Here is a 144179-nt window from a genome sequence, read left to right on the forward strand (position 1 = left end):
TTTTTTCCCAAGTCACCTACAACCTACAGCTGCTGAACTCACTTTGATCCACACATGGTTCTCTAGAAATATCAAAACAATCACTGCATTGGTCTGCATTCTTGGCTTTTTCCAAGTTCAAGTCCAAGGCTTAGGAGTAATACAGATGAGTGCAACAAATAACTTTCTCTGTGGGTAATGAGGAACAGCTGAAGCTCCCAAATGTTTGAGGAGAAAAAAAAATCACATGTGGGAGCTTTTGGTCAGACTTATACTCAGCTCACTAAATAACTACAACTTTTATTTGTAAATGTACATATAAATGTAGTAATCAGCTAACTTAATAATTAGAGATAATGAGGAAGTGTGGATGGCAAACTGTCAGTTTTTGAAAAGTTTATAAATTGTCTAATACAATAATACAATATACATTATCTAATACACCCAAAAAGAAAATGAAAACTGAAATGAATAAATTAATTAAAACCTTTAAACAGGATTTTGGTGTTATTGCACCAGATACCGTAAGCTCACTAGTACTTAATTTGAAAAAAATATAGTACCATAATTTTTCAAGTGGCAGACACCAACTCAAGTTGGTAATGACACAAATACTGTATAGCCTATCCCATCTGCCTGGAAGCATGTTTGGTGCCCGTACTTTCTAGAAGTATGTCTTAGTCTAACGAAAAGGTGCAGTATTAATGCTATAGCGCCTTGTTTATTTGAAGATCTATTTGTATGATTGACAGTTGAGATGATTTCAACTTGGCATCCACGCAGTGAAAAAACTACTGAAAACCAACAGTTAAGTGAAACAGACCCTTGAAACTAGAAGGTTGTGTCCTCACAGTTTTCTCACTTAATAGCTCCCATTAGCTCACATGTTTGCCTCTTAAAATAATTATTTTCCCTCAACTTTAAATGTTTTTCTGCTGTGGAAATGTTTCGTGTGAGGTTTAATTGTGAATGTAATTGTGTCCATGTCTATGTATGTGTAAATACTAATTAAGTTGAACATTTCAGTAGCATCATCCATTTGGAACCCAATTCATAAAATAAGCTAAAAAAAAATCAAATAAGCTAAAAAGTAAAAAACGTTTTCATACATTTAATCACTGCAGTTTGACTACAACAGTGTTTCCCCACAGTATTAACATTTTTATGGGGTTTAATGTTTTTGCTGTTGTAAGTACAGTTGTGTTGGAGTGTTATTGTCATTCACTCGCTTGCTGTTCAGTTTAAACAAATGGCTTCTTTGGTCAAAGAGAGAAATTGTCTGGCATTTCTACAATGGCACCCCCACCTCTACACAAACAGCACAGCTGACACAATTTCTGTCAAGCTTCAGCAGTTCTAGTAGTCTTCACCCTCAGCTTGGTTCCCACTGATAGAAGCCCAATTTGCATTAGGAAACATCACCTTGGATGACAAAAGATTTGTCTCATACGTTGTTGATGAGTTTATGTGCCTACTCAGCAAGTTCCTATTGGTCATGCAGTCCACATTCTCATCTTGCACTGCCAAGGTATGCATCACATACCCAGGCTCAGAGCTCATTGTTGCCAAGCCAATGTTCGAAAATATTCTTAATTTTTTTCAGTAAGAATTGATTATAGAGCAACTTGACATCATTTGCGGCTCTGGCTACATAGGATTCACCATGTCATGAATCCTTATGATGGGTTGTGTCCATAATTATTACCACAGACTCAAAAAGCGGACCTTGGTGTTTGGACACAATTTCACTTAAATTAAAACGTATTAAAAAAGTATTAAATATAATAGTTGCTTTGTGATGATGGCTTGATAATTATTTGTTTTTGAGGTACTGGAATATTTTGACTCAGGCAGTGAGAAATCCATTCCTGCAAAACATCATGGGCCAGGAATGTCTGAATACTATGCATGGAGATGAAGCAAGGGTACTTTGCGATGCCTGATTTCAATGCAGAGGTGGTTCTAGCCTGGTTAGTGCCCTGGCCAAACTTATATATAATAATACAATAATAATATATAATAATTTTGTGCAATATTTTTTGTATTATTCTTAGTCTTATACCATGTTTAATAATGAGTCTGTGTACAGTAACTATTATTTTTATGTTGTTTTATTTATTGGTTTTACAGCTTGATGCACTTTGCCAGTTTTTTATCAGTGCATTAGTCTGCTTTTGAAGTTTGCTACATATTTTATAACACAGTTGTTTTTTACACAACGTGCTATAAAAGAAATCATAAATTAGGCCACTGTAATTTCATGAAATAATAAAAAAATACTATGCACCATAAAACTTCAATGGTGCACTATTGTTGATAGTCATCACATTTATCAGTGAATTTAATTAACGGTGCATCAGATTATCAAATGTAACTAGATACCATCATCCATTCATAGCTTCATCATGGGGCTCATGACAAAGTGTTAGTTTGCATTATTAGCAAGTAAAATTGGTTTAGAGGCGTACGGACTAACCACTTAAGAGTCTTGCCAGGAAGTCAGTGTTTTGACCCACTAGAAGTCCATCCTCTAGCAGAAACTTAACCACATAGTCACATGGCACTCTGTTGAGTTCAGTGTTGGTACTAAACAAGAAGTGGCGAGATACATCAGTAAGGATGTATTTTCCATACTGGAATGATACAGTATGTCACTCCGCGTAATGCCCAGATTTCCCAGTTTCCCAGTGACACATGAACGCACCATGCATTTATGGCTCTGTGTGGTTCTGGGCAGGGTGAAAGTGGTCTCAAAACTTGTAAGGGCCTAGGAACTCTCAAGGCTTTGACTCAATTAAATATCAATTTCAATTGTACTTCAACAAGGGAGAGCAGTGCATGGTAACCCAAGAATAGAGACTTGAACAAAGTGGTAAAAAGGAACAACAATTTATTACTGCTTTTTCAAAGGCTGGACAATCTACAAACTGTGTTGTACTCTATCTCTTCAAAACTGTTTCTGTAAGAAATTTAATTTGTTGTTGAATGCAGGTGGATAGTTATTTTATTTTAAGCCATTGATGAAGTCTGTTCCTGAAGTTCAGTGTTTTCCAAATTTGGACTTCAATTTTATAGCGAGCTCAACTGAAACTAAAATATTTTTAATATTATTATATGCAGTCATCAATATAATCTGATCTGATTTTAGCTTAAAACCCTACTTGCTTGTTTATTTATAAGTAAATGCCCCCATTTTTAAATTATTATTATTTTTTTTTTTGCTTGTGCGCTTCGTGCACTGGCATGGATAGGGGCCCACTTACATTAAGAGTGTACTGTCTGCACTGGTAGATTACAAGTATTAGTTGCAGAACTGTCCATGCATTTAATCAATTCATTAAAAAGGCAGATAGACGAGCACAAAACGACAAGAGGAAAATGCTGGACAGGTTATCTAAAAATAATTTGTCCCAAGGATCCACCCTGGGAGGGTGATGGCAGAGGTGCAATTTGTATTCATGTATATCTTATTTATTATTGTTTTTTGTTTTTTGGATATCATGAAACTTTATTTTCAATCTTGCCATATGTATTTTATTTATTTTACTGTACTGATTTTAGCTCTTAGAGTAAGAGAGATAGCAACAGAGAATTACTGTTGTGGGAAGGTGGGGGTTGAGCTATTAAAAAAAAAACACTGAAAAACATTGTAAAACATAAGAACATTATATTTCTCAATGGAATGAAAATCAACACAAGACAAGACGTGAGGAAAATATTATAGCTTTACTGTTTCAGCTTTTTCCAGACTAGCCATCTAACATTCACTATAATGTAGGGGCCATTGCAGTATATTATTATAATTATATGAGTGGATAGCTTATTATGGATTGTATCCTTTTGTTTTTGTAATACAATAAAATGCTATAAAGAATTACAGGATAATCATTTAGCAAAACATTGAAATGTGAATTTCTTTAACAAGTATATTTAGGAAATAAAGTAACGAAGTTGTTGTATGTAGGGTTAGTGCATTAATAATGACAATATTTCCCTTTGTTTCCCGATTATTTTGTTCGGAAGAATTCTTTATTCTTACATTTTAATTTGGTACGATACGTGGGCAGGCACATTCACGTCTGCACGTAAATGTCGTAAGGCAACACAGCACTATTAACTCTAAAAAGTGAAATGACAGAAAATGAAAGACATATTGCTCTTTGCTTCGGGTCGGATGACGTAATACCACGTCCGCCTCTTTTCTTTCCTTGCATGAGCGAGACAGTCCAAAGTACCGCGGGCTCCGTAACTGCGGAAAAAAAGTAAAGTCGTTAGCGAAGGACACATAGTGAACCGACACACATACAGCCTTGTACCTAGCTGTAAAATCGTATACAGGCCAGTCTGCGTAGTCTACATGTACACACAGAGGATTAGGCCTTCTTACAAATGGAGTGGGAGATATGGATTTGAAGCGTACAGGACCTGAAATGTGTGGTCTGCTGGCGGTGTTGCTGCTGTGGAGTTTCGTGCTGTCGGCGGTTGAGGGTACGTTGACTTTTTTCACAACATGGATCCGTAGGGAACAAGGGCTGTGGAGCCACCATGACAGTTCTTTGGCTGTGCGATCAACTTCATTTTAACATTCTCCGATGTACGATTTTTGTCTGAAATAAGTGTTTTTTATTTCCCGGAGGTGCAACAGTAAAGTCGTTATAGTATCCCAACTTTGTACGGCTATTTGTGATAAACCGGTGGATGCAACTTTTGTAACTCCGCTGCCCCCCATAGTTTTTGTAACCATGTAGTGGAAGAGTTTGTGTCCAAACAAAACTTAATCGTGAATCTAGCCTGGCTGTTCTCTCGGGCCACGGCTCGAGTCGTTCATGCTCGGTGTCGAGTGACATTCTTTTTGCTTTAATAGTGAAAAGAAACTGATAAGTTTATCGAGGGGATAAATCACACACACAAACATATTTAATCTCTTTAGAGGCTCACCTTTCTCCAATACCTGATTTGCCTTTACTATTTAATCGCCTGTATTAGCCAAACAAGAGGCGGAGCTTAGGTTTCTCTGAAATGGATGCAAGGCATTTTATCAGGACCTAGTCAGCTCTTATTTGTTTGCTTGCATCTTGAAACTAAAGCGCAATATTTAATGTTCTAGTACATCATGTTTAAAGAGAATTCATGAAATTATTATATATTATTTAAGACATTCCCGTGACTGGAAGACATTCCCTTTTCCTTTAGAAGTCCTTACTCTTCTTTTCTCATTTATCTTAACTGTCAATGTCAGTGGGACGCAAATTGGTCTTGAGTTACTAGGGCTGGTGTTCTCACTTCTGATTCTATTTATTTTACTCGCCTGCCCTGTCCAAATAAGTATTTCTCTATGTATTTCTCCATGTGCCTGTCAGGTGAGATGGTGTAGCCCTTAAACAAATTGTATTTTGGTAACACTTCCTAACACAGTGCACCAAAATGTATGTAGGCTACTTACTAAAGGATGAGTAAGGACAGAATTGGGAAGGACCTGTTAGATGATGTGTCATGATACCTACACCAGGACAATGTATTATTATAGAATACTGTACTAGAAAACTGACTAGGAAATACTATAGTAGTGAATCACTAGATAATGACTGAGTTTACATGGTCTTTAGTGTCCCGGTTTTGATTGGGTTTTTGAAGTATCCCGTTTTTGTGTTTGTGCATGTAAACACCGGGTTATGCCCATTTCCCGGTTTCAAGAAACCTGGTTTTGCCACCTGGAGTACTCCGATAGAAGCCGGGATACTGGAGCATGTATACACCTTATCCCGGTCTCTGACGGCTGCCCACTGTCTGCGCAGGCGCGAGTGACGCCAGTGATGCACCAGATAAACAATCAACATGGCGGCAACGAGAACTTCTCACTTTTGGAGTGACGAAGAGACTGAATTTTGCCTTAAAATAATGAAAGAACTCAACATAACTACGTGTTTGGATGGCAGAAAACACAGAAATGCCGACATATTCAAGTCTGTTGCGGAAAAGCTACATGACGCTGGTTTTCCACCTCGCACTGTTGAACAAGTTAGGTCGCGTTGGAAAACATTGAAGAAGCACTACTACTTAGCTAAACGTCAGAACCAGAAAAGTGGCTCTGATCCAGCAACCTTTTATTTCTATTTTATATCACAATTCCCGCGCAATCTGTTGTAAACAAAAGACGGAAAAGATGTAACACACGCACGCGCAGATAGGATGCAGTGATCAGAAAACGGGTTTCTGATATTTATCATGTATACAGGGATATGAATAACCGGGTTTCTCTGTGTTCCATGTAAACACCATATCCCGGATATGCTCAAAGCCGGGATAAGCCTAAAAATACTACTACTAATACTACTACAGGATACTAAAGACCATCTAAACTCAGTCAGTGATTGCTTCTCCACTAAGTGTGCTGTCCATTTTCTTTAGGATTTGTTTGTGATTAATTAATCCAAATCGGAACTGTGGGAATGGATTGGGGCATATAAGATGAGACTTTATTGATCACTGTGGGGAAATGTATGCGTTAAATTAAAGGCTGAAATTGTGGAGGCTGAATTCACATATTGACATTATGAATATCATGAAAAACTCCAATAGGAGGATTGCTCTCAAAAAACAAGTATTGCGCCGAAAATTAGGAATGCACCAATCCGACTTTCTCCGTCTTGATACCAAAGCCAATACCTGGTCTTTGCGTATCTTCTGATGGCCTATACCGATCCAATACCTTTGCAATGTGGAAGAGACTCAAAGCTTCAGGTCTGACTTAAGCATTCCTTTCTTAACACTGTAAAACTAAATCTACCAAATTAGGTAATAGGTAGAGCAGATTGTCCACGAACCAGAGGGTTAGCGGTTCGATCCTCGGAATGTGCGACATGCCGAAGTGTCCTTGCGCCAGACACTGAACCTCCAGTTGCTCCCAGTGCGTGGCACTGATGTGTGAATGTGTATGTGCTTGTGTGAGCGAATGGGTAGATGTGTCTGTGACTGTAAAGCGCTTTGAGTACCAATAGGTAGAAAAGTGCTATATAAAAGCAAGGCCATATGTCTTGAATTGTTATTTATTATTACGATAATAAATAGTTGTGCACTGGCAGCAACTTGGAACAGAATTCAAAATAAACAGTTATAACTCTAATCTATAAACATTTAGTGCAATCTCACACCACTCGGTGACCAGTTTGTGCCCAGAGTGTCCACTTAAAAGAAGAATTGAAAAATCCAATGGCAGCTGAACTTTCCCATACAATGTCAATACTACTGTGTCCCTCCACGGTTTAATTTTCTCCGCCATGGTCTCATAACAAATTGGAAATATTTTTGCACATCTGAAACAATGATTATGTTACGTTCTGCCCTATTACGTTGTGAGAGTAGGAAAAAAATTATTCAATAAATAAGTACAGTGTATAATCCAACATTTCTTTGTTCAATCTGCTAAGTCACACACGGATCGGATCATGGAATCAAACTTTAAAATGCTTCTGCGGGATCTACCAGTTGGAAAGGATTTGTACGTGTCGGGAAACGGGAGGCTCATTAAACGAGGCGCACCTGAGACAGTAACACCTGCAACAGGCCAGCAGAGCACTGGAGCACGGAGACGCTGAGGAGCTGTTGCCCAACCTGTAAGAAATGACTCATCCTGTTTGTCTCTTGTGCACTGGAATATAAATGGATGGACCTCTACAAACTACGAGCTTCGAAGTTTATTATTACAATCGCAAAATCCAGATATTATTTCCCTTAATGAGACACATTTATCCGGTGATGGTGTTATTGAGTTAACTGACTACACGTGGTTTGGAAACAACAGAAACAAACATATACGTGCCCCAAAGGGTTCAGGAGGAGTCGGACTCTTAGTTAAAAATGAACTTTTTGAATGCTTTAAAATAAATGTTGTGGATAAATCTGTGGACGGCATAATTGGAGTACGGTTTGAACATCGAGAGCTGCAGTATAGTTTCGTGATTTTCTCCTGTTATCTGTCCCCAGAAGGCTCTGTAAGGGGAAGAGACTGCAACACGTTTTTTAGTTGTTTACTAACCCAAGTTTATTCTTTGGATACAGACGCAATTTATATTTGTGGTGACTTTAATAGTCGTATTTCAGATAAAGAGGACTGTATTGGGGATTTAGACAATGTTCCACCGAGAGTGGTCATAGATCGATCACTAAATAGCCATGGTGAATCCTTCCTTGAATTTCTTAGGGACTCTAAATGCTGTGTTTTAAATGGCAGGAAAAATCTAAATGATGATAATTTTACTTCCGTATCAGTAAGAGGAAAAGCTGTGGTGGACTATATAGTCACACCTCATAATTGCTTTGAGTCTTGTCTTGCCTTTAAAGTAATTACTGCTACAGACCTTTTAGATCAAAATGCTGCAACCTGTATGAGCCTTATTGGAGAAAGATGTCATTTACCGGATCACTCACTCTTACTGTTAACATTTAAAGTTGGAGATCAAATAACAGAAGAAAATGAATCAGTTTCACAATCCAAAAAGAGATGCAGAACTTTTCCTGAAAACTTTTTGTCCTCTGACATGTGTCGCTTTGCATTATTAGAATTAATAAAACAACTTGAATCTTGTCAAAGAACACAAAATAGTGTTGATCGGTGGTACAAGGAGTTCTGTGATATGATGATTTTAGAAATGGATAAATGTCAACCTAAACATTTAAATAAATACAAATTCAAGCAGTCAGTAAGATGCTCTAAGCCTTTCTGGAATTTTGAGCTCCAAAAACTGTGGAAAGAACGAAAAATAGCTGAAAAGAATTATCTTCGATGTAATGATCCAGTGAGGAAACATCAATTGAGAGAAAATTACAGGCAAGTACAGTCTATATTTGATAAAAAATTAAGGTTCTATAAAAGGAAGTTTAGTAGAGGGCAGTCCTTGAGATTAGACTATTTACAAACTAATAATCCACAACAATTTTGGAGGGAAATTAATAAATTAGGCCCAAGGAGAATACAGAAAATACCTATGGAGGTTGTCCTAAGTGATGATGTCCTGGAATGCAGGAAAGATTTTGTAATTAAAAAGTGGGAGACCGATTTTGCTGATTTATTTTCAGGAAGTAATATTCCACCTATTTTTGATGATGCTTTTCTTGAAGATGCATGTAAATTAAAGGATAATTTAGAGAGAAATATGGGCGCACCAAATTTATTTTTGAATTGTGATATTACTCTGGAAGAAGTGAAAGCTGCTATAAATAAGTCTAAGCTGAAAAAAGCAGTAGGTGTGGAAGATATCCCAAATGAAGTGTTAAAGTCACCTCCTCTCTTAAACATGCTTTTCTGTTTGTTTAGGTTTTGTTTTAGACACAGTATTGTTCCTTCCGTGTGGCATAAGTCTATTATTAAACCTATCCCAAAGTCATCTAAGAATGACCCTAGGATACCACTCAATTACAGGGGAATCAGCCTTCTTAGCACCGTTTATAAATTGTATAGTAGTATTTTGAATGCTAGGCTGACCGAGTATCTGGAAACAGAGGAATATTTAGTTGATGAACAGAATGGATTCAGAAGGAGTCGAGCCTGCATTGATCATATTCATACAATTACAACAATTGTCAGGACAAGAATTACGGAAAATAAATCTACTTTTGTATGTTTTGTGGATTTCCAAAAGGCTTTTGATTGGGTAAACAGAGATCTGCTTGCTTTAAAACTTTTAAAAGGAGGGGTGGAGGGTAAATTCTATCAAGCTCTAAAGTCACTGTATAGTTCCTCAGTTGCATGTGTTCAGGTAAATGACTTCCAAACTGACTGGTTTAAAACCCCTTTTGGTGTTAAACAGGGTGATGTCCTGTCCCCTAGTTTGTTTTCTCTTTATATAAATGACCTGGCTCTTGAAATCAGTAATGCTAATTTAGGTATACATCTGAATGATTTAACTGTGGGTATTTTGTTGTACGCGGATGACATTGCTCTGCTGGCTGAATCGGAGGATGATTTACAGAACATGTTAAACTTAATACAGACTTGGTGTTGCAGATGGAGGTTGTCCATAAATCAGAGTAAAACACAGATAATTCATTTTAGAAAAAAAGGTGTTCCAAGAAGTGAGAAAATCTTTACCTTTTCTGATATGCCACTAGAAAATACATCTGTTTATAAATATTTAGGATTTCCACTTGATGAATTTATGAATTATGAGAATGGAATTAAACTCCTGGCTGATTCAGCTGGCAGAGCTTTGGGTTCCGTTGTTAACAAGTTAAAAATATGTAAAGACCTTGGTTATTCTACTTACTCTCAACTGTATGATGCATGTGTTTCTCCCATTGTGAATTATGCTGCTGGGGTATGGGGATTCAAAGAAAGAAAGGTTTCAGATGCAGTACAAAATAGAGCTATACGCTGTTTTCTGGGTGTTCATAAATATGTTCCTTCTTTGGCTGCTCAGGGTGACATGGGCTGGATTCCTGGTACAATAAGGAGAAAGTGTGATATGATTAGACTGTGGAATCGTTTTATTAATATGTCAGATGACAGGATCAATAAGAAAGTTTTCCTTTGGAGTAAAGCCCAGAACTCTCCATGGGCCGTAGAGATTTATACTGTCTTTGAAGAAGCCGATTTTCAGTATATCTATAGAAATAATTTGTCATGCAGCATAAACAAAATTAGAAAAAAGTTACTTGCCGGGTTTAATGACAAATGGTTAAATGATATAATGTTAAAACCGAAATTACGGACATATGTCCAAATCAAGCATAATTATGAAACAGAATTATATGTTAAAACAAATTTACGAAGAAATCAGAGATCCTTGATTGCCCAATTAAGAATGGGAATTCTTCCCCTGGCACTTGAGGTCGGCAGATTTAAAAATATCCCAGAGGAAAAGAGACTTTGTGAATTTTGTGATTTACGAGAAGTGGAGAATGAATCACATTTTCTTTTATATTGTCCCTTCTATGATGAACTAAGAATAACTGTTGTAAGTGAACTGTTTGCTCAAAACCCTGAAATATTCTGGAGTAATGATGATGTTAGGATGGAATGTTTGTTTACTTTTAATGTTTATAAGTTAGCCTCTTTTGTTACTAAAGCCTGGATGAAACGTCAGGATAGTTTGTATCGTTAATGTTAGTATTGTTTAGCATTTACTTTTGGTTTTTGGTCTGTCTATGTTTTATAATGGTGTCTTGTAAGCCCTTGTGGGCTGGGCATGTTAATGCATGACACAATAATAAAATCAAAATCAAATCAATCAAAATCTTTGTAAGGGGCAGCCTGTATAGGGGGTAGGGGTGGGTGGTACACCGGTGTCATAGTCATCACCGGTGTGACATTGTGCCACGACATGGATTTTGCAATACCGTAATAAATCAATTGTGCGCCTTGAACGGCTGCATTTACATCAATAATAGCCTAATTCTATTCTATTAAATAAATCTATTAAATTTTCTTCAAATGTTCAGTTGTGGTCTGAATACCTGTCCTTATATACTATATATCTTGTTGCAAATAAAAAAGTAAAACATATTCGTATCAGCTTTGCAGGTGGTAAAAAGGGAGTGGCCATTAAATTAGGGCAGGGATTCCCAAAGTGTGGTGCGCACACCCCTGGGGGTGCGTGAACTGCCTCTAGGGGGTGCGCGAGATGAAAAATGCAATGGCGGAGAAGAAGTTATCTTCTTCTACGCACCGTATATATGCGCAACTAACTGAGCCAGCTGCGCTGCACTTGAAAATCGTCAGATGGATCCTCATTTTTTATATCTGTTCCTGAGCCTATGCTCTTTGTTATTTATGTTGTGGGTCTTGTGTAACTTTATTACAATTTAGTTAAAATGACGGGCGTTCTAATTTTATTTCCAAAACCGCTGTTACGATGACGTTGTTGTGTTAGCTCTACGGTCATTTACAGTTGCTGCAATTTTTGTTCAATTGGGCTGAACATATTAGCCATATTTCCCCCAACTTATCTGCTTTCTGCCTCTGAGCCTGTCCTCATTCTCTTTGCGCTTAAAAGTAGAAGCTTGTGCGTAACTTTGTTTCATTATATTGTTACAAGAGTAGCGTGGCTCCTTTAGGGGGGTAGTACAGTGCGCATGTGCGACCGTAACGTGTGGGTGGGTGGTCGAGCGAGAGTGGAGCGAGTGCGACGGTGAATGGCAGTAACAGTGAGACTGGTTAGCACAGCTATTAGGGAATTTAGCAATAAATGTACAGTTTATGTCATAGTTGTTGGTGAATAAAGGCTGTCGCTTCCTCAAGGACAGAAGGGAGCCTCCGTGTGTGTTGTTTGCCACTGCTGGAGATAAAGTGAAGGGGGTTAGCCCCGAAGTTAGCGTCAACTTCAGCCCTGGAGGAAACTCTCCCCTGTGCTTCCCGACTACGGTCTGGGAGCCGAACAGGAATGGTTAACAATATGGAAAATGTTAGTGTTTCAGTTTAATTCACATGTGAGAGCGCGTTGTTGTGAACGTGATTATTTTGTTATATGTGTGTTCTGGTAACTTGAGCATGATCAAACATGCTGTCTCTAATATGGCTATAAAAAAGCTTGTTGCATTTTTTATTTTTTTTTGTTTGTTTTTAAGGTGTGGGGGATTGGGGGTGCGTCAGCGCGTTTGGGATATAGAAGGGGGTGCGCGGCCAGAAAAGTTTGGGAACCGCTGAATTAGCGTAACGAGCACTTAACCTGGGTAATCAATAAAGAAACGACTGGTGAAACATTGCGAAGAAAGGTCGGGCCTGTAGCCTATATTATCTGAAAAGAGATGAGTGGAGTGTCGGAACCAGATGGAGAGACCGAGGCTGCTGGAGAGGAAACTCTGGTTCCAAAAAGAGGAGGCACCTCCGTTATTTGAAACTGGTTCGGTTTTAAATCATCCGACACGGAGCAAACTTCAGTAATATGCAAGGTTTGCCGCCGTGTTGTGACAGCAAGAGGTGGAAACACAAGCAACCTGTTTCATCATTTAAAAAACACGCACGCCCGTGAATATGAAGAGGCAACCCGGGCCAAAACGAGCGCAAGTGGGACCAGCAGCACCAGCGGCGCACGTCCCAAGACTACACAGCTTTCACTGCAGGCATCATTTACTGCTGCTACACCTTACGACAAGAGTAGTAAGAAATGGAAAGATATTACCAGGGCAATTGCGCTATATATCGCAAAGGACATGGTGCCCATTCAAACCATAGAGAGAGATGGCTTCAGATATGTGGTTCACACTCTGGACTCAAGATACGAAATTTTTTAGCCAGAAGTGTCTGCCAGAGCTGTACACGGAGGTACGGGACAGAGTCATGAACGAAATTCGCCACCTTGAAGCCTACTCGGCCACTACTGATTTATGGTCCAGCCGGACTACTGAGCCATACATTAGCCTCACCATCCACTTCATTGACCAAGGCTGGAAGTTGCGCTGCAGATGCCTACAGACCGCCTTCTTCCCCGAAGACCACACCGGAGCAATAATTGCGTTAGGACTGAAGGATGCACTTTCTGCCTGGGGCTTGGATGAAGCGCGTGTGGTGTGCATGACAACTGACAGCGGTGCAAACACGGTGCGTGCTCTGGAAGTCAATAAATGGACGAGACTCGCATGTTTTGGACACAGACTGCACAACGCTATTGGTAAGTTACACTATCTAAACCTAACATTTCATATTCAGAAAAAAGTCCTTTTCTGTTTGTATTAAAAAAAAGAAAACAAAAACAAATTTAAGGCCACCACATTAGTGTTGTATTGTTCATTGTTAGTATTTAGCCGTGAGGCCGTGAAAAAAAAACAAATATAAAATACAAATATCATCAGATTATATGAAAAATATTATTAAAAATATGTACAATATATATGTGTTTAAAATGAAAAGGCTGTACTATTTGTGCAGGAATGTGCAAAATATTGACCAACATACATGCAATATGTAGGCCTATTAGATTTGTAATAGCCTAATGTTCAGTTTGTCCATACAATAAATACTTATGCTGCTCTACAGTTAATGGTTTATTGAGTTTTTCAGCTATGATAACCTACTTTTCCACTTATGCTAATATCTTTATTCGTTCTTTTTACTTCCCGGAGAGGAGTGTCCAACATGATGCTCGAGTTGCACGGGCCACAGGTATGTGCAAAAAAGTGGTCAGCACATTCTCCTACTGCTGGAAAAAGAAGAAGGCCCTGACTAGTGCACAGAGAGAGCTGAACCTGCCCCCCACAAGCTGGTCACAGAATCCCCAACAAGGTGGGGGTCCCGTGTCAAAATGATGGAAAGGGTGTTGGAGCAGGAGAAGGCCATCACTCAAGTCCTGGCAGCAGACCAAAAGTTACGTCACCTTCTACCCACCTGGCAAGACATTGAGGTGTTGGAGGCCATAACCAAAGCACTGAAGCCTCTGCAAGATTTTACAGATGCCCTGTCAGGAGAGGAGTATGTTAGTGTCTCCTATGTTAAGCCAGTCCTCCATCTACTCAATTCAAACATTTTGAAGCCAGAAGAAGACAAAGCAGGACTGTGCGAGGACATCAAGAAGAGGGTCCTGGATTATTTGAATGAAAAATACAAAGATCCTGCCACTGACAAGCTGCTCACCATGGCAACATTCCTGGACCCACGGTTCAAGACCACCTACATGTCACCTGAAATGTTGGAGGAAGTGAGGAGCAGAGTAGCTACAGAAACCAAAGCACTGGAGGAGAAGACGGCCACAGATGCCTCTTCCACAGAGGACCAAAGCGAGAAGGAAACTAGCACTGCTCCTGCACAACTGAAAAAGCCCAAGAACAGCCTGGGCAGTTTCTTCAAAAAGTGTAGCAGTGCCCCACCAAAGCAGCAGGGCATTGACATGGAGCTAGATGGCTACCTGCTGATGGTGACGGCTGACAGTGACTCTGATCTACTGGAGTGGTGGCGTCTCCAATGTTCCCACTTCCCCTGCATTAGCCTTCTGGCAAAAAAATACTTATGCATCCCAGCCACAAGCTCACCCTCCGAGCGTGCATTCAGCACAGGGGGCAATATTGTAACAAGCTCCAGGGCATCACTGAAGCCAGAAAATGTTGACAGGCTGGTGTTCCTGGCAAAGAACTTGAATGTCTAGTTTCATCAGAGTTCAGATGAAGAGAGAGTTAGTTTTTGTGAAAAGTACACATTATTACACTGTTCTTGTGTTATTACACTGCTAAGTTTGTTTTGTTGATCTTACACTGTTATGTAAGATCTTTAGGTTTTTTGCAAATATGTTGAGAATGCATAATACTCTCCCATGTCTCTTTTTGATAAGGATACCTACCATTTACTTATTATATTATAAAAATATTATTCGCATAAAGGGACAGGACAGGCTACTTCTCCCAAAACGTACCAAAAAAAAAAAACGTGATATTATACCGTCACCGTTAAAAAGATGAGAATACCATGATATTAATTTTAGGTCATATCGCCCACCCCTAATAGGGGGTGCGTATGATCTGGGCTGTCGCAGTAGCTACATTGTCAAATTGACGCAGAAGCCTAAACTGCCTAGAAGTCTAGTGAAAGTGTGGGCGGGTCATCAATATTGCAGCTCCACAGGCACCACTCTCGGACAGTACTGCTCAGACTCTGGTGTCAATACTTTTATACAGTCTGTGGGCTCACAAGGGGTCGAAGGTGGTTCAGCATCATGGTCATCGTCCTCTTCATGGTCTGAAGTAGTTGGGCTCCTCCTTGTGTGCAGTCTTTGGTACTGGAACCACACAGGAAGTTTTCCACAGAACAGGAACTGGCTAAGGCTGAGGCTCAGGTTAAAAATGTACATAACCACCTGACAGAGCTCATCTGTACAGCTTTTCTTTGCCTTGATCCTTCCTAGTGCTTTTCTCACCTGGTGCTTTGTTATGCAGAGGCTGGGAGGGAGCGTAGGGGGTGGAGAAGTTTGGGGGTACACAGAGGTGGTTTTAGCCTGTTTAGCACCCTGAGGAAACTTCAGTAATGCCGGTGTTAATGTATCAGTGAAGAATCACTACATTAGGACTAAACCAATTCAGTACAAACTGCTTTTATATTAACTTCACAGTAGATTTGCTTGTTTGTTACGTGGTTCAGTCTGCATCAACGGGGCGAATCATGTTAGATTTGTTTGTTTGGCTCGTGGTTATTAGTTACTAAAATAGCTGTTGATAGACATCGAATGGTGAGGGAAACAGGGTTGTGCAGTGGCGGTGTGAAGGGGGGTGACTCCAGGACGCTGGAAGTCACTGTTAAGCCTTCTCGAGGTGTCGTGGGCCTAACTTAACGAAACATCGGTGAAGGGAGGTGCCCACTTGAAAACCCCAATGGCATGCTGCATACTGCTGTTGTCTTCTTGTTACGTGGTAGCTATGGTTAGCTGCTGAGCGGGCCATACAAGCCAGCAGCGTTTAGTTAGTCCAGTTTTACAATGTCTGAACTATGCTGCTCAATGGACTTACGAGCCAGCAGCTTTTACTTAGTTTATGTAGATTATAGGTTAATTGTCATATTATATGACCATAGGTTTGGTAGGGTCTCTTAGCTGAACAGGGCCTCTAAATGTGTTTTGCCTGGGATTTTGGCACAAGGGATTATAACATCTTATCCTGTGTATTACTGAACACAAACCAGAAAATTCTGCCTCAGTTTTTGCCAAATGGTAAATGGCCTTGCTTTTATATAGTGCTTTTCTACCTATTGGTACTCAAAGCGCTTTACAGTCACAGACACATCTATCCATTTGCTCACACACATTCACACACCAGTGCCACGCACTGGGTTCAGTGTCTTGCTCAAAGACACTTCGGCATGTGGCACATTCCGGGGATCGAACCGCTAACCCTCTGGTTCGTGGACAACCCGCTCTACCTACTGAGCCACAGCCGCCCAAGAAAAAGGTTGAGCGTGGGATAATAGCAGTGAGTGGGTTGTTTTATTTAGACTAATATTTTTGCTGCTGCAGCCAGGTGTCAATAAGACAACTTATTACATGCATGACTACATTGCTGTTACTCTTCTGCCGATTGGTAAATGGTCTTGCTTTTATATAGCGCTTTTCTACCTACTGGTACTCAAAGCGCTTTACAGTCACAGACACATCTACCCATTCGCTCACACAAGCACAGACACATTCACACACCAGTGCCAAGCACTGGGGGTTCAGCGTCTTGCTCAAGGACACCTTGGCATGTGGCACATTCCGAGGATCGAACCGCTAACCCTCTGGTTGTGGCTCAGTAGGTAGAGTGGGTTGTCCACGAACCAGAGTATAATTGGTTCCCAACTAAGCAACTCTAGACAGACTATCGCAGCAAAAATTTTGTGGGTGGGGGAGGTTGGGCAGGCTTCTAGCCTAGTGAGAGAGCTCTGCTTTTTCACAGTCCACATTATTAATTAATTATTCTGTTAAAAGTATTAGTATTAATGTTATTAGGTTCTTATGAACTCCTCTTGATTTTTGTTTTATATAATTTAGGTAGTCTTGGAGCAGACACGGAAGGAAGAGAATAAAAACTGCAGTAAACATTGCAGTTGTAAGACTGTATTTGCGCACCTCACTGACTCGTAGGGCTGCATGATATCAGAAAAACTTGCGATATGTGAACGTTGAACAGTTTCAGTGTGTTTCTATTTAAGGTTTGCTCTGTTAACAGACTCCAGGGTAGTAAATGAACACTTAACAAAAAGTATAGTAGTATAGTAGTAAAAGGATTATTTAAATAAGCTAGGGAAGCACCGAATATTCTGCCACCGAAAATTTTCGACTTTTATTACAGAAGTAACGCAGCCGAAACAGGATGTTGTGATGACACAAGCAACAACCGCACCCAGCACTGGCATGTCTGCCGTGTGCACGTAGGCTATTTCAATATGTAAAGTATTATATAAATGTATAAAGACCCACTGATAGCGATTTGCAAAACGTGTGATGCTGAAATTTCAAGAGGCATGCATCTGCAAAGAATTTCTCTTTGTTGGTTTTAATTTATCACCTGAAATCCAAACATCCAAGCAAGGAAGTTTCCCAGTGATGGTGCCGGTGCCCATTATGTCGATCGCAATCGACCAGTAGATCACGACGGCAGTGCGGTAGATCGCGTGCCATTGGGGAAAAATAAATAGTCTAATCATTTATCTGTTGCACTTCCAAAACAAACAGCAAGACAAACGTTCATCTTTTTGTTTTGTTTTTTCACTTTTTTATTGCGACATGCCCGTTCAGCGGCACACATCCACAGCGTGCACAGCTTCAATTAAGACTTTCTTAAAGGGACAGCGCTATTTTTTCTAAAGGTGCAGTGCACCAATTTTTCTTAATAACAATAAAAACAAATATGCTCAGACTAACTGCACAGTGGATCGATGCTGATTTCCAGCTGCAAAAGCTTCTGCTCGATTATTGTTTAATGTACACGAGTGGAGTCAAATTAAACATTTTATTTTGAATTTTGTTTTATTTTACATTGTGCATTGTTGGAATGTGCTAAATATTTTCATAATTTTCCAATTTACTCTTTGAAACATTACCATTAATTTATGCAATTGCAATGCCTTGATTTTAGTGAGGTTAGTAAACAGTCATAGCCATAAATGCAATGGTACTAATAACTGTCATAATTTATTTCTGTGTTTTGGTTTTGGGGTTTTGGCCTTGGCCTCTTCATTTCCGGTTTTCAGTTTCGGCCAAGAATTTTAATTTCAGTGCATCCCTAAAATAAACCAGTTTTATTGGAAAAAAATGCATCTGACTTCAGTCTCAAATCTGACAAAGAAATACCACTAGCTTAGTTGCAAAGCATGGCAGTGTTGTACATTAGGACGGGGGTGCTTTACCCTTTTGACCTTGGGGCCCAATTTTCCCAGTACAAAATGGTCCGGGAAATTGAGAAATTCTGATAAATAAAATTCTGTGGTAATAAAATAAATACAATCAAAATAATGAAAGTTCCAAATTAAATAAACTGTAAATAAAGTGCAAATTAAAATATTGCCTTATGACCTGCTGATGAATTTGACAATTTAGCAGTCTTCATTTTTGCATGGCAGAACTAGAAGTTACTTCAAATCTGTGACAAATGAACAATAACAACAGTCTACTAGGGTTGCCAACTGTCCCTTGAAAAACGGAATCGTCCTGTATTTAGAAACAAAAGTATGCGTCCCGTATTGAGCTGAAACCCAACCCGTAATACCGTGAGAATTGAAAATAGTGTGTAAAATGTAAATGGAATTAATGAATAACAGGGCGCTTTATATGAACATTTACGTTAAACATATTCCCAGGCCGTCTCCTGCTCTGTCACCAATGAGCTGACAGCGGGAATCCCGCTCATCTCATTGGTCGAGGTACTGTCGCTTACGAAGAAGATACTGGAAGACTTCAAAGCAAACAACTTTTTCTCACACTTTGTTTGCACTTTTTTTTATTGCACTATTACAAGAAGAATGTTCTGCTTTCTGTTGTTAATTTATACAGTTTTAAATTAAGCAGGACAGGTTTCTGTTTAAGAAAGATATTTATTTTATTCTGTTAATTTTGTATTAACAATAAATTGTTGAATAATAATTTGTTCACTCAAAAATATGCATCTAATTCAATTCAGGTTGGAGTCAAATAGTTAAAAAAAAAATAATTTCACACATTAAAAAAAAAAAAGAAATCACCACGCGGGAAGGGTGAAGGGTCTGCTGGCCCTGCCAAAGAGGTGTCCCTTATTTGTTTTTCAGGGAGTTGGCAACCCTAGTCACAACAGTCCATCGTCCGCTATGGTGAACACTTTCTTACCCTGCCCCACACGTCTGGCTACAAGATAGCTGGCTTTCAAAGCACATTTAGTGTTGCCAGTCAGTGACACGATAGACTCGGCTCTGCCTCGCTACCTCCATTCACAAAGCCGAACTTAATAAAGTCAGGGTAGCGCGCGAATTTAGCCTTTTGGGAGGGGTTGGCACAGGGCCGGTTCTCGGTAGGCATATATGAGGGGGCAGTCAGAAATGTGAATTTTTTTTATTGCAAATTCACAAATCTTGTTGTTCAACTTCCCAAAGCACATAACTCTCGCTTTAAAAAGGCTTCTTGTGCTTACGAACGTCTAAGCGTGTTCATTACAGATTATCAGATATGCACAGATAAGGCTGCGCACGTTGGCATCACTTTCATCTTCATTTTTTCGTTTAAAAACTTCTGCATAAGGGAAAAGATCGCAGCTAGCTTCTTCTGCTGCTGCTCACTGGAGCGTGCTAAACAACTGGCTGACGCATCACTGCCACCATGAGGTGGGAAGCTGCATTGCGGTCCCACGGCCCTCGCGGCCCACAAGTGCAGAACTGAGAGATTTTTGCGGCCCGGTAGTTGACGCCCCATGGTTAAGAATCACTGCAGTAGTCTATATACGGAGAGGTTCTTATGTAAAATTGACCCACTGACAAATTAGCAGTGTTATTTTTCAGCAAATAAGTAGCCGGCTCTAATTACAGAGGTAACTTTAACTTTACTGGGTACTACTTTGTTTAGAAAATTAGTTTAGAACACCAAATAAATAAACTAAATAATAATAATAATATACTAAAGTTAATAACTAAATTACATAAATAATACAGTCTATGTTTATTGCCCTCTGTGTAGTTGAAAAAAGTTAGGATTAAGATTGTCTCCAAAAAAGGTTAAAAAAAAGGCAACTGGATTATTATTTTTTTTTTTTGAGAAGACGTTTCACCACTGCCATGCAGATCTGCACTTACTCCAGACAATGTGGACAATCTTAATCTGTCCGAGTAGCTTAATCCGAGTAGCTTCTTCAGTTCTGAACTGAACTGTCCAGTTGCCTTCTTTTGAACCTTTTTTGGATATACCATGACCTGGATGACTGAGAACCTTCACAAACAGATTAAGATTGTCCACATTGTCTGGAGTAAGTGCAGATCTGCATGGCAGTCACATTGTCCCCAGTGGTTGAGAATACCCTCTCACTAGGGACAGAGGTAGCAGGTATGGCAAAGTAGCACTTTGCTAACTTGGCAGTCAGGGGATGTATGGGCTCATTGGTCTTCCATCAGAAGACTCTTAATAGCAAAAAAGATGTAGGCACGGCATCAAACAGGCCCTACGCATATCTTAACGCCATAGCCTGACGTGCACCTCCCCAGAAATGTAACTATGTGTCACAGGACACAGACCGCAAGAGCTGTGATTGGTTTCCGGCTGCTTCTCCCTCTTCGCAATTTTTGAAGTGATAGTTTTAGATCAATAAAGATGGAACACATCGATGAAAGGTTAAAATTGTAAAGAGCATCCTTGCTTGGCTCTTTGGATGTTCCAGATGTCCCAGCATAGTGTGGACTAGGGGTGGGCGATATATATCGTCTGCGATAATATCGTGATTGTTGTGTTAACGATGTGCAAATTCACATTATCGAGTATTTAAATTAGTCCGAAAAAAACACTCCAAAACACGCATTAAAACTCCACACATTCAGAGGTGCGTGCAGCAGAAGCCCTTGGCTGCAGCAGGGCGTCACGTGATTGCTGTAGTGGGCCTACACGTCATCATCTCTCTCACAGGCACGGTTACCGCGAATGTGAGTGAGGGGAGTGGAGCGGCAGGGCGCACTGCTGTCTCCCGACTGCTTTTTGTCAGCTGAGCTGTTTGCATCCCGAGGCCCGGCCGTTATCACAGGCCTCTCCCGAGAACAATGTAAATTCCCTCCTTACAGCATGTCTGATAACACTTGAACTGTTCCGCATACTCAAAATAATCCGTTGTCTCGGCATTGATGTGGGTGAACATACAAACTGATCGCTCCATGTTGTGTCAGCTAGCGCTAGCTTGGAAGCTAACGGGTGTTAGCTAGCGTGCAGCCGCTACTTTAAAGTGAACGAGGTTATCCACGGTCATGACGGAAATGAAACTTCAAAATAAATGATAGATGTTGATTTTACTCTCTTTAATTGCTATAAGGTCTCATAAAAGTCATGTTTACTCAGAGTCCAATGTTCTTACACTAGTTCAATTGGTATTTTGTATTTTGTCTGAATTGTTTTTACTTGAATACTTACATGTTAAAGAAAATAAATAAGAACTGTTTTCATTCAACATTGTGCCCATTATTATTATCAGTGATTAAGTAACTCAGACTTTTAAAAACACATTTTTAATGGATATCGTCTAATTATCGTTATCGTTAAAATCGGCAAAAATATTGAGATATTATTTTTTGTCCATATCGCCCACCCCTAGTGTGGACTGTGAGGGCTACTACCCAACCCTTCAGAATTCACTACCTGCCAGCTCAGATAGTTTCAATTCAAAAATTTAAAAGTAACTAAATTTTGGTTAAAATCTGTCCAGAACTGCAACCATAGCATCAACTAGCTACCACTTATGTGAGCTCATGTTAAACCCATTTGGTATTCTTTATTTCTTGCTACTGGCTGCTGTTCTTGATTGTGTTGTTTGACAGTTTTGATAGATAGATAGGTTTTATTTGTCCCATGCACAGTTATACACTATATTACCAAAAGTATTCGCTCACCCATTCAAATGATCAGAATCAGGTGTTCTAATCACTTGGCCTGGCCCCAGGTGTATAAATTCAAGCACTCAGGCATGCAGACTGTGAAACAAGACATTTGTGAAAGAATGGGCCGCTCTCTGGAGCTCAGTGAATTCCAGCGTGGAACTGTCATAGGATGCCACTTGTGCAACAAATCCAGTCGTGAAATTTCCTCGCTCCTAAATATTCCACAGTCAACTGTCAGCTCTATTATAACAAAATGGAAGCGTTTGGGAAAAACAGCAACTCAGCCACGAAGTGGTAGGCCACGTAAAGTGACGGAGAGGGGTCAGCGGATGTTGAAGCGCATAGTGCAAAGAGGTCGCCGACTTTCTGCACAGTCAATTGCTACAGAGCTACAAACTTCATGTGACCTTCAGATTAGCCCAAGTACAGTACGCAGAGAGCTTCATGGAATGGGTTTCCATGGCCGAGCAGCTGCAGCCAAGCCACACATCACCAAGTGCAATGCAAGGCGTCGGATGCAATGGTGTAAAGCACGCCGCCACTGGCCTCTAGAGCAGTGGAGACGCGTTCTCTGGAGTGATGAATCACGCTTTTCCATCTGGCAATCTGATGGACGAGTCTGGGTTTGGAGGTTGCCAGGAGAACGGTACATTTCAGATTGCATTGTGCCAACTGTGAAATTTGGTGGAGGAGGAATTATGGTATGGGGTTGTTTTTCAGGAGCTGGGCTTGGCCCCTTAGTTCCAGTGAAAGGAACATTGAATGCTTCAGGATACCAAAACATTTTGGACAATTCCATGCTCCCAACCTTGTGGGAACAGTTTGGAGCGAGCCCCTTCCTCTTCCAACATGACTGTGCACCAGTGCACAAAGCAAGGTCCATAAAGACGTGGATGACAGAGTCTGGTGTGGATGAACTTGACTGGCCTGCACAGAGTCCTGACCTGAACCCGATAGAACACCTTTGGGATGAATTAGAGCGGAGACTGAGAGCCAGGCCTTCTCGACCAACATCAGTGTGTGACCTCACCAATGCGCTTTTGGAAGAATGGTCAAAAATTCCTATAAACACTCTCCTCAACCTTGTGGACAGTCTTCCCAGAAGAGTTGAAGCTGTAATAGCTGCAAAAGGTGGACCGACATCATATTGAATTCTATGAGTTAGGAATGGGATGGCACTTCAGTTCATAGAATGAGTAAAGGCAGGTGAGCGAATACTTTTGGTAATATAGTGTACATAGCACAATGCACAGTGAAATCTATTGTTGTACCTGCAGCCAGTAGTAAAAAAATATATAAGTACTACAGTAAACAGTAGTTTGCACACAGGGTAAGCAATATAAGTGTAATGTACACAGAGAGAAATAAAATAAAAATATAGACTGTAAGACTCAAGTGTAAACTTAGAGGGGAGGTAGTTTATGTATATGTACATAATTTTACAGTATTTAGCAGCTACATGAATAAAGTGCAGTGATATTTAAGTCCAGTTAAGGCTCAGAGTTGAGCAGGCGGATGGCATGTGGATAGAAACTCTTCTTCAGCCTCTCAGTCTTTGTCCTCAGGCATCGGAAACGCCAACCTGATGGCAGTTGTTTGACAGTTTTGGTTGTGAACATTAATGAGTGTCTGACAGTTTGGTGCTGCACATCAAAGCAGTTGTGTTGAAAATGAGACTTGGCCATAAATGTTCAGTGCATTGGACATTTCTGTCAGTGTTTTTCTATACTTGTCCATTTTAAATAAACAAAATAAATTAATACCAGGGAAAACAAAAATAAAATGAATGGAATATGGCAACAAATCTTCCTTCCAGTGAGTTCACGGTGAGGTTAACACTACTCTCGTGACTGGGACCACTCTGCTCATGTCTGAGAGGCTCTTTTAAACCTAACAATTCTACGTTGGTCTCATCTGTCCACAAAACATTTTCTCAGTAGTCTCCTTGCTTGTCCACATGAAGTTGATCAAACTGCAGATTTTTCTTTTTAGAGAGCAGTGGCTTTGTCCTTGCCACTCTGCCATGTACATGTTTGTTCAGTGTTCTCTTACTTGTGGATTTATGAACATTAACGTTAGTCAATGTGAGAGAGGCCTTTAGTTGCTTAGAAGTTACCTTCCCAGCATCGTCATTTTTATTATTGTTAAATTTATTTAGAATACAAAACGAAGAAATCACACATACACACCAAAGAGTTTTAATCTTTGTCTTATCAGACCAGAGAATTTTGTTTCTCATGGTCTGATAGTCCTTCAGGTGTCTTTTGGCAAACTCCAGGCGGGCTGCCATGTGCCTTTTACCAAGGTGCCGTTTACTTCTGTCTGGACACTCTACCATACACAGGGCTTGACGCTTAGCATTTTCCCAAGTAGCACGTGTGCTACTAAGTTGAAAAATCTAGTAGCACACAAATAATTTTAGGGGCGCGATGAAAAGTTACCAAATAATGTGTTTTTCTTTAATAAAGTGATATGAGGTCAACAAGGAGGCATTTATAAGCAAAACAATTAAATTCATAGCTTTTTAAGTTTTAGTTATATTCTCTAAAGAGTGCAGAGAGAATAATACTGTAACTCATGCATTGTCAGTTATTTATAGGTGCAAATGTACACAGTGCAAATGAGACAGTATCAAAACAGCAAGTAAAATTCTCCAAAAAGTGCAGAGAATAATACTGTAACAAGTACTGACAACAGACTTAAGCTTATTTGGCCTGTGTTATAACATAGAACATTTATACAACAGACAGGGTTCACAATGCCTATGCGATTTACTGTGTTTCACTAAATTATCTCGTTTGAAGTTTGCGTTGCCTGTGACATAAAGGGACTTTCCAGCTGCTTGCTTCTGCGCTTTGCAGGACTTACATGAATTCGTTTTCGTAAAGGAGCCACGGGAATGTTTTCTGCCAGTCAGCATTAAACCTGTACTTTCACATTAATTGTCATATTAATTGTTGCTACAGTGTTAAAAGCCCTATCCATCTTTGCTATTATTTTTATCAAGAAAAATTGGTGCACTGCACCTTTAGAAAAATAGCGCTGTCTCTTTAAGAAAGACAGTCTTGATTTTTGATTGTTGTTGAAGTTGTGCGTGGCTGTGGTTTTATGCTGCTGAACTGAGGGTATGTTGCAAATATAAAGTAAAAATAAGTAAAGATGAACGTTTGACTTGCTGTTTGTTTTGGAGTTGCAACGGATGAATGTTTTAGACTAAAATTTCAATGGCACGCGATCTACCTGCACTACCTTCGAGATCTACCGGTCGATCGCGATCGACGTAATGAGCACCCCTGCCATAGATACTCCCACCGCCTTCCGCAGCACGTCGGCAAACACGCTCACTACGTGTAAATCACGTATTTTTTTTTTTTTTGCTGAGCCTGCATTCAAATGCACAACCAGCCACAACCTCCAAACGTCAGCAACACATCATGAAACATTTATTGAACGGTAAAATTCGGTTGTCGCACACGTGCTACTAATTGCATTTCACAATTCGCCATGAACTGTTTTTTACTAGCATTTGCAACAAGGTGCTCGCACTGTCGAGCCCTGACCATACAGGCCTGATTGTTGGTTTGCTGCCAAGATGGCTGTCCTTCTGGAAGGTTCTCCTCTCTCCACAGAGGAATACTGGAGCTCTGACAGAGTGACCATCGGGTTCTTGGTCACCTCCCTGACTCGGGCCATTCTCGACAGAACGCTCACTTTAGACGGTTGTCCGGCTCCAGGAAGAGTCCTGGTGGTTCCGGCCTTCTTCCATTTATGGATAATGGAGTCCACTGTGCTCATTGGGACCTTTAAAGCAGGAGAAATCTTTCTGTACCCTTCCCCAGATTTGTGCCTCTGTCTGCCAGACAGTCCTGTCTCGGAGGTCTACAGACAATTCATTTGACTTCCTGCTTGGGTTGTGCTCTGACATGCACTGTCAACTGTGAGACCTTATATAGACAGCTGTGTGTCTTTCCAAATCATGTACAATCAACTGAGTTTACTACAGGTGGACTCCAATTAAGCTGTAGCAACATCTCAAGGATGATCGGTGGTGATGAGCTTCATGGCAAGACTGTGAATACATACATGTGCAGTTTTTTTATTTTTAATAAATTCTAAAAAAAAAAAAAAAAAAATCACATTGTCATTATGGTGTGTTGTGTGTAGAATTTTGAGGAAAAAAATGAATTTAATCTATTTTGGGATAAGGCTGTAACAAAACAAAATGTGGAAAAAGTGAAGCACTGTGAATACTTTCTGGATGAACTGTATGTGGTTACATATCCGTCTAACGGCACTTTGAGTAGGGCTGCCACAAACGATTATTTTGACAGTCGATTAATCACCGATTATTATTTCGATTAGTCGACTAATCGGATCATACGTAAATTGAATGTAAAACATAAAGCTTATTGCACCAGCATGAAGCTGCTCTTATATAACCATCATTAGTTTTCAGCTTGAAGTGTTTAAGGTATATGCTAACTAAAAATAAAGACAATTAAAGGACAATCCCAGCGCAAAATGAACCGGGGGTTAATAACACATGTGTACCGAGTTCGACCGTTCTCTGGTATTTGTTTTCATGCTAGTCAAATGTGACCAGTTTTCTTGCAAACCGCTAATTAGCGTATAATGCTAGCCTTCGGGGCACACGTACACGTGAAATGTGTACGTGTGCTGAGAGCAGGGAATCAACAGCCATTCACTCGGTTGGCAGAGAAACGAAACTTAACGTTGTGAGTGAATTAATAGCCTCTGCATCCACTCCACATACATTTTAGACCATAAGAAAATAAAATATTCTTTTGTAGTAGTGACCCTGTCCTCATTCTTTTTTTTTGCGCAGCTTAATTTTGAGCTTTAGCTTTAGGCTTATGTAAGATACTTGATATGATTTTCAGTGGCTCTGTATCACAACTAATAAATGGCAGTAACAGGTAACAGGAAACTGTAATAGTCCTTTATTAGGTGTTCACTATGCTTTATTATGTCTCGACTGAATGTACTGGATACACTTTCTTTCGCAATCGGGCCATTTTGGGTCAAATGACTCAAGTGACTCGCAAAATCCGGCTCATATCGGTGAGTGACTCAGACTGATCCAAATCCCTCAAAAGATCCGGGTTTTACACTACTATACTTGTCGCCGGCCGCTGTCTATGGGCGGACTAAACCATTTTGCGTCTCCAAGAGGGGGCCCCCAGAATGTCCAATGTGTTGGGAGGGCTGTGACATAAAGTTCATTCTCTCAGTTGATATTATCAATATATTGGAAATACATTATGACATAAATTAATTGGAGGGCCCAATCAATTAAAAAAAAAATAAAAAAATCAGAATTTTCATGGGCCCTGTCTCTACTCGGGCCCTGGGTAGTCACGTCCCCTTTTCCCCTCACTACCACGCCCATGTCTACCCAGATTTCTCAACTGTGCTGAGCGGGAGCATGTCCTTCGCTAAATGATACGCCACAGCATCCGTTATTTTCACGCCTCCTGAAATTTCAGCATCACAAGTTTTGAAAATCGCTATCAGTGGGTCTTTATATATAATACTTTTTATATACTGAAATACGCCCACACGGCAGACATGCCCATGCTGGCTGCAGTTGTTGCTTGCGTCATCACAACATCCTGTTTCGGCTGTGTTGTTTCAACGATAAAACTTTTCGGTGACCGAATATTCGGTGCATCCCTAATTTTATTGAAAAATGAAATAGTTTATTTGATTTGATTCTCTATGTACAGTTGCTGGCTCCTGTTCAAGAATAAATGTTTTTAAATCAAAATGTGTCATGGATCAAAACACAAACCAGATGTATCCTAATGTTTATAGATGTTTGAGCACAAGTAGGCCAAATGCATCAATTCAGGTGGTGAATGAAAGAACCAGTCATCAGTATAATCTGATCTGATTTTATCTTAAAACCCTTCTTATGCTTGTTTATTTATAAATAAATGCCCCCAATTTTTTTATTTTTTTTTGCTCGCAGCTTTGTGTACTGGCATGGATAGGGACCCACTGACATTAAGAGTGTACAGGGCCCAGAATTTGGTGCTACACCCCTGGTTATAATAGCACATTGATGGTGATTAATAGGACGATTGGTCCCATACTTTTGGCTGTGTAGTGTATAATTTAAACATGTAAAAATTGTGTTCTTTGTTTCTGTTTGTGTCATACAGTATGTTAAATTAATCTCTACTAGGGCTGGGCGATATGGCTGAAAAATCTATCATGATATAAGTGTTTCGTATCAGTCGATATCGATAATTATTGATTCGTTTTTTTTTTTAACCTATTCTACCCAGACTTCTCAACTGTGCTGAGTGGGAGCATGTCTTTCGCTAAATGATATGCCACTGCATCCGTTATTTCTTTATATCACTTTGATGTTTTGTCGTATGGCACTGCTGCCGTGTACTGTACCTCTTGATCAGAGGTTGCGCTAGACTTTTTAGTTGTCTGTCATTTTGACTGACAGGGTCATAAAAATCACCACACTTCCACTTCCATTTTTTTACTGAAAATTATTCAGTTTAGTGTCTCATTGCACTCTGTAATGAAAGCATAGAATTGAAAAAGAAATTATGGAATTAATTTATAGACCAAAATGTATTCTAAACTTGTGACTCATCAAAGTAGCCACCTTTGGCAGATATAACAACTGAACACACTCGTGGCAATATTCTTCAGAAAGTTCTTCCCAAGTCTGTTGCAGAAGTTCCCATAAATGTGTGGCACTTGTAGGTTGCTTGGCTTTCACTCTTCTGTCCAGTTCATCCCACACCAGCTCGATGGAGTTTAAGTCTGGAGACTGTGCTGGCCACTCCATGTTTTCAAGCTTACCATCTTGTTCTTTTTTCTTGAGGTAGTTCTGGCATAGCTTGGACTTGTGTTTTGGGTCATTATCTTGCTGTAGGATGAACCTCTGACCAACTAGGTGCATACCAGAGGGTATTGCATGGCGCTGCAGAATGCTGTGGTAGCCGTTTTGGTTCAGGGTGCCTCTCACTCTGTACAAGTCACCGACCCTGGATTCAGCAGACCATCACACCTCTTCCTCCATGTTTGACAGTTGATGTCACACACTGTGGAACCATCCTCTCGCCTACTCGGCGGCGTACAAAGATCCTGCGTGATGAACCGAAGATTTGAAATTATTATTCATCAGTCCATAATACCTTCTTCCAGTCTTCAGTAGTCCAATGGCGGTGTTTCATGGCCCAGACGAGCCTCTTTGTCTTAGTCTGACATCTTAGCAGTGGCTTTCTTGCTGCAACTCTTGCAGCTCTGCAGGACTGCTTTGATACCACCAACTGGGACGTGCTCTGCCAGCCCCACGGGAATGACATTGACAGCATGACGGACTGCATCACAGACTATATAAACTTCTGTGAGGATACAGTAATCCCTACAAGGACTGTCCGCTGTTATCCTGACAACAAGCCCTGGATCACCAGCCAGCTGAAGGATCTGCTGAACAAGAAGAAGCAGGCCTTCAGATTTGGAGATAAGGACGAGTTGAAGAGGATACAGTGGCAACTCAAGATCCAGCTGAAGGAGTGTAAGGACGCCTACAGGAGGAAGTTATGGTGCGTTCTATTTGTCTTGTAAGCACGACTTGCAACTCGGGAGTGACGTCACATCCGTGTCGGAAAACAAGTCACAGCGGGTTTTTGCGTTCTGTTTACGAGAGGTCGGAGAAAAGATGGACGCCTCCAGGAAAGTCGCTGTTGCGCTAGTTCTGAAAGAGTACAGCTACAATCAAAGTTTGTGGTTCATCAATGTGGTTCAATGTGCTTGGTTGCGCTAGGCAGTTTGGACGGTTCGTAACATTTATAGTGTTTATCTCATTTACAGTGCAACCACGGTGGATTTCAGTTGACGACCTGTATATACGACCTCGGGGGCGTTCTATTTGCAACTTCCGGTTCGTAACTCGGGAAAACGAGTTTGGTGGACAAATAGAACGCCCCATTAGAGGCCAAGCTCCAGCAGAACAACACCCGGGACGTGTTGAGGGGCATGAAGCTGATCACTGGCTTCAACATCAAAGCCAAACAACAGGACGGCTGCCCAGACAGAGCCAACGAGCTTAATGTCTTCTTCAATAGATTCACCACTGGACCCCCTGCTGGCCCTCCACCCCCCCACCACTCCAGTCTTTACACCCCCCCAGACGGCCAATCAACAACTCACCACTGATCCCTTATTGCCTATCACCTCTGCTCTCCCCCCAACTCCCACCCCCACTGAGAAGACTAGCCCTATGACTGTGACGCCTGGCCAGGTGAGAAGACAGCTGGAGAGAGTCAAGCAAGGCAAGACAGCAGGCCCTGATCGTGTCAACCCCCGGGTCCTGAGGACTTGCGCTTCACAGCTGTCTGGCATCCTGCACTTCATCTTCAACCTGAGTCTGAAGCTGGAAAGGATACCGGTGCTATGGAAAACAACATCCTTTGTAGTGCCGGTGCCCAAGAAGCCCATCCCATCTGGCCTCAACGACTTCAGACCGGTTGCACTGACGTCACATGTCATGAAGGTCCTGGAGAGACTCGTCCTGGCTCAGCTGAGACCCCTGGTGACCCCTGTTTTGGACCCTCTTCAGTTTGCATATCAGCCTCATGTTGGTGTGGATGATGCTGTCATCTACCTGCTGCACCGTGCTCACTCTCACCTGGATGGTGGGAAGGGCTCTGTGAGGATCATGTTCTTTGATTTCTCCAGTGCTTTTAACACCATTCAGCCCTTTCTGATGAGTGAGAAGCTGCTCAGGATGGGTGTCAGCTCCTCCATTGTCTCCTGGATTACTGATTACTTGTCTGACAGGCCCCAGATTGTGCGGCTGGGGGGCTCCCTGTCTGATACTCTTGTCAGTAATCTGGGGGCACCACATTGGACTGTCCTGTCTCCATTTCTGTTCACTCTTTACACCTCTGATTTCCAGTACAGCTCTGGGTCCTGCCACCTGCAGAAGTTCTCTGATGACTCTGCAGTGGTTGGGTGTATTAGAGACGGACAGGAGGTGGAGTACAGGACGCTGATCGCGGACTTTGTGGAGTGGTCCCAGACAAACCACCTACTCCTGAATGTGGACAAGACCAAGGAGCTGGTCATTGACTTCAGGAGGAAGAGGACACCAGCAGTGCCCATCACCATCCAGGGTCTGGAGGTGGAAGTAGTGGACCAATATAAGTACCTGGGAGTCCGCATGAACAGCAGACTGGACTGGAGGGACAACAGTGATGCTGTGTACAAGAAGGGACTGAGTAGACTCTACTTCCTGAGGAAGCTTAGGTCTTTTAATGTATGCAGCAAGTTGCTGGAGATTTTCTACCAGTCTGTTGTTGCGAGCGCCCTGTACTTTGCTGTGGTTTTTTGGGGGAGCAGCACCAGCAAAAAGGACATAAGTAGGATCGACAAATTGATCCGAAAGGCTGGTCACGTGATTGGCAGTAAGTTGGAGACGTTTGTCTCAGTGAGGGACAGGAGGACACTGGACAAACTGCTCTCCATCATGGACAATCCGTCACATCCACTACACCAGACTATAGAGCGGTAGCGGAGCTCATTCTCAAACAGACTGATCCAGCTCCGCTGCCACACTGAACGCTACAGGATGACATTCATACCATTCTCAGTCCAGCTGTACAACAACTCACCTTTCTGTAACACATAACTCCACGTTATTAATGTTAATGGACACTATTGCACCTTACACCTTACCCTGTATATATAATTTATATTCTTCCTTCTCTATTTCTTGTACATTTGTCCATATGCTAATATGCTAATTTGTACATTTTTGCTTATACTATTTTTATTTTATTTTACTTATTTTTATTTCTATTTTATTTAATTTAATCTTTTTTATCTGAGGTTCTTAAGAGTGTTTTTTATGTACAACTAAGTTACTGTGACCAAGCAATTTCCCTTGTGGATGAATAAAGTTTATCTAAGTCTAAGTCTAACTCATCCTGTCAAACCTGCAGCTCCAAGTCTTCTCTTCACAGTTGAAACTGAGACTTGCTTACTACGACCACTATTAAGCTGTGCTTGAAGCTGTTGACCTGTGAGCCGCCTATCACACAAGCTGTTAACTCTCAGAAACTTGTCCTCTGATCCAGTTGTGGTTTTGGGTCTGCCAGACCTCTTCCTGTCAGAGTTTCCCCCAGTTTCTGAGTGCCTTTTGATGGTGTTTTTTGTTGTTGTTGTTGTTGTTGTTGTTGTTGTTGTTGTTGATGCCATCAACCTGGCTTAGCTGGACCGTGATAGGTCGAGAGGCTAAAGCCCTTCCTCTGCCTACATCCCCCAGAATGACTTGCAGTTCTGGCTCTGGGTTTTCTTCCTATTTTCTCTAACGGAGCTCAAGTGAAATTATCGAACATTCTATCGAACGTATTTTCTATTGATGCTGATCACGTGTCTATCGCGATAGATATCGTTATCGTTTTATTGCCCAGCCCTATGACCACCTTTGCTTTGCTGAGCGATAACTCGGCCATGCTTTGCAGGAGAAAAATGCTACGTTATAATATTACTATGCTGTTATGCCTATATAATTACAAAATACCGAATTAGCAATGATTTCTTGTTGTCTTCTGTCCTGTTTATCTCTACTTCCTGCATTTTATTTGTGTTTTTCTTTTTGTTTTTGTTAGTTTCTCTCATTGAATCTCTCATTTACAAACATACTTCCTTCCAGAATTAATATTTACCCACACAACACAACACAACACATAACCTTCTATGTTGTTCAATGTCCTGCACCAACTTTTTCGACAAAAACACCACAGCCTACCTCATTTTGACTGGCTTGGGCCAACAGAACCGAGCCTAACTGTACCATAAACTGTGACCAAAATCCGCAGTACATCATCGAGTGTAAGAAAAACGTTTAAAACACAGTTTGTAGTATGTGCTTACTGCTTATGCAACTCACTAGGAAAGCAAATCTTTGCATTTGTGTGTCTGTGTTTGGAGAAAAGCGGTCAAGAAAAGCTATGCACAATCTACTTCACATGTGGTAGATAAATTGCTAGGGACTCACGTAAGTGCAGTTTTGAGTTTGAAGTCATTTGGATGAGCAGCCGTGATTTTGGTGGACCTTCATCATCTGTGGTTCAAATGTCCTCAAACAAAGCAACTATTAACCCCTCCCAGAAAGACACAGTTTGAACAAGGACTGTATTAATTACAAAAATACTTTAAATTGTGGACATACAAACATGCATCTCTCTGTACAAATATGCTTTTGTGGCTGTCATACATATTTTTTTTATATTAATTACAATAAACTCATGTTTTAAATAATTACAGTACAATGACTTTAGGAGTAGGTTGTGTAGTGGGACAGCAACCTCACTGACAGAGACGGTGTGTCTGAAATCGGTGGAACTACAGGAAGCATAGTTGCGCCAAACCACAGCAAAGCAGTTCTGTCTCCCTTCCAGGCCAATATCACAAGCTTCTGAGGCAGCTGGCAGCTTCTGTGACAGCTACAGCCACCCAACATTGTCCATCCAAATGTGATTGTATTTTGCATTCATTCATTCATTCATTCACTTTCTGTCTTCTGGGGGGGCTGGAGCCTGTCCCAGCTGTCATTGGGCGAGAGGCGGGGTACACCCTGGACAGGTCGCCAGTCTATCGTAGGGCTAACACAGAGAGACAGACAACCAATCACACACACATGTACACCTACGGTCAATTTAGAATCACCAATTAACCTAACCAGCATGTCTCCGGAATACCCGGAGGGAACCCACACAGACACAGGGAGAACATGCAAACTCCACACAGAAAAGTCCCCAATTGGCGTGGATTTGAACCTGGAACCTTCTTACTGTGAGGCGTCAGTGCTGATTCTATTTTTTATTTTAAATAATTATTTGACCATGTAGTCACATGTCCACAGACTTGTTAAACACTATATTCCCTCTTCAGGTAACTTCTGTAAAAATAAAAACAGATATATATTGTTGAGATTGTGCATCATTTGGGGTTAAGAAGAACTCACTGTGTGTATGGGTCTGAATCACAGCATCCAGTGCTAGAACTGAAATGCACACTTTTAAGATATAAAATATGTGTTTCCATTTATTCTCACTCTGAGAAAACATGTACTGAGTGTAAAGAATATTTCAAATGTTACATCAGGCTTTATTTTTTCCTTAACAGGCTCTCCTCTCCTCCTATTTGCCAACCGGCGTGATGTGCGATTGGTAGATGCAGAGGGAGTCCGTGGTGAGTCGGCCATAGTTGTTAGTGACTTGGAAGATGCAGCAGCAGTTGACTTCCTGTATGCTGAGGGATTAATATTTTGGACAGATGTCAGTGAGGAGGCCATCAAACAGACACACTGGAATCAATCATCAAACTGTAAGATTTGATACTCTTCATATTTATTTTCTGTTTTAGTGAAGATTTCCTCATAAAGTAACTGTCCCACTAACTGTGACTGTGTAAGCTGTACATGTTACATGATTGCTAAAGATGCATCCTATTTCTTGTCACTTTTTCACTTTGATTTAATTTCTGCTCTCAGCCCTTAAAGAGGCACTGGGAACAGGCCAGAGCGTGGTAGTGTCAGGGCTGGACAGTCCTGATGGGTTGGCTTGTGACTGGCTGGGTAAAAAGCTCTACTGGACAGACTCGGAGACCAATCGGATTGAAGTGGCTAACCCAGATGGCACCTCCAGGAAGGTCCTGTTCTGGATGGACTTGGACCAGCCCAGGGCTATTGCCTTAAACCCTGCCCAGCGGTAACAAAAACACCTCGTATAAAATGCGCACACAAGTACTTGCTGTTTTTGCTGAGATATTACAAAAATATTATACAAAACAATCTACATTTGATGGAAAATTAATTAAAAAAAATGTCAGCAGGTGATTCTAGAATTACTCTGTTGACTTTCTAGTGTTGTAGCTGTCGATTTGTCATGGTAAATGCCATTTACAGCGTTGTGCATACTTTACTAAGTACAACGTTTTTTCACCCCATGGAATTTTCTACATTTCTGCATAAAAATGACTCAAAACATTACATAGGTCCTGACAGTAAACAAAGAGAACCCAATCAAACAAATGAAACTATAAAAATATCAACTTATATATTAAATATTTACTTGTGCATTTATTTATTTAAGGAAATTCATAATTTGCTCATATCTGTCATTTGCAAGATTAAAGGGGAACTACTGTTTCTTTACAACCTGGACCTTATTTCTAGCATAAAATACCATTGTTTACTCACCAATATCACTTTTGTTTCATTTGCACTCGTTCAGGAGGTAATTAGATCAGCTTATATCCTTATAGTGGGAGTGTTCAGAGCACTGAGACGCAGCCTCTAAATAACGCATTATCTGCTGTGAAACTCGTTCATTTCGCCAATATTTTCTTACGATACGCTAGTGCTGATCCCCGTTGAGTCCGGAGTTACCTGTTATCATCATCTGGGATCTGTAGATTGACCTACAGACCCCGGATGATGTCTTCTGACCTGGACGATGTCATCTCTGAGCAGCACTGTGCGACGGTCGGCTTGTTTACCTGTAATTTGCCACTACTATGGTTCGTCCACAACCAGAAGCCATGTTGCAAAAAACTAGCAGTAGCAAATTACAGGTAAGCAAGCCGAATGTCGCGGGTTATGCGCGCCTCTCAGAGATGACATTGTACAGGTCATCCAGAGTCTGTAGATTGACCTACAGACCCTGGATGATGATAACAGGTAACTCCGGACTCAATGGGGAATAGCACTAGTGTATCATAACAAATTATTGGCGAAATGAACGAGTTTTGTTGCAGATAATGTGTTATTTAGAGGCTACGTCTCGGTGCCCTGAACACTCCCGCTATATGGATACACACAGATCTAATTATCTCCTGAACAAGTGCAAATGAAACAAAAGTGATATTGGAGAGTAAACGATGGTATTTTATGCTACAAATAAGGTCCAGGTTGTAAAAAAAATAACAGCAATAACAGAAATGAAACACTTCTGGTAACTGCTGATAAGTTGTCTACAGCAGCTTGATTTTTATACAAATCCTAAAAGGATTTGTGTAAAAACACACCTCTACCAGGAACTGAGAGCAATTTGAGGTTCTGTGTCAACTACACGTTGGCATAAAAATCTAAAACTGCTCAGAAACTGATAGTTGGAACTTTTCGCCATTTGCATAGAAGTAGTTATCTAGCTAGCAAGCAAGTTATGAGTGAAAATAATAATAATGATATAATATTTTTATTTATTTATTTATTTATTTTTTTTAAATAAAACTGCTGTGTGGAATACATATACCACTAACCCCACTTGTAAAGGCAACACTGAAGTGAAGAAAACGGCATCCTCTCCGTTGTTCCCCTCTAAGTGAAACTGTAAAGCTGAGCAAGCCTTACAAAAAAAAAGAATAATATCTACATGATTGCAAGTGAGCATAAAGGGGTCGTCCGCGAGCGGGACGCAGAGGCATAAGCGGGTCGGACACGACCTGAAAGTAGGCAAAGTGTCTGCGGAGGAATCCTTTGGCTGACAAGTGAATGAGAGTCAGGCGCATCGGAAGCAACAAAATTTGATGGGCTTGTAGATAGATAGATAGACAGATAGACAGACAGACAACTTTATTGATCCCTTTGGGAGGTCCCCGCAGGGAAATTGTAAAATACTGTGTACACACTATGTTACAGATTGTGTATATACTTGGGTATATACTTCACAAAATATTAGCTTTTTAGTTATACTGCGCCACGCTTTAAAAATTAATTAGCCAATCACTTTGTAACTAATAACCCTGCTAAAGTTAGCAAACTTTTCATTATCTTTGTCTATAAATGATACGTGCCAAGTTTGGTGAGAATTGGACAAACGGGCTTGGAGGAGTTGATTTTGCTTTGAGGTGCAATTTTTTCAAAATGGCAGAAAAAAATGGCAGGCGGAAATGGGCGTGACCTAACCCATTAGAACCAGGGCTATCTAAGGAATCAGAGGGAGAAAGACTTTTGTTTCTAGGGCACACGGTTCTCGAGATATGAGTCAAAACATAAATTGGCTTATTATAGCGCCACCTAGAATTGCTCAGGCATGTGTATTGACACCTTGGCAAAGTGACATGCTAGGAATTCTACCAAGTTACCAGGTTTGATGCCTTTCGCCCTTGCAGTTTGTCCTGGGCAGACACTTAAAGGGGTCCATGCCGTGGCAAAGTCGTCCCAGAGCAGGACGCAGAGGCATAAGTCGCCAGTAGTGCCCCCTAGACTGTATTGCACGAAACCTGGTGGGCGTGTAAGGAGTAATCCACAGATTATTATTGTCAAATTTCAAGCAGTTTACTGTGGTGGTTTGTGAGATATAAACATGAAGTCGTTGTAGCGCCCCCACAGCCTGAATTTCACGAAACTTGGCATGATTGTACGCAAGCATATTATAATTACGGTTGCCTGGTTCCATAAGGATTGGGTGAATACTTCAAAAGTTATAGGCCTTTAAAGTCATATGAAAAGTGTCTGTGTTATCTGTAGCGCCCCCTGTTGACGTAATGTCATGCAACTTGATGGACATGTACATAATGTGTAACAGATTGTGTATGCCAAATTTTATGAAGTTAGCCATTGCATTTTTTGAAATATTGAAATGTTGCTTTTGTTTCTAAGGCACACGGTTCTCGAGATATGAGCCAAAACGTAAATTGGCTTATTGTAGCGCCACATAAAAACTGGATTCTGCTTATCTGCAATATGGTTTATGGTGTAGGCTGACTACTACCAGTTACTATTGCCAGTTGTGGGCATTATGAACTGTGAGTCAGCTTTGACACGTAGATGTCTTCGTGCCTTTACTTTTATTAAGCATTACAAATTTGGGGCATATTGGATGAGGCAATTTGAGTTACAACTTTACAGCTTTCCTTTTAGTATTTGAATTTGCTGCCTTGCTACTGCAAAAGCTTTTAATGAAACGTCACAACATTAAAAACTTTACTTTGCAAAGGTCTTTAGATGAAACCGGTCAAATTTAAAGTAGCTGATGGTTCTCCTTAGAAGACCCAAAAGACAGTACCAGTAACATAAATTACACCCCACCCACCTTCCCTAAGCCCATATATAGGTATATAGGTTCCCAATCCACAAACCTTTACACTTCCTGCCTCGCCCGTGCACACACCCACTCACTCATTATAAATATAAAGTGCTATAAATATAAATTACTGAATCATGGATGAAAAGAAATTGTGCTTATGACTGCATAAAAGCAACAGATCAATCACATTTAACTCATTCATTGTTTTCCATGTTTTAAAGTCACAAAAGTGAATAACGGATTATGAAATGACAACTTAATCAACAAATAACAGTCAACTAGATTAAAGGTGCAGTAGGCAAGTTTTATAAAATTAACTTTCTGTCATATTTGCTGAAACTGACCCTATGTTCAAGTATAATTGCATGAAGAAGGTCATTTAAAAAAAAAAAATCGGCTCCTCTGGCCCCTCCTAGAGCCTGTAGCGCGATTTGCAAGACATCCACCGCTCCACATTCAGATGCACCAATCAAGTCCAGGGGTGTATCTAACAGAGTGTCAATCACTGCTCATGGACACGCATTTCATAGCGCCCTCCCCTCCCTCCACCACCTCGCACCACTTGTCCGTGGGCGTGTAGAAGGAGCCGGGATGTAATCCTCGTCTGAGGCCTGTGCCTCAGCTTCACTCTCAAACGTCTAACCACATCAACAGGTAGCGGTCATATATCTACCACATAGCAAATTGATAAATCTAAACTGTGGAATAAAACGCCACAATGAATGCTTCTAACTGTTACTGATAGCAAACATCACCGATGTAGGCTACTTTCAGAAACATCCTAACCTTGGTTTTGTCCTAAAGTTGACTATTGCTAAATATTTTGACCGAAAATTATTTGGCAATAACGAAGGGTATTATAAAAACTATTTTGTTGTTGTTACTTCGGTGTGTTCCATGCTAGTTTGTTTACTCGCTCTCTCTCGGTTCTCTGCTCGTGCACAGTATTCCAGGGCCAATATGCACGCGCTCTATCGTGCACAGCTCTCCCTTGTGGGGGGAGGGGCTCGCGAGACCTTTTTGGGCTTTAGCGGAAAGTGGGGAGGGACTGAGAAGTTGTCGATGTTCAAATTTTTTGGCTAAGTCCTGGATCTTCGCAATCCTTCCTACTGCACCTTTAACTAAATTACTTAAATTTGATATCTTGAATCTTAAATTAGGTATATCCCAATTAAGTTTATTTGTCCCTCTGATTGAGTGGTATCGGAGTATCGGCTGATTTGAGTCCCAATCTGGTGTTAAATAAACATAATTTCCTCCCCTGAAGATTCATAAAGCTCAAAAACAAAAACAGCATTTTCTCCCACAGAAATCAATCCTAAATTAATCAAACTGAATTAAGTTCTTATGACTCAAACTCAGATCACTTCATAAAATCCTGTACCAAGCCCTAGTTGCAATGAACTGTAAACACACTATTAGACACAATAATATATTTTCAAGGATTCAGGGATTCTTTATTGTCATTTCAACACATGTTGGTACATGGGATGGAACGAAATTTGTTTCTCTGGTCCCGATTCAAGCCATAAGTAAAAAGACGGAGGCCCTCCAGCGTTCAACAGTCTCATAGCCTGTTGAACGCTGGAGGGCCTCCGTAGCCCCCCCCCCAAACAGCCACCCGTATTTATACCTATTTCACTTCTGTTGTTGTCTGGACTGCACGTGCATGGCACTTATATGTTAAAAAAACAGGCTTTTCAGATGGTATTGTGCTGCACAGTGGGAGTTGGGGAGTTTTATTTGTGTGAAAGAGTCTAGATACTTTTTTAATGTACGGCTGTGCATGGCAATTTGTCATGGAACTAGGTTATGTAAGTTTATCATTCATGTTTAAGAAAACCTCTCTTTCTCCTCTGTTAGCGCTCCGTCTTTTTCCATTATCACCAGGCCTCTGGTATTTAGTTTGGCAGTTTTAAAACTGGCAAACATGGTGGAAAGCCACAACCTGTGGCTCTTGGTATCCTTGTGTCTAGATGACGAGAAGACATTCTGTTATTTATTAACCTAGCTCATGTGGATGACTCTGGTTGTCTGTCTTCATACCTTTCACAGGAATCTGTACCATAGAGGGTAATTTCAAGCTAATTCCGCAAGTCATCATCAAGTACAGCATATAAAGAGGAAATGCTCTCTTCCTGCTCCTGTTCTACATAGGCAGACCCCCTTAGCAAGATCATAGCCAGGAGTGGTTACCATCTGTAAAATACAGCAACCATCAACTTCCTCTACATGGATGACGCTGACATCGAGCTATATGCCAGGAGTGAGCGAGACATTGAATCACTGACCAACAGAATTTCCATCAGCAACAGAAATGTCATTTGGACTAAATGAAGTGTGGTTGGATGGTAACAACAAGAGGGGAGGTTGTCAGAACTGAGGGGATTAATGTTTGCAGAAGAAAAGTCACTATAAACTCTATTATCTTATGGAAAGCAATAAAAAGTAAATAAAATATTAATTAAAATCCCACTGAAAATAGTAATTAATCAGATTACTTGTTACTGAAAAAAATAACTCGTTATTCCCATCACTGGTCATCTTATTCCTATGTTCCTCAATTGCCTGCAGGTACAGCTGTCAAAGAGGGAGTTTTGTTTGGCTGCTCAGCTCGGATCTTAGAATTTCCCAAATCTTGGGCTATTATTCTACATACTGACAGCTTTCAGTTTAACTTCTTCATATCAATTCACAATTGTACTAACAAACACTCTTACTGTATGTATATACACTATGTATGCCTCACTGGCTGTGAATGGGTGACTGCAGACAAAACTGTTAAAAAGACATGTTACTAAATGTTTTTGCTTGTTGAACAGGAGGTTAGAAAAGGGTCTCTCGTTACTTGCTCATTTATTGCAGTAGCTAGCAAAGTTGTCATTCAATTTAAAAGTATGTGTTTTTATTTGAACTTTTTAAAAATCTTCACCTGGGCTCATAGTCTCCACTGCACCCTTTTTGCTGTCTGCTGTGTGTGTGTTTGCATGTGCTGTAGCACTTGGAAAAATAACTTTTTTACAAAATCAGCCATTTTGAATTATAGTACAGGAGGTAAGTAGTAGTAGTTAATCATTGACTAATCATAGTAAACAAAAAACTTAACATATCATTTCATTTTTCTCCCTCAAGCTACATGTACTGGACAGACTGGGGTGAGGAGCCCAGGATAGAGCGAGCTGGGATGGATGGCAGCAACAGGTGCAGTAACTATACAATCCTTCAGCATCTCTAGCCAGTCTAGATGTAGAGATGCTATCTCAGTTGTACAATAATTACAAAACATAAGCACCAATTTAAAAAAAACAAACATATATATATATATATAAAAAAATGGTTCATTTGGTGTATTAATTTAATTTAACTTCTGTGTTATAACAGGAAAGTCATAGTAAATGTGGACATATACTGGCCCAATGGTCTCACCATAGACCTAGTAGAACAGAAGTTGTACTGGGCTGATGCCAAACTCAGCTTCATTCACAGAGCTAACCTGGATGGATCAGCACGGTATGGACCCCTGTGTTTTTTTATGTGTGTGTTACAGCCAGCTGTTCTTCTGTCTTTAGCTTAATGAGGTTTATTTTTGGGTACAAGTCAATTACTGATGTTCAAATACTGATATAACATAATGCTCCTCAGTTTCATACGAGTCAGATTAGTTCTGTGTTGTCCTCTGGAAGCTATAGCCTGAAAGTTCTCTAAGAGGTCTGCAAGTTATCTCTTCTGCAGATGTGGTCATGCTTGCATAAGGTATGCTCTTGTCCATGTGGGAGTTGAGCATACCTTCCGTGGTCCTATGAACAGCTTTAAATGTGACCATAGCTCCACTTCAGGGCCACATGTCATGGTCATAAAATGTTTTTTTTTTTGCAAACCTGGCACCATTATCTTACACGGTTTACAGACACAGGCTTTGAACATACTTTAAACAGCCACACACATGCAGTGGAGGTTTCAATCTCCCACTTCTCAAATTCTTGTATTTGACTGAATTGAATTGAATCATACATGTTTTCATGTTCAATTCAATTCAATTCCAGTTTACTTCAGTTCAGTTCATTTCTATTTTATTTATATAGTGTCAGTAAGAATTGAAATTGTCTCAAACATGTCCATTCACATTGGTGCTCAGAGGCAGAATCTTGCAATCAACCCAGAGTAAACATATAAGATTAGTCTGTAAGATGCACAGTGATCAGAGGGCATAGGTTTCTTTAAAATCTGAAATCATATGTGGGTCACTCCAGCAGACACAGGATGAGAATATGTTCCCAGACCCTGACACTGTCTGTATTTGTCTTCCTCTCATTCTAAAAAATTCGTATTTATTCTTGCAGTGAAACAGTGGTCGAGGGCACCCTGACCCATCCCTTTGCACTAACACTCTCTGAGGAGACATTATATTGGACAGACTGGCAGACCCGCTCCATTCACGCCTGTAACAAACAGAGCGGAGACAAAACCAGAGAAATCCTTAGTGGGATTTACTCTCCTATGGACATCCAAGTTCTGGAGCCCTATCGACAACCTTATAGTGAGTTACATTTCTTACGCTTACTCTTCACAATGTCAAGATAATCTTCAAATTTTCTCCTTCACTTCATTATTCTTCTTTCTGTAATTTTTTTTGGTCTTTCTATATGTGTCATTGCAGTCGAGACTCCATGTAGTGAGAATAATGGTGGCTGTAGTCATCTCTGCCTACTGTCTCCAGTCCAACCTTTCTACAGTTGTGCCTGTCCCACTGGAGTCCAGCTTAAACCTGATGGAAAGACATGCAAGCCAGGTCTGTATCACATTTACACTAATGTTCTTAAACCCAGCACTGATATTCCTGAGTAAAGATAACAGGTTTTCAGAATTGTCATAATTTGTCAGAGTTTTAAAATTACATTATTATTAATTATTGATTTGTTTTTTTAACCTATTCTACCCAGACTTCTCAACTGCGCTAGACTTTTTCGTTGTCTGTCATTTTGACTGACAGGGTCATAAAAATCCCGTCATAACCCATTTTTACCCATCACTTTAATTTTTTTTTTAAATGATAACAATGACATATTCAATAGCGTTTAATTTTCATTAATTTTTAATTAATATTCAGTAGTGGTGGACAAAAAGATTGGGCTCATATAACCGGCCATCAAAGACGACTCAAGAATCATGAATCTAGAGTCTATTTAACCGGCTCAGTTGAGTCCTACCACGTTTGATTGATATATAATCAATAAACGGCACCATTCAAACATCTTCATCTCACTCGGCAGAGAAACAAAACGTACTACCCGACTTGACCACTAGCAAACTAAGGCACTCACTCAGCCACTCACTCACTTACGCACAATACCAGAGAAACGAAACTTCACCGACTCTTAACCACTGCTCATGGATCCCTGCTTAATCGAGAGTCGGCAGCCACTCACTCGGCTGGCAGATAAACGAAACTTAACCGACTCTTACACTACTAATCAAGAGAGACAAGAGCCAATTAATATGGTCACTCACTACCAAGTTAGCAGACAACATCGTTCAGACTCTTGTCTGACTTAAAATAATCAAAATATTGCCAAACTGGTGACGTGACCTTTCCTTTTTTTAATCTACAATTTCCTCTTGCGCTGTCGCACTCATATTCTCCTTTCACTCCACGCCATTCTTTTTTGTTGTTGTTGTTGTTGTTGTTGATGCCACCAACCTGGCTTAGCTGGGCCGTGATAGGTCGAGAGGCTAAAGACCTTCCTATGCCTACATCCCCCAGAATGACTTGCAGTTCTGGCTCGGGGTTTTCTTCCTATTTTTCTCTAACGGAGTTTAAGTGAAATTATTGAACATTCTATCGAACGCATTTTCTATTGATATTGATCACGTGTCTATCGCGATAGATATCGTTATCGTTTTATCGCCCAGCCCTAGGTGTGTTTGTTCTTTTAATAAATGAGATGACATTCTGCCTATGTACAAGACATCTCTTTAGTAGGAGGTCGGTCAATCTGGCCAAGACATATTGCCTGTTTGCTCTACTGAAAGCATGTGGTCACAAGTGATCCAGACCACCTCCATATGTGGGCTGAGCAGTTGGGTCCCAAATCTATCCTCAGTTACTTTTGGGTGTGTTCATGAATGTGCTTTAAGCTGCCTAGGACGCATGTCAATGCCATGTCTGAATAGGGCCAGATACAGTCAGGTCCATAAATATTGGGACATCGACACAATTCTAATCTTTTTGGCTCTATACACCACCAGAATGGATTTGAAATGAAATGAAGATGTGCTTTAACTGCAGACTTTCAGCTTTAATTTGAGGGTATTTACATCCAAATCAGGTGAACGGTGTAGGAATTACAACAGTTTGTATATGTGCCACTTTTTAAGGGACCAAAAGTAATGGGACAAATTAACAATCATAAATCAAACTTTCACTTTTTAATACTTAGTTGCAAATCCTTTGCAGTCAATTATAGCCTGAAGTCTGGAACGCATAGATATCACCAGACGCTGGGTTTCATACCTGGTGATGCTCCGCCAGGCCTCTACTGCAACTGTCTTCAGTTCCTGCTCGTTCTTGGGGCATTTTCCCTTCAGTTTTGTCTTCAGCAAGTGAAATGCATGCTCAATCGGATTCAGGTCAGGTGAAGTGGAATGTTATGCAATGGCCAAGTCCATGGCCATTGCATAACATTCCACTTCTTTGCCTTAAAAAACTCTTTGGTTGCTTTCGCAGTATGCTTCAGGTCATTGTCCATCTGCACTATGAAGTGCCGTCCAATGAGTTCTGAAGCATTTGGCTGAATATGAGCAGATAATATTGCCCGAAACACTTCAGAATTCATCCTGCTGCTTTTGTCAGCAGTCACATCATCAATAAATGGGTCTTTCCTTCCTGCTGCTGTTAGGCTCCACAATGAACACTCTTAATATGTGCAATATTACTACATCATATGTGCAATAACTCCAAACAACAGCTCGACACCAGTCTATGCAATATTTTACAATTCAACCCGTGCAATATTACAATTCAGTCTGTGCAATATTTCTATCCGATTCCATTTCATTATTTATATTTTATAGCTACTCTTTTTGCTCTTGTTATTTTTTATTCTGCATTTTCTGTAAGCTGTTGTGAACTGCAATTTCCCCATTGCGGGACTAATAAAGGTTTTCTTATTCTTCTTCTTCTTCTTATTCTTAAATACAAGGGAACCAGTTCCATTGGCAGCCATACATGCCCACACCATGACACTATCACCACCATGCTTCACTGATGAGGTGGTATGCTTTGGATCATGAGCAGTTCCTTTCCTTCTCCATACTCTTCTCTTCCCATCACTCTGGTACAAGTTGATCTTTGTCTCATCTGTCCATAGGATGTTGTTCCAGAGCTGTGAAGGCTTTTTTAGATGTTGTTTGGCAAACTCTAATCTGGCCTTCCTGTTTTTGAGGCTCACCAATGGTTTACATCTTGTGGTGAACCCTCTGTATTCACTCTGGTGAATTCTTCTCTTGATTGTTGACTTTGACACACATACACCTACCTCCTGGAGAGTGTTCTTGATCTGGCCAACTGTTGTGAAGGGAGTTTTCTTCACCAGGGAAAGAATTCTTCAGTCATCCACCACAGTTGTTTTCCGTGGTCTTCCGGGTCTTTTGGTGTTGCTGAGCTCACCGGTGCGTTCTTTCTTTTTAAGAATGTTCCAAACAGTTGATTTGGCCACACCTAATGTTTTTGCTATCTCTCTGATGGGTTTGTTTTGAGTTTTCAGCCTAATGATGGCTTGCTTCACTGATAGTGACAGCTCTTTGGATCACATATTGACAGTTGACAGCAACAGATTCCAAATGCAAATAGCACTTGAAATGAACTCTAGACCTTTTATCTACTCCTTGTAAATGGGATAATGAGGGAATAACACACACTTAGCCAGCTGCTCATTCACAACAGCTGAGCAGCCAATTGTCCCATTGCTTCTGGTCCCTTAAAAAGTGGGAGGCACATGTACAAACTGTTGTAATTCCTACACCATTCACCTGATTTGGATGTAAATACCCTCAAAGCTGAAAGTCTGCAGTTAAAGCACATCTTGTTCATTTCATTTCAAATCCATTGTGGTGGTGTATAGAGCCAAAAAGATTAGAATTGTGTTGATGTCCCAGTATTTATGGGTGTACCCCACCTCTCACCCAATGACAACAGGGATAGGTTCCAGCAGACCCCGCGACCCTTAACAGGAACAAGCGGTTACAGAAGATGAATGAATGAATGACTGAATATTAGTTCGGATTTTTCACAAACTCTTTACAACTAGAATATGACCTTTTTTTATGCAACCTTTTATCACATAACTGGTTTGGTGCACAAAATAATAATGTTTGCTAATTTTAACCATTACCATTGACTCTGATGTTTGAAATAACAAGGCAGCATAGGGTGAATCAGCTGGAAAAACAAGTCAAAATCATCTTTGGTAGCAAAATGGAATGCCTACAGATCAGCAGTTGATTAACATGATGCTAAAACAATAAAGCCTTATCTTTAAAAAACACAGTGCTTTGTTAGAGTTTTCAGGGATCCATGCAAACGAAGTTGCATGGATCTATATTTCGCCGAAAGGCATCACACCTGGTAACTTGGTAGAAGTCCTACCGTGTCACTTTGCCATGGTGTCAATACACATGCAGGGTTTAAAGTATTCCAGCACCGTGCCGGATCTCCGGCGTGAGGCGTTTGACTGCAATTTAAAAAAATTAAAAAATAACTTGTTGATGTGGGTTATTGTCAGGTTCGAGTCAGTTGAGTTCGCTGACCAATGGAATGAGAGGAAACCAGCTTTCGCTCCTAACCAAACTAATATTACTAGCCAATCATAAGTAGGGTGGGGGCGGGTCCTGTAAAATCTTAGGTATCCCACCCTGTGTAAGCTGGTTAAAGCTCTTCTGTCCATTTTCACAGACCTTTAATTTCTAAAAATCATATTTTAGATTGTAGATCATCTTGTACCCTGTTTAGCACAATGCCAAAAAGTTGTTTGTAAAATTGCCTAGCTTATGCGTAGGACCCACTGCGCCCCTGCCCCCCGGAATAAAATTCAGGCTCAGGATTATTTTTTACTTTAAGCCCTGCACATGCCTAGGTGGCGCTATAATAAGTCAATTTACGTTTTGGCTCGTATCTCGAGAACCTTGCGCCCTAGAAACAAAACTCCTTCTCTCTCTGATTCCTTAGATAGCTGTGGTTCTAATGGACCAGGCCATCCCCATTTCCGCCTGAAATTTTTTCCGCCATTTTGAAAAAATTGCACCTCAAAGCAAAATCAACTCCTCCTAGCCCGTTCATCCAATTCTCACCAAACTTGGCATGTATCATTTATGGACAAAGTTAATGAAGATTCTTCGAAAGAAATTTAGCAGGGTTATTGATTACAAAGTTAATGGCTAATTATTTTTTTGGCACAGTATAAGTCCAAAGCTAATACCGTAAATCCTCTAATACAGGCCCGGGCCTTTATTTTACTCAAGCGCATCGCGGTCCAGGCCTTTATTGGAAGGAGGCCAGAATTAGAGGCAGGCCTCAATTTCTGTTTGAGCAAAACGAACTACCAGTAGAATGAATAAAAACAAGATTTTGTGTCTATTTGAACCTATAAAATACTAGGTTCATTTATTGAAAACGTACAGTTACCATAACCTGGTATGCATACAGAACATTAACAACAAATGAGCGGCGCGACGCCGGTCGGCAGTTGCGCTGGGAGTGAGGGGGCCCCATCCCTATACCTGCGGGGAGGGGGCCCCATCCCTCCTCGCAGTTAGAGAGGGCGCAGTGAGCACTGATTCCACGACCCCAGGGAAGCGGCGAGGTGAGATGCGGGGGGTCGCCGTAAAGCTCGCGGCCGGAGCCGGCGAGCCACCGACCCAGAGCCGGTCACGGCGCACCGCCACGGAGGAAATGCGCCTGGCGGGGGCCGGCCGACGCCGGGGAGAGGTCCCACTGAGAGGATCCTCCCACACCGTGCCGCCGAAATCCTGACCCGCCGAGATGGTTCTAATAATAGCCCCGGCCACTATTAGAGACCGGCCTTTATTTACCTCCGCTGACAGCGAGACCGGCCAATGTTGGAGACCCGGCCGCTAATGGAATACAGGCCAATATTAGAGGATTTACGGTATTTTATGAAGTATATACCCAAACTTAATCAAACTTCATATCATTGATAATAATATGATTCTGTACAAGCACCCCAACTTTTGTGACCCTTGGTCTCTAGGGGGCGCTACATGAGCAACATTTCAATATCTCAAAAATTGCAGTAGCTAACTTCATGCAACTTGCCATACACAATCTGTACAATATTGCGTAGACGCCCATCAAGTTGCGTGACATTACATCTACAGGGGGCGCTACACATGACACGTAAATATTTTATATGACTTTAAGGCCTTTAACTTTGGAAGTATTCACCCAATCCTTATGATACTTAGCAACCGTCATTATAATATGCTTGCATACAATCATGCCAAGTTTCGTAAAATTCAGGCCGTGGGGGCACTACAGCGACTACATGTTTATATCTCACAAACCACCAGAGTAAACTGCTTGAAATTTGACAACAATTATCTGTGGATGACTCCTTACAAGCCCACCAAGTTTCGTGCAATACGGTCTATAGGGGTCGCTACTGGTGACTTATGCCTCTGCATCCCGCTCGGGGACGACGGCATGGACCCCTTTATGATCGCTTGTGATCATCTAGTTCTATCTGTTATGCTGTGTTATGTGTATATATTAAATTAGAATGAAGCATGGCAACCAATCACTTAGATACTGTAGACCAGGGCTATACAATTACAATTTCAGTTGAGCCATATTTTAAAATCAAGAAATGTAGCCAGGCCAGACATGTTAGGTGCCCAGTAAACAGCTGGTAATGACAAATTTCAAACCAGTACAAATCAATGTGATAACAAACTTTTTATTCAAAGGTACATCAAAAAGTGCATAAAACACAATGACAGAGCTGTAATTGAACAGAAGCTGAGGTAGTACAAAGATTTTTTCACTTAAATAAAAATAAATAGAAAATAAAAAATTAAATTAAATTCTGTAAATGATAGTTTTGGTTACAACTTACACAGGCATATTTTAAAGTGCATAAAAATAAAATCTGCGTAGTTGTAGCAATGACATTTGTTTCTGGTCATCTATCTAATAATGCAAGGAGCGTCTGTCTGTGTGTCACTCTGTTGGTTTGTTTGTCTGTTCCACGCATAGCTCTCGAACCACTTATCCGATCCACCTCAAATTTGCTATGTATCTTCGGTTCGCCGGAGTGCAGTGCAAAGTTTCGTGGTTTTTGGACCATAAACACTAAAGATATCGTTAAAACAAGCATTTACTCATTTACCGTTCTTCTGCTCCGTCTGACTGTAGCCACTCCCCCTGTCACTGTTGCCTAGAGACAGACACCACACACAGCGCTGCTCACATAACCCGCGCCTTTTAAAAATGTCCTCTACATCCCGATACTCCTCAAAAAACGTTCTTCATCCCCAATCATCTTCTGAGACTGATACGGTATGGGACATTATGTTATGAGAGGAAGAGGCGGAGCATGCGCACAAATCTTGAGCACTGTTTACAAATCGGCTTTAGAAGAAACCAAACTCAAGGAGAAATGATATTTTGCCCTGGTAACCCTAATAGGCTCAATATCTTCTCCGGCAGGGAAACTAGCATGTAGTCCGCCATCCATCTATAAATCAAAAAGCGTCTATGTGTGTGTGTGTGTGTGTGTGTGTGTGTGTGTGTCTGTGGCACGCATATCTCGCGAACCGTTGGCCCGATTGATTTGAAACTGGGCAGGTGTCTCGCTACGGGCACGAAGATGTGCACTGCTAAGTTTGACGTTGTTTGGATAAGAAATGTAAAATATATCGGTAAAATAGGTTTTCTCCGCTCTAATATTTCCACTAATCCTCATACAGCACCTGTAGGCTCCCACAGGGTTCCCACGCGTCCTGGAAAACCTGGAAAACCTGGAAAATGATTGACCAGTTTTCCAGTCATGGAAAACATATGGAAAATGAAAAAAAAGGTCAAATGTCCTAGAAATTATTAAGTTATCCTGGAAAATTATTTATCCTCCCCCTGCCTTCTGAGCGAATGTAAACGGGTTAAAAGTTATGCGCATGCATGTCTTCTGGGCAACATACGGCACAGAGCTTCTCTGCTTCTAGCCAGTGCAGCGCCCCACGTGACACTACCAGCAAATCAAATTTGATTTTGTCGCTAGCTTTAGCAGAGAATTTCTGGCTTTAGCGACTTTTCAGACCGCGCGCCTAGAGACAAAACTCGGGACTACAGTAAGTTGAAAAGTGCCAGTGTCGCTAGTATCATTCCAAAGAATGACCGGGACAGGGGAATGTATTAGTGTATGACATGATAACTTGTCTCTGTAGCAGCTGAAAATGTCCTGGAAAAGTCCTGGAAAATAATTTCAGGTTAGGAGTGGGAACCCTGTCCCACTATAGGAATATATACTTCCGACGGGCACTGCACTAGTATCTGAAATTTGCAGCTGGGATGAAGATATGTTAAAAAATGAACTGTCAGACATAATTAAATCTAAACCACACATCTGCTACTCGTCAGAGTTGAAAAGGACATGTTTTAGACTCTGTATCTTAGCACTACTCCTGTCAGCACTGCTAGCCACGCTTCAAAACAACGACTGTTGCATTCACAGTCTGAAACACCGTAGGAATTTCTGAAATCTTGCGAGTTTCCCTTTGCATCTCTTCAATTCCAGTGGGCTGGATCACAGGCTAGGCCACTTAGGGGTTGGTTCTGAGCTGCATGTGTCCCACAGGCCGCTAATTGAATAGGCCTGCTGTAGACAACAGTGCAGCAATGCTCTATTGAGTCAGCCAATGATTTGGGTGGCACCTCCTTCTGGACTAGCTGGCGTTTGTGCTTTCCATGTGCCTTCTTGTAACAAGGCTGAGGGGAAGCTCCTAACCCTGTACACCACGTTGCCACTGTGCCCACCAAGGCCCCGTGCCTCAGTCGGGACTCTGCTACCATCAGGCTGATGCCACTTTTGAGTCCTTGGAGTCCCAATAGAGCAAAGCCTCTCTCGACCGAGAGACCCTGAACTCCTCGTCAAGGCTGCTGAAAGGGAGTTGGAGTTTGTTGGTCTTCCCGTACAGTGCTGTGCTGCAGAGGCTTTGAGGCAGACCTAGTCATCTGCGGAGGAAGCTGCTGATTTTCCTCTCCAGGATTTCTACTGTCGAGAGGGCGACCTCGTACACCATCAGAGGCCAGAGTACCCCAGTACGCCATGCTGGTAAATCCAGACCTTAAATCTCCCAGGTAAGCCAGACTTGTCTTCCGCCGATAGCCATGTCTCAAGCTCCTTGATGGTAGTTTGGATAGCTGCTGTGTCCCTGAGACTACAGTCGAAGACCTTGCCCAGGTACTTGACCGGTTTCTCTGTGATAGATAGGATCGCTGTGCCATCCATAAAGAAGCAAAACTTGTTCGTCACTTTGCCCTTCTTCAGCACCATGGCCCGGGCTTTAGCTGGTTGAAAAGCTCATTCTTATCCAGGAGATGAGCTTTTCCAGGCCCTGGAGTATCCATCGCCCTCCAGGCACCAATGTTGTGGTGACAGTGAGATCATCCTTAAAGACTCTGATGGCGGGCTGCCCAATGCCATTCTTGGAAAGAGGGTTTCCACATTCCGTTTCAGTTGACTTGACCATCATGTTCATGGCAAGGGCGAAAAGGCTAATTGAGATAGAGCACCCAGTTATAATCCCCTTCTCAAGCCGATGCCAATCTGATGTTACACTCCCAGAAGTGACTTTGAGCCTGAAGTTGTAGTTCAGAATGAGGTCCTTGATCTTTCTCAGTACATGGAGTCGTTCAAGGGTGGTCTACACCAGCTTGTGGGATATGGAGCCATATGTATTGGCCAGGTCAAGCCAAAGCACGACCAGATCACCTATTCCCTCCTGCGCCTCCCTGATCAGCTGGGTAACTACTCCACTATGTTTTAGGCACACTGATGCATCAGAGATGCCGCCTTTCTGGATGCCAGACTTCTGGATAGGATGCTGAACAAGATCTTCCCCTTGACGCTGAGAACCGAGATGGATAACTGCCTCAGCTTGGTGGAATTCTCTTCCTTGGGTATCCAGACCACCTCCGCCTGCCTACACTGGTCGACTACAGCTCCTCTGCGCCAAACCACTCGCAGGATCTTCCAGAGGATTCTAAGGAGCTCTGGGCAGCACTTGTACACTTTGTGGTGGTTTCGTCTCCTCAGTTGCTGCCTTGTACTGTTTTGCGAGAGTCCAAAGATTTTGCCACAGTTGGTGGAATTTCTCTGCCCTTCGGTTCCTGGTGTAGTTGGGTCTGATGGACTTGCCCTTTTCCACACCGAACCTCTTTGCCCCGAAAGTGACAATGATGGTAGTCATGGTCTGAATCCATCTGTCAACATCCCTTTTTGCTGTTGATTCGATGATTCTGGCTGCATCCTCATCGAACTGGTTCCACACTCTGTGCTGGCTAGTGGGAGGCCACTTGATACGCTGCTGCTGAACTACTTTGCTGGGAGCTGGGGAGCTTATCAGTTGGAGGTTCTGGTCTCTGTAGGGCGCCTCCCGGATTGGCACCTCCGGTGTCTCACCAGGACTGGATCCTGTGTGTGTCTAAGAAAAGTGTTTTAGAAAAGTGAGAATAAATAATTTAAACTTATGAACAATAATTTCTTACATATAAGCAACATGTAAGCAACAAGTGTGAACACACCCAGGATTTGAGATCCCATCACTCAGTACACATTTTTAGATGGTCTGGGCCGCTTGTCACATAAAGGACCACCAACTCAATAAGGGTGCGAGCACCAGTATAAACAGAGTTTTGTCTCATTCATTCAGAAAAAAGGAAAGTCCATGACTTTTGTTCATTATTAATAAGAGCCTTTCAAAATATTTTGAAATATTTCCTTGTAACAGTTTACAAACTAAATAATTAATAAATTTAAACCAGAATTAAATTACTTAAATTATTTAATATGAGTAGGCTGTGTTTAATTCAGAAAAACGTATTGACATGTGGTTAATTTGATCATGTTTGATCATGATGCTGTATCAAAAAAGTAGCCATGTGGAGTTACATATTTCCTCAATTACTTAATTTGCCTTTATTACTGGACAGTAGCTTCAGTCAAAATTTTAGGGCTGCAAATCATCATGAATCAACAATTAATAAAACTCATATGGCCTGTTCAGGAGCAGAGGAGGTTTTGTTGCTGGCACGTAGGACAGACCTGAGGAGAATCTCCTTGGACCTGCCAGACTTCACTGACATAGTATTGCAGGTAAACACGCACACACGCACCCACACACGCACACACGCACACAAACAAACTTATCAGTCCTTTGTTATTATGGTTAGGAGGTCTCAAGTGTTTATTGCTGTTCCTCTACTCTTGCAGGTTGATGACATTCGCCATGCTATAGCTATAGACTATGACCCAGTGGAAGGCTATGTCTATTGGACAGATGATGAGGTTCGGGCTATCCGACGATCCCACATTGATGGCAGCAATGCCATGATGCTGGTTACCACTGAGATCAACCACCCAGATGGCATTGCTGTGGATTGGGTGGCCAGAAACCTGTACTGGACCGACACTGGAACTGACCGAATTGAGGTAAATCTCAGACTTGGCTTAAGGGCCTGACATACATCCCCTTAGTCTCTGTACCAATACTAATATCTGATATATGGAATAATAAACCAGACCAGTCGTTATATGTGTTTCCAACATTTTTGAATCGGCATGCATAATTAATGACATTAAAGAAATAAGAAAAAATGATGTGTGCAATGGTGTGCATGCAGCATCTGAGCACCTCATTTGTTGTAAAATTAACAACCACTTCAATTTAAGTTCGACATTTAGAACATTAAGAATCAAGTGCAGTGTGCCATGTTTTACAGCTTTCACGTCAACTTATTTCCAATTGTGGAAATGATAATAATACTAGCCAATACTGAAGAATATGTGTGAGTAATTTCAGGGTTTATCTTCTTAAAACTGTGAAATATAACTACCATTATATAAATACGTTTTTGTGAGGGATGTGCCATATCGTGCTGATGGCTGAATGGGCATGTTCACAGTAAAATCTAGAAAATCTAGGATCACCCCATGAGAAAGTGGTCAGTATTTTTGAGTGTTTGTATCTGTATAAATTAGTCAAATCTGCAGTGTGAACCTCCCTCCCTACCACCAGTGCAACAATGTAACTTCATATTGTTTAATGTGAATGTAATGCACTCAGTGCAGTCAAGTCAGTGATTATTCTATGCAACTGAACAGAGAACACATCAGCTTGGATGTGATTACTAATAAGACAACCAAAGAAATGTGAATCTTGTGAATCTTAGATTGACCTACAGACCCGGATGATGGTTGGCTATGGTTTGCCCACAACTTCAGAATCGGAAAAATATTCAGCCATGTTGCAAAAAAATAGCAGTAGCAAATTACAGGTAAACAAGCTGACTGTCGCAGGTGCATCGTCCAGGTCAGAAGACATCATCCGGGGTCTCTAAATCTACCTAAACGATCGTGTTTTATGCTAGAAATAAGGTCCAGGTTGTAAAAAAACAGTTCCCCTTTAATGTGAGGTCTGAACAGGCCTGATGTTATGGCTGATCAGTGTATATAGACAGTGTTGTCTTACATTTTAATATTGGAATGTTTTTACAGGTTACCAGACTAAATGGAACCTCTCGGAAAATTTTGATTTCTGAGAGCCTGGAAGAGCCAAGAGCCATTGTTCTGGACCCTGTTAATGGGTAGGTGGTGTGTTTATGAACATATTTTAATTGGATATCCCAGCAGGGCCATGGCCACCATTTCGGACATTAAGGTCATGTATTTTTATGAAAACAGAAACAGAAAATAATATATATTTTAAAAAAACAAAAAAGATGATAAATCCCAAAATATGAATGACATTAAAATAGGACTTTGGCTTGGTAACAATAATAAAAATGAATAATTAATTGCCTTTGTTTCTCTAAGTTACATGTATTGGACTGACTGGGGTGAGCATCCCAAAATTGAGCGGGCCAACCTGGATGGAACAGACCGAATGGTCCTACTCAACAACTCTCTTGGCTGGCCCAATGGTCTGGCCTTGGATCATGCAGCAGGACGACTATACTGGGGAGATGCTAAAACTGACAAGATTGAGGTACATCTAATGCAGGTGGAATGTGGAGAAATTACATGTGTTTGCATGTATGTGTTGTTGAAGAAAAAAACAATCCAAGTCTAGTTCCAAGTTTGCTGAAGTGGTGCAAGTTTATTGGAGTTCCAGGTCATGGTGAGCCTACCGACACAGAGTGGGTCTGAGACCGGAGACTGACCCAGAATGCAGGGCCAGAGCACAGATATACCCTGTCCCCAGGTGTGGTTGCAGACAGTTCCTGAATAGGTCGTATAGTGAATGTATATTGGTCAGTCGAGGGCAACTTTACACAGGAGAGTGAACTCAGTAGGGTTGCAGGAGTGGCTCCCAGACATGGTCAGAACAAACAGACAAAGGAGTGACACTCGGTTAGTATGATCAAGGCTCTGATCAGCAGGGGAGAGGAGACGGGGAGGTTAGACAAAGGAGTATGATCAGGAAACTCTGATCGGCAGGGGAGCAGAGACAGGAGTGATCAACATATGGCTGGAATTGCACCAGACATGTCAAGGCCAATGTCCCTTCAAATACGATGTATATTGTATGCTTAAGTTTTCTTTTTCAGTGTGTTTTAATAGTGATCCTACAAAATGTGGTGTTGCAGCTGGACAGAGTTAGACACTGTTGTGTTGTGACTGGTCTTTTCAATGTGATCAGTCATGTTGCATTCTTAACTGTTGTGATTTGGTATCGACTGTATTGGTCCGATCTGATCTGTTGTAGAACATGTCCAGACTTTGAAAATGGACCTTTTCAATTGTAAATTTCTATTCCACGCTGTTGCTGAGGCAATGAGGCAAATTTTGATGTTTTGCTAGGAAGTCAGCCCCATTCAGCGGCCATCATTACACTTAAAATACACATGGTGTGTTCTACACATATAAACTTGAATGTAAATAGTGGGTGTTCTCTAATCTAGCCCACTGAACCCAGAAAGATTCTACTGCATAAGCCCCTGATTATTGTGCTATGTTAAAAACTATTTATACACTTCTGGTTAGCCGGTAATGGAGTAGTCATGTGGTGCAAGTGCTCCGGTTAAAGTTAACTTTTCAATTCAGCCCTCATTTTTTTCAACAAAACTGTCTCCTTCTTCTTTGTATACTTCCATTTTCTGGTTATAACCAAAAAAGCACATCTTTCCTCTCAAAATGCCCATGAAAGCCGTCAAATTGAGCGATAAAGTAGTGCTAGCATAATGGAACCCATTAGCGCATTACTCGAGTGGCACAACAAGGCATTAACTACCGAAAACATCATTCGCCCTGCTAGACTCAAAGATGGACCAAATAAGGGCCAACGTATCTCATCTCTCACGCTTGCCTCGGAGCAGTTTAGCCGGCGAATGGCCGACCTTGAAACGGTCTGCTCTACTTTCAGCGACGAAAACAAATTAAGACCCTTCTTCTTCATCTTCTCCTTTATCCGGGTCCGGGTCGCGGGGGCAGCAGCTTCAGCAGGGGAGCCCAGACAGCCCTCTCCCCAGCCACTTCAACCAGCTCCTTCAGAGGAACCCCCAGCCATTCCCAGGCCAGACAAGAGATATCATACCTCCATTGTGTCCTGGGTCGGCCCAGAGGTCTCCCTCTGGTGGGACAGGCGTCCGGGAGGCATCTTTACCAGATTCCCTAGCCACCTCAACTGACTCCTCCTGTCGTGGAGGACCAGCGGTTCTACTCTGAGCTCTTCCCGTATGTCCGAGATCCTTACCCTATCTCTAAGGCTGAGCACCACCCTGTGAGGGAAACTCATTTCAACTGCTTGAATTCGCAATCTCATTCTTTCGGTCATTACCCAAAGTTCATGACCATAGGTGAGGTTTGGAACGTAGATCGACCGGTAAATTGAGAGCTTCGCCTTTCGGCTTAGCTCTCTCTTCACCACGACTGACTGATTAAGCATCTGCATCACTGCAGATGCCGCTCAATCCACCTGTCGATCTCCCGCTCCCTCCTACCCTCACTTGTGAACAAGACCCCGAGATACTTAAACTCCTCCACTTGAGGCAGGACCTCCTCCCCGACTCGGAGTGAGCAATCTACCCTTTTCTGACTGAGGACCACGGCCTCAGACTTGGAGGTGCTGATCTTCATCCCAGCTGTTTCACACTCGGCTGCAAACTCATCCGCAAAAAGCAGTGACAAGATCCTCCGATCACCGAAGCCGACACCCTCCCTCACCCTTACTACCGGCTACACGGACCAAGCTCACACTCCTTTGGTACAGGGACTGAATGGCCCTTGGTAAGGGGCCATCCATCCCATATTCCCGGCACACCCCCCACAGGATGCCTCTGGGGACACGGTCGTAAGTCTTCTTTAGATGCACAAAGCACATGTGGACTGGTTGGGCAAATTCCCATTTCCCCTCTAGCACCCTAGCGAGGGTAAAGAACTGGTCCATGGTTCCATGTCCGAAGCGAAAACCGCATTGTTCCTCCTCAATCTGAGGTTCAGCCATCGACCAGACCCTCTGTTTTTTGTATGAGTGTAAACAAAAGGTGGAGTAGCAATGGAACATGCTCAGATACCACTATCATTGAGTATTCTGTTAACTCCGGGTTTTGACCAACTCAGTTTACATAACTGTAAATCTCCATGGTCTAAAAAATCCAGAACATAAACATCTGGTTTTAAAATGTGGTGGTAACTTAAATTTTTATTCATCAAACAGCACAAATAGCTTCACATGCTATGTGAGTTGTCCGAGCCGTGTTCTATGTTAGGTTAAATTCAGTACAGAGCAGGTGAGAGTTCGGTGTGCTGAGGGTCTAGGGCAGGGGTGTCAAACTCATTTTAGTTTAGGGTCCACATATATCCCAATTTGATCTCAAGCGGACCGGGCCACTAAGATAACCTATAAGTAACGACAACTCCAGATTTTTTCCATTTGTTGTTTGAGACACTTTCGGGAAAAGCAATAGGAAATTCCTTTCAATAGGAAATGCAAAGCAAGAACAACACAGTTTGAAATGTGCAAAAATATTTCCGATTCAAACCCGAATCTTTAAGTGTGTGTCCTTGTGTGAATGGGTACTTGTGACACTGTGACTGTAAAGTGCTTTAAATACTAATAGAAAATAGAAAAGCGCTACATAAATCATTCTGTATGCAAATAAACATAGACATTATTTGTCCATCTGCTGTCTCTAATAGTTTTGGTTTCAATAGCGTATTTCACTGTTCATGACAACTGTACGAGGGGTGATTTTTTTTATAACTCATTCCTTTAATTTTAAGTTCTGCATAATTGGGGGCATGGCCCCATTATATTATTATATATATATTTAAGATATATGTATACACTGCCTGACCAAAAAAAAAAAGTCGCCATCTGGATTTAACTAAGCAAATAGGTACGAGCCTCCAATTGGATGATTACTGCATGGGTGATTATCTTTCATCTGGCAACAAGTTATTTAACCCCAACTGATGTAATGAGTAACTTCTCATTTCTGAAACAACTATGTCGAAAGACACATCCCATGGTTGTGGAAGAGATTTTCGTCTGTTTAAGAAGGGTCAAATAATTGGCATGCATCAAGCAGAGAAAGCATCTAATGAGATTGCAAAAACTACTAAAACTGGGATAAAAACTGTCCAACGCATTATTAAAAACTGAAAAGATAGTGGCAAACTACTGCATCAGGGTAAGAAGAGAGGCAGATGAAGTGATGCACCCATCGTGCCTAGTGCCTATTGTGGGGTCAGTGCTACGATCTGGGGTTGCTGCAGTTGCTCAGGTCTAGGTTCAGCAACATTATGTGCCCAAAGAAAGATGTCAGCTGACTACCTGAATATACTTAATGACCAGGGGCCTCATATACGAAGGGTGCGTGCTCACAAAAATGTTCTGTATGTACTCGTTCACGGAAAAGTTCAGATGTATCAAGAGTGAAATAACCCGAACTTGTACATGCCTCATGCCAATGTCATGGCTGGCGTACGCTGGCTTCTGCAGCTGTTGATCCTTTGGCGACACTTAGAGGTGATCCTGGGAAACTGTCATAAATGTGAAAACAATTAGTCCAACCGATCGGGACTGTGCCAGTCTACCCTGAGCAGAGCCATGCCAGCCCTGTGGGACGGAATTATCTGCATGTCAGTGAGGTATATCAAATTCCCATATAATGCATCTGAACATGTCAACATTAAAGCATTATTTAGAGCTATCGACTGCACACACATTGCTATAAAAGCGCCATCACAAGATGAATTTGTAAATGTCAGCAGGAAGTATTTTCATTCGATCAATGTGCAGATCGTGGTGAGTTGAGTGGGCATGTCCACACGCCATTCGGCCCACCTCAGCACCCACCAACACTCTATCCACATGCCAATGTTTTGATTAGCTGTCATGCCCGAGGTTCATTCCAGTTGTTCAGAAGCCAACGGGTGACGTCACGGAGGGTTCCCACTGCGCAAAGACATGTTGAAAGAACGTCTTTTCAACGTCGTTTTTGCACTCTAAGTTTGGTCCCCTGAAGGTGCAGACGGTTACTCCAGACGACGTATTTTTCCGACGTCGAGTGAATGTCCATTAATGACGTCCACACTACCTCCGCATAGGAGCCAATTGTAGTCCAAATGTGGTCTTCATAGACGTCTTTTCTACGTCAAATTTAAACTCATTTTAAACTACAGTCAGGTCTACAATATATCACAATCCAATCCCGACAGTTTTTTCCCCCAGTCTTTATTGCAAACGTCAGTCTTAGGCAGCATAAAATGCTGTAAAATTTGTGAAAACAAAAGTGGTAAAATACAATAAATAAAATTACCTTCGGTCTGTATAAGAATAAAAATGTAACGATACAAATATAATACAAATAGAACAATAAAATATAATAATAAAAATAAAAGTAAAAACCCAATTTATTCATCTTTTATTTACAGACTATGCAATTTGGCTAATGCGAAGAAGTGGGGAGACGTTGTCCATATTTATACAGTTTTTACTCGTAGTCTAGAGGTCAGTGATGTAGCAGCGAAAGCTAGATACCTACATAGTGAAATGCTATATTTTTCATTTCCAGATGTCTGGCATAAAATTGTTGAAATTGCACTTACTCTTCTCAAGAAATTTCAGGCTGTTATTAAAATGTTTTTAAAAATATAGTTTATTAAATGTAAACATTTCCATAAAGTACTTATACTTCTTTCCAATAAAACAAAGTTATGCTGTTATTATGGTCCGGCCTGCTTGAGATCAAATTGCGATGAATGTGGCCCCCAGACTAAAATGAGTTTGACACCCCTGCCTTATGATATGCCTTTGTGGACTTACATGCCACTGCCAAGCTTAGATGCACAATTTGGGTTGTCACCGTTCTTTCCTCACATTTTAACTTATGATGCCCTGTGGGCACCCCTGCTTTCTGCTTCTCTTCCCCACCATATTCACAGCCGCTTTACCCACCTATGTAGGAATGTACCCCTCCTTTACCCTTGGAAAAACTGAAAAAAAATTCCAGTCAATTTTTCTCCCTTTGTCTCAGGTAATCAGTGTGGATGGCAGTAACAGGCGGACTCTGCTGGATGACAAGCTGCCACATATCTTTGGTTTTACTCTGCTGGGTGATTACATCTACTGGACTGACTGGCAGAGACGCAGCATTGAAAGGGTGCACAAAGCCACAGCTGTACGTGAGATCATCATTGATCAGCTGCCAGATTTAATGGGGCTCAAGGCCACCAAAGTAACAGAAACTTATGGTAAGGGAATAGTCTTTTCATGTTAACTTTAAACTGCAGTAGAACATGCACTGCTTAATCAAAAATATGTCAAATGTTGTATGAAATCTGTGTTAATACTTTCCCTCCTTCAATCTGTGCCCAGGTACAAATGGCTGTGCGATGGATAATGGCAGATGCAGCCATCTGTGTTTCTGGCGTCAGCAAGCTGTCAGTTGTGCTTGTCCCATGGGGATGGAGCTACTCTCAGACCTCCAGACCTGTGTAGTACCTGAGGCTTTCCTGCTCTTCACCAATAGGTACACTTACCTGGACCTGGCAAATGTTCTAGTATTACTTTTATTTGCTACTTTCAAATACTGTATTTATGTATCACATACTGTATAAAGATACAGTATGGCCTGAATGACCCTACCATCTCGACTACCACTACTTGGTTCCTAGGAGAGGCACCTACCTCTGTACAGACCTATAGTATTGATTTATGTCCCGAGACATTCTTTTTGCCTTTTTGATTCAGTCTGGTTGGTATCTTGACTCTGGGGAACACTGAAAAAACAAAAAAAACAACTCAGGGCTATCTTTAATAATGAAAGTAAGAGTATTTCCACACGTACAATGCGAAGGGAACTCAAGGGATTGGGACTGAACAGCTGTGTAGCCTTAAGAAAACCACTAATCAGTGAGGCTAACCGGGAAAAAAACGCTTCAGTTCTCTAGGGAGAATAAAGTGACTGGGAGCGACTGCTTTTACTTTCCTCTTTCTTTTTCATGAATCTACGCAGGGCTGACCTGTAGATCCTTCTCCATTTTGCCACTGCTCTCTCCATCTCCATCTCCTTCTCCATAAATGTTTAGAATATCTATCTATCTATGGAGAATTAGTGACAGCTACTTTAAATTTGACCAGTTTCATCTAAAGACATTTGCAATGCAAAGTTTGTAATGTTGTGACGTTTCACTAAAAGCTTATGCAGTAACGCAGCAAATTCAAATATTAAAAAGAAAGCTGTAAAGTTGTAACTCAAATTGCCTTATCCAATCGATCTACTATTGAACCACTGACTCTCTGGTTTATGGACAAACCACTCTCAACTTACTGAGCCACAACTGCCAATATTTTCATCACATGGCTTGGATGTTATGCCACCTCAAACTTTAGAGCTTGCTTAAAATCAGTAAGTTGGCGAAATCGCATACTTAGTCCAACTTAACACAACACGTGTTAACACGTAACACAAAATGCCACGTTTACATTTTATGGTTTCCTCTGTGATTGACCAGATCGATCTCAAATGTGATCAAAATTAGCCCTTGATAATGTGTAGTTGTGAATAGGTTTTGTCAATCCGTAATGTGCTAACACATGCAATAGGAACTTGGTAGCACTTAAAGACGTACAAAAAAGTTGTCTTTGGTTGTCTTTTAAACTTTAAAATAAACTGGGGCAAAATTTTGGAGGTCATTTTGTCCATTTTCAGGAGATGTATTTTAACAAACATGTCCTGCAGATTTGTTCCAGTCTGTTTAAATTTTAGTCAGTCTACTCAGTCGAACTTTGTGATCAAAAGATTTCAAAAACTTCTACAAATGTTACACAATATGGTTTTGGCACTCCCTCAAAGTCTGGTGCTTCGTCATGAATATGGAAAATTGCCATTCTTACGTTTTTTTAAAGGATATTTTAACAAATTTCTCCTACAGAATGCATTAGTTCTTCTTTAAGGTTCCTTCCTTTTAAAAGGGAGTTTTCCATTGTCGCCTTTGTGCTTATTCTGGTGGGTTTCAGGCTGGGTTTTGTGAAGTGTCTTGAGACAATTTGTGTTGTTATTTGTGTTATATAAATGCAATGAAATTTAATTGAACTGAAAAACCATGCAAACTGTTGACCGCTTAAACTTGGACTTGGTTCAGGTTGTAATTTTGTGGCATATATTTATTTTGGTATGTGTTTATCTTTTTTTAAGATTATTTTATGCTGCTTATTCCTCAGGGACAACATCAGAAGCATTTCTTTAGGTACCAACAGCAACGATGTAGCCATTCCTCTGACAGGAGTTAAAGAAGCCTCTGCTCTTGATTTTGATGTCTCTGAGAGGAGAATATACTGGACGGACATACAGGCCAAGGTAGCCTGGGCTGCATACTTTTATTTCAAAAATAATTTAAACAGAATTAACAAATTTGTATTTCCTATTTTGAACTGTGATTAGGAATTTAAAGGATTTAAAATTATAGCTTCCAAATGAATTGGAAATTACTCTTTCACCTTCTGTTTTACTCTTACTTACTCTGGTGTCACTCCTCTCTCTTGTCTGTCAGACAATCAGCAGAGCTTATATGAATGGCAGCTCTATAGAACATGTTATAAAATTTGGACTGGACTACCCAGAAGGCATGGCAGTAGACTGGATGGGTCGTAACATCTACTGGGCAGACACAGGCACTAACCGCATTGAGGTGGCTCAGTTGGATGGCCAGTATCGTCAAGTTCTTGTCTGTAAGGATCTGGACAACCCACGCTCACTGGACAACCCACGATCACTAGCACTGGACCCAGCCAATGGGTAAGGCCACTGCATTTAGAAAGTAGCTCAAAAAAAGTATATGACATGGTCTTAATGTTCCACTTCTGGCACGAACAAGTGTATGCTGAACAGTATAATAAAGCTTTGATTGACACATGGACAATTAGGAACAGATGTAGAGCAGAATGGTGAAAGTTATTCACTGCTTGACACCTGTACTATTTACTATTTATGAGTGGGTGACTTGACTTGAGCATTTCTCCTCTCTGGATGAGGTAATGAGAGTTTTGATATTTAGATAGAACAGCCAGCATCCCACCTGTTTTTCCCCTATTAGTGTCGGCTAAGAGAGGGTTGATGCTATTAAACCTGTTTATTAAAAGCACCTATCCCATGTCATGGCCCAGAGCTGTCAACAAACTCACCTGGAGGAATCTGATGCAGTATTATCAAGGCATTTCCATATTAAAGACAATTGAAAAAAGGTTATCTTCATTCTTTTAATTTTAAATTAAATATATTCCCCCACAATTAAATAAAACCACTTTTAATGAAACTATCAAAACTCTTTATAGAGATACATTCGCTTTTACGCTTATATGCTTATATGCTTTGCTTATGTGTATCAGGCTAAAACAGTTATTTCTCCACAGCTACATGTACTGGACAGAGTGGGGTGGTCGACCACGGATAGCCAGAGCCTATATGGATGGCAGCACCATCACAACCTTGGTTGATAAAGTAGGCCGTGCCAATGGACTGACTATTGACTATGTTGACCATCGACTCTACTGGACTGATTTGGACACATGTATGATTGAAAGCACCAACATGCAAGGTTTGAATACATCTACACACTCATTAGAATAGAATAGAATAGAATAGAATAGAATAGAGTACAATACAATAGAATGTCCTTTATTGTCACTGCAGAACACCGTTTGTACAGAGCAACAAGATTTTGTTTACAGCGCTACACTATGCTCATAGTATTCAAAAGATACAAAATAAACAGTAAAAAGAAAAAAAAATCTGTCTAATCTAAGTCAAAATGGAATGGAGTTGAACGGACTGTAATATACATGAGTATAAATATGAATAACAATGTAAATATGACAGTTTCTATGACAATAGAAAATATGGCTATGGAATATACAGTTATATTTACAGTATTGTGCAAATTGTCATCCAGTATAGATAGAGGTTATTTACATAGCAGCAGCATGGTTACAATGTAAAGTGTTGGCTTGGCTGTGTGTCAGGCAGAGAGTTTCTTGGGCTGATTTAGAGCAACCACAGCTCTTGGGAAGAAACTGTTGTTCAGTCTGGATGTGTGTGTGCGGAGGGCTTTATAACATCTGCCTGATAGCAGCAGTTCAGACAGGTAGGATGGATGTGTAGGGTCCTTGCAGATGCTCTTGCACTCTCAGGTAGAGAAAGAAAGTTACCAGCATGTCTTGTGGTAGTCTGGCCTTCTTTAGTGTCCTCAGGAAAACAACCACTGCTGTGCCCTTTTCACCTGTGCAGTGGTGTGTATTGTCCATGTGAGGTTGTCAGAGATGTGTGCTCCCAGGAACCTGATGCTGGACACCCTCTCTCACCACTGACGACGACTGGAGAGAAGTCCTCAACCTATGATCTTCTGAAGTTGATGACATACTCTTTGGTTTTACATTGTTCAGAGAGAGGTTGTTTCCTGGTGCACCAGTCCACCAGGTTCTGTATCTCTGCTCTGTAGGCTGTTTCGTTGCTGCTGGTGATCAGTCCCACCACAGTCGTGTCATATGCAAATTTCACAATGGTATTGCTGTCAAATGCAGGAGGACAGTCGTGGGTGAACAGGGAATACAGGATACAGGATTTGCCAAGAAGTTGAAAGCATGGCCAATACCATGCTATGCAATTCAAACTAGTACATCAATAACAGACATATTCATTCATTTGTTTGCAGATTTAGCAACTGATGCAAGGGCACTCAATAACGTGTTAGTCACTGGTCGTAACAGCTGAAGTTAAATAATGCAACAACAGTTTATTTGTTGTTGTTTACTACAAGTCAGTGCAAAAGGGCTTAAAAAAGCCTATGAAGAACTGTCATCTGATTTAAGGCTGCACAGTGAAATAAGTGGTTACCTCACTGAGACTTTAGAGGAATGCAGCCTGTGACCTGCAGCTCTTCACCCCTTGGCTCACTGTGGTTGCTATTTTAGTTCCATTATTGCCTCCAGAATGTCATGCTGATCTGCTGTCCAATAATGACACCTATTTGAACAATAGCAGTAGTGGATAAGTTTACAAACAAAGACACTGCATTTACTACTTCATAATAAAAGTCAACTCTTTTGCCAGTCAAATGCAGTGGGCTTTAGGTTCAGACACATTTGGCGATAGTAATTTAACAGATTTAAATTAATCTTTGAGATTTTCCTCTGTTATGGGGAATGTTGCTGACTGTCCAACACAATGGATGAGCTCTTGGCCCTGGTTAGCAGACAATGTGTGCCCCAGTGATGCAGCATTTTAATGTTGCCACACTGTTTTGTGTGGACAGAAACAGAACAGTTAGAGGTCAGGTAGAATACCAGCTTCTTTAGTTAACTCCACATGCTGTAGTTCAGAGCATGTCTAAAATAAATAAATTGGACTACGGATACAGAACTACTGGCCATCAGGTTGAGAAAATGCCACTTGCCTCAGGACTTTTCAGCCATCATCATTGTTTAGATTCCTGATGTATTTGCAAAAAGTAATTATAACAGATATTAACCATTAACTGTTCTCAGGCATATTGTAAACATGCCTAATCTACATGTGTATACACATATTTATTGATAGCGAGATCTTTGTTTGTTTGGAATTTTTGATGTGGTGCTAAAATGTTGTCATATTCTGCAGGTCTTCAGAGGGAGATTATAATAGACGACCTCCCTCACCCCTTCGGTCTCACTCAGTACCGAGATTTTATTTACTGGACAGATTTTAACCTGCGCAGTATTGAACGGGCAGACAAGCGCAGCGGACTCAACCGCACAGTTGTGCTGCAGGTATGGAACCAGTTTAATCTATGGGTTTGGGGTCAACATTTTGATAACCAAATTTCTAACTTTTCATTTGCATTGTTCTCATAATTAGGGGTGTGCCGATACATCGATTATTAGATACATGGCGATGCGACACATGACGATTTGAAAACGATTCATAAATGTTCAAAAACTATTATTTTTCATACTGCATAATGTGAGACCGCGATAAAGCAGGGATCCACGAGTAGGCGGCAACAGACTAAGAGCATATGTGGTTTCTCACCGCAGTGAAGTTAGTTTTAAGTTGGATATTCGACAGACATTCGCTGTGGGTAAACCTCTTTTTCACTACGAGTACAGTGCGACTCCGAGCAAGCCACTCCAACATTTCAAGTGCACCCGTACTACAGACTGTACGGTAAAAACACCCCTCTCTGTCCTTTCTGGGATAACTTTTTCAGCCTTTGACAAAGGCCCAGTTGGTATAGCCACATGTCTTGAGAGCAACAGAAGGAAGAACATCGTCGTCCCCTACGTGGCCGGGCTCAGGAGAATTTTCAGAAATCACTGCATTCACTACCCGACTGTCGGTCTCCCGCTCCCTGCTCCATGAGCCCCAGCCCCAGGCCTGGCTCCAGAGTGGGGCCCTGGTAACCCTCCAGGCCGGGTACACAAACTCCTGTTCTTTTTTCTCATCAAGGGTCTTCTGAACCGTTCTTAGTCTGGCCCTTTGCCTAAGACCAGTCTGCCTTGGGAGACCCTACCAGGGGCAAATTGCCCCAGACAGCATAGCTCCTAGGGTCATTAGGACACTCAGTGGCCGTCCACACAGAAACGCTTTTTGGTGTAAACGCATTTGTTTTGCATCGTTTTGGCCGATCGTCCACACGAATCCTGTAAACGCATTGCCCCAAAATGCACTTTTTTGAAACCGGGTCCCAGGGTGGAAAAATTCGAAAACACGTCTCATAACAACATGCTGTAGGCGGACTACATGCTCGTGTTCCTGTTGGAGAAGATATTGAGCCTATTAGGGTTACCATGGCAAAATATCATTTCTCCTTGAGTTTGGTTTCTTCTAAAGCCAATTTGTAAACAGCGCTCAAGCTTTATGCGCATGCTCCGCCTCTTCCTCTCAGTTTTTTGGTGAATTTCTGAAACTGAAACAGCGCCACCTATAGGCCTGGAATGTGAAGTAGCGTTTTCAGTCTGTTGAAACGGATCCGTGTGGACGCAGATATTCTTGAAACGATGCCATTGAAAATGGAGAGGGAAAAGATCATTTTCGTACGTGTGGACGTGGCCTCAAACTCCTCCACCACAATAAGGTGACGTTTCAAGGAGGAGTATCAGAATTGTTGACGACATAATTTAAAGACCCAATCAAGAACGAGATTTGCTTGTTTCTGGGGGGGAAATAACTGTAGCGAGTGTAGGTATATCATCAGGAGATTTACACCTGTCCACCAATCAGAGACATTTCAGGGAATCGGTGTCTTTCTTATTTAGGTGACCTAGCACTAGCTACATTAACAGCAAACTGATACATAGCTTCAAAGCCAGTTGTCCTACAATCTAGCTATTAACGTACTTGACTCACATGAAAAACAGTCTTTTGATTTTTTGTTTAGGTGGAGAATCAGAAAATGAGAAAACAGGGCTGCTTGATTATGGCAAAAATCATAATCACGATTATTTTGATTGATATTGTAATCACGATTATTAAAGACAATTATTTATTGATTTGAGAACAAGCATTTATTGAACTTTCAACTCTGGTATTTCTTTTAACACGATAAGTGAAAAACAAGAAAAATACAAATAAATAAGAGAAAAATATATTACTAAAGTGAATTAAAAAATATGTAAAAATAAACACTATCGCAGACTTTTGCAGGGCCAGCGTGGAGAATTTTTTTTTCCAACAATTTATTTTTAATACAAGATTCCCAAGCAACAGTACTTCGACCAATGAGGTGAGCGGAATTTCCGCTGTCAGCTCATTGGTCACAGAGAAAGAGACGGCCTGGGAATAAATTTACCGTAAATGTTCATATAAATCACCTGGTTATTCCTCAAATCCATTGACATTTTACACAGTATTTTTTATTTTCACGATAATACGGGACAAAGTGTGTCCGGTGACAGCTCAATACGAGACACATACTTTTGTTTGTAAATACGGGATGACTCCGTTTTTCAAGGGACGGTTGGCAACCTTAGTAGCGTGACGTATCTTGCACAATATCTTCGTTTGTTCCGAGTCAGACTCCTCGAAACCGAAGTGTTTCCACGCCACAGAATTCGCTTTACCTTTCTTCCCGACCAAAGGCTGCCTGTCTGCCATCTTCTATCGTCTTCTTCTACAGTACACTTCTTTTTTTCCGGCGGGGGCGGAGCGGAGCGCACAGGTGGAGATGTAAGGGTTCGCTGCATTTACCACACAAGACACGGCGTGCAGCAGAATGATCGTTTTATTGCGATTGTTTTATTTTCATGATCGAGGGAAGCCAGAATCGTAATCGAAATTCAATTAATCGCCCAGCCCTATGAGAAAACAACCCGTTATCCATTTTTTCAGTTTCAAAATGTAATCAGGCTGAGTTCAGAATCAACTCTTTTGCGATAAAGCACCCCTACCCCTACGTCACTCTGCGTACCCCGTCACTCTGCGTACCCCTGGGGGTACGTGTACCCCAGATTGGGAATCACTGATCTAAAATGTATGTGGAGTGGATGCAAAGTAGGCTATTAATTCAATGGTTTGTCTGGAAATCCTAGTACCCCTCACATCTCGTAAACGGGCCTGCAGCTGTGTGGCAGTTGCATGACGATGTCTGAGTGCATAGGTCCTTAGGTACTAGTCATCATTGCGGTCTGTCACTCGTGGGGCTCCACTCCTGGGTCTGTCACAAACTCTGCCAGTAGTTCTGTGTCTTGATCCAAGTCTGCTGATGACACTTTGAGACACACCAAGTTCACGAGCAACATCTGACTGTGACGTGATAGGACTCAACTGAGCCGGTTCAATAGACGTAGCCGGCGGCTGTGGCTCAGTAGGTAGAGCGGGTTGTCCACGAACCAGGGTTAGCGGTTCGATCCCTGGAATGTGCCACATGCTGAAGTGTCCTTGAGCAAGACACTGAACCCCCAGGTGCTCCCAGTGCGTGGCACTGGTGTGTGAGCGAATGGGTAGATGTGTCTGTGACTGTAAAGCGCTTTGAGTACCAATAGGTAGAAAAGCGCTATATAAAAGCAAGGCCATTTACCATTTACCATTACAGCACACATTCGCTGTCTAATTTTTTTGATAAGCTTCTGCAATGTCACAAGATTTCTTTCCATGCAGTGTTGCATTAATTTTTCACCAAGATCTTGTATTGATGATGGGAGAGTCTAGGGCTGGGTGTTATGGCTGAAAAATGTATCACGATATAAGTGTTTCATATCAGTCGATATCATAATTGATTAGTTTTTTTAACCTATTCTACCCAGTCTTCTCAACTGTGCTGAGCGGGAGCATGTCCTTCGCTAAATGATACGCCACTGCATCCGTTATTTCTTTATATCGCTTTGATGTCTTGTATGGCACTCTTGATCAGAGGTTTCGCTAGACTTTTTCGTTGTCTGTCATTTTGACTCACAGGGTCATAAAAATCCCATCATAACCCATTTTTACCCGTCACTTTAATTTTTGTAAAATGATAACAACGACATATTCTAAAGCATTTAATTTTCATTCATTTTTAATTAATATTCAGTAGCGGTGGAAAAAAAATATATGACCGGCCATCAAAGACGACTCAAGAACAGTGTTGGAGTGTTGGTTTGTCTATAAGATGACAAAAATAGCACAATCGAAGAAAGTATGTGGTTTAAAAATAATATTTTAACGAGGACCCACCACCACCAGTGGTATGATCCACCACTCTCGTTTACCCGACCCTCCCCCACGCACGCAGCGTGCACACACCTTAGGTTTGGCTGACCACCTGAGGGGCGTGGCTCCTATAAGTTACCAAATGATCTATTTACTTTATCACTCAGCACCAACACATTACAGTCATTAGCAACAGCCCTAACTTTTACTGTTCAGAATCAGAATCAGAATCAGCTTTAATGACCGGTACAGGTCCTGGATGGAGGGAAGGTCGGTACCAATGATCCTCTCTGCAGACCTGACTGTTCTCTGCAGTCTGTCCCTGTCATGCCTGGTGGCGGATCCAAACCAGACTGTGATTGACGTGGCCAGGAAAGACTGGACTATTGCAGTGTAAAAGATGCTCAGCAGCTCCTGAGGCAGGTTGATCTTCCTGAGCTGACGCAGAAAGTACAGCCTCCGCTGGGCCTTCTTCCTTACAGAGTCTATGTGGGAGGTCCACTTCAGGTCCTGTGAAAATGTGGACCCTAGGAACCTGAATGACTCTACTGTAGGGACTGTCCTGTTGAGGATTGTGAGAGGAGGGGTTGATGGGGGTCTCTTCCTGAAGTCCACTGTCATCTCAACAGTTTTGAGCGGGTTTAGCGCCAGGTGGTTCTGACTGCACCAGAGGACCAGCTGTTCCACTTCCCTTCTGTATGCAGACTCGCCGCCGTCCTGGATGAGTCCAATGACGGTGGTGTCGTTTGCAAACTTCAGGAGTTTCACAGAAGGGTCCCTTGAGGTGCAGTCAGTAGTGTAAAGGGAGAAAAGCAGTGGGGAGAGAACGCATCCCTGGGGGGCGCCAATGCTGAGGGACCGGGTGCTGGATGTGAAGTTACCCAGTTTCACCTGCTGCCTCCTGTCAGTCAGGAAACTGGTAATCCACTGACAGATGGAGGGGGGCACAGTGAGCTGGGACAGTTTATGGTGGAGGAGCTCCGGGACGATGGTGTTGAACGCAGAGCTGAAGTCCACAAATAGGACCCGTGCGTAGGTCCTTGCAGAGTCTAGTTGGTGCAGGATGTAGTGGAGAGCCATGTTGACTGCGTCATCTACTGAGCTGTTTGCTCTGTAGGCAAACTGCAGGGGGTCTAGCAGGGGATCTGTGATGTCCTTCAGATGGGCCAGCACCAGTCGTTCAAAGGATTTCATGACCACAGATGTCAGGGCGACTGGTCTGTAGTCGTTTAATCCAGTGACAGGGGACTTCTTGGGAACCGGGATGATGGTGGAGCGTTTGAGGCAGGAGGGGACCTCGCACAGCTCCAGGGAGTTGTTGAAGATCTGGGTGAAGATGGGAGCCAGCTGGTCAGCACAGACTTTCAGGCAGGACGGAGACACTTCCTAATCCTCTGTCTCTGAAAGAGTTGACGCACATCCTGTTCGCAGATCGTCAGTGCAGGCAGGGGGCTGGGTACGGGGGTGGTTTGGGGTGCGGCTAGAACTTTTGTGATGGAGAAGGTGGGGGAAGTGAAAGGTGTGAAAGTACTTTCAAACCTGGAGTAGAAATCACTGAGGTCCTCTGCCAGGCGGGGGCTCCCCACAGGGTGGGGGATGGTCTCCTGTAGTTGGTAATGGTCTGCAGGCCTTTCCGAACTGCAGAAGAGTCGTTGGCAGAAAAACGGTCCTTCAGCTTTTCAGTGTAGTTCCTCTTTGCAGCCTTGATCTCCTTTGTCAGCTTGTTCCTGGCCTGCTTGTACAGGTCCCGATCCCCACTCCTGTAGGCCTCCTCCTTGGAGTCCTGGCGTAGTCGTCTCAGTTCTGCAGTGAACCATAGTTTGTTGTTGTTGAACGCGCAGAAGGTTTTCGTCTGCATGTCCTCACAAAAGCCAATGTAAGATGTCACAGTGTCAGTCAGTTCATCCAGGTATGAGGCTGCAGCTTCAAAGACGCTCCAATCAGTGCAGTCAAAGCAGGCCTGTAACTGCATCTTTGACTCGTTGTTATTGTTCAGTAGGAGTTTACTAGCTGACGTTTTTTTTCTCTCTCTGGTAAGCTAATAGTGCAGGTTGTCAGTCAACCACTGTCCACTGTTTCTATTAAGCTTTTGGTTTGTGCATATGTGTTGATGTTAAAGCCAAGGTTTAAGACTAATACTGCCTGTCTACAGAGGACATTTACAGCTTTTGCAATGATAACAAATGTAAAGGAGTGTGGCTTTGGTACCTTTTTCTTTCTCATTAAGGAAAATGTCATCCATCAGTTATATGAAATCTTAAAAATAAATTAAACTAAAAACTTATTTAATTTTTTTTTCAGCATTCTTATTACCTTACAAAGATTGGGGAATTAAAAAAAAATTGTGATTGGATAATATTTTTTTTCTGGTAGTCAGGAGGTTAGCTTGCTAGGGGTTGCTTTTTTGACGTTTATTGACCTTAAGTTTGTTTTGCATTTATTGTTCCTACCTCATCTTCTCATTTAAATGCAATTTCTTTTCTTTATTTTTTAAACCAAATGATAGCTTTGTGACACAGTAGTTTGACATTAAAGGAAGATGTGTTCTCTCATTTATTGTTGTCTTTCCAGTCTTTGGTGGGGGGTGCTCAGCACCCCTAAAGATCTGACCCTAGAATCGCCCCTAACTGCACCTATTAGATTCTTCTGTTGTTAGCCTTAAGCCTAGGAGCATAATAGGATACATTTAGAATAAGTATATATATATTTGGAGTTATTTTGGTGAAAGTAACTTAAAAGTAATGCAGTAGTAGTGTAATGCCTTACAATTCAGAGACAGTAATATTATAATGTAAAGAATTACTTTGAAATGACAGTAACAAGTAATACAGAATATATCACGTTTTTGAAGTAACTTACCCAACACTGCTCAAGAATCATCTAGACATCTATTTAACCGGCTCAGTTGAGTCCTACCACGTTTGATTGGTATATAAATGGCACCATCCAAACATTACATCTAACAACAAAACGTACTACCCGACTTGACCACTAGCAAACTAAAGTACTCAGCCACTCACTCACTTACGCACAATACACAGAGAAACGAAACTTAACGGACTCATAACCCCGCTGCTTGTGGATCCCTGCTTAACCGAGAGTCAGCAGACAGTCACTCGGCCGGCAGATAAACGAAACTTGACCGACTCTTAACCAATGACGGAAAATATTTGGTTAACGCGACCCTTACTCTTGATGATGGTCTGTTGTTGCTTGTGTGTTGTTTGACTGGCAGCACGGACGGAATTTTGATTTCAGAGGTGGGGGGCGGGGGACAAGTATTTTTAATAAAACTCTTATCTTTCATTTCACTGTCTTTTCTAGTAGTTCTCCTAGTTTTCTATTGCTACTTTTAAGTTTTTTTTTTAATTTACAGCGGCAACAGACCACCATCAAGAGCAGAGGTCGCGTTAACCGAATATTTCCCGAGCAGCTTTTTGCTGTATAGGCCGCCGCTAAAGACACACTATTTTCTTGTTGGTTCCTAATTGGAAAATATGTTGGATCATTTGGTGGTTTTCTCTAAATAAAAGATAATGGAGATAAATTTGTGTGGTTACTTTAATTAATGGATGCTGACAAATACCTTGTTTCAAAGTATGAAGTAGCCACAGAGTGAGAAAAATAGAAATCCTGAATGGGGGAAAAGATGCAGCGAAAATCATGATAATCGCAATAGTCGTGATAATCGTTGAATAATTGTTGAATAATCGAATCGTAATCTGAGTCGTAATCGAAACGAATTGTGAGGTGCCTTAGATGGCACACCCCTACTTATAATATGTTTTTTAAGAAACTTAAATTAAAATCTGGGGAAGGTGCTTGTGAGTTTGTTATCTGACATTAAAATTATCAATCACAATATATTCAGAAAACTAATGCTGTTTACAACTGTCACATCATTGGGCTATCTCAGGGCCAGCTGGAGCTGATGCTGGACATCCTTGTGTTCCACTCCTCCCGTCAGCGTGGCACCAATGAGTGTTCGCATAACAATGGCAACTGTGCCCACCTCTGCCTGGCCACGCCCGCTGGAGCTCAGTGCCGGTGTGCCTCCCATTACACCTTGAATCCTGATCAACGAAACTGTAGCTGTAAGTACAGAGCTGAAAATGAAAGGCCACTGGGTTGACTCCCAAGACTGACCATAAATGTAAATCATTAACAAGCCCTTATAATAAAATAAATAATTAATTAATATTATTATTGAATTAATGGGTCTGTCTTTTAGTAATCCCACCGGTACAAGAACATATTCATCCTCTCATTCTCGTTGACTAATAGACTGAGCACGTTCAATGATTATTTCCAAATGCTTGAGGTGAGTGAGTGAGTGAGTGAGTGAGTGAGTGAGTGAGTGAGTGAGTGAGTGAGAGAGATGGCCTTGCCCCTTAGATAACTTCAATGATTTCAGCTATTATGATGGGCTGGTGAAAATGGGGTCCCCTCACAATTTCTACCCTGATCCTCGGCCTCTCTGTCTGCAGCTCCTTCTAGTTTCTTACTCTTCAGTCAGAAGGTCAGTATCAGCAGGATGGTTTTAGGAGAGCAGAGTCCTGACATCATCCTGCCTATACATGTCCTGAAAAATGTCCGAGCTGTCAACTACGACCCAGTAGACAGGCTAGTGTACTGGCTGGATGGGCGACACAACATACGGCGTGCCAGAGATGATGGAGCCATGGTAAGAATTCCCCTGATACACACACTTACAGCATATGAGACTTATACAGGCGCCTGTGGGTGGAAGCAGGTGCAAACATGTATCAAACAGTAAATTTTCACATGACTTTGAGTATATATTAAAATGCATCAATTCTGTGACCATGTGCTTGTCTCCAGTCTTCTGTAATATTGAGCAGTACAGCTCAATCGCTGGACAATCAGCTTCATGACCTAAGTCTGGATCCCTACAGTCGTCACATTTATTGGACCTGTGAAACAACCAACACCATCAACCTGCAGAGGATGGATGGTCACAGTGTGGGTGTGGTTATCAAAGATGATACAGACAAGCCAAGGTCCATTGTTGTCAATGCAGAGAAAGGGTAAAAAAAAATTTTTATTTTAGTGGCTCCACCAAATAAATGATGATTTATCTTACATGATGAGTGATATCTACTGTGTATTTGATTAGAATTGTATAACTTAACTTACTGGAAGCTCATAGAACCAGAGAGCCATTGCTGTGGCCTACATAAACATGTATCCCCTTTTACAGGTACATGTATTTCACTACAGTGCAGGAGCGTTCAGCTAAGATTGAAGGAGCCAGTCTGGATGGGACAGAGAGAGAGTCTTTGTTCACTACTGGTTTAATTAGACCAGTAGCCCTGGCTCTGGACAATAAGCTGGGGAAACTGTTCTGGGTCGATGCTGACCTCAAACGCATTGAGAGCAGTGACCTGACAGGTGAGTTCTTACAAACAAATAATTAATGTGTACCTTTTGTTTTAAAAGTATAAAGAGTAGTCTCACAAGAAATGTAGCATATGAACACCATATCACAATAAATACTAAATGACTTTGCTATTTTTACAGTCATCTTTTATGACCAATTAAATGGTCTAATTAAAAGAGTTTAATTTAAAAGGTAGCTTGGCTGTAACCCCTGTGTTTACAAGCAGACTGAAGATTGTCTTTAGATTGAGATACAGTATGTGTGGAATTAAATAAGACCTCACTCACGTTGTACTGCGTGCAAGGACAATAAAGGCATTCTTACTGTGATTCTGACTCTCAGTAGATGCACATCATCTACTTTGAATATATGACCAAAAACTGACATTTATGGAAGGTATTTTATATAGATAGATGCTTTATTAATCCCAAACTGGGAAATTTGTACAGGCACTCGACACCATACATAACGTATAACAAAAAGCTAAAATCAACAATAAAAAAATGGAGAACTAAAAAAAAAAAAAAAAAAAATCTATATTTGATAGCTCATCTCGAACTGTATTACGTATTGTTGGTGGGTACCAGGAAAGTTGTCAACACTACAGTTGTGCGGTCAGGCACAGTGAGACACTGTAAGATCTGGTTTAACTGGGTTTATTTCTGGCGAGGATGGAGGCAATTGATGCTGGTTTTATCTAAAGAAAAATAGGTAACATTGTAATGAAACAAAATACATAAGGATACAAATACATCATTCTCTTTTAACTGTAATCAACATAAAGCGTTATATATGGGGCCATTATTGTAGCAAAACTATTTGCAAATGTGTAAAAAAAAAAAAATGTGTGTGTGTAACCAGTTTAGCAAATGTGTAAAAAAAAATGTGTGTAACCAGATTTGCAAATGTGTAAAAAAAAAAAAAAAAAAAAACAATTCCGCAAATGCGTACATTGATCTGTATGCGTAGACGGATCTATAAATATGTGATCTGACCTCTCCATTGGATGTGTTCTTACACGTGACTTTTGCTACACTTCTGCCGCGCCAGATCTGCAAATGCGTGTGGAGATTTGTCTGTGTGCCTCCGTAGCTATACAGCTACATACCACCAGTGGGCGCTAGGCTAGCTACCGGCTACCTGGGCTGGCTGGTACCATATGTCTATGCCACAGACTGTATGGCTGGGACGAACAGTGGTACCGATCCCGATGCAATGGATGTCATGCTGTAACTACATAACAGGGCTCTCGAATGAGACACACACATTGCAATAAGTTCACAAGCTCACACGCCACGCTGAGAAGTGATAAAATTCGCCGCACATTATTAACATAGACTGTTTAAAATTAGTAATCTACGAATGGATGAGGCGAAAGCAGACTCCTCTGCTTGAATCAGCGACCTATCAGCAAATCGATGGGACAAAATAGTATTTCTAGTCGCCAGGTGAAATAGTAGCGCCGTAAATGCGTGCACACGTCAAGGAAGAGCTGGAAGTGGAAGCCCAGGAGGATTAGCTTATTTTAATGTGAGAGAGCCCTGTTATGTAGTTACAGCACGACATCCAGCCTCCATTGCATCGGGATCGGGACCACTGTTCGTCCCAGCCATACAGTCTATGGTACCAGCCAGCCCAGGTAGCCGGTAGCTAATATCATTGGGTGCTAGCCTAGCGCCCACTGGTGGTATGTAGCTGTATAGCTACGGAGGCACACGGACAAATCTCCACACGCATTTGCAAATCATTGCAGTCAATTCAGAGTTTGGATAGCGTTTTGATAGATTGGAGATAGTTTGGAGAGTTTAGAGAGAGAGATATGATTTGAAGATTTACGAGAGTGAAGAGAGAAAGATAGGTAAGAGGATGGGGCCAGCTAGGAAGAGACATATTCAGTGCCCTTTTCCTAGTTCCACAAGCACTTTCACTTTCCTCTGCCTAGTTAAGCCCATGCCATTTGCCTAAAGTGACAGAAAAACATTACACAACCATCATCATTATACTACCATTTTGGGAAAAGTTACACACACAGAATATTGAAAAAATATTTTATCATACACGTGATAATTTAAGTAGAGAAATTATTTGGTCATACATTTTTTTTGTAATTCATAGTCATTCCCAAGAGCCATTACAGACACACAAAAAATCAATGCATCACACATTATGTGGTTAAGAGCTGCCTGTGATTATACACCTGGCCAGATCTCTCCTTTTCCCTTGCTCTTCCTCTCCTCTGTTCTTCCTCTCCTGTTCCTCTCCTCTCCCTCTCCTCTTCCTCTCTACTCTTCCTCTCCTGCTCTTCTCCTCTGCTCTTCCTCTGCTCTCCTCACATCTCCCTCTGCAAAAGACAAGTGACAGGGATTGACAATAATGGCCAGCGGACCCCTCCTGCTCCACTGTGACTCTCTCTCTTCTCTCTCACCAGTAGTCTGACTCTGTCCCTCCACTCCGGGATAGTGGGCCCCTCCCGCATCACTCTCTCTGTCACCTGACTGCAGCCGGATCTCTCTCCTCTCTGACGGAGCTACCAAACTCAACTGTTTCTGTCAAAGATAACGTGTTGTGTCAGGCGTTTATACAAGCTAATGGAAGTTAGCATTAGAGCTAGCCTGTTAGGTTACGTTACAAGGCTGGTAAACGTTGGCTGCGCTGTTTCTAACCTTGCTCTACGTTCACTTTACTAGTCCCAGCTTCACCGTCACCACCTTTTTTTAAATATTTGTTAAGAAAATCTTTAAGGCCTCTATTTTCTTCTTCTCCTCTTCTCTTTTCTTTCCTTTTCCGAGCACCGGACTAGTGCTGACCGGACATTTTGAGTGTACTGAACTTCTAATCAAATAGCAACATCAAATTTTGATCAGTGGCCAAACCATTTTTGTGTTGGGGGTGGGGGGGTTCTTGACCACTAATTCAAAGACAATTAGGAAGAAAACAAATAAAAAGCTTTTACGTAACTCAAATATTACTTATTTGTTCCACAAATAGGCCTATTTTAATTTTTTTTTTTTATTAATTATTCCATAATTTAATGAGGGCCCAGTTCTGCCAAGATTCATATTATTTGTTGATCAGAGACCAGAGGCACAAATTCCCTTTTGCACTACACCTAAAAGGCCTGCTCTTCCTAACTGCTTACAAGTGCAGTGCGTGTCTCTAAGAATATTTCACTGACACAAACAAAGCCTACTTTGGCGCATTCTACAACACAGCATCATAGCCATTGCAATTAAATCAAGAAGAATTTAACAGTACAAAAATATATACATTGGTTTCATTTAATGTTACCACAACTCTAGAAATATGTAATAATGTATAATGTATTTGATTGAATATGTTTATTGATATGATTTATTGACTGTGGGTAAATAAAGGATTATCTTATCTCAACACTAGAAACAACAAATAAAGCTTTAAGCATGTCCCTTATACGCAGCAATGTCGATGTGTAAATGGCAACGATAAAGCATGCTTATGCTTCAAACAACCAGCCTTGGTAATAATTTATTACTTTCATATTCTTATGACATCATTCTGAATTTCCCAGGAGCCAATCGTATTGTCCTCCAGGATTCCAACATTCTTCAGCCAGTGGGGTTGACCGTTCTAGGAGATCATCTTTACTGGATTGACCGACAGCAGCAGATGATAGAAAGGGTAGACAAACTGACCGGAGATGGACGCACACGCATTCAAGGACGGATATCATACCTGACCTCCATCCATGCTGTGGAAGCAATGGACACGCAGGAGTTTGGTACAGACCTCTGTCTCATTTACGCCAATATACAGTATATTGATTAACTCCTAGTAACATCATATAGTAATACAGGGCATTTGTGCTTTGCATTTGTTTGTGCATCAAAGAGTTAAGCTTTTTTGAAATCCGGTTGTATGAGATACTTATCCATAGTTAGTGCATAATCTACAATTGATGGACACACTTAATGGCTTGGCTTCCGTGCCGATACTGCCCTGGTTCTCCAATTACCGGCTGCCATCTACTGTAGTTAATACACTGACTAGATAAGTTCCTCATTAATGATTCAAACAGTCAAAATACTGACTGACATTTTAGTTTTTTTTTTTGCTACCTATAAGCAGATGATAGCCATTAAACCAAAATTTCCCCTTAAATCTTTAATAGTAATGACTGTTTCTTCTCTTCAGCATTCCATCCTTGTTACCATGACAATGGTGGCTGTTCTCACATCTGTATTGCAAAGGGTGACGGAACACCTCGTTGCTCCTGTCCAATGCACCTGGTGTTACTACAAGACCTACTGCACTGTGGAGGTAAACAACACACCACACCAACAGCAAAGTGCTTTTATTCCCATTCGTTGTTGTGTAAAGAGGGGCAAGACACAATACATCAGGGGTGCCCACACTTGTTTGGCTTGCGAGCTACTTTTACAATGACCAAGTCAAAGTGATCTACCCGTGTGTGTGTGTGTGTGTGTGTGTGTGTGTGTGTGTGTGTGTGTGTGTGTGTGTGTGTGTGTGTGTGTGTGTGTGTGTGTGTGTCTCTCTCTCTATATATATAGTCATATTAATTGTTGCTACAGTGTTAAAAGCTCTATCCATCTTTGTTTTTATTTTTATCAGGAAAAAATGCACCTTTAGAAAAATAGCACTGTCTCTTTAAGAAAGATGGTAGTCTGGAGTTGTTGTTGAAGTTGTGCGTGGCTGTGGATGTGTGCCGCTGAACTGAGGGTATGTTGCAAATATAAAGTAAAAATAAATAAAGATGAACGTTTGTCTTGCTGTTTGTTAGAGTTGCTCAAAGCGCTTTACAGTTACAGACGAATCTACCCATTTGCTCACACAAGCACACACATTATCACACAGAGTAGCTGGGGGTTCAGTGTCTTGCTCAGGGACACTTAAGCATGTGGCACATTCCGGGGATCTAACCCTCTGGTTCGTGGACAACCAACTTTACCTACTGAGCCACAGCCGCACCGGCTGTCAGTTAGTACATAGTGTTTTGTAAACACCTACCATGCTGTATAACTACCAGGACCTGGCTATTTGTCTGTGCAGTTTACGTGTTGCAGAAATTAAATCATGCATGATGTCCCATCTCCCAATGCATTTGTCTTATTAAATTAGGAGTTTTGCATTATGGTCAGTTAGCCTACCCAGTTGTTGTTTAACTGTAAGGTAAATAGCACAAATTATTTGGTAATTTTAATTAAATGATATGCTGCGAAATGCAGAAGGAATTGTAAACAAGACTAAATTATGTCTCAGTGTTTCACACAGTAACATTTGTCTGTATTAAGTACTATTTAACACAACTCTTTTGTAAAGAATGCAGCAAAATGCAATAGAAACGCTGCATGAACAGGAGCCTTTTATTGTTCTTCTGTGAAAGGAAACATGATACATGGCCTTCTGATAACACTATTATGCTTGTAGAGGCAGGGATGTATTTCTCACTTGTCACCAGGGGTAGTGGGTGTGGCTGGATGTGTGTGTGGGTGTGACTAGGTTTGAATGATTGCATGATGAATATCACCTGGACCTGCCTGTGAATTTGTTTGTTTGACACAGAGTGAGGGTGAGGTAGGGTGCCGATATTTCTGTTGGCCGCTTGAGTAAGGCCACATTTACACATAGCTGGGTATTTAGAGAAACGAATGTTTCCTCCCCTCCGTTTTCAATAATAACATTGTGCACACAACATCGTTTTCAAAAAACTTGTCATTTACATCAACCCGCATAAATACGCCGTCGAGCGCCATAATAACTATGCCAAACCTATGGGCAGCAGTATAGGGAAAAGAATAAAGCCATGCAAGCCAATCAAAATCCTCAGAATCGACACCAACGAATAACACGAGCGACTTCCTGTTCCTTTCAAAACAGCAAACATGGCGCGAGGTCACATGACGTTAAGCATTTTCTGGCGCATAATGTGACGTTTGAGAACCTAAAACCCCGTTTCTCCCAGTTGACACGGCAACACATAACCGGCGTTATCAGAAATCTCCACTTTGGCCGGAGTTTTTAGAAATAATTGTTTTCTGTGATAAAAACGGGGTTTTCGTGTAAATGAGAGGCCAAACCACAGGGAAATATCTGCGTCTTCCCTTCGTGTAAACGGGGCCTCACTGTCTTATAGTTTAGTACTTCAATCCATCTGCATAACAAAAGGTATATGTTATCTAAAAGGATTCAAATAAACATCCTTAAATTGCAGTGACGGTATCATGTTTCCTTTTTGGACGCAGCGTGTCAGACAGAGCCCTGCTTTCCCCTTTCAGTGACTAAGTTAGTTCAGATAGTCACACTACAATGCTTATGGGTCAATCTGGCACATCTGTAACTTTGGATCAAAACATGTAGTTGCTTCATTTTAGAGGAAAACAACAGCTTAATGTAAAAGGGACGTAGAAAGAAACCAACAGAGACTACCGGCGTTAAATAAGTTCATTAATGACCCAAGACACAATGTCAAGTAAATATACTGTGTGTATACTCTGCCTGGTACAGAATGTTCAGGTTACATAGTGTTACCGCGAGGCTCAAGGTCAGCAACAAAGAGGGAGGCCACACGCAGAGTTAACCATCAAATTAGTTTATCCAAATCAATCAAAATTATGATACTAAGAAAATTAGTGTGATGAGTAAATCAGAAGAGACAGTAATGTCAGCCATGACTGGATGGGTCTAAGCATGATGTGATGCATGTAGGGTACAACAAACCAAACGAAGGAACAGGCTGAGGAGGCTGGAGTAGGCCTGGGAGACACTGAGAAGGGCCGTCTTTTATGCCCTTCTAGAGACCAAGCCCACATGGGCAGGTACATGCAGCAAACCCTCCCAGCTCCACCTGAAAGCCAGCATCAAATAAGGAAGAGAGTGGGAGGGATCTTCACAATAGAAAAAGCTTGTCCATCTTTTGTCAAGTCCCTTCAGTTTCCCAGCTGGTACAATAATCAAACAGTGGTCAGAGATGTTCTATCAGGACAACTTTTTTTTTTACTGAACAACGTATTTCTCCTCTATCAGAGCCTCCTACCTGTTCCACAGAGCAGTTCACCTGCTCCACAGGGGAGATTGACTGTATTCCTATGGCTTGGCACTGTGATGGCTTCCCCGAATGTGACGACAGCAGTGATGAGGACAATTGTCCCATCTGCTCCACCTCCCAGTTCCAGTGTGACAAAGGAGGCTGCATTGATGCTCAAAAGCGCTGCAATGGTGAACTTGACTGTGCCGATCACTCTGATGAGCAGGAATGTGAAAGTAGGTTTACATAATAGCTTAGTTGAAGTGCAGCTGTTGGCAGCTATACTGAAGTATGCTGACAGAGAAATGTTTGCTGTTGAGTTGTCTTTTATGCAGCACCACAGTTTTACCATGCCCACAACAGATTCATAAAATAACATGAATTTATATTCTGAATTTAGACAAGTGTAACCATTAAAGTCTTCATAATGAAGTTTCTCTTTTTATTAGGATTGTATAGACCTGAGCATATAAATTTCACATTTGTTTCTGCAAACAATGAAACTACAGAGTAGTATATAAAGTAGATAAGTTAGCCCTACCTTCATCAACATTAAAAGGCTGCTCAAATGTTGATTCAGCAATACAATTTACTAATCCAATAATATAATGATATAAAATGACATCACACAAATGGGCCTTTCTGCCTGGCTAATGAGTTATTTTATTTTCAACACTTTACCTACGTTTTGCTGAATATTGAGGCTGTTGTAATTAAGTGTTTTACCTAAAACACCTGAGTACTTTTTAAACCAAAATGTAGGGTTTCTATTAAACCTGTTGCCACATAAGGCCTTGTTATTGCAAAGAATCAGACAGGAATCTCAATCTGTTTTTTATCCTTCTGTACAGCAATATGCCCTCCCAACCAGTTCCGCTGTGGTGACAACCAGTGTATCGCTAAGAAACAACAGTGTGACAATTACTCTGACTGTCCTGATGGATCAGATGAGCTTGCCTGTGGTAAAATGTTAAATATTCATAAAGTAGAAATAACAAAAGTCATCTTATTTGTTTTTCCTCAGCTCATTGCTGACTCTGTATCATTCTTTTAATTTTCTGTTCCATGTGTAGAGTATGTGTCTCCTCCCTCTAGTGGCATCCCTAACACTGGCCCTAACACTGTTGGTCCAGTCATTGCCATCATCCTGCTTGTCTTTGTCATTGGGGGTGCTTACTTTGTCTGCCAGCGGGTGGTTTGTCGACGTTACAAGGGGCCAAGTGGGAATTTTCCTCATGAATACATCAGTGGGACACCTCATGTGCCCCTCAACTTCATCACCCCTGGAAGCTCTCAGCATGGCACCTTCCAAGGTAAGCCCAGACACACAGCAGCAGTGGTGCACAATATTGTTTAAATGCAACATATATTTGTATTCGTAAAATGTGAATGACTGCGTGCAGGTATTTCCTGTGGAAAGTCCATGATGAGTTCAGTTAGTCTGATGGGTAGTAGCAGTAGTGGAGCACCTCTCTACGACAGAAACCATGTGACTGGAGCTTCATCCAGTAGTTCATCATCTACCAAGGGAGCCTTCTACCCCCAGGTACTCATTCACTGTTCTTCTCTACGGAAATGCACGAGGTTTGTTGTTTCTTTTCCAGTCAGATAACACAAGATTTTTTTCTCATTGTAGATCCTGAACCCTCCTCCATCACCGGCCACTGATCGCTCTCTCTACAACACAGAGATATTCTATTCTTCCAACAGTCCATCCACTACCAGATCATACAGGTCACACACGCACAGTCTTATTGACCATATGCATCTCATAGTCTGACCTGGAAGTCTCTATCTTTCATTGTCTATATTTCACTATCTGTACTTACTATTTTTGCTATAAGGCAGCACCTTTACCAAGGGGCTTCTGTTTTTTTTATATGTTTATATTTGTCATGTTTGTTAAATAATTGATGATTTGAGTTAAAATCCATTTTGCAAATTCTGTTTACTTAATTGAATGCTTCATATTCTTTTAGCACATGAGGTCTGAGGAGATGTGTCAATGACATTGTGAATGTCCAAAGCATATTTTCACAATTTCATATGTTGGTGGTTGGAGCCATGTCACTAAGTTATTTTAATACCTAGAAAGGAGACTAAATATGATCCATAATTTTGTATTTCACGTTATCTCAGTAAATGATGAAACAAAAAAAAAAAAAAAAAACTAAATCTATGTCTCCTCCCAAACAGACCTTACCACTCAGTCCATGGCGCCGCCCCACCTACCACACCCTGCAGCACTGACGTTTGCGACAGCGACTGCACCCCTCACCACCTGCCAGCTGGGCTGGCGGTGTCAGCGGGTCGCTGGAAGGCCTCGGGCCATGGCAGCCATGGCAAGCACAACAAGTACTACATGGACCTAAACTCAGACTCTGACCCATATCCTCCACCCCCTACTCCCCGCTCCCAGTACATGTCAGCTGAGGAGAGCTGCCCCCCATCCCCTTCCACTGAGCGCTCCTACTTCCACCTGTGCCCCCCACCTCCATCTCCCTGCACCGATTCCTCATGACCCCCAATTGCCTGGGATCACTATGAGGAAAAAAGAAATGAAGTCAACTTGCTACAAGAACTCCCCTTATCTGGCCCACATTAACAAACAACGAACTTACTGTATGTGCCAGCATCCACTCGTTATGTAATCAATCCTGCATCTGTTGTCCAAGTGTCCTACTTGAACATTGACTCACCTGTGCCATGTTGAAGGTTTTGTGGCCTCCCTGCCTTGCCTCAGAGCATAAAAAGAAGATGATGAATAAATATAGCCAGCAGCTAGGGACTGAAAAATACATCCTTTGCTGGGCCACTTCTTGATTACAAAAAGTTTTCCATTTTTCTAAACAGGTATTAAATCCTCATGCTAAATCCTTAACTCTCCAGCATGTTCACTGAACACAGTGACAAGTCATTAGTGGACACTGGCGTTGAAAACCACAAATCCAGTGCAACAAGACCCAGCTTCACAGCATTTGTCTCCTCCTTCCTTAAAGGGGTCTTTTTGACTGACAGCAGCAGGATTGTATAAAGGGTTAAAATAATATGAACAATCATAAATCATTGGAATTATTTTTCATATTTTGTTTATGCAGGCTGATCCACAGCTTCACATAAAACAAATGACAGTGGGATGAGTGAAGGGACTAGTGAATGAGACTATAATATGGTTGGATAGCTATGTACATAGGCATATGTGAATGTTTGCTGGATGTAAGAAATTAGACAAATCTGATAACTGAATGAATGTGTACAGTTATGAATGAGTTGATGGATGGAAAATACTACGTATGAAATCTGATCACAATGTTGAAATTATGTCCCTCTCCAAGTTTCAAGTTTTATCTGAACACCTTTTGAAGAGGTGGAGCTACCTCAACTCGATGAAGAGACAAAGACAAGTCTGCCAACAGTTCCCTTTTAATCTGACAACAGCATACCAATGATTAACAACATGCAAAACAATTGTGCATATGTGTGTTGAAGTGAATGGTTGTGTTGTGAGAAGTAAATACTTTTTATTGTGAATCTTAACATCTTACTTCACCTTTTCTTTACTTTTACAGTCCTGTTTACCAAAAGTATGTTTGCTGCTATGTGTACATACTATATCAATTACTATGATTATACAGAAAGTTCAAAATTACCACTCTCATACTGACAATAGATATGAAGCCATTTTATAATTAATAACAAAGTATTCTTATAACAATTTTTGTTGTTTGTATTTTTGTTTATGTGATGATCATTATGTATGCACCCATGTCAGTTGCAGTGTTTGGCTTGAAGGAAACCTTTTGGACATAGAAAAGTGGATTCTATAAAGAGTTCCCGGCAAAGATAAGCTCTTCAGAGCTGTTTCAGCATAAACTGAAGGTCTCAGAATGCTTCAGGTGAATATTCCCCAAACTCAAAGAAATCTGACTAAAAACACTACTTCTGCTTATAGTCTACACAGTCAACATACTAACAATCAGTGTGAAGAGAAAAAAAATTAAGCAGAGTTTTCTGGGTTTTGCTTGTGCAGTTCCTCGACTCCATTCCAGTGAATCCAACAAGTAAAACCTGCTGTGACTGTTTTGTCTTTGGTATGCTTCCCTACACATACATTCCCGCAGAAACACTGCAAAGCCGAAGCTTTGTCTCACACTATTAATATTGTATTACCCTCAAATGGATCTGTGCTGCATTTTGTCAAATATCTGAACACCTACTAAATAGTAAAGAATCTGTAAAGATTTCTGTCTGTGGTACACAGAGGATGAAACCTACTGATTCTGATAACCCCTAACCATTGCTATGTAGATACAGGTAAGATACAGATGAGAAGTCAGAAATGGGTATTTGTGACATCTATTAGCAAACATCAAGTTGAATATTACTGCATGTTTCTTTTCAAGAGGCGCTAGTTTTTGTCCATTTTGCCTGGAAGAGGTTCATCTGTGTTTGGATGAGTTAGAGGAGAGTGTAGTTTCCGGTAGATAAGTATACTAGCATTAATGGAGGTGGTCAACACTAGCAACTTGATTTAAGTGTTTAGGTTTCTTCATCTATTGTCAGGTGACATTACACTTGATTCCGGGTGACTGGCCCAAGATAGATTTTGCGCTTATGTAACTTAAGTAGCATTTATACAGTGTGACAGTGGTACTCTCTGAGCAGCACAACATATGTATAAGGCCTTGCCTCACTACACTTTGTCAGTAAAACCCTGAACTTGTTGTATCAGCTAAGAATGCTTTGTTGAATTTACACTTGTGATATCTTTTGTATCAGAAGCCTTTTATACTGTATAATAAAGGTTTTATTTTAAGGAATTTTGTTGCCCCTGTTTGCTTTGAGTTGAGCATATCATTCATTCACTCATTATGTAGAGCCTAATAAATGTTGATACCTCCAGTAACTAGTTTAAATCATTACTTTAACAAACCAAGGTCTTGTAATCAGAGTAATCATCAGCAATATGTCCCAGTAGCAGTAGTTGCAGTATTTTGATTACCAGTCTACAGTACACTGTTAAACTTTTCATCGTAAATTTACAGTAATTTACTGGCAGCAGCATCGCCAGCAAACTACTGTATTTCATTGTTGTAAATTTACAACATGATACTGATGATATTTTTTCAGTAAATTACTGTATATTTACAGTATTTGAACTGTAATTGAATCTATAGTATTTAGATTTAATGATAATTATAGAATGTTACTGTAATACTACACTGTTCAACTTTTCATCGTAAATTTACAGTAATTTACTGGCAACAGCTTTGCCAGCAAACTACTGTATTTTAGAATAGCCCCATAACTGATGATTGGCTAAGGTAGATTTCATGGTAATCCAATCAGGGGCAGGGCAGTGTTCAGTTGGGCGGGTGTTGTTTACACACAAACACGCGTATAGCAGTACTACACAAGCGATCAGAGATAGACTGCAGCAATGGAGAGTTCGTAACATTCAGAGGTAACGTTGACGTTTTGAAGGTGGAAGTATAGGCACTACCTTAGTAGTAGAGTAGAGTAGAGTAATTCAGTTACTAACTCAGTTACTTTTTGGGAGAAGTAACTAATAACTATAACTAACTACTTTTTAAAAGTAACGTGCCCAACACTGGTTCTGATAGATATAAAATATTATCTTGCAGGCCGGATACAATTAAGAGCCTTGAGTTTGACATGTGGGTTCAGGATGTTGAGTCGAATGAATGATCATTTATTTAATATACAGTAGTATTAGCCAATATAAAAATTATATATGGTCATTTAAAAAAATCAAATCATACTAATAGATTAACAGTTAAATAACTAAATAAATGTTGTTTATATTTTAAAAGTTCATTGACGGACGAGTGCGAGATTGACAGTACAACGGAGTATTAGGGCCACATTAAGGGAAAAAAAATCACAAACTTCGAGAATAAAGTAATAATTTATGAGAATAAAGTCATATATTACGAGAATAAAGTCGTTATTTATGAGAATAAAGTCATATATTACGAGAATAAAGTCGTTATTTATGAGAATAAAGTCGTAATTTATGAGAATAAAGTCGTTATTTATGAGAATAAAGTCATATATTACGAGAATAAAGTCGTTATTTATGAGAATAAAGTCGTTATTTATGAGAATAAAGTCGTAATTAATGAGAATAAAGTCGTTATTTATGAGAATAAAGTCGTTATTTATGAGAATAAAGTCGTTATTTATGAGAATAAAGTCATGACTAAATCCGTCAATGCAGCCATTAATAGCAATGCCATAGGGCTTTAGTTTATCATAAGAATCCATGTGCCATAAGGTGTTGGGGCCTCTGCAGGTGTATTGCTGCCGTGCTCGCCGTAGCTCGACTCCCTCTGGATCCAGAATCTTAATTATCAGTCGGATTGTTTCTTGAGACACCACGAAACCCCTCTGAATGGCCCGCTGATGCATCCACCGATAACCCTGCAGTTGACCAGTTCCAGCCATTTCCCCCTCCACAAAAGCAGCGACTTCCTCCAAGTCTGTCTGGTTCTTTCTCCGGAAAAGATGCATTTTCTTGCATGTTCTTGCAAGTCCTACTTATAATGATGTGATGCTGATGTGCCAAAAGATTAAGTATCTCCTTGTTTGTGAAACCTATCCTAAAGTACAACTCCACAAAATCCTCCATGGCCCTCATTTTACCAACTGTCTTCCTCTAAAACAACAGGTTAGAATATTATGACTTTATTCTCATAAAATTATGACTTTATTCTCATTAATTACGACTTTATTCTCATAAATTACGACTTTATTCTCATAAATAATGACTTTATTCTCGTAATATATGACTTTATTCTCGTAATATATGACTTTATTCTCATAAATTATGACTTTATTCTCGTAACTTACGACTTTATTCTCGAAGTTTGTGATTTTTTTTTTCCCTTAATGTGGCCCTAATACTCCGTCGTACATTGGTACAGATTTCATTTAAGATTTAATTAACTGCACTTTATGCAGGGCGCAGAATTGAGTTCAGATATTGGCACGGCCCTCCAAGATATTTACGGTTTCGTTTGTGGCCCCTTGAGAAAAACAATTGCCCACCCCTGGTATAGACAGTCAGTGTCATTCAGTTCTAACAGCCTGGCAAATTGGTCAGGTAAATTTGATTGTATCAATGACCTGTTTGCATTAAAATCACTACATGCTGTAAAATCACTATACTGCTGTAATTATTTTACTGTAGGCTACTTAAGGGTTCACTATATGGTTATGGTCCAAAACAACATCAAATGCAGTTTTTTTCCTCAAGGTACATGAAACGTGCTGCTAGGTGGCGCTTTAATACCACTTTGTTAAAAAATGATGATTATAAATCTCAGTTTTTGTCCCATCTAAAGGAATTTTTGGACTTTAATTTAGGCTCAGTCAATGACCCCAGGATTTTATGGGATGCAGTCAAAGGGTTTATACGAAGTAACGCCATCCGTTTTGCCTCAAATCTGCGTAAGGATAGAACAGCCAAATTACAAGCTTTGGAAGCTGACTTGGCTAGAATAGAATTGACTTTACAAAATAACTATTCCCAACAGGTTGAATTACAACGGGAAATCATTAAAAAGGAAATTAATAATATTTTAAAACAACAGTCAGAATTCCTGATACATAGGACTAGACAGCGTTACTATTTTCAGGGGTCTAGACCCAGCCATCTCTTAGCTTCCAAAATAAGGACCAACGAATACTTTGCTGACATTCCTTCTGTCAGGTCAACAACAGGCCAAATTCTAACTGATCCTAAGCAGGTGAATGAGACCTTTCGCACATATTATTCTAATTTATACCAATCAGAGATACAGTTGGATAGAGATAAGTGTCAGAACTTCCTTGGCCAACTAGATCTACCACAATTGGCAGTAGCTGACTCTACGCATCTGGACGCACCCATATCACTGGAAGAACTTAAGGCAGCAGCTCTCGACATGCAAAGAAACAAATCTCCAGGGTTTGATGGAATACCTCCAGAGGTATATGTGGAATTCTGGGACATGCTGAGTCCGCTACTTCTAGACATGATCATGACATCTATAGACAAAGGAAGTTTTTCACGAGATGTCAATATAGCTCTAATATCCTTACTCTTAAAGAAAGATAAGGACCCTGTAGACTGCAGTAGTTATAGACCTCTCAGTTTATTAAACGCAGATCTTAAAATATATGCAAAGGTGCTAGCCAGACGCATTCAGAATCACATGCCGACATTAGTCAGTTGTGATCAGACTGGATTTATAAAGTCTAGGCTAGCTGCAGACAATGTCAGACGACTTCTCCATATAGTCGATGCAGCAGTAGACAAAACAGCACCAGCTGCAGTGCTATCCCTTGACGCTATGAAAGCCTTTGATAGGCTGGAGTGGTCCTTTTTGTGGGCGGTCTTAGGAAAAATGGGTTTCGGAAATAACTTTATTCATATGATAAAGGTCCTGTATTCAAATCCCTCAGCTCTGGTACTCACCGGGCAACTATCCTCTGTGCTGTTCCCTGTCACCAGATCGTCCCGACAGGGCTGTCCCCTGTCACCGGCACTTTTTGCACTTTCTCTCGAGCCACTAGCTCAGATGATTCGTCAGTCCCCCAATGTGCATCCTATTTCAGTTCGGGATTCAGATCACCACGTATCATTGTATGCTGATGACGTGTTGGTCTTCATGGAGAAGCCACTACAATCTATTCCAAACTTACTGTCCATTTGTGAAGAATTTAGCTGTCTCTCAGGTTTTAAGATCAACTGGACCAAATCTGCGTTACTCCCCCTTAATGATTCGGCTAAAGGGTTGCAATTTCCAGTTGGCATCCCAGTTGTCCAGGATTTTAAATACCTCGGAATACAAATTTTTCCGTCCTTGAACCGTATTGTAACGCACAACTACTCAAAAACATTTAATAAAGTTAAAGCAGACTTGGATAGGTGGATGAATCTCCCTAACTCTCTTAGAGCCCGTGTCTCTATAGTCAAAATGAACATTTTACCCAGGATTAATTTTATCAGCTCAATGATTCCCCTCTCTCCTCCTATCAATTATTGGAACAAAATACATTCTTGTGTGTCTCAATTTATTTGGAACAGAAAGCGCCCCCGCCTTAAACTGTCCATCACACAAAGAGGAGTGGCCAGTGGTGGCTTATCTGTACCAAACTTTAAGTTTTATTTCTGGTCATTCGTACTTAGACCATTACTTGTGTGGCGTGACTCTGATGCCTCAGTTTCCTGGCGCAGGCTAGAAGAAAACTGTGTGAGACCCTGGAACTTGCAGGAGGTTCTTTTTGCTAACATATCCAATAAACAATGCCAATTACGTTTTGGTCCAATAGTCTCGCAACTCATTCAGACATGGCGTGCGGCTGAGCTTCAGTGTAAAATCTCCTGTAAGTGGCATACACTTACACCGATCTTTAAAAACAATGGCCTATTAATCGGAGGGAGACCGATCTCTTGTGCTGCCTGGTATAACAGTAATATTCGCACTTTAGACAAGGTATATAGTGACACGGGGCTGCGCACCTTTCAAGATATTAGAGACAGGCACAATTTGCCTGCAAACTCGTTCTTCTTCTATCTGCAACTTAGATCATCTTTACAGGCGCATGGTGCTCCGGTACAACAACCATTGCCCATTCACCCACTATACAAAGTACTTACCACTCGAATTAAAAAGAGAGGGTTAGTATCCGCACTTTATCATTTCTTCCTGGAGGCCTCCTATAATGAACTACCACTTGACAGAATATGGAGGTATGATTGCCCTAATTTGGACTCTGATTTTGATTGGTCACAGGTCTGGGCAAATATTAGAGAGGCTTCCCGCAACCCCGACCACCAGCAGATCCACTTTAACTATGTACACAGAACATATTTGACCCCTCGCAAACTCCATTGTATGAAGTTGATACCTGATCCCTTGTGTGGCCTATGTTCTATGAAGGCCTCTGGAACTTTTTTGCATATGATGTGGAACTGCCCTCCGGTTTCACAGTTCTGGTCCAAGGTGGCAGCCAAGCTTTCTGAATTAGTATCAGTGACCATACCAGTGACTATACCTGTCCTTTTGCTAATTGATCTGTCACAAGTTAATATTACTAAACTTAAAAAGCGCACTGTACTAGCTGGCTTAACAGCTGCCAAGAAGTTGATAGCCTTAAGATGGAAACCTCCCCATTCCCTCACCATCAGACACTGGGCACTTACTTTCCTAGATGTAATTTATCTAGAACTGTCAACTGCTAGAATTAATGGCGCTAGTGAGGCTTCCATTAACAACTGGCGTGCAGCAGCTGACGCACTGAAAGAACTTATAAGATAAGCTCAATGAGACTCTAACCTTGTTTTTCCTGAATGGGTTTGTTTGCGTGTGTGTCACGTCAGATCTATACTCCATAGGGTGCTAGAGAGCGTACCACTGTGAGTGTGCTGTTGGGGTGGGGGGTGGGGGGTGGGTGGTGCCCATTTTCCTTTTCCTTTTCCTTTTCCTTTTTTTTTCTGTCTATTTTTTTTTTTTTTTTTTTTACTTTACTTGATTTAGTTGTTACAGTCAATTTTTGTACTGTCTCTATTGTCATTAATGAGTCATGTTTCTTGGTTGTAACTTGTATTCTTGTTAAATAAAAATTTGATCAAAAAAAAAAAAAAAAAAAAAAAAAGGTACATGAAACGTGTGTTGCTGGCTGGCTGGCTGGCTCCCGACACCGTGCATGAAGTGGTCTGGTCTGTCAATGACTCCCGGGCCACTTTTCCCCCCCAGTCCGCCCCTGATGGAGTGCATGCACTTCACAGTGACATGAAACTAAAGTGAAACAATAAAGTATACCAGTAATGATATACTGCTGTCAGGGGTGTTAAAGTTGTGACCTTCTGCACCCAAGTCCATGAATCTGACAAGGTTGCCAGAGCCATAAGGTTTGAATGGAACTTGATGGAATTTGCTCAGTCACTTATCACTACAGAAACACTTAACCTTGCCAAGACCAGTTTTATAGCTCTTTTATTGTCATACATACACAAAAGATAGACCACATGTAAGTCACTGGAACTGCTGTGTAACATTCTTCTTCATTCATTCATTCATTCATTCATCTTCTGTAATCACATGTCCTGTGAAGGGTTGCGGGGAGGCTGTCAGACACTGTGTTCAGTGCTTTCCTTTTCAGTGCTTTATACTCCATATATTGTTTGTGTTAGTGTTGTCACTGATTTTGATAGCTTTTGACTGTGCGAACAATATCTTCAACTGACACAGTCTCCCAAAGATGGGACTATGCAAAGAGGGTCCTGTCCCTATCTACCTTCATCATTTGGGATTCAGCTCTATGACACTGTCGCTCTTTGGAGTCGAACAAAGAAAATCTTGCATACTCATATCTCATATTTCTTCAATTAATGTTCCTCCTGCACCCAGTTGATCTCTCCTTACTGTCTGTCCTCAGTTTTTACATCACTACTTCCATCCAAATAACTATTTGCCCACCGTCTCTCAGCCAATCATTCTTTCATCCCTGTACATAACTATTACTATTACGTCTATATGCCGAACTATTACCTCACATTTTCATGTTTCCTCAATAAATGTTTATACCGAACCCACTTGGTCTCTCCTAATTGACATAACGCACACCTGTGCATATGACAAGGATTTGAAATCAATAACATTCCAGGTGTAATGTTACTTTATTGATTTGTTTAGTATATTAAAACATGGCTCACCAAACTCAATGATTTGACAATCTTATAATTTTTCATGCAGACAGACAAAGTAGACAATTATACACCCAACTGTTTGGCCAATTCACATAGCAGGGATAGCCTTACAAGGAAAAACTATGAGTAATTTAATGAAAAACAACAGCTGTTTGATATTTCCTCAAAGCAGATGTAAGCCAAAGACCAGATTTAGGCACCAGCACAAGATATACTTTATACAGCCAAGTCAAGGTTTTGGGTCCATTATTCATTAATTTACTTAAATTGATTCCATTAAATCCAAAATCAAATAATGAAAAATTACTTGTTTTTTGATTTTCTGTTTATGAATGTAATACAGACTATGATGGAACAACCAAAATGGCTACCTTGTCTGTATTTGGGAAACTGGGGCACCCAAATAAAGCCAGACCTGAGAGAGTAGCTCGCTGGCGAGCCTCTAGTGACCAGGTTTTCTTCTTTGGAGGTACAGCCCAAAGTAACAACACATAGGTGTAGTCCAGGAAGGGTTTCCACCAGGAGACTACATAGTTCTTCCTGGAGCCTTAAAAACCCATGTTAGCAATGATTGAGCAACTTAGTGAGTGACTGGGAGAAACAGGTGCCTGATCTAACCCAAAGTGGTGTTCTGTTTTTGGACTTGTGCGCTAGTCACAGATTATTCACTGCAAACACTCTGTTAGAGCACAAGGTGGCTCATAGCTTTGTTGGATCAAGGTGGAACAGACCTGTTAAACCGAAATGCATTGTCAGGGTTGAACTAAGAGCATTTAACCCTATTCAAAAGATCTTCAACTCCCACCTCATGGGACGTTGGGGACATGGAATCCCGAGTGGGCCATGTTCAAATCCTCCATTGCAGAAGTCGCCACTGTCTGTCGTGAGAGCAACCTTCAAATTTGCTTGAGAGAACCCGTCAAGCTGAAGGTAACTGAAGGTAACTAGTTGTGCTGTCTTCTTTAATCAACACCAACACAGCACAGCAGTACACACACTACTTTATCCTTCCTTATATCTTCTTAGTAGCATGCAAACAGGGAGGTCGTCACACTCTGTTTGTTCTAAACAAAGACAGGTAGGAAAGAACTACTCTCAGATTAGGGGGTTGTAAATAAGCTACTTAAATATTACAGATATAAATAAAGTCCTGCTGCGGATAATGAAAAAGGACTTGTAATAAACTCAACCCTGCAACGTCCTAAGTACATAAAGTAGTATGACAAAACTGCATTAAAAAGTAATCCACAATAACTAAGGTTACAGTCTAGCCTTGCTATAAGTGGCAATGTCCCCATTTCAGTTCATCTTCAGAGGTCATAAAACACACGGAACCCTGAGCTCAACACTAAAAATTAATGAATCTGAATATACCTCTGAATTAGTGTTAGTAACACAGTTGCTCACAAAAAATAAATGACAGCATAGAATGCTGCAATACTAATAAGAATGCGGGCATAAGTAAACACTGTGTTAGGAAATCACAGCATCCCAACAGGAGGAGCAGGTTTTTAGTGCACTGTTGGGCAGCCCTGACGGGAAAAGGTAGAGAATGTTTCCTTCTGTCTCTGGCAGGCACTTGAGGACGATTAGGAGGGCAAAAAGGTAAAGCCCCCAACAAAGGAGTGATGGAGGGGCTGGTGCAACTGATGTGTGAGACAGAGCTGCAGATGGCACTGGAGGTTGCTTGTTCTAACAGGGCAGTTGGCAAAGTTCCTTTCAATCTATTATAGTGTACAGTCTATGTCCTTGAGCATATGTTCCATAGATCAGTGATGTGATATTCATAGGGGGTGCCTGGACGTCTCTCTCCTCTAATACTTGGCAGGACAAGCATACACAGCATGCTCTACGGCATGCTTTATTCTACACTTCTCATTTTGCTTCATTGTAAACAATGACAGTTAAGAACGAAAATTTCTCTCAGAAATAAGGCATTGAAGTGTTATACGTGAATAAAGTGTGTTAGCTGATAATAAAAATAAAAATAATTAGTTATGTCTTTGTAACTAAATTTCATCTCAGCCCCCTTAAATATTGCTAATATAAGTATTAATAATGCATTTTATTACTATTTTATGACACTGTCTCCTGTAGTTCAATTTTGCCAACATTAAGGACAGTAGTTTAAACACTTCACGTTTAATGCTGTGTTCTTGAAGTCATGCGACGTACAGTGCGTTCACATAGGCCTTGTTGATTACATTTGTGTTGCGCACATCTAAAAGGAGAAGAGGTACTTTTAAGACTTTTCTTTTAAATCAGTGATGCATATTAAAAACCCATGTTGTTTGAAACGTTGGCAGGCAAAAGCTCAGAAAGATACGTGGGTCATTGCTGTTACTTAAAAGTGTCTGTCAGTGCTTAATATTTGTTCTATAAATCAGGCTTGTGCACAATTCAGAATTGAATTGAGAATGACTCCTAAATTCCAATTCAATTCTTGAATTGGAATTGAATTTGAATTGATGTCAAAAACAGGATCTAGAATTACAATTCAAATTTGAATTAAAGGAAGCAGAATTGCAATTCAATACAAATTCAAAGAAATTCATATACATAAGTGAAGTGATTAACAATGAAGCTTTACAATATATGTCAGATATGATTTCATTACATATTCTATAAATGATATTAGTTTGAACTACTTGTACAGATTACATTAACAGGAAATGTTTCCCCCCAGCAATGAATGTTAAAAGCTCTAGTCACAGAACACATAATTAAGCTTGATTTATTGGAATTGTAATTTTGTGGAACACAATGGAACGTGACTCCATATCCCAGAATGCTTTGCTTTAACCAAGTATTTAAAATGGTTGCCAAACAATTTGAGGTGGACATTTGTTTGAAAGCTTCTTTTCCACACAATTTGATGGTCAACACCGGACTTTTTAAGTTTCAGAAGTCCCTTACAACTTCAGATTACAAACGTTTATAGATTTAACACCTGTAATAACAGCAACATGGAAAATAATAGCAGGCCTAAAAGGTCATTTGTACTAGTACATTTTGAAGAACCAATTCCAAAAAGAACACCAGGAAACCACAGAGCCATATGCAAGCACTGCAGTGCTCCAGTCTGTGGCTCCATCAAGGCTACTTCAAATTTCAAAAGGCATCTACAAGTAAGTTAACAGACAGACAGTCTTTTATTTTGTAAACCATCTCTTGATGGTATTATGCTACTGATATTTGATATCATCAGTGTTGGGGTCACTACTCAAGAATGTGTAATACACATTATTCACTTAAAAAACATAATGCATTACCTTACTTGTTATTCTCTATGGATAGGAACTCATTACTTTACTCATTACAGTAGTGCAACACAGCAAGAGCCTGGCATATAGCTCATAAATGCCTTAAGCACACCTTCAACTCACAACACAACAGTAACATTAATGTGTTACATTACTCAGTTACAGCCAAATGTGATTATATTATGTTATACCCAAGTTACCCCCAACACTGGATATGTGTTTAAAAGCATGCAAGCACACTTTCTCTGAAAATAACATTTTGAACAAAACTAATCAAACATTGAGGGAGTAATTTATTTCAAGAATTTGATCATTATCTATATGTTGGAACAAAATGTATGCAGGGTTGAGGAGTGACTAGTTATGTGTAATGACATTATGCTATTAAATTACAAAATTAATGTAATTGTATGTGAGATTCAACACATTCTTTCTGTTGTGTGACTGTGTGGAATTTCTTTGAATTGCCATGAATTTAATTCCACTTCCTGTCATTCCAACTCCAATTCAAATTCAACTTCCTGTGGGGCGGTGTCAATTCAATTCAAATTCCAACTCATGAATTGAATGGCGGCCAGTTCTGAAATTCTGAATTGTGCACAAGCCTGCTATAAATTGAATTGAATACTCTGATAGAAGCTTTCTGAGCTTTTAGACTAACGAGTCTCCTTCATTATTTTATTTTGATCAAATTGGGCTTTCCAGAGAGAGAGAGACAGAGAGAGAGAGAGAGAGAGCAATTAGAACCATGTTAGCATCGCTGGGCACATAGTCAAAGTCAGACCATAGTTATAAAGCCAAAATAGCTACTGTTTTGCTATCGAATTGTGTTAACTTGTTGTTGTCTCACAGTAATGTTTTAATTACAAGGTGCTGTACCTAAATCATTCTGAAAAGTCTGAGCCCCTAGAATTGCCCCTGTATTATAGTTTAGTCAACAGCTAAACACCCAGTGTTTTAGGGGCAGCCTCAAGCTTTCAGGAATTGACTTTTATTAACTGATGGGTCATCCTAAAGCCTTGCATCACTCACCTGAACATACATGCCCTCCTTGAAGGATATGTGCAGTTACATCTTTGTTTAAACATTTTTTATTTTTATTAATATTTTTCACATTTTTACATTAGCAGCAATTTTCTAATCAAATATTTGATGCTGAGGATGTACACATGATGCAGCATAAACCTGTTAAGTCTTACTTTTGCCTTACAAAAGTATAGTATAAATCAATATATAAAATTCTGGGCATAATCGATGTCTACACACTAAAGGTATATTTCTAAATGAAATGATTTTCCAAAACAAATGGCTCTTAATTAACATATGTCATGTTTTGACATTATAAATTGCATGTCAATGGCTCCAAAAGTTGTCATTGTAGAAAATCACTTATATTTAAAAGGATTAAAAGACCTTTCATTTTGATATGGGGAAAAAACAATGGAAAAGGAAAATGCTCAAGTAATGTAGAAAGGAGAATTACTTTTTTTATTTGAATTTATGTTTTTGTATTTTACTTTTCCTTTCTCTGTTTTTTCAATTAATGTGATCATTTTAAATTCATATGACTACAGTAAAGTTCTGTCAGTTATTTTCCTGTCTTGTCTACCTGATGTATCTATTTTTCTAATTGGTTTTGAAAATCAATACAATCATTGTTCAAATGTCCCTTTCAGACTGTGGCTCTATGGCATATTTTTTCCCCATTATTCATTTTCCTGGAATGTTTTAATTGTCTTGAAGCAAACTGGGTGGACTGCTGAGACTGTAGCCAATGAAATGAAATCTTGGTTGAATGAATAAAAGTGTAAATTGCCTCCAACCAATCGATGGGCTGTGGGCAAATAAATATCAACATATTCTTTAAATTAACTAAACTGGCCGTAGTGCACTGAGTTCACTCTACCTAGTTGTCTCATTAGCCTAGCTTAAAAGCTAGCATTTGTACATATTAAAAAATGTTCATGCATTTATTTTATACTGAAATGATAACAGACTCAACCAGCATGTACCTGCTCAATGTTTCTGATGTGTACATATTAAATGCCTCAACTATTACACAAGAAAGTTGATGTGGTATTCTAGAATAGTCATATCACCATAGTGTTTTTGATGGTATGCCATGCTGGTTGTTGAGCCGTGATATGCAAACTGCTGTTTGCAGAGACTATACCTGACATTTTGGTAATCCATTTGAACAAGGTTTAACCACAGTAACTTTCTTAACATGTCAATTAGTTTGGCTCGAAATCCAAGTGAGCATTCAGTAAATGTTAAACAAGTGAGACCCTGACTCAAAATTCAGAAAACTACAAGCAGTTTGCAAAACAATAATGTAACACTCAGATACCACTCACTAAGCACTGAGTTTGAGTATGTTGAGATCATCTTTGGTATTACATTAAGAAATTAGGGCAAAACACTTATCCTAGCCTACACAACATTGTCAGGTGATTCCATATAACTGAAACATTTCCGTATTTTAAAAAGTATATCACTGTGCCAGAAAAAAAGAAATGCAAGTTTAATAGGATTTGCTGTCTTACATAATTTCTTTTCTAATACATGCCTGTTACAAATCAACATACATACAGTTTTCAAAAAAACAAAAAGCATCTGTGGTGGTACTGAGATCATCATTAACAGCACCTGCAGTAGTGCAGCTGTACAGTTGTGTGGAAATGTTTTGGAAATTATGCAATGCCTGGTGGGCAGAAACCACCTGAGACAATTTATTGAGTCCCAGGTGGTTACATACTGTTCAATCAAACCGGCATCACGGCAGCATTAGATCATAGGTGACATTTGAAGATGGTTGTGTGCTCCAGTGTGTTTTTTTTGGAAAGTGTGACTTTGTCAGGGATGGAAAAGAGCATAAACAGTTTACAACACAGAGTCATACATATCTGCTAGGATTTACACATCATAACAATAACAATACTAAGAATCATAGCCGTAATTATTTGGAATTAATAGCAATTATACAGTCAAAAAAACTACACTTGTGTTTTCATCTTTTCTTTCTTCAAAACAAAAAAAGAACAATTTATTTATATTTATATTCTTGAAGTTCTTTTTCTTTCAGGCTTTCTTACTAAGTGGGTAACATAAATACACTCTATTTACAGTGATTAGTTTACAGCCATTGGCCCAGCCTCTGAAGTTAAAATGTTTTTAGTTTGTCTCGAGTAAAAAGCACACAGAGGAAGGAGTGATGCAAGAGGAATGGTCCCAGTTAAAGGAAACAAAGACAGGGATCACGGAATGGATGTAATTGATTCTGTGGCTGTGAAACTGTGACCCCATCACAGACATCCCCTGTTTTAGAGTCATATAGTTCCATTCTACATGTGCAGAATATGTAAGAGATGGAAAGCCTCACCCTGTCAACCATTCGGGGCTACAGGGAGCTCCAGGTTTGCAGAACTCGTGCTGCAGGGGCACATAGGGTCCATCCCATGTTATTCTGTCACTGTTTTGTTTGTATTCTCTTCCCCCTCCCTCCCTTATATCATCAGTAGTGTCCCCAACACCATCCTGAACTGCTGTGTACAGCCTGCCAGCTCGTTCATCCTCTCAGTCATCTCTCTGGCTGCTCCAGGGGAGGGATACTGAAGTGCTGCTGTCTTTGTACTGATCACGATGTCTTTGAGTTTTTCACAGAGATTGTTGCTGCTCTGGGCCACCCGGGCCCTCACCTCCGGAGACTTGGCCTGACGTGATAGTGTGTCACCAATAAACACCAGCTTGTGCGCACTGAGGATGACAAATTTGCTGTGTGCCACAAAGATCTTTGGTGGCTGGTTGGAGTTTATGGCAGTAAAGAAGGCATCGATGGCATTTGTTACGGTGGTGATGTTCTGCTCACATTGCTCCTGGTAGAAGAGGAGGATCTGCTGGTCGCCGTGACATAGCTTGGAGGATGAGGGGCCTCCAGAGCTGTTATGGGCAAGCTGGTTTGCCAAAGGGTGGTGGGGGGGTGGGACCCAGCCCGTCATGTCATTATTGATTGGCCGGCTGACTTCCTGCTCCAACCGCTCAAACTGTGTAATCTGGAAGAAGACGAGGAGGAAGGACATACTTATTAGCTCTACAATGAGTAACTAATTGATCATCACTGAGAAAAATGTGCTGATGTATATGATCCTAAACATTTTGTTACTTTGCAGCTTTGCTGATGTTTTGTAACCAGGTGAAGCAAGGGAGAACATCTCTGAAAAAATGCTTTCATATCTGAGAGGCTGGCAGTGCAGATATTGATGATTTTCTGGCACTATGTATGATTTTGGCTCAGGCTGGGATGACATGTGTTTGATGTGGGAATGACGAGTTCCTTTGATTGTGAAGGTTCTCAGTCATCCAGGTCATGGTATATTCAAAAACAAAGCTAAAATAACATATTCCTCCTTAATTCGATTTTAATTATATAGTGTCAATAACAATACAAATTATCTCAAGACGCTATTAACAGGATGAAACTCTGAGCAGAACCCAACTCATATGGAGGCACCCATCTGCTTGTATGAAAGATTGATAATGAATACAAATAAAGCTGGTAGTGATACCAGTTGTTCTATTACAGGTAAGTTAGGGAAAGGGAGATAGAGAGAGGGACACTCAGCTATTAATATGCTATACTGTAGTAGCACACATATGCATGATTTGTAAAACAAGAAGAAATTAGAGGACGGGAGCTCAGTTCAAAAGAGAAGAGAGTAGAGGAAAGGTGCTCAGTGCATCATCTCTCAGCAACCTAGGCCTATACCAGCCAGGGGTCGCGTTAACTGGATATTTTCCGTCATTGACCGTTTTTTTAAAACTGTGATGGAAAAATCTGAAGGTCATTTGTCATTTTGACAAAATGGAGGAATCAGATGAAAGCACGTTGCTAGGACTGACGAGTTTTTGTGCAAATTGTGCAAAATAAAAGAGTTTGTATATCACAGAAGCACTTCAACCCTACGGTGCCATCTAAGAGCTGTTAGCGCTAGCAGTCCTGGTCCGAGTACGGACAAGAAGTTAATGAAATTTTAATGAAAATGAAATGCTATTGAATTGCATTATTATCATTTTAAAAAATTAAAGTGACGGGTAAAACAGGATTTTTATGACTCTGTCAGTCAAAATGACAGACAACAAAAAAGTCTAGCGCAACCAGCATAACTAAAGGATGGTACAACGTAACCTGAGCCAGCCCTAACTATGCTTTATCAAGAAGGAAAGTCTCAAGGCTATCCTTAATGTAGAGAGGGTCCCGAACTTAAACTGGCAGTGGATTCCAGAAGAGAGGTGCCTGGAAGCTAAAGGCTTTACCCCCAATTCTACTTTTTGAAACTCTAGGAACCACAAGTAAGCCTGCAAATTGATCTGTTGGGATCTCTTGGGCTCTATAAAATTATATGGATGTTTATGGATTTTACAGGGAGCCAATAAAGAGAAGCTAAAATTGTAGTATTTGCCGGGTCAAACATAACTCCAAGGTTCCTTAGATGTTGCATACTTTGTGTGCATCCATGAATGTACATTTGTTAAGCTGTGTACTGTAATGACAGAAATGATACAGACTATATGCTTGTGAAAATAAAATAGAAATGGCACATTTTAATCTCTGTAAGTTCAGTCTGTTCATTACCAGAGTATTTCTCTGTAATACAATTAAATTGGGTAAAATGTGAATAAATGCATTGCAGTTCAATATAAATCTTAAAGGTTATCTATAACTATAAGGTTATATATAAAAACTGTGCTTAATGAACAAGATGATTAAGGGGTTGGAATATGGGTACTGAACTTGACACTCTTCTTTGAAAACTGTCTTGATGCTTTTCAGTTCCAGTTTGTAAGGTAGGAGGAGGACAACAGGTAGCAGACAAAGTGGGGGTTTTGTTGCATGGTTACCTTGCCAAAACACAATTCTTTCCCCCACCACTTTCCTTGTGGGGACATCCACATACTGGTGGAATGTGGGCAGAATAACAATGTAGAATTTCTAAAAATTGTTTTCTATTACAGATAAGGCTTCCTAAAAGCTTTACACTGTAGCAACAATATGTCACAACTGTGTGCGGCAGGTTGTCTCCTAGTAGCCAAGCACCATAAAGGAGCTGAAATTCTGATTATGCTTTTAATGACCACAGTTGACCGACTCATTTAATCTTCCACGTATGGTCACACGAATAGAACAAATAAAGTGAAAGTTGTACACTGAGGGAGGAGAGGACAAGTAAGCACAGAGACAGGTACCTGTTGCTGTTCCAGTTGTGTCTTGTTTTGTCGGATAATGTTGCCTTTCTCCAGCAGCTGTCTTTGGTTTTTTTCAAACTCTTCCTTTCCCTGGAAGAACAATGCACAGACAAAGAGTTATGTCATTTGTCTTAGTTACAGCCCAAACTTGAAAACACATCACAAGTAACGTATGACTTATGTCTCACTGATAAACAGGACCAGCAAGAACAATACTGGAACTAACTTACAACAGGGCCACAAACTATTGTGCAGAGTTGGCCTTTCCTGAATCACGCTGATCAACTTCTCAGCAATGTTTTCACTCCAAATGTTTGTGAAAATTGGCACTGCTGCCAGTTCAACATACTCAACTGGCTGATAAGCAACCAACAAGGATAAGACTAGTACCAAGGGTGTGGGACAAATTACAAAAATCAGGTCCACAGACGTGCATCAATGACTCAATGCTATCTAATGGCTTTGTAATAATACTACACTTTTTCCAAACTTTACTCAGAATGAACAAATCCATCAAAAGAGGTTTGCACTTCGTTCTGCTTGTTCTGGAATTCATGCTGGTTATTATTACTTCTTTACTACCAGCTTCCGCTGGCAACCAAACTGCTCAGATTGGTTCCAGTGTAGTCTTATTATCAAGCTAAAATGCATCAAGTTGCATTAAAGTGTTTAAATATTGTGTGTCAGTGCGTACTTGTAGGTGCACGTAGTCATAGTCTTCCATCCAGCCTTGCTCTGTGGTCTCATATGGGCTGTCCACAACCTCCTCCTGCTCTGCAGATGTAAACTTTGGTGGAGAGGGGAGAGGCCGTGATTGAATGTTCACCTTCTCTCCTCCCTGAAAGTTTCCACTTCCTGATCCTGTCATGTTACCACTGATCTCTCCTGGGATTGGAGGAAGAGGTAGCTGCTGCTGCTGCCGGGTGCTTCGTTTGAAGAGTAGTGAGGCATTACCGTGGAGAAACGAAGCAAGCTGCTTGGTGTCATCAGGTATGCCTCGTGCAGTCATGATTAGTCGATCTAAGTCATCCCCTCCGGCTGGCGGTGTTGTGAGTGCCGTATGTGACCAAGATATTGTGTCTAAGCTCTGAGTATGTTGAATCAAATTCTGGAAGACCTCTTCCATCTTCCCTACCTGACGGCCCAGCTTGATCTGCAGTGAACGGTCCGTGGCCTGGGCTGCATTTGCCACTGCTCCCCTAGCAAATTCCAGGAAGTCTCTGACAGTGGCACGCACCCGGTCTGCAGCCTGATGAATGGAGGGGAGATTCCCCTCCAGGTAAGCAGGGCATCTCCAATTACCTGTGATGAATGACATCATGAGGGAAATGCTGGACTCAACAGCTTGCTGGAGGCGGGTCAGACGCTCCATGGCCTGATCCAGGTCCAAAATGAGGGGTTTCCCTGGAATGGTGCCAGAAGCAGTAAGTGAGGAAGTATCACGGACTGGGACTAGGTCTAATGATGAAGCTGAGTGGTTGCTCCGTGTGCTTCCTGTACTGGAAGCAGACAGCCGCTTGAAAGACATGGTCAGCTCGTCACTGGTTGACTGGGCATCACGTACAACCTGCAAAACAAACCACCACTGAAATAATACAGAGACATTGGACAAATGCAGAATGCAAGCTAAACTAGCAGTGCTAGCTGTGTTAATTCAATCAGTTACTAAGAAGTATTCATTGATTTATATGTTTTATTCTTTGCTGTTTGTAATATTGGTAACAGCAAATGTTGGAGAGAACTGGAGAATGACACAGAGCAAATGAGTGTGTGCCCATGTGGTAGCGTCCTTACAGGTTGTATCGACTTTGACTATGTTATATTTATGAAGAAACAAAACACGAACCTAAAACATCGTAAAGTCTTATTCTGTGACAGCTGACTGGTAGTCAATATCACTTAAAAATCATTACTATTACTATCAGTACTACTAAGAAGGACAGCTGCAATTCATTAACAGATAACTACTTGTTCGTCTGTGGCTAAAAGACAACAGACAAGGCAAAGGTGCCGTAATGATACATTATCAACAGAGCACAATGACATGGACACTGGGTTTGAAGTTTGCAATAGTAGGTAACAGGCCCTTCTCTGCTATTAAATAAAGTCAATATTTGTGACCATTGTGACAATAAACATTGTAATTGCTGCAGGTTGAGAATTAAAAATGTATGACAATTTTATTAATGGTTTATTAACATGACAAATAAACCTAGACCTCTATCTACAGGCTTGGCAAACACTACGTAGGATTGGCCCTCTAACTGTCATACCTGTGGTGGGACATCATAGACAAACTCTTCTCCCCTCTCCCCATCTTTCTCCTCTCGTTCCCGTGGAAAGTCATAAACATCCTGGGCAGGCTGAACTCTGGAACGCAAGATGGCTGGGATATCATAGATCTCCTGGGGGGCTTGGCTGACCCCACCCCTCTCGCCATGATAATGCTTATCAGTCAGGATGGGGGGCGGGACGTCATACACATCTTCTGGAATTGGTGGCTCGTTGTCATCATCAGTAAAGTTATTGTGCAGGTACTGGCCAGGAGGGATGGAAACTTGGGGCTGGAGTTTGGCAAAGTGGGGTGGCACGTCATAGGTTTCCTCACTGATTGACTGAGAGTCAGGGACATCTTTACTTACAGATGGAGGAAAGTCATAGACCTGAAGACGCATAGGGAAAGAAATATTCTGTATTACAATACAACAAGTGTACTTTTATTGTTTGCATTACAGTATGTGTGTAAAAAATACATTATTTTTTGTTGTTTTTCGGTAAAGCTGTTTGTCATATTACACCTGATCAGTCTAAATCACATTATTTTTCACAGTATCTATTTGTGTACTGGTATGTGGTATATACATGTGGTATATTTTACACAGTATATTCACACATTTTAAACACAGACAAATGACAATTACATTTAAAAATAATACCATGAATAGTTTGTTTTTCTTTATAAATACTGGCATATGTTAATCAAATTGCACTAAATAAGAACAAATAATATCAATATTTGGGGTGACCACCCTTTGCTTTGCTAAAGCACCAACTCTTTTCAGTACAAAAGCATACATTTTTTCAACTCAGGTTGTTCAGCGAGCCTGGTGTAGTTTAATCTCGTTATATTATAAAACATCTTTTATAAGGAGGTTTTGGGGTCTCCAAGCCTCCTACCATATCTGCATCTTAAAAAAAAAAACTTTTCCTTATATGATTAAATTTTAGTTCCTCTTTTCTATGTAGGAGAAACATCCAGGAAAAATCCGGTATGTCTAGTAAAGGTGTTAGGAATTGAACTCCTTGGTGGCAGAAGGAGTACAGAGTCTTAATGCTAACTTATGCCAAATAGTATGCAAGCTACCCACGTATACAGTATATTCAAATCCTAAGCAACTGTATCAAAACTGATATATTGCACAATTATTTCCAAATTCAAAGCCTTACTGTCTGTTGTGGGTTCCTGTCTGTGCTGGCTGGGCTGTCATATATATCTTGACCACTAGAGGGACCCTTCACCACCATGGGAGGGGTATCATACACCTGGACACAGAGGAACAGACAGACATAAATAACATTTTTTATACATATTACATTGGGGGCTGGAGCCTATCCCAGCTGTCACGGTGCGAGAGGCCTGCGATAGACTGGACAGGTCTCCAGTCTATCGCAGGCCTAACACAGAGAGACAGACAACCATTCACACTCACACTTACTGTCAATTTAGAATCACCAATTAACCTAACCAGCATGTCTTTGGACAATGTGAGGAAGCTGGAGTACCCGGAGAGAGCCCACGCAGACACAGGGAGAACATGAACATGTATCTGGCTGTGTTTTGCAAATGACAAAAATACGGGAGGGCAAAGACATCGCTTGGAAGGTCTAATATAAGGTGGCCGAGCTGATGTGACATAATGTTTTCTAATAAAAAGTGACAAATACAGATAGACATCACTCTGCACACTAAAACATTTACTTGTAATTGACAAAGCAACATATATCCAGACTTTCCATCTGGACCAATTAAACTGTTTGATTAGAACTCGGTAAGGTCTTTATGAGTGCTACAGTTAATTATTATAACAGATGTGATTATAGATATTAATCACACGGAGCATTCTGACCTGTGTGCTGTACTGCTGACGGGTGGGAGGCACATCATATATGTCCTGCTGAGACGGGGGAAGATGTCTTGGCGGGACATCATACTCATCCTGGTCTGGTTTCACCACGTCATACACGTACACCTGTCCAACACGGGTAGGAACTACCACCTAGACACAGAACCACAAAGAATGGACAGGCAGGTAAGAGTAAAGACAAGTCATACATTAGTCTTAAGGTTAGGATGGATCAATACTTCAACACTTAGGGTACACCCCCCCGCCCCCACACACACAAAAAAATATTACTGCAAAATTAAGTCCTATCTTCTTCTATGGACATAGTCCATGTAGTCAATTTCTCTAAAAAACACATTAAGCATGCATAGATACAGACCCAAAGGCCCCCACTAACAACATTCTGTTTCCAGACACCACAGGACACCCTCAGAAGGCCCATGTCCATTCTCTGATGAGTCACAACTGTTTTGGAGGCACAAGGGAGACCTGCACAATTAGGCAAGTGGTCGTAATGTTATGCCTGTGTACATATTACTAGGCAACCAGCAAGGCTGACAATATACAACCAAATTATGACAGTCTGTTTTATTAGAGATGAGTTTCATTCTCATATTTGAATGCATTGCTCTAAACCAGCGCTTCCCAAACTTTTTTGGCTGCGCATGACCCAACCGGGTTGATGCACCCTCAACACCTCAAAAAAAATAAATAAATAAAAAATTTAAAACACAACAGTGTTTTTTAAAGCCATATTAAAGGCGGCATGTTTAATCACACTCAAATGACCAGAACACACATATAACAAAATAATTACAACAATACGCTCTCAAATTTGAAACACTGTAACATTTTCAATATAATGCAACAAAGTTATGCACAAGCTTCCACTTTTAAGAGCAAAGAAGATGGATGACAGGCTCAGGCTCAGAGACAGAAAGCAGATAAGTTGGGGGAAGTGTTATACTATTTTCAGGCGCGTTAAATAAAAATTGCAGCAACTTCAAATGGCCGCGGAGCTAACACAACCCCGGCATCATAGCACAGCAGTTATGGAAATAAAATTAGAACGGCAGTGATTTTAATTAAATTGCAATTACGTTACACACGACCCACAACATAAATAACAAAGAGCATAGGCTCAGGAACAGATGAAAAAAATAGGATCCATCTGAGGATTTTCGAGTGTCTCAGCTAGGTGCACATACAGTGTGTAGAAGAAGATAACTTCTTCTCTGCCATTAGATTTTTCATCTCGCGCACCCTCTAGAGCACCACACTTTGGGAATCCCTGCTCTAAACTACACATTAAATGCACACAGGAAACATACATGGTATACAACACAGCAAAAGTAACCCTCTTAGTACCATCCATTATGCTCTCATTCTCTTACCCCATCATAACGTACTATAACATTTCTATGCATTGGTTAAACCAAGCATTAGCAAAATAAACAGAGCATCATTCACTTCAGTTCAATTTAATTTATTAATGTCACTTAATGGCTTCATTACTGATAAACGTAGTAGTTTAAAAATAAAATGACACAGTCTACTTTAATCCATGGATGAAAACGCAAATTAGAACACATTTTGCTTTCTAGAGGAATAATTTCCCCACCAGTTGTGTGTTTTTGAACCACAGAGAATCTGTATTTGTTTTACACAGACATTTTGACTATACAGAATCAGGGAAAACAAATCTTTTGCTTTAGCTCATTGTAAGACACTTTGCTAATTGTCAGATGTCTCTCACACTAACAAAGACTACTCCTACACCCACTGGATGAAAAGGGTTGATGGATTTTACTTGAGTTAAGCTGACTACCAAGAGGTGGGTGACCAGCGATTAACTTGAATTAGAATGAGGATGGGGGTGAAGATAGAGGCATGATTAATTAAGAGGTCAAATGGTGAATGAGTTGGTGCACAAGTATGCGGAAATGTGCTCTGAAAATGTTCCTATTTACTATTTTAACTGAAGCTCATAAACTGTCAGCAGCAAAGTGATGGGAAGCAAGCAAATAATTTTGAATGGATGGTACAATACAGATATTGTAAAATACTGCAGTGGAGTTCAAAATGAAATGCAAGCCGATAATTATGCTGATCAGACTAATGCAGTTGACCAGCAGCTCAAGAGGATAGCCTTAGCCACAGGGCTAAGTAGGGGCTGATGGACAGGTCATCAAAGGTTGAGGAATATGGAACATTTTTGCAGGACAGAGAACACCAGTAGTTATGATGAGTCAATTCACTTCATTCATTATTAGCCTTAATTATTAGCTAAACTATTAATAATTGCATTACAGACCAGCACAAAGATGTGAGTATTACAATACTTATTCAGGAATGAGTGTCACGTTTCTTGTGACCATTTTTTCCCAATGGTACGCGATCTACCTGCACTGCCTTCGCGATCGACGTAATGGGCACCCCTGGTGTATCAGCTTATTGGTCTCAGTGATGGCCCTGACATGATCCATGCCTACTGGCTGAAGAAGCTAACTGCACTCCATGAACGCCTAGCAGCACAGATGAACCAGCTGGGATGGGTCCCACCCAGAGTGGCTAACCCAGGGCAGGATAGTCCTAATCCTGACGGACCCTCAGAAGGGACCCATCCCATCCAACTACCAGCCAGTAACTTGTCTCTCCACAACATGGAAGGCCCTGTCATGCATCACCGCGGCTAAGATGAGTAAGCACATAGCCCAATACCTGAGTGGGTTTCAGAAGGGAATTGGTAGCAACACCAGAGGAGCGAAGCACAAGCTACTGGTCGGTAGAGCAGTCGCCTGAGACTGTAAGAACAACAGACCAAACTGTGCACCGCCTGGATCGACTACAACAGGGATTCCCAAAGTGTGGTGCGCGCAAGATGAAAAATGCAATGGCGGAGAAGAAGTTATCTACTTCTACGCACCGTATATGCGCAACTAACTGAGCCAGCTGCGCTGCACTTGAAAATCGTCAGATGGATCCTCATTTTTTTTATCTGTTCCTGAGCCTATGCCAGGGGCGGACTGGGGGGGGGGTTTGGGGGGCGGGAGTCATTGACGGACCGGACCACTTCATGCAAGGTGTGTGGAGCCAGCCAGCCAGCAACACAAGTTTCATGTACCTTGATGAAAAAAACTGCATTTGATATTGTTTTGGACCATAATCATATAGTAATCACTGACCTGAACCCTTAAGTAGCCTAGAGTAAAACAATTACAGCAGTATAGTGATTTTACAGCATGTAGTGATTTTAATGCAAACAGGTCATTGATACAATCAAATTTAGCCGACCAATTTGCCAGGCTGTTAGAACTGAATGACACTGACTGTCTATACCATGAGTAAACCACTAGAGGGCAACATAATAACAACAATAAGCCCATTTCAATAAAAATGTTACTTAAAAATAGACAGCGCTGGCTCTCAATCCACCAAAGCTGTCTTGCATCGTTAGCGCAGTGTGATTGGCTATCGGCATAGGCAGTGATACGTGAACACAGGTATAGCCTATCACAACAATAGCCGCCGGACGCAGCCCCCCAGCGGACTATATGTTTATATAGGTTCTTTCCGTGTGGGTGCTTTTTCAGTGAGCTTTAATGTCAGATAAACAAGACTAAATGTGTTACCCCACACGGAAAGAATTTTTCCCCCTTTCTTTTTCTTTTTCTCATGGCCGGGCCGGAGAACGCCAGTCCGCCCTTGGCCTATGCTCTTTGTTATTTATGTTGTGGGTCGTGTGTAACTTTATATATAAACAGATAGGTTTTAATATAGGTTTTGAATATATGTGACATACATAAAATTGGCCGTTTTCACATATACACATATATATATATATAACGTACATATGCAGCATATATGCACAGATAAACTGCATATAGGTTTCATATAGGTTCTTTCCGTGTGGGTATATGAGGAAATATGAAGCCTATATGCATATATGTATAGCTTATATGCGTATATATGAAAACAGCCAATTTTATGTGTGTCACATACATTCAAAACCTATATTAAAACCTATATGTTTATATAGGTTCTTTCCGTGTGGGATGAGATGAGGCAACCAGTACTTCTGCCTCATGGAAGAGGTTGTTGCTCTTCTTCTACGCTGAGTCAACTGTACAGCCGTGGTCCGTTGGGATTTTACTATGTACATGATCTTTTCTCTGTGTGAAAACTGAAAATAGAAGATTGTATATCTAAGCTTAAAACTTTCTTACAACTAGACCTTCAGCCAAAACAGATAGATAAGATATATAAAAGATATTTTGTCTGTATTAAAAATGGATCAGATCACCAGAATATTTAACAACTCAATATTACTATATGTAATATATGTTTGATTAAGGTTTTAAATTCAAATATTTCCATTTGTGTTTATTTTTCTCACTGGGTACTTTTCTGTTGAATGAGTATGAATGAACCGTGGAATTGCGACAGCAAACGCGTGCTCTCTCTTATTCTTGCTCTTAACCGCTATAAATTTAACATTGTTCCTTTGGCCAAATATGCACCTTATACCTGTAGGTATAAGGTGCATATTTGGCGAGTCAGTGTGAAAGTGAGTCAGTGTTCCTTGGGTAGTGTGAACACACTGCATCCTGGGCCACATTAAAGACCATCTACTCAGCAGGGGTTTGAGTCAGTGAGGTTTTCCCTCATGCAATCAGAAAAACACACACAACGCTATTATCACCTAGAAAGGAAAAAGCACTTGCATCTGTTAATTAGTAATGAGAGCCTTTAAGATATTGCGTCCTTGTAGCTGTTAACTAACTAAATATTAACTACATCAAGCAAGAATTGGCATGTATAAGGAGTTACTTGGCATTAAGTGTATGTCCTCAATCACCTCAGTCGGTGTCTTTATTTACCGTAGGTGGAGATTACAGGATGGAAGATTCCAAGTTTCTAGTTATAATATGGATTTTGCACAGGTCTCAAAAATAAATCGTCAGGGCGGACATTAGGTGCTGTACCGACTAGTCGACTAGTCAGCTTTGCTGCTGGGCAATGACACTTTGAACAAGAAGTCAACTAGACGTCGATCACGTGACAATAACAACATGGACGCAGAAGTCATTGCAGCAAACCAGCAGCAGTTCCTCAAGTGTGTAGAAATACTTGCTCATTCTACCGTAACATGCCGAATATGTAAGTCAGTCCCGAAATACAACAAATGTACTACTGCAATAAACACTCATCTGAAAAGGCATCCGCTAACGCAAGCAGATCGGTCCAAATCATCATTCGGAAAGGGCTTCGGAGATATACCGCTTTTGTGTCCGGGCTAATTTATATTATCTTACAACACGCTGCGAAGCACTATTAGCCAAAATTTTTGTCATATCTGTGTTTTCACTCATTCTCACCAATGTTGATTTCCTTTCTCTGTCCCAGGGATCAACCAGAGCTGTGGCTGAGGTCTGATTAAATATGTTCAGAGATTGCTCTCTCAGGTGTGCTGGGAGCAATCTTTCAACAATCCATTAAATATAAAACAAATAAATATGAGTTAAAATAAGCATTAACACATCAAATAAACCACGAGTAAAACTGTGAATTAAAAAACTGTGTTAGAAAATAAAATTCAAGATATCCTGCTCAACTTGGACTGAAGGCCAGTGAGAAGAAGTCGACTTTAAAAAATCCAAAGTCGTTCAACCCCATCATGACCTGAGGCAACATGTGTTGCACATATGCACACCTTTGGCCAACCTAACGAGCACGTCTTTGGACGGTGGGAGGAAGCCAGAGTACCTGGAGAGAACCCATGCAGACACAGGGTGAACATGCAAACTGACTATGACTTCCAACTCTTCCCAGCATGCTCACCTACAACAGACATTAGCAACTAGGGGTTGTACCGATTAGTCGACTTTACTGCTTTGCTGTACCGTGAGGCTTTAAACAGGAAGTCGCCTAGTCGCCGATCATGTGACAGTAACAATACGGACGCCTCCGAGAAGACAGGTTCATCAATTGTGTGAAATACTTAACTTAAGATGAAGCCCATTCTACCGTGACATGCACAACAAGTAAGTCAGTCCTGAAATACAACAAAAGTGCCCTTGCAGAAAAACCTCCATAGCTTCTTTTGTGTGAGACCCTACGGTATGTATTCAGGTCAAGAATATAGAATTCTTTGTTGCAAAGCATTACTCTCTACTGTGCTTTTTATGTGCGACGTCATTGACTAGTCGACATTGACTCAACTTTCACCACATATTAGTCGACTTTTAAAAAATCAGAAGTTGATAAACCTCACATATCGATTAACTATTTTTCTCTCATGGACTAATATGGTATACAATATATATCTAACTGAGCACTATTACGATGACAGACACAGGCTTGAAACACCCTAAACATAGCCACATACCTGCAGGGGAGGCTCAAATCTCCTAGTCCACATTTCTCATGTTCTGACCTAACAGGCCTTCAAGTGAGCTATATACACTGCCTGGCCAAAAAAAAGTCACCACCTGGATTTAACTAAGCAAATAGGTGTGAGGCTCCTGTTGGATAATTACTGCATGGGCGATTATCTTTCAGCTGGAAACAAGTTATTTAACCCCAACTGATGCAATGAGTAGCTTCTCATTTCTTAAACAACTATGTCGAAAGACACATCCTGTGGTCATGGAAAAGATGTTAGTCTGTTTAAGAAGGGTCAAATCATTGGCATGCATCAAACAGAGAAAACATCTAAGGAGATTGCAAAACTACTAAAATTGGGTTAAGAGCCATCCAACACATTAATAAAAACTGGAAGGATAGTGGGGAACCAGCTTTGAGGAAGAAATGTGGTGGGAAAAAATTCCTGATTGATCATCACGATCACTTAAACATTTGGTGAAACAAATTGCAGAAAAACAACAGTAGAACTCAGGGCTATGTTTAATAATGAAAGTAAGAGCATTTCCACATGTACAATGTGAAGAGAACTCAAGGGATTGGGACTGAACAGCTGTGTAGCCTTAAGAAAACCACTAATCAGTGAGGCTAACTGGAAAAAAAGGCTTCAATTTGCTAGGGAGCATAAAGATTGGACTCTGGAGCAGTGGAAGAAGGTCATGTGGTCTGATGAGTCCAGATTTACCCTGTTCCAGAGTGATGGGCCCATCAGGATAAGAAGAGAGGCAGATGAAGTGATACACCCATCATGCCTAGTGCCTACTGTACAAGCCTGTGGGGGCAGTGCTATGATCTGGCGTTGCTGCAGTTGGTCAGGTCTACGTTCAGCAACATTATGTGCCTGAATTTACTGAATGACCAGGTTATTCCATCAATGGATTCTTTCTTCCCTGATGGCACGGGAATATTCCAAGATGACGATACCAGGATTCATCTGGCTCAGATTGTGAAAGAGTGGTTCAGGGAGCATGAGACATTATTTTCACACATGGATTGGCCACCACAGAGTCCAGACCTTAATCCCATTGAGAATCTTTGGGATGTGCTGGAGAAGGCTTTGCGCAATGGTCAGACTCTCCCATCATCAATACAAGATCTTAGTGAAAAATGAATGCAACACTGGATGGAAAAAAAATCTTGTGACACTGAATAAGCTTATCGAAACAATGCCACAGCGAATGCATGTTGTAATTAAAGTTAAAGGCAGAGGAAGAAAGTGCTTGAACTTAAGTCATGAATGGTGATAATAAATATTCTGTTCTTATCAGTTGCTTTAAAAGAAATGAGTCATAAGACCATATACACATCCAAAGATAGTTTTCTGTCTTCACAATCATATTTAATAACAAACGCAGAGTTACTTTATACTATCCTCCTTCTCTTACCTTGCCAAGGGGCTTGCTGCAGCTCTCCCAGTTCTTCTTATCCAAGGAGGGAAGCACCTGGTATACATCCTGGGCAGCTCCTGTCCCCCCGGCTGGAGCTGCTACATGGCCTGGCCCTGTGCATGCAGTGGGGGGAATCTGGTAGATGTCCTGTGAAGACAGCTGGTACTGTCTCTGGCCTAAAGCTGGGGCCTTGCTGGGTGGTCCTTGCCAGACCTGTGTAGGGAGTCCACCTGGACCAGAAGGAATTTGATACACACTTTGACCGCTTGGCTTGGGACCGTGGGAGGGGGGCATCATGTAGACAGGATCAGGGTTGGGCTGTGCAGAGCTGGGAATGGAGTAGGCTGTGTGCATGGATGTGTACTGAGCTGAGGGGAGAGACTTGTTGGCAAACCCAGAGGAAGACATAGTAGCAGCAGATGATGGGGCAGGTGTTGGTGTGGCATAGGTGCTCTGAGGGAGGAGCGGTCGCTGAACCTGGGAAGTGGAACAGGAAACAGCTGGATCTGGTGTAGCAGGTGAGGGCTGTTGCTGTTTCTTACTGTCATACATGCCGACCAGGATCTTGAGACGGTTCCCAGGGACAATGCCTTGGCGGCCATGGAGTGAGCAGAGCCACCAGCCATCCAGTCCCTGTGTGTCACGCTCCAACACTGTCATGATATCACCCTTGCGGAAGGACAGCTCATCTGGAGATTCTGCGACGTTGTCGTACAATGCTTTGGCCAGCACGTTCTATACAGATGAACAGACAGACAAATGTGAATATACTGTGTGTACTCAAAATTGCTCAACTTCCCAACTACCATTAAATGAGTTGTTATAAGACAGGAGACAGACATTCTCATCAAATGCATAATAGTATAACATTTCCTCCTTAGCCACACGTAGACTTATGTATGGTTAGATGTTGGAAAAGATAAATAAACAACACAGATTGGCAACCAAAGCAACCAAAACATTTACAGGACAGGGACAAAACAGCTGGTGCAGGAAACAAAACAAAGAAAAAAGTATAAATAAATAAAATGCAGCAAGTAGAGACACACAAAGAGAGAGAAGACAACAATAAATCATTGCTAATTAGTTTTTTGTAATGATATAGGCATAATAGTATAGCAATACTGATGTATATATATATATGGATGTAAACCACTGGCAGGGTCTGAGAAAATCTGGGGCACCAGAGACACCTGAGCATTGAAGTGCTTGTATGCGCTTATGTGTATATCCTAATTAACATTACAAAAGCCCAATATTGATATTTGTGAGTGGAGACGAACATGTATGGAATGAGCTGATCTGATTTTTAATGCCATTTGTTTTTCTGCTGAGATATGATTTGATAATAGAAGGTGCCACTGAGATAGAGATTTTTGTTCTGTCTTTCCAATTTAGGAGGACTGTCTTTTCAGGAATTGTTAGAGTGATCAATATGGGATGTTCATATTTCAGTGGCAGTTCAACCTCAGAAAGGTCTCCTAGCAGATATACAGATGGGGAGGCTGGATACTGACACCCATAGCTAGTGAACTTTCTGAGTTGATGGGCAGAGCCAGATGGCATGAAAGTAATCATCTATAGCGTTTGTTGTGAAGTGTGAACAGGTGTAATTTTCTGTAATTCCCATTTTGTGTAATATGTGTTGGGTTACATGGACTGTGTGCAGAATTTTGTATTGAATAAGTTGCAGTTTGGAGTTTTGTGACATTGAGAAGATGTTGCAGATGGTTTTGAAATGTATGGTGTTTTTTTTTTTGTTTTTTTTTAATTAGTGGAATATCTGTTTTCTAAGATCTTCCTGCCACTCCCTTCCACCATCAACAATCAGCTCAAATTTCTTGAGGCTGTAAGTACCTCTTCTACTTCCTTTGTACAACCAACACGGAAAGAACCTATATGAGGATATATGCGCATATATGAAACCTATATGCAGTTTATCTGTGCATATATGCTGCATATATATAGCATATATGCGTATATATGAAAATGGCCAATTTTATGTATGTCACATATATTCAAAACCTATATTAAAACCTATATGTTTATATAGGTTCTTTCCATGTGGGAATCCATGTGAGTATTTCATATTTTAAAGGCATCTGACATTTTAATATTTCCAACATTCCGTGAACAGAATGGGGATCACATTGCATTGGTGTCAGGGTTTTGTATGCATCATTATTAGTCACTGCCTGCGCAGCAAAAGCAAACACACTCATAGTAATGTCAAGAAGGTACACATCATGACGGAAATGGTTAAATGCTTACTAGTTATACTATCACTTTAGACACACAGCTTGCCTATTCATAGTTGGACTTTTCTTGACACTGAAGGCCTGTTCAGGACTCAACATTGGGCTTAACAAAACAGAGGCAGACACTTGATTCTAACATACTTCATAAATTTGTTCACAAAAATGTGCTTGAAAATTGTATATTATATTCTTGGTACCCACTAATAATATCAATTTAACATATCAGCAGGAGTGGATGGGGAGGGGGGGCTCATGACACAGACCAACCAGCCACAAAACCAGAGCGAGGGCGAGAGCGAGAGCAAGAGTGAGAGCGAGCAGAGCAAGAAAGACACACACAGCAACAGAGAAAGAGAAAAAGATAAGAGATAGGAAGGAAGTGATGTACCAAGATGGGCAGATTATATAACAGGCGATGCGACCACCACAACTGTTTCTTGCTTTTACACCACAATAGTAAAAGCAAGAAAACATAACGAGGCATATCTGTCCCTAGACCGTACAATCACTATGGTCGAAACAGAGTTGGAATGTGATCTAAAGAAGATTGGAATGTAGTTAATGTCTGAAAGCACTACTTGAAAGCAATCTAAAGTCCAATCTTTTTGGAAATCGATTTTATTATTTTAGAAAGAAAAACAAATACTTGATAGGATTTATATATGCAATTAATTCAAAACAAAGAAGGTATGACTCATCTGGGGTGGGTGGAGTCGTTTACAATATTTTCTTATTAATGACATTTTTGGTGGAGAATACATCATATTATACAAACATCATCATTATTCAATTCAGGATCTTTTTACTTGTCTTCATAGAGTGCTACAAGTGCCATGTAATTAACAGTGCACGTCTCCATAGAAGACTGCCACCTCAAACGTGTGTTGTAGTTGTACACTGTAAGACATTTGAAACTTGGTCTAAAGGGAAAGACAATCAAAACACGTTATGTCCTGATTTGATGTAACATGGGCAGCTGTAGCCCAGTGGGTAGAATGGGTTGTCCAGGAACCAGGGTTAGAGGTTTGATCACAGGGAAATGACCACAGGTATGAATGGGTGAGCATTTAGGTAGACCAGTAGATAGAATAGTAGAAAAGCGCAATATAAATACAAGACCATTTCAGAAGTTTACACATTCGTAACCTACATTAAAAAAATACATTTGCAACTCCTGTCAAATGGGAAGATCAAAAGCACCGTGTGGGTAATATGCGTTTATATATGAAACGTCAGGAACCACTTCTGAAAATGGTTTGGCCCACCATAGGGCCAGATTAGGGCCAGATCTGGTTGCAGTTCGGCTGAGTTGTGGACCCTATGTGGCACACATGTTGGATGTCACCCGCCCAGACCCCCAAGATGTGCTGGGCGGGTGATTTTTTACATTTATATTTTAATGTGATATTTGAATAGTCTTTTTCATGTAGTTTAAGAATCTTGTGAATTAAATAATAATAATAAAAAAAATTTTAGTCTAAAAAAAACACAAGGCCCAAACAGGTGATGTTCTTTGGCCAATGGGCGCAGCGCGTTGTGAACCTTTCCATTGAGGATGCTCATGTTACGGTTTGTGCTGCAGGTGATATTAGCAATTATTCATCATTAGACTAGTGTTGGTAACTGGCAGTGTGATTTCGTGATCGGAGCATTTTAGGCCGAAGCGTGCACAGTGTCTGTTGCCTTCTGTTGCTGCTGTTTGTTGCTCCGTTGTATTCAGGGCTTGACTGTGACAAAATTGTGTGAAATATTATTTTCAGAGGTTTACACTGGCAGGCTTATGTATGTTGTATCTATAGCCCTTGTGTTTAGGGTTGCCAACCGTCCCTTGAAAAACGGAATCGTCCCATATTTAGAAACAAAAGTACGCATCCCGTATTGAGCTGAAACGGGACGCACTTTGTCCCGTATTACCGTGAGAATCCAAAATAGTGTGTAAAGTGTCAGTGGAATGAATGAATAACAGGGCGCTTTATATGAACACTTACGGTAAACCTATTCCCAGACTGTCTCCTGTTCTGTGACCAATGAAATGACAGCAGGAATCCCTAGGAGTTGGCAACCCTACTTGTGTTGAATACTTTTACATATATTCACGGAACAAGTATAGTTAATTCGGGCGTGTACATGTGTGTATATATACCAAGGGTGGTCCGATGTGACCTCCATAATGAAACGCACCAAAATTCAAAGCACCTTCTCTTAAGTGTTGAGCATCCACATAGCACCTGCAACAGAAAATCTCTGAGCCGCCACTGCACATAAGGGCCGCAGTTCATTCATGCATGTGGACCAAGTGGGTTGTGTGGCCCATCACTGGGCCAGACCAGTTTTGCTATGGGGGCGGGAACTAAGTCTGTTTTTTTTTTTCTCTGCTATTTACATGTTTATTCACATGCAACCTGGCCTATTTGGTTAACTTTTAACGGCCGTTATGCTGTTTTTGTAGAGGTCCGCTGGAACATGTATGTTTCTAACATTAGCTGTGTTGGCTAACTTAACCTGTGGTTAATGCAGAATCAAAAATAAACACCCACCAAGCGCCGAACACGGCCAAAAGTCGGTTTTGGCAGAAAAATAAATTAACGTCATGTGTCACCGGCCTGGCGGTAAATACCTGTTGCTGCCAAGTAATACATCACAACAGCGGCTAACAGTATCATAGCCTGGAACGTTAACATTGACATGATAAACAGCAGGGCTTCAGCTGTGCAAGTTAAGCTACTGACATCCCCAGCACACGCACACACACACCACACAGCCTCTCATCTTTGAGCCGCTAGCTCAGCTTCAACGCAGGTAGTACACAATAACTCTTACAATCTTACAAGGGCCGCGAATTTGCTTCTGGTGACGATAAAAATGTTCCAGCGGACCCCTACAATAACAGCATAACGGCCGTTAAAAGTTAACCAAACAGGCCAGGTTGCATGTGAATAAACATGTATGCTTATATGCAAACCACGCTATACTTGAAAAAATCTGTCTCTGAAAAAAAGTGACATGAAGAAAAAATCTGAAGATTGTCATTGAAAAATACAAAAAAAAAAAAGTTTCTTTTTTTCAGTGCCAATACTTGTTTCAATGCCAATACAACTGTTTTCGATACAAATGTTTCAATGCCAATGTTTCCTTTTTCAGTACTGGTTTTGTTTTCAATGCCAATTATTTTTTTTTGGATGCCAAATTTTAAAGTCACCGTTCTGGCTCCATACCTGGACAGAATTCCCTCTGGCTTAAAAATAAGCTGTTTTTTCCACACGTGCACTCAGTACACTACATGCACAATTCCCTTCTTTAGACAATGTTCTGAAAACAGAAAGTGAAATAAAAATGAACACAGCAACAGCCCTGCAGTTTCTGATACTGTAAAACAGAACTAGTTTAATAATAAGAGTAAATCCTTTCAATGTTTTATAGAACACATTATCTTTCCAGTTACAGCAGTACTGAACAAAGCTGAACAATTTGAGGAAAATTATTGAGAACTAATATTGTGACAAGCAATTTAAATCTCATTTAATACATAAACACCAGGCCTGTATTGGCAATTAAATGTATTATCTAACAAGATTGCTTGAGCTGGGCAAACTAAAAGGAAATATATTCTGGCAGGAAATATTATTTTAATACCTTGAGTGCTCAATGCACAGTTTCATCCTAAAAAAGACACATGAGAAGGCTCAAAATGTCCTTGTTCTTACTGGTGTTTGGCCATTCTGTCAATAAGTGCAATATGTGAGACAGGAGAAAAGAGAGGCATCTACTGAGGACAGGAGCAAACTCAGTATCCAAGAACTTTATTTTTCGTTTGTTGACTGATTTTCATACGAATTTTGGCTTCTACCTGGTGTAAAAGTAGTACTAAAAACGTGAAAGGTTAAACATGGATCATCCTAAATTTGGCAAAAGTAAAGCACATCAATTCTTTTTTCCCTTGCTTTTGTTGTTTCTTTCTTGTCTTCCCCCGATCCTCTGCTAGCTCTCTCTCGTCTCCACTTCTTTCCTACCTCTCCTTTTCATTCCTTCTTTCTCTAGCACCTTCCCTTTTTCTGGTCTTGTCGCATCAGACTTCCTGAGAAATAGTTGTGAGTGAATGGCTGATTTGTACACTAGCAAAAGGATTTCTCTACTCATTGAAGCCCATTCTACCGTGGCATGAAGAATATGTAAGTCAGTCCTGAAATACAACCAATGTACTGCTGCAATGAACACTCATCTGAAAAGAACACTCATCTGAAAAGACATCCGCTAACGCTAACAGAGGAACGGTCCAAATCCTCTCGACAGGAGTCAATTAACAACTTCACCAAACATTTTGCGGTAGCAGAGAGAAGGAGGCTGCACATCAACAATTCGCTGGTAAATTTCATTGTCTAAATGTATTATACCTTTAGCTGCTGTACATGGAAAAGAGTTCAGAGATGTACTGCGTTTTTTTATCCTGTCTTACAACATGCTGTGAAGTACTATTAAACACTATTGACGGTGCTGATTTATATAAGATATACATATCTGCAGCACACAGCTGCTGTACATGGAAAAGAGTTCAGAGATGTACTGCGTTTTTTTATCCTGTCTTACAACATGCTGTGAAGTACTATTAAACACTATTGACGGTGCTGATTTATATAAGATATACATATCTGCAGCACACAGTATTGATAAGCGCATATGTTTATGTTCACTACTATCGTGTTCTATTAGTTGACGATGTTGCTGCGGTTGTCGAGCTTATTTTGTCGAGCGAGAGCCACACATTAGCAGTGTCAGACTGACAGTGTTTATGGTGTTGATGTGGTCTACGGCTGACAGTACACCCTGTTCAAGCTTTCATAACCTTGCAGAAAAGCCTTTGTAACTTCTTTTTACAATATGTATTCAGGTCAAGAATATAGATTTCATTGTTGCAAAGCATTGCTTTTTTACTGTTTTTATGCATGACGTCATCGACGTCATCGACGTTGACTCGACTTTCAACACATCAGTCGACTTTAAAAAAATCAGAAGTGTTCAACCCCTATCACCAGGTGGACTTGGTGTAATGCATGAGGGGTTTAAAGAAGGCCCATAGCATGAGAAGTTCTGGTTAGTAAGTTCTAGTCAAAACCTCTGCTTTCATGAGTATTCCAGGCTAAAGAATTCCTGCCTTCAAGCTATGACTAACAACTAAAACAACAGCAGTGATTGTGTAGCCTGGAGCGCAGGACAGACTGAAGTAGGTGTGGCTTGATATTGCTTAACCTGTTTACAGTCAACCCTGGAACTTATGCCTAGCTGTAGGACAAATCATAACACATAACTGGCTTGTTAAAAGAAGCACCGCCTTGTCCACAACAGTGATAAATGGAGGGTATAAGATAATTATTTATCTTACAAAACTGGTTGGTCAACTATTACTCCTAGAATAGAGCTAACTTGGCCCAACACCAAACCTACTTCAGTCATGCATGTGGCAACTAGGGAATTGAAACAAGGGTAGCTCCAACAAATGAAGTGTACTGTAAGGTCAACTTCAGTCTGATGTATTCAGTCTCACATTATAGTTTCTTTACAAAAGTGTTTACTTAGCTGCTAGCAAGAACTAGCCAGAAAACTTGTGAGGTTCCATTAACAGGATGAAGGTTTAGAAATTTGGGGTACCAACTAAAATTATCTGTAATATAAAGCAGATGATCCACAGGGGATGTGTTTAAGGGCTTTACTAACCTGCACTTACACATGCAGCAAAGGCCAGAGTTACAATTGGGTGACACACCCATGCATTATGCTCAAAACGTCCCTATGATGTACAGAAGAAAGCCTTCTTCTTAACATGGAATAAAACCTTGAAAACACAAAGCTCAAAAAACTAGCATCCAGCTTCACTTACTGCATGAATGCCTGAGTGTTTTAATGGATTCTATAGGGGACAACAAACTAAGGTGTATGGTTTAAAACAGTTTCACAACCACAGCAATATAAATCTCCACACTGGTGAACACTGACAGTTTCATCATTCACATAAATCTGTAGCGAGAGCTGCAGCTAAGACTGCACTGTTTACTCCGTGATTCAGCACACTGAGCAGTGGGGAAAAACATGCAGTGATTCATAGCTTCTTGTTTGTTTGTTAAGTGTACTCCACTGTAATATGAAACCAAGGGAAAAACATGCTGTTCAGTATATATTTTAAGGAATACATACTCACATTCTGAAATATCAGACATAGTGTAATGGTGTTTACCAAGGAGTGCATAGCAGACACAGACATGGCAGTATTTATGCGACTGTAGTCTCTTATGCAGCAGATTTCACAGACTGAGTGACTGAGTGATAATATGCCACAGAGGATTCCCCTTAGTTTACACATTACATATTACAGTAATCGTATTAGTATTGATGTAGATGTTACAGATGATAGATGTTTATATTAATGGTGAACAGTCTAGCATACTGTTTTAATATATTAATTTATTTCAAAAGTTGGTAGTGTGTCTTGAAAGGAATGGATAACACCTGTGCACCAGACTAGACAAATAATAAACATTATGGCTAATCATAAATATGATCAATACTGGGGTCCAATACGGTTACTCTCCGACATCTCCAAAACTGAGAGATGCTCTGTGGAATGTCCCAGAAGCACATGGTATCTGGATCAAAAGTGACTCTGTTTACTGACTCACATTTACTGGCATGTGTGAGTCACACAGCACTCGTTAAATTCCTATATTGGGATATACTGACAGGTTAATTCTAGATGTGGGTTAAAACATTGTTTTCATGTGTCTAAATGAGAGAACATACTGTAGTGCAGAACTTTACTGAAGGTGACATCTGTGTGGCTGGGTGTGGGTAACACCTATGTGTGCTTTAACTCGGTGGTCAGTGAGGACAACTGTATTTGGTGGATCTATGTGTGTGGTTTGGTAGATGGGGCTGGGTGGTGAATCACTTGAGCCAGAACACCTTGGAGGAGCTTGAGACCGGAAGTGTTTTTGGTTCTTGGACGACAAGGGGGAATTCCTGCTGAATGCCACGCCTCCATGACCCCATGAGTCAGTGGGTCAGCATAAAGTACATGGACAAAGAACCACTGACACAGTTATGGATCCCTGAAAATTCTCAATCCAGTACTGTTTTTCTTCTAATATTCATTATAATGTATTTTAATCTGGTAGGATCAAGTTAGAGTCAGGAAAAGGGCCCTTTTAACTGCCCTCACTTCGAAGACAGTCCTACTCAGTGCAGCTATGAAATGGGACAAAGCAATAAGTACAGTACTGATAATTTAATTCAATTAATGACACAAATTTGCTCATTTAAAAGCGTATTTTGATGCTAGTGGACACTGAATTTCCCTTGGGATAAATAAAGTATCTATCTAGTTATGTATTTTTTTCTCCATAGGATCTCTCCAAAGAAAGTACACATTATCTGTAAATAAGCAGACGCCTGTTTTTTATAGTAAGTCCTTTCTTTCTTCTTAGTGCCATAAACCATCCTAATTCTTGCTCTAAAGTCAGCTAAAACTGTGGAGAGGAGGACATCCTCTTGCTGTGTTCTGATTCTGTGCAGTGATGCATAGATGGAAGAAACTGTGTATTTTTAGGATCCAGCAAAGCTGCTCACAAGAGGATTATATGTATCAAGTTCACTTCATTCTTGAGAACATATTGAGCACTGCAAACTCCTATTGTCACATCATTCACAGTGTATTTGTGATAGTTTACATTCTTGTTATATTCAAAGATCAACCTTGAAAAGTTTTTAGTTTTTTAGTTTTCTAAGAAAAGAACATGGGGTTTTTATCTGTGACCTTTTTGTCCTTGCACATTCCATCACAGGACAGCAAAGTCTTACTAAACCTGTGCACTCCCTGCTAAGAGCCAACAAAAGGTAGGAATCCACATTAAAAATGGTAACTCCAGTTTCTCTCTCCACCCCCTGCACATTTTCCTTTTCTTCAAACTCAAGCCACACAACCCTCTCAAACCCCCAGCAGCCCTAGTCCCTTCACAGCTGGGATATACTAGGTCCTGATATGTAAACCACTCAAGACACTGAACCGAAGGAGACGAAGGAGTACGCAAAAGATTAACAGAATTTGAGAAAAGAAAATGGGCTGCAGATGCTGTGTTTTTACAGGCGTACACGCAAAGGCACACTCACCAGATAGTTCATTTTGTCCCTGCCGCAATAAGATGGCTGTGGTAATTCCAGTGCAGGGGTTTAGTTCGGCCCCCTTGTGACACTTTTGCCAACTAGATCTAGAAGGGTAAGAAGATCCCTAAAGATCGTCAAACTACTCCAAATCTCCTCCACCACCCTCCTTCTGTCCTTCTGTCTCTCCTTCCTTTTCTTCTCCTTGTTTTTCCTTCTGTCTTGTTCAGTCTTGTTTTCATTTGTCAAGTAAATCCTGAAAAATTCTGCCACTCCTGTGATTTCACACTGCAAGAATGAGACAGCTTGGCCTAGTTCTAAACTGCTTGCCCCTTCTTTCTCCCTTGATCTCTTTCTCTCTCTTTCTCTCTCTCATGAGGAAAAGGGGGAGGGGTTTGTAACCTGACACATCACTTCCTGTTGGATCCTGACATTCCTTCTATACAGTGAGACCATTGGCCTTGGGAGCTTTTATCTTGCAAATAAGCTTTTCCCTCCCACTGTTCCTGTTCCGCCCTCTGTCTCTCCCCATGGCTGTAAAAGCCTGTCTGGAATGCACACTCATTGAGCGTAGCACACATGAGCATATAGCTCATGTCATTATCTTTACCCACAGACTGGGTTTTTTTTAAAGTGCTGCTAAATAACCAGAAGATACTTCAGCAGATTTATTAATTACAGCACCAGGTCTACTGAACATGCAAAAATGCTCTATTTGGAAAAAATTGAACATTTGATTGAAAAAAATAACAATTCCTGAACTCTTATGGAATCCACTGTGAAAAATCTAAAAAAGAAAAACTCAAGTAAGGAACCCAACAAGCACATAGCCTGATTAATTGGCTACAAGCAGCACAGAAACCTTTAATGATGGTTAAGAAAGGAATGTGTCACAACATGCAATGTGTTGAACCCTCCTGTGTATGAGGCTGTGTATCTGCCGATCAGTCAGAGTACCCATACTAGTCTTATATAGAAAGAATACTAAAAGATGGTTATGATATACCTAATGTTAATGCATTTTAAATAATGTGTTTAAGACCACCTACTGCCAATATAGCTCAGATCTGTTCTGAATGCTGTTGGCTGAGAGTAAAGGCCGCAGCAACAAGATGAAACATGTATCGCCTTCTAAGACCAGTGACATATTTGTATTATGTCAATAGTTACAAAATTGAAAAATATTTCAATAAACCCCTATACAAAAAATCAGTTTAATAAACTGAAAAACACGAGTTAATTTAGAGTTCTAATGCAACGTCCTGTAATTTTACAGAAATTCTAAAACAGGCTGAAGATTTTTTTTTTGAGAGCAAAATACATAACATAAAATTCATTTATATCTGAACAACAAAAAAACATTACTGTGAGATGAAGACAGTGACCGAAAAAGGGCTCAACAGAATGATCTTAGATGAATTTTAGTTGAATAAAATGGTGGACTGATGTATTATGACCAACAAAGTCATGATTAGAGTCACTGGCACATAGAACCAACAACAAATGTCAATATCAGCAATTTTATCTCTGACCCTGTCCTCTGACATTGCCCTTCATATGCATAATGGGGCGGCTGTGGCTCAGTAGGTAGAGCGGGTTGTTCACGAACCTGAGAGTTAGTGGTTCAATCCACAGAATATGCCGAAGTGTCCTTGAGCAAGACACCGAACCCCCAGTTGCTCCCAGTGCATGGCACTGCTGTGTGAATGTGTGTGTGCTTGTGTGAGCGAATGGGTAGATGTCTGTGACTGGCTTGCCGAACTGGATATTTGTCTCTATATTTGTGCATTAGTCCAGATTCACCAAAAAAACTGAATCTCTTTGTTTGCTCCCTGCCCTTGCACACCAAGCCAGTGTGAGCCAGTGCATAAGTATTGGTTTGACCATTGTCTGATATGTACTTTGCGGATTATATTGATATTGTTATACATGTGTATGTAGGTGTTGTAAGGTTGGCGAAGAGGCACAAATAAAGAGACAAAAAAACGGTTCAGCGAGCCAGATTAATTTATATGCAGGCCATATTAATTAACAAGAAGGAACAACAGTGCTGAAATAAGTGCTAATACTGAGAAAATGCAGCACTGAATAGGCCATCACCCTCTCTACTCACTGACTTGTCTTAGCTTCCAAGTATTATGACCGCCACCTCTTATAAATTCCAGCTTCCTTATATGCATATCAGCTGGGTTCTACTGAGAGATGTTTAATTTGTTTAATAAACAATTACAACAATTACTCCACCAGAGCTAAGCATTACACAGCACATTAAAAACACAGTTTATGCTGGTATTTACTTAAGACGACAATAAAAACATTCTTCTTTGCCGCATATGGTCAAGGCTGTCACTGTAGCTGTGGCGTCCAATTGACGCAGAAGCCTAACCCACGTATTACAGTGTAATGTTAATTGAAATCTACATTGTTTTGGTTTATAGGTCTATATGCACAATTATGTCAATGCTTGCTTACAGCCCTTCTTGTGTTATTGTAATCCCTGGTGTCATATGAATACCCCTCCAGCATGCATTTTTCTCAGGGACCTCCTTTCCAAACACAATGGCACAGTCCTACAGAGTTCCAAAATGTCTGTGAAGGTTCTCAGTCATCTTGGAACTTGGATACAGTTCCAAAATACCGACAGTGACAGTTCTGTGTCTAAACAGAGAAGCGTAAAGTATACAAAGGAAAAGCTGGTGACAAACATTTTAAACTTCCTTGCGAGACAGGGTCGCCCAGTGGCCCTTCTGCTTTTTGCCAACACCAGGTAGCCGCTAGCGATTGACCACCTAACACTAGCCTGAAGCACTAAGGCCCTGTTCAGACCTTGCATTAACAACCATTCTGGACAGTTCGATCACAAGTGCCCAGCATTACATGCATATGTTCACACCTGGTATTAACATGCATCTCCAACCAGCTCCTTAGATTCTATCTCAGTTCTGTTCCATGTATGCCAATAAACTACGGCATATTTTGGTACGCAGAAGAATATTATAATAGCTATTGTCTTTAGTGGACCTCTACCCGTTTCAGAACCAAGAACGCACGCACACATGACATTATTATTTATTGATCTCTTCCTTGACATTAGTTGTTTTTGAGACCTGCACAAAGTTAAGATTGTAAGTCAAAACTTGGTAGCTTCCATAAGCACCATAATCTCATATGAATAATAAACCACATGTTGCTACGTTTTTTTTTTCACACATTGTGTAATTATAATTTAATAAATAAATAATGTAATTTGTTAATTCTTGTCTAATTCTTGTTTAGATTAATTTAGATTTTGGTTAGTTAACAGCTACAAGGACAGCTTTTTTAAAAAAAAATACTGATGATAATTTATAATAGTATTTATTTATTTTTTCTGAATGTGGGAAAACTCCGCTGAAGCAGGAACACCCCAGTTCAGTAGGTGGTCTTTAATGTGACTCAGAACGTATTGCGTTCACACTACAAATGCGACCCAGACCACTTCCAAATGTCTTCTGAGATCATCTCTCTCAAATGCGATCTCAAAGCGTCTTCTAAGATAGTCATTTGTGATAGGATTCCCCAAGACAGATGTTAATGCAGAGTACGAACAGGGCCTAAGAGTAATTTCCATTTTGTCCTGTTCAGACTTGGCATTAACGTCCGGACACATTGATGGACAACCTATTTATGTTCTTGCATAACTGGATTTTACCTCATTCGTTCAGAAAATAAAGAAAACTGCTATTTTGAATAATTGCCTGAAAAGAAAAAGTGTTGACTGTTCATCAGTGGAAGAGTCCTTTAATATATTTTGTCCTTGTAGCTGTTAAACAAACTAAATACAAAATCAGTCACACTACAAATGAATAAATATTAACTTAATATCGATGCTTCCAGTGTGTAAGAGACTTTAGAGCTTGTTCCAAAATTGGTGGGCATGTCCCCATACATTGGTTCTGAAACTGTGGTAGCAATCCATAGGGATAGCAGCTTTTATAGTCTGTTATGCCCAAAATGATGATCGTGTTTATTGGCATGCAGAGCACAAAACTGTCATTGAAACAGAAGTGGAAACACATTTTAATGCCAGGATACTTGTGACCAGATCACTCAGAACACATGGAAATATGAGGTCTGAACATAGCCTTTGTCTTCGTTTGCAGAAGCTTCAACAGTTGACCCACTGTGTAAGTTAATGTTTGCTACGTCAGAACTTGTACAAAATCTATCTCTGATTAAACACATTCATTATTTTCAAATAGGCAAAAATAATAATAAAAAAATAAATAAATAATGCAAGTAAAATCTTTTGCAGTACGGAGGATGTTCTTTTGAATGTCCACAGTCGTTCACAATACACTCTGCATCAAAATATATTGATGGATATTGTGTTCAGTTTAAATTAACCCTAGAAGTTAACAAATACAGTTTTCCTCTATCAGATGTACAATGTCCTTACTTTTTATTGCGCCCTCTATGACTCTTTAATATTTAACAACAATAGTGATATTGTGCATGTTGCTTACAGCTCGAGTGCCAATTATGCAGCAGAGCATACCACACGCCTACACATGCACATGCGCGCACACGCGCGCGCGCGCGCACACACACACACACACACACACACACACACACACACACACACACACACACACCCTTCTCCTACTACCCTCTCTGACAACAACAGCCTCTGTCACACTGACATACAGTACAGATGATAAGCACATTTCACTCACACATGTGCACACTGTCGAGCCTCAAGAATAGAAAGACATTGACGGTAAAGAGATGTATGTAAATGGAACTCTAAATACAGTCATCATATTTGCGGGTTAAGTATGTCCATATTTTTTATTTTCCTTTACTGTCATTTTGCCTTTGATCAAAGGTACATGAATGCCAGAAATAAAATTGAGATGACTAAAGATGACAATCAGCCATTGTGCACATGTAATTGACTGGAATTTTGAACAAATAAAACACTTGAGTAGTAGTTCTGAACAAACTCCACCCCTAACACAATATTGAGAACATCTTCAGCAGTGCTTTGAAAATGTCCTTAGAAAACAATCAGGGATTACAATAACACAATAAGGGCTGTAGGCAAGTATTGACATAATTGCGCATATAGACCTATAAAACAAAACAATGCCGATTTCAATTAACATTACACTCTAATAGGTGGTTTAGGCTTCTGTGTCAATTGGACGCCGCAGCTACAGTGACAGCCCAGACCATACGCAGACCCTATGCAGACCCTAACGCCACAGTCTGACGTACACCACCCCAGAAATGTAACTATGCGTTGTGGCGACGCAGACTGGAAGAACTGTGATTGGTCCGCTTTGAAGTAGTGTATTTCCACTTTAGTATTACCGACTGCTTCTCCATCTCTTCAATCAAATCAATCATCAAATGAATTGTTTTGAATCAATACAAATGGAACACATATTTGTATGACTCGATTTCAGCAAGATTTCGGCAAAAGTTTCGGGCTACGTCCACACGTACCAAAACGATCTTTTCCCCCTCCGTCTTCCCTGGCATCGTTTCAAGAATATCTGCGTCCACACGGATCCGTTTCAACAGACTGAAAACGCTACTTCATATTCCAGGCCTATAGGTGGCGCTGTTTCAGTTTCAGAAAGGAAGAGGCGGAGCATGCACATAAAGCTTGAGCGCTGTTTACAAATCGGCTTTAGAAGAAACCAAACTCAAGGAGAAATTATATTTTGCCCTGGTAACCCTAATAGGCTCAATATCTTCTCCAGCATGAACACGAGCATGTAGTCCGCCATTGTTGTTGATGTTGTTATGAGACGTCTCGCGGGATATAAGAGGTGGAAGGCTGCTCGAGGGGTGTGGCAATGACATCATCGAAACGAACTTCTCCGTTTTTGCTGTCCACACGAAAACGCAAGAGGTGCGTTTGCGAATTTTTCCACCCTGGGACCCGGTTTCAGAAAAGTGTGTTTTAGGGCAATGCGTTTACAGGATTCGTGTGGACGATCGGCCAAAACGATGCAAAACATCTGCGTTTAGACCAAAAAGCGTCTCCGGGCCCGTCCACACGGAGACGCTTTTTGGTTTAACATGTTGGTTGTAGTGCACAGTAAAATGTAAACAGTGAACATACTCTCACGTTAGCAATATTATTAAACAAGTCAAACAAATATTTCAAATAGTACCAAAACTGAAAATCTCTTGAAAATATTCCAAAATAATTAAATAATTAAATAATATTCCAAAATAATATTCCAGCAATGCACTGCACCTCCGCGAGACATTGTCAGCAGGCAGACTTTGCAATCACTGTTATGTTGCACCGGGAAACCAAAGTGTTCCCACCAGGGGTTCCGTTAACCGAATATTTTCTGTCATTGACCGTTTTTTTAAAACTGTGATGGAAAAATCTGAAGGCCATCTGTCATTTTGACAGATTGCAATTCAAACCACTGACGACTTGGTGGAAGTGACCTTATTAATTGGCTCTTGTCTCTAATCGCAGTTTGCGTTCCAAACATCGCAGAACTTTTGTCAGTGCACGATTTCCTGGTACAATCTATTATACTGATGCACATGTTAGAGCTCGACTAACCATGCGACTAACCATCCTGTTTTTCTCTAACGGAGTTCAAGTGAAATTATCAAACGTTCTATCGAACTTATTTTCTATCGATATTGATCACGTGTCTATCGCGATAGATATCGTTATTGTTTTACCGCCCAGCCCTAGTTTGTGTATACACATATATACAATATATATGTATATACACTATATTACCAAAAGTATTCGCTCACCCATTCAAATGATCAGAATCAGGTGTTCTAATCACTTGGCCTGGCCCCAGGTGTATAAATTCAAGCACTCAGGCATGCAGACTGTGAAACAAGACATTTGTGAAAGAATGGGCCGCTCTCAGGAGCTCAGCGAATTCCAGCGTGGAACTGTCATAGGATGCCACTTGTGCAACAAATCCAGTCGTGAAATTTCCTCGCTCCTAAATATTCCACAGTCAACTGTCAGCTCTATTATAACAAAATGGAAGCGTTTGGGAAAAACAGCAACTCAGCCACGAAGTGGTAGGCCACGTAAAGTGACGGAGAGGGGTCAGCGGATGCTGAAGCGCATAGTGCAAAGAGGTCGCCGACTTTCTGCACAGTCAATTGCTACAGAGCTACAAACTTCATGTGACCTTCAGATTAGCCCAAGTACAGTACGCAGAGAGCTTCATGGAATGGGTTTCCATGGCCGAGCAGCTGCAGCCAAGCCACACATCACCAAGTGCAATGCAAGGCGTCGGATGCAATGGTGTAAAGCACGCCGCCACTGGCCTCTAGAGCAGTGGAGACGCGTTCTCTGGAGTGATGAATCACGCTTTTCCATCTGGCAATCTGATGGACGAGTCTGGGTTTGGAGGTTGCCAGGAGAACGGTACATTTCAGATTGCATTGTGCCAACTGTGAAATTTGGTGGAGGAGGAATTATGGTATGGGGTTGTTTTTCAGGAGCTGGGCTTGGCCCCTTAGTTCCAGTGAAAGGAACATTGAATGCTTCAGGATACCAAAACATTTTGGACAATTCCATGCTCCCAACCTTGTGGGAACAGTTTGGAGCGGGCCCCTTCCTCTTCCAACATGACTGTGCACCAGTGCACAAAGCAAGGTCCATAAAGACGTGGATGACAGAGTCTGGTGTGGATGAACTTGACTGGCCTGCACAGAGTCCTGACCTGAACCCGATAGAACACCTTTGGGATGAATTAGAGCGGAGACTGAGAGCCAGGCCTTCTCGACCAACATCAGTGTGTGACCTCACCAATGCGCTTTTGGAAGAATGGTCAAAAATTCCTATAAACACTCTCCTCAACCTTGTGGACAGTCTTCCCAGAAGAGTTGAAGCTGTAATAGCTGCAAAAGGTGGACCGACATCATATTGAATTCTATGAGTTAGGAATGGGATGGCACTTCAGTTCATAGAATGAGTAAAGGCAGGTGAGCGAATACTTTTGGTAATATAGTGTATGTCTATGTCTATGTGGCTAGCGGCTAGCAAAATGGAATTTGCATACCACTGAAGCATTTCAACCGTACGGTACCGTCTAAGAGCTGTTAGCGCTAGCAGTCCCGTTCCGAGTACGGACAAGACGTGTCGGCAGCCCAAACGTTTTAAACCATTTAACCACTATTCTTTCTTTCTTTTATTCCTGACCACCCCACTAACGCGACCGTTAGGCCTGCCTTTCAGTCAGAGGGTGAACCGCAGCCTCATTCAAACACAATCTGAGTGATAGCAACATCAGGAAGAAGAAACATAAGAAGCTCAAGAAATACCAAGGGGGAAAATGGAACTAGAAACAATGTGGAAGATTACTGGAAGAACATGTGAGATCTCTCTCTACAAGAGTGCAATACTAGGAACAGCTAAGATATTATGCAGGACCCTAACCCTAAACTCTCCCAGGCCTCCCTCCCCCCCACACACACAGAGTACTAAACATTGCCACTAGTTTAGATTTTGACAGTTTCGACTATGATATTTCTGCAGTGATAGCGAATATCTACTAGATTTACGTCAGCACGTTGCCAAACACAGACCAGTCCCATTAAGTTCTCCAGAGGCAGTGATGTCTTTTTAGGCCATCAGAAGTAGAGTAGGCTAATTGACATTCAGCACCAAAACAGAACACCACAACACTGCAGTGAACTCTCTCTTGCATATGACATAATGTTTGCAGTCTGCATGGAAATCACAGCTGAAAACATAATCTCACTTCAACCTGGGTGAATTTTGGGTTTAGAACTTAAACTAACATTTGATGGATGAGCTTTAAAGCAACAAACTGTGCAACAAAGTCTGCGATTTGGGGTGTTTTTTACTATCCCATCTTACAACACTGTGAAGTACTATTAAATACTAACAATGTTTCTGCGTTGCAGCCTGTATTTATACAGGCTATGCATATCTGCAGTGCACAGTATGTACCGCATGAGTTGTCTGTTCTCAGCAGATGTATTTAGGTCAAGAATATAGATTTTATTGTTGCAAAGCATTACTTTCTGCTGTGTTTTTATTAGTAATGTCATCAGCAACTGGTCAGTGTCGACTTTACTTTCATCACATAACAGTCGACTTAAATAAATCTGAACTCATGCAGCCCCTAATCCAGATAATACATGATATATGAGACTATACTTAAAGATGGAAGGAAAGAAAGCACCTTACATATAATATGCGGCACTTAAGGACATGACATTACAACATAACAGATTCTAGAAAATGTGCGATAAAGGGAACATCAGAGAATATCAAGAAAGTTGCTGGAATGGAGCAGTCTTGGTTTGAATAACTTTAAATAACTTTGCAACTTAAACAGTCTGACAAGCCTTCTCTCAGATTTCTGTGGACATACAGCCTTATTTTCCTCTCTCTCATCTATCCAATGTTACGCATATTAGCAGACTACACATACACACACACACACACAAATATCTGAAGAATGTTCTCCTGAGGCTGATGTGGAGTGCTGTGCTTGGAGGAGTCAGCAGAAAATGTGTGACTTGCATGCCTCAGCAGAAACTTGTGTCCTCACCACTCCTGCAGTTAATCAGAATGAAGCTTTGTGGATAAAATAATCATTCAGGTTACCAAGCACATGGCAATATCTACAGTTGAAACCAGATGTTTACATACACTGACAAAAAAAAGACACAAACATTTTTTCCTCACTGTCTGAAGTTAAATCAGACTAAACCTCTCCTGTTTTAGGTCAGTTAGGATTACTAAAATTATTTCTATTTGTTAAATGCCACAATAATGAGAGAGAGAATTTCTTAGAGAATTTTTTATTACTTTCTTCAAAGTCAGAAGTTGTCAGAGCATTGCTACGCTTCTGTTTGCCACTTTCCTCACTGACGGCTCCACCGAGCTGAATAGCTCGAATGGCTTTTAGATGTAATAGTGAGCTACATTATTTCTTTTGAGACGCACTGCACAACAGTCAACAGTCAACGCAACTCATACTCATCTTACTTGTTGTACTCACTGAAAGCATGACATTTTCTCTGAGGGACAGACTAATGGTAAGGACATTGCCATTTGTCCAGTACAATATGTGTTTAAAGGTTTTTGCACCCTTCAGTATTTTCTGCATATTATTAACTCAAAACACCAGCAGATTCTCACACAAGTCCTGACAGTAGACAAAGAGAACCCAATCAAACTAGTGAAACTGAAATATTAAACTCTTTATTTGATCAAGAAAATGTATAATTTGAGTGTCAAAAGTAAGTGAACCCTTGTTTTCAGTATCTGGTGTGACCCCTTTGTGCAGCAACTCAATGTTTCTGGTAACTGCTTATCAGTCGTCTAGAGTGGCTTGGAGGAATTTTAGCTCATTCCTCATAACAGACCCACTCAAGGGCGGACTGACGTACGGGGACACCGGGGATTTCCCCGGTGGGCCGGTGGGCCGGACCATGGGAAAAAGAAAAATAAAGGGGGAAAAAAGTCTATCACAACAGCCATCAGCGTTGTGGTCCGCTGGGGGGCTGCGTCCGGCGGCTATTGTTGTGATAGGCTATACCTGTGTTCACGTATCACTGTTTATGCTGATAGCCAATCACACTGCGCTAACGATGCAAGACAGCTTTGGTGGATTGAGAGCCAGCGCTGTCTATTTTTAAATAACATTTTTATTGAAATGGGCTTATTGTTGTTATTATGTTGCCCTCTAGCGGTTTACTCATGGTATAGACAGTCAGTGTCATTCAGTTCTATCAGCCTGGCAAATTGGTCGGCTAAATTTGATTGTATCAATGACCTGTTTGCATTAAAATCACTACATGCTGTAAAATCACTATAGGCTACTGCTGTAATTCTTTTACTGTAGGCTACTTAAGGGTTCAGGTTAATGATTACTATATGATTATGGTCCAAAACAACATCAAATGCAGTTTTTTTTCAAGGTACATGAAACTTGTGTTGCCAGCTGGCTGGCTGGCTCCCCACACCGCGCATGAAGTGGTCCGGTCTGTCAATGACTCCACTTTTCCCCCCCAGTCCGCCCCTGGACCCACTTAGGTTAATAATAATAAATAATAATTTATACTGCACTGATCCCATATGGATAGTTTTTTCAGCATTTGACCCATAAATTTATTCACACAGTAGTGGGTACTACAGATATCTTACCATTCCTTGTGTGATATTCTCAAGTGACTTTTACCCTCTTTTCCTTTATACAATTTTTTGTAAGACTTTAGTTGAAGCTTTCTTTAAGGGTTTAGTTTTTTGGGTGAATATGTCTTTTTAAGAGACTGAAAACTCATAATTTCATCTTTCTGTATAATTCTACATTGGGATGTTATACCTTTAGTTATCCAGACTTATTTCGTTTTCCTGACATTCAGATTTTCGTCTACTTCAGGACATTTCAAGTGTAACCGTTTATAGTAAGATTCAAAAGCTTCCTGAATTCTACAATGTATATAGTCTTGACTGGTGAGCTTAGCATCACGTCGGCTCTGGGCCTTTAGCCCAGGCCTTTCCTCATTACTTGCTCTGTCATTTATAGTCTGGTCTCTACTGCTTCCATGCAGTCTTCTACCTCTCCGACATATAAGCGCTTCTTTGATGAGGACAAACAAATAAGCAACATTCACATGGGCAGCACAAATCTGTGACACACACATTTTGCATTCTAAATAACTATTATCAACACATATTTATGTTTGTATTTGTATTTATTGCATGTGTATGTGCATCTTGTGTGCATGCACTGTGCCACATATGAGTTCTTAAAAGACTTCATCTCAACTGAAGCAGCTGTGGCTCAGTAGGTAGAGCGGGTTGTCCACGAACCAGAGGGTTAGTCGGCATGTGGAATGTGCCACATGCCGAAGTGTCATTGAGCAAGACACTGAACCCCCAGTTGCTCCCAGTGCGTGGCACTGATGTGTGGATGTGTGTGTGCTTGTGTGAGCGAATGGGTAGATGCATCTGTGACAAAGTGGCAAAGTGCTTTGAGTACCAATAGGTAGCCCTATATAAAAACAAGGCCATAACTCTCCAACTAAGAACAATTGGGTGTTTATCTAAATTTTGACTTTCTATTTGATTATTACTGTATTTCCTCAAATAAAAACACACATATAAATGATCACATATTGATGAAAACAAATAAAACGCCAATTTGATTCATACTAGGCTATTTCTATGGTCCAAATTTAGATAAACAGCTGAGTCTAATAAAGCTGACCATTAACAGCCAAGTGTGCCCCATGGATTGAGAATGTATATACTACATGTCCTCTGCTAGTGTTCAGTCTTCTGTGCTCAAGCAATGATGGACTCTTTTTTTTTTTTTCTTTCACTTGACTCAAGTGTTTTTTTTCCATAATATGGATTATAACAGCAGTTGAATAGGGCTATTTAAAATGACCTCTGTGCAACACAGCTGATGATATCAAACACATTTAGAAAGCAAGAAATTCCAGAAATCCACTCTTGACAAGCCACACCTGTGACAGCTTAATGAAGCCGATTGAAAGAATGCCAAGAGTGCCAAGCCATCATCAAAGCAAAAGCTGGCGACTGTAAATACTCTAAATCAGGGCTGTAAAACATATGGCCTTGGGTTCAAAACCAGTCTGCCAGAGGGTCCAATCTGGCCATGTGGTAAATTTGCAAAGTGCAAAAATTACATTGAAAACATTAACTGAATTTATTTAAATACATGTAACTGCTATTCCTACTTTTTCCACTAGGGATAACTCTGTTTCAGTAAGAGTAGCAGACATAACAATTCAACACCCCAAACAGCAGACAGCAATGTGGCAAAATTGCAATTCATTTTTTTGAAATTTGAGGTTGTTCATAAAATGTTTTGTGATTGGACAGTTCATTAAATGCAAAGATTGTCATAATGCACTTGTACCTCTTTGCACTAAAAGAAAGGGAACAAATTGGAGTTGTTGTTATTTGTAGGTTATTATGCTATTATGTTATTGATCAGGCCCCCTTGAGAGCAAAGTGGGCTGTTTGTGGCCCCTGGACTAAAGTGAGTTTGACATCAATGCCCTAAAATATAAAACATATTCTGGTTTGTTTAACACTTTTTTATATACTACATTATTCCATCTGTGTTCCTATAATAAAAATAAAGAAAAACTATTGAATGGAGAAGGTGTGTCCAAATTTTGACTCTACTGTGTGTTGACCCACCATCTAAATTCAGCAAAAAAACATTCAGCCACGTGTTTGCTGTTAAAGATTCAGCTGGAGAAGGACACAAATGAGGGAACATATTAATGGCCAAGGGTTAATAATAGATTCAATTACTGTTACAGATAGGGATGCACCGAATATTCGGCCACCGAAAATTTGATAAAAGTCTTTATCCGAAAAATAGCCCAAAAGTGCATTTTCGGCCGAAATACTTTTATCACCGAAACAACGTGACCAAAACAGGATGTTGTGATGACGCAAGCCAGCACAGGCATGTCTGCCATGTGGACGTATTTCAATATATAAAGTATTATATAAATATTATATAAATACCCACACATCCACAGCCATGCACAGCCAATTAAGACTACCGTCTTTCTTAAAGGGACATCGCTATTTTTGGGGTCGTCTCTTCATTTTCGGTTTCGGCCAAGAATTTTCATTTCGGTGCACCCCTAGTTACAGACAGAGGAGAATTTATGTGAAGGTGTGAATTAGCTCTAAATGTCAGTGGTGTAAATGGCAATATTTTTAGTTAATGTTGCACTAATCCAAGTGCATATGAATTGTGATGTGATGTGACCAACTTAGTTTTGGGTAAACATGAGTAGTAAGTTTCCTCTGGCAAAAAGTTAAGTGAACGATTTGATGATTTATATAATATTATTCCAACCAAATTTCCCAAAAGTAATAAAGTCTATCTATCTATATATGTATCTATATCTAACGCACTGTCTCATTTATCATACATAGACTGACAGGGCACACACACACACACACACACACACACACAAAGCTGCCATAGACCCTCCAGGCAGATTGTGAAACAGATCCTCAGGAATGTGACAGAGAAAAACACAACAAGCTCCATCAAGGTCATTTCCAGCAGCCTGTGTAAAACATGTGAGACTGTGTGCAACACTGATATAATGTGTATTTGACAATATGCATAACACACCATTTCATTAGCAGTATAACTGTGCTGAGAAGCCCGGCCTGCTGAATATAGCTAGGGCACAACAGGGCCAAGCCAGGGTTAGGGTTAAGCCACACCAGTCGGTTGAGTCTGGCTAGGAAAGCAAGAGCAGCACATAACAATCAAATGTATGCTTTAAGAATTGGTTTACACCGCTGACTGTAATGTCTTGCTAGTTCAATGAAGCAGTTCTGAATAGGGGCTTTTCTGATAACCATATTGCTGGTAGATGTACTCTGGGTGTGTGCTGAGCTGAGGCTGAGCTGTCAGCTGGTTAAACATGCTAGGTCTTGCTTTACAGAGCAAAAGAGCCGTCTATACAAAGCTAACGTGAAACACTGGATGCCAGAAAAGCAGACAAGCTACTTCCTGAGCCTCGGGGCTGGCATACTTACGGGGACAGACATTTTGCTGGTGCTGTCACTCTACTTGGCTCCTAGCTTTAAAGGGCTCGGTGTGGTTTTTTTCTTCTCCAGTTGCTACTTTCATATAACACAATGGTTCTCCCAGTGTTATTATCCCTTCATCCATTCCATGGTTAGCACTACAGCAAAGGCGAACATCCAGTAAGGGAAAGTGGCCGTTTGGTTTCGAGAGGGGATGTTAAAAAAATGTATGCGCAGCAGAAGCAGGGATTTGCGGCAACAGCAGTGCGCCGCCTAAAAGTCCAGCAGACCCGGCTGTCTCTCCTGTGTTCTCCGCCTTCCTGTCTCCCTGCGTCGGTCCTCTAGTCAGTCCTTGATTAATCTTCAAAAATGCGACAATAAATATCCAGTAAACGGAGCAGTGATTAAATGACGAGGTTATGCGTCTGCTACGGTTGCGCTTCCAGGTCCGTAGTTAGCGAACGGAGAGCACCGCCTGCACCACTGTCTGCTGTCCTCCCTCCACAGGGATGATCGAGTCCAGCCTTAAAGGGACCGTCCCATGGTTCACGAGCCACGGTGTGGTTCCCCATTTGGGAATATTTTGGATAATAAGGAAAAGCTTTTAAAAGTTGTAAGGGAGTATTTGAAAATGGTTGGTTTATTTTTATTTGTTTTAGTGTTACTCATTTAGTAACGTGGGACATGTCAAATTAATGATAAGAACATTTTAATTTCTTCATTTTGGTAATTTCATTTTTTTTTATATATATTTCTTTTAGTATTGTAAACATACGGTGCAGTTCCAGTAAGTTATCGTTTTCTGTAAAGTCGTCTGTCATTTTTGTTTCAGATCAGGTGTTGAAAATGTCTTTTATACCAGTGATTTGCTTCTTCATTTAGTCTTGGCAATAGCCTGCAGACAAGAGTTTTTAAACATCCATGCTGTTCTATCTTGGAAATATGAATGCCTGAATACACTATTACTATTTATATATGCAGCTGAACTGTTTGTCTCAGTTTGTAAGGTATATTAAAGCTTTTTGAATGCATTCATCTTTCATATTGAAAGTTGATATTTTAAATAGACCAGTTACAACACAGACTGAATTTATTGTTAATGGATTGTGGTTGGCAAAACAGCATTTAGCCCTGTTCAAACATTGTGAGAGAAGAAAATAAAGCATTAACAATGAACTGTCCGTTGTTTGGGCAGCTTTATCACAGCAAGTACTGGTGATAAAAACATATATGTATGTTTTTGTAACTATATGTATGATGCAAAAACTGAACCTGTGGGTGGTGAAACCTGAACCCTAATCTCATACAGTCAAAGCTTACACATTTTGTTGGTTATTCATTATCAGTGCTGTCAAAACCATGCAAGTAAACCATGTCAAAGTGACTTATTATGTCCTTAACTTTCATAGAAGAATGACAACAGGTGTTAATGGTGTCTACAGTAGCTTGCTGCAATAAACATAATAAAGTAACTATTAATGTATAAGACATGCTGAATCATCTGAGCCAGGGATTAAATTAAGTAATGGCGAGAACCGTTTCTGTATGTTATTGTTTTAAAAAATTATTTTATTATTTTTTATTATTTATGTGATTTCCAAAGATGCCCTCAGATTCAGACCCCAGCACTGCACCCCTCAGTCACAACATGGAGGGCATTCCATCCATACTACACTCTTAACGTCTAATGCATTTACAAGAGTAAAGTCAGTACAAAGTCTAAAGGTAATACATAAAAACGTGATTGGCTTCTCTTCTCATTCTCCTGCTAGTCTTCACATTTTACCTATATGCTGCTCTTAAGAATAAGTTCAGAAAATATTGATTTTAGCATAGCTCCTGTTTTCAACAATAACTGTTACCAGTACCCACGCAGTATATGAGCAATTCTTTTGTTTGTTATTTAATGTATGCTTTTTGATCAAATAAAACCTGATGTAATGTAAGGTCAAGGTCTTTACTTATATGTTGAGATTTCCTGTGGAGTTCCTTTAGATACTGTATATGTGGGAAACATGACTTAGTACTGACTAAGTACAAAACTGTTAGTGACATTATCCCTACTTAGGTTGCAATCTTGCTCCTCCTCATTCTCTCTTGAGACTATAATTATTCACAGTGCTTTTGACTGTTTGAAGTTACTATAAGTGAATATGTCTTGTTTGAGGCAATACCCACACTGAGTTATCGGTCACTGATGCCAGGATGGTTTACTGTATATTCCATAATAATAATTTACTACAAGACACCTTAAAAATTAGGCAGAATGTGTCACCAAAAATCAACTTTAAATAAACTTACAACAAATGGCGCTGCAGTTTTCAATAAAAAGTTAATACATAGTAAAAAAATAAAAAAAGAAGAAATTCTAAAGTCCTACACACAATCACTTAACTGCACCTATTAATCCCATTTTCATAGAAGTGTCTGAGCTCTCTTACTCAGTGAAATAACTTATTTGACTTATTTTCATATGTTAATAGCAATTTCTACACTTTTAATCACTCTGGTCTCAGGTTAGCTCAATTGTGTAAATTGATTTTGCCTAGTACAATTTTTTTTTTCTCAAATGTATTTATTAGTTTTTTGTTTGCAAATTACAGCAAATAAAACAGTAGGTCGCTATTACATGCAACAAAGCAAACTTTTTCTCCCTATTCTCCCTCCCTTCCCCTCT

The 144179-nt window shown here is 40.7% G+C and overlaps 2 protein-coding genes across 4 annotated transcripts; one reads left to right on the forward strand and one right to left on the reverse strand.

The window, feature by feature from the left end:
- Window positions 1–4035: 4035 nt before the first annotated feature.
- Window positions 4036–88475, forward strand: lrp5 (low density lipoprotein receptor-related protein 5). Of its 2 annotated transcripts, XM_084555423.1 has the most exons (29): window positions 4036–4467; window positions 34646–34846; window positions 35013–35229; window positions 41683–41751; window positions 41932–42060; window positions 42891–43087; window positions 43208–43339; window positions 53848–53936; window positions 54054–54272; window positions 55338–55426; window positions 55656–55827; window positions 61322–61538; window positions 61663–61816; window positions 63511–63646; window positions 63840–64084; window positions 64699–64883; window positions 66941–67089; window positions 74865–75042; window positions 75436–75632; window positions 75791–75996; window positions 76170–76360; window positions 79897–80106; window positions 80520–80645; window positions 83370–83606; window positions 84222–84332; window positions 84444–84683; window positions 84774–84916; window positions 85007–85104; window positions 85567–88475. In XM_084555423.1, the coding sequence occupies exons 1-29, from the start codon at window positions 4383–4385 to the stop codon at window positions 85889–85891; spliced, it is 4947 nt and encodes a 1648-aa protein (XP_084411549.1). In that variant the 5' UTR covers window positions 4036–4382; the 3' UTR covers window positions 85892–88475. The 2 variants fall into 2 exon arrangements, with proteins under 2 accessions (XP_084411549.1, XP_084411548.1); XM_084555422.1 differs by having other exon boundaries at window positions 53848–54272.
- A 12379-nt stretch (window positions 88476–100854) lies between these two features.
- On the reverse strand, window positions 100855–142116 carry bcar1 (BCAR1 scaffold protein, Cas family member). 2 transcript variants are annotated; one of them, XM_084555821.1, is made up of 8 exons: window positions 141512–142116; window positions 116528–117265; window positions 108723–108872; window positions 108043–108138; window positions 106869–107258; window positions 105290–106162; window positions 104596–104685; window positions 100855–102404 (listed from the first exon to the last, which is right to left on the reverse strand). In XM_084555821.1, the coding sequence occupies exons 1-8, from the start codon at window positions 141521–141523 to the stop codon at window positions 101859–101861; spliced, it is 2895 nt and encodes a 964-aa protein (XP_084411947.1). In that variant the 5' UTR covers window positions 141524–142116; the 3' UTR covers window positions 100855–101858. The 2 variants fall into 2 exon arrangements, with proteins under 2 accessions (XP_084411947.1, XP_084411946.1); XM_084555820.1 differs by lacking the exon at window positions 141512–142116 and adding an exon at window positions 126943–127270.
- Window positions 142117–144179: the final 2063 nt, after the last annotated feature.

This window comes from Chelon labrosus, assembly GCF_963514085.1.
Source record: "Chelon labrosus genome assembly, chromosome: 11".
NCBI classification, from domain to species: Eukaryota; Metazoa; Chordata; class Actinopteri; order Mugiliformes; family Mugilidae; genus Chelon; species Chelon labrosus.

Excerpts from the sequence above, each read along its gene's own strand:
- bcar1 (XM_084555821.1), bottom strand. Across the intron at positions 108,139-108,722 it reads GTCAGCAGTACAGCACACAG|GTGTATGATACCCCTCCCAT; the intron begins GTCAGAATGCTC and ends CTCTGTGTCCAG. Across the intron at positions 107,259-108,042 it reads ACAGGAACCCACAACAGACA|GTCTATGACTTTCCTCCATC; the intron begins GTAAGGCTTTGA and ends ATGCGTCTTCAG.
- lrp5 (XM_084555422.1), top strand. The coding sequence starts at position 4,383 with ATGGATTTGAAGCGTACAGGACCTGAAATGTGTGGTCTGCTGGCGGTG. Across the intron at positions 61,817-63,510 it reads TTCCTGCTCTTCACCAATAG|GGACAACATCAGAAGCATTT; the intron begins GTACACTTACCT and ends CTTATTCCTCAG. Across the intron at positions 76,361-79,896 it reads TGAGAGCAGTGACCTGACAG|GAGCCAATCGTATTGTCCTC; the intron begins GTGAGTTCTTAC and ends TGAATTTCCCAG.